Genomic DNA, 131171 nt, shown 5'->3' with positions numbered 1-131171 from the left:
CAAGTGAATATATAAGAATGTGCCTTCATCTTCCACTGCCTGACCTGGGACAAGAGAGAGCTGCACTTGCAGAGGGTTCACCTCTAAAATACTGACCAGGGAGAAAACTGCACCAAGCAGCAGTGCAGACCACAAAAATGAGCAGCAATATGATGGGAACTCTCCAGGGCAGTGCCTGACCCCCAGGTCGTTGTGAAGAGGGGCTGCATGACCCTGCTCAGTGAGGTTCCCATCCCTGCAGGAGCGTGGTCAAGGCTTGAACGAGGAGCACACCTGGCTTTGTGGGCAGATGTGGCAGCAGGATGAGAGAGCAGCATGGGAAGAGCAGATCCGGGGGAGATGATGGCAAAATGTCAAGGTCAGCCTGTGCAGAAGGAGCTGCTGGAGGTTTGTGAGTGGTTTTACACTTAGAGGGGCTGAGGTGGGAAAATGGGGCTGGCACATCCAAGGAAGGTGCTTGAATGCACCTGGACAAAGCCTGCTCTGATTCCACCGTGGTTTTGGTTAAAGTCGTGGTGGAATTAGGATGGAGCTGCAGCTTTGAAGCCACGTGGGGATGGTGCTGAGAGGAGCTGGCGGGTGTGGCTGTGAGGCAATCGTGCCAGGCATTATTGCTCTGTCAGCTCCATGGAGGCAGTGACATCCTGAGTGGAGGAGGAAGGAGACTTGTTGGGACAGCCCAGCCTGGGCTGCAGGATCTGGGTAGGAGTCTGTGCAGGCTCCTCTTCCTGGCTGCCCTCTGAGGTCAGGAGTTTGCTGCTTCTTAATTGGGCCTTCCTCACATGACGAGGAAGTTAATTAGTCAAATTCTGAAACTTCTCAACGGGGCTGCGCTCCCTCATCTCTTCCCGTGGGATCTCCTGGCACTATCCCAGCTGTGGGATGAGGAGCCAGCCCTGTGCATTACACACTGGCTTTGTGGTGGGTGAGCCTTCCCTCACCTCATGACCACACTGCAGGACACGACAGGAGCAGCGATGCTGAGCGCTCCGGGCTGTGCCAGTGTGGACATGCAAATGAGGAAACAGAGACATTATCTTCTCCAGCGCGTCCATGAGCCTGGAAAAGTGATGTCACAGTCCTCACCTCCCAGCCCTGTTGTTTGGGCAAAGCCAGTGAGTCAGGGACCTCTGGGGAAGGGCAGAAATGTTTTGCACCGAGTGTCGAAGCTGAGATTTCCGGTGGGTGAAATAATGGAGTATTGCTAGAGTACAGCAGTGGCTCGTGGAAAGATCTCTTGACACAGGATGTGACTCTGCCTCCATCCAAATGAGTTTTGACTACCTGATAAGGCTGATAGCTGCTAATTAAAGCTCATGACTTTTGTGGAGCTGAACACCGGGCTGTGGTAGGCAGAAGTTATAGGTTAACCTATAGAGAAATCAAGCAGTAAAACCTTTTTGTTGTTGTTGTTTTTTGTTTTTTAAACTGGGGTCAAAGAATTAATTGTAAAGCAAAATTCTCTAAATGCTTCATATTTTTTTCCCCACTTGCAGCCTCTCTGGTATGGCACAATAAAAGGGCAGTGGTTGATGTGAAAGGTGTTACGTGGGGAAAATGCTGAGAAGCAGATGCTCATCTTAATGGCACAGTCTGTGCTTTATCACAAAATTATACCTAATCCTGTACCTAATTATACCTGCAGTTTTTATCTGCAAGTGCTTGTCATTTCCCAGGTTAAACATCAGCTTGTTTTTGTACTGCCATCTAAACTAATTGTTACTTACACACAGCTGTCAGGACATAACGCTTGGCAAAATGTTCTGCCTCTGGAAAGTTCTATCAGCTATAACCCTATAAATTAACACACTGCCATTGACAATGGGAAGAATTTTCATATTTTTGAATCTCTCAGAGAATGCAGGAATGTCACGGATAACTGGAGGTCTCTTGAGAAAGGTTGTTCCCTTGTACTCTCCCCCATTCAATTATTTAAGGCAAATCACTTCTGGTTTTACACTGATCAGTAAAGATCTGGTCTTGGTAATCAAAAAACAGAAGGAAGGTGAGAATGTAGGTTGGGGGAGATAATAATTCTATTAGACCAAATATCCTGGGGATATCCTGGGGAAAAAACACGACAGAAATACTCAGTGTCCCTTATCTGATGTCCCCTTGCCACACAAAACTGTCCCGTAGCTCACACACCAACATTTCCAGTTCTGGCCATAGTGGTGTGGCCTTACAGAGCCACTCCAGCCCCAAAGCTGTCCAGCTCCTCCAGGCACTCAGTGATTTCCCAATGACAGACAATTCCCTGTCACACCCAGCTCTGCAGGTGGGAAGGGGACAGGGACAGGGAAGGCTGGAGGGAAGTGCTGGAATTCTGCCATGGTCAATGAAACAAAATGCAGAGAGGTTTTAGCATCTTTTCCTCATCCACTTCTTTTCTATCTTTAAGTCTCACTACCACCAAGGTGAAGAATGAGGACCAGGACATTCAGAAACAGCTGGGGAATCTGAGCAATACAGATGAGGGGATCAATTTGGAGTATTGGGAAAGGCTCTGTGGTGTAAGACTCACTAAACAACGAGAGAAGGAACGCAAATCACACCCTGCCTCCCTCCCTTCTGCTGTCATAGGTGGATCAAACGAGTAACGTGGTTCCTAAATCTGCAGAATAATTTTGTCCTATGTTCTCATCTCTTTGTCAGGTACAAGATGGTATCAGCTGGAGCTGAAGGACTAATGCCTGTTTCTTTGTAATTAATATTGATTGAACTCTCCTGTCCTGTTGCTGGAAGATGAGTTATTGAGGAAAGCTGTCTGTGTTGTGTAATAAAATTCTTCCATTTGAAGAAATGCCATGCAGGCTTCCATGCCATTCCCAGAAATTTTGCCTATTATCTGAAATGGTGAAGAATAGAAAGTGGGGGAAACATCCTAAATAAACTCATTTCCTTGAATGAGCAATGGCCTCAAGAAAATGAAGCCGTACAAAGCCGCAGGAGGATCATCACAGTGACTTTTACAGCTTTCAGCAAAGTAGTCTTGATGAAGACAAATGAATCATCCCTGTGTGTTCATTTGGAGCAGATGTTGGATGAAAGGTGCTTCCTTTATCCTTCAGCAGAACCTTCATCATTCCCCACCTGATGGGAGGAAAAGAAGGAGCTCAAATCATGAAGCTGTTCCTGCCTCCCCACCTAATTTAGAGAGTCCTCTGTTTCGTTTTTCCATCAATTTCTTGAGACACGATTTCCCTCATCTTCTCAATTTCCTCTCCCCTCTTGTTCTCCGGGTCATTCCAGTAACACACTTGTACAATGATAAATATTCGTTGAAATTCCCACTGGGATGTCTCACCACTGAGCCCTCGGGATTCTGAGGGTGCTCCCTCAAGTTTTGGGCATTCATGGGGAAAATCTCCCTCACTGAATCATCTGGGTCTGGATGTTTGGAATGAGTAATGGAAGAGCATTTGGGGTCATGAGGTGTCAGTGCAATGAGAGTAATGTATTTAATGGAAATTATGGACCTTGGAAGAGAAAAACCAGGGAATCCGCTAGGAAGGCTTCTCTTTTATCTAGATCTGGATTCTTTCTTTATTTTTCCCCATGCCTTTCTCAAACTGGGCTTGATCCAGGAGGCTGCAGCCCCTCTGCTTTGCCCCCATTCCCTGCACAGACCCACCCTGAAGAACCCTTGCTGTGGGTGCCAAGCCACCCATGCCACCCCTGGCTCAGGGCTCCAGGCAGCAAACACGAGCAGGGTGAAGAGTTCTCTCCGTGATGGCTGCTCTCCTGGCAGGGGAGTCACCCAGCTCCTGGAAATCACCAGCACCCCTTGCACAATCCCTGGCACGCACGGCCCGCGGTGACGTGCCAGGAGCCACCTCAAGTGTCAGGGGATGGCTAGGAGCCACACTGGGAGCCCAGCACAGCCCTCCCAGCCTGGGCTGACCCTGCCTTGGGCTCTCGGGGTGTCCAGCTCCCCTCTGTGCTGGCTGTGGTTGTTTAGGTCGTTTTGGGGATCACAGGGAAAGGCTGAAGGGCTCTGTGTGAGTGTCAGGGCTTTGCAGTGCTTGGTATCGAGGGATTTTATTGCCATTCCATGGAAGAGACAGTAATGGATAACATAATGAGCTGTCACAGAATCCCAGATTGGTTTGGGTGGGATGGGACATTAAAGTTCATCCCATTCCACCCCTGCCATGGCAGGGACACCTTTCACTGTCCCAGGCTGCTCCAAGCCTGGCCTTGGACACTTCCAGGGATCCAGGGGCAGCCCCAGCTGCTCTGGGCACCCTGTGCCAGGCACTGCCCACCCTCCCAGGGAAGGATTTCTTCTGCATGTTGAACCTAAATTCCCCCTCTCTCAGTTTGGAAGTATGTTTGTCTCTGGTTCCTCTGTGGCAGCATGTCCAATTGAATGAAATTCAGGAAAATCCAGTGAGGATTACTCAAGGTGTGGAGAATGCAGGCAGCATAAGGCACAAGCACATGAAGTGTGTGGCTAAATGATAATTACAGGGCGTCTTTGAGACCTGCTACGTAAAATGTCTTTGAAAGGAGGAAAAGAACAGAGAACTGATCAACACCTTAAAAATGTGCCTGAAAAAAGGCTTAGAATCGTGTATTCTGCACTGGCCACTTGCTCTTCTTCTCTGGGCTTTGAATTTGCAATAGGAAAATGCAGGTTGGGTTTCTGGGCTTCTTATTTCACATAATCATCAAGGTTGGAATGGACTTCCAAGGTTATTCAGCCCAACCTTTGTGAAGCACTTGATGATTTAATCAGAAATTGTTATTACTAACATTACTACTCTTAATATTACAATTGTTATTATTATTATTATTATTATTATTATTATTATTATTATTATTATTATGTCAATTTCTTCAATGGCTTCAATATCTTCAATTTCTTCAATATCTTCAAGATATTTCTTAAATGGTAATAATATTTTCACCTGTAATATCAGTCTTGTTTAGATCAGGCTCTGCTCTTTAGGATTGCAAATCTAGTACAAAAATAATTTTAAAATCTTCCCATATTGCATAACACAAAAGTTCTGGTGTTTAAAATAATGGCTGGGAAGAAGAGAACCAGCTGAACTTAATGTGCAGAGAGGGTGAGATGCAAAACTTCAATCCCAAGGTGCTTCCACCCCTTGGCCCTTCACCCTGAGCCGAGTCAGAGCTAAACAGAATCTTTCTGATAAAAATATTTTTCCTCTGGAATGAAAATTATCTTGAATCAAGTGAAAACTTGGAGGAATTGGGCTGTTTTTTTCAAGAATACACATCCATTTATTTTCATTTGAATGATATTTGATTGTCCTGTTTCAACCTAGTTTGACTGAATTTCAAAATAATTCACCTTTTTTTTTCTGTTTTGGTCACAAATAAACTCATCTTGACTCTACTGCAATTAAATATTAGACAAATTAAGGAATTAGACTCAGGGAATAATTTTCAGCTTTTCATTCTGTACTGAAAGAAAACAAAATGAAACATCTGAACATGGCCCACAGAAATTTCAAGTATCATCTCTGTTAAGCAGTGACAAGATAAAATTTGTCGCTGTCACACCATGAGACAGTTCCAGTGAGAAAAGATCAATTTTTTAGTAACTCAAACAGTATTTTCACAGAATATCCACCAGCACATTTCCAAAGCTGTTTCTTATGTCACGATTTCACTGGTCAGAAGCAATTGCTGCAATATTTCCCTCTGCAGCATCTTTATTTAGTTGTTCATTTAGAAATAAAAAAGGATGTGCTAAAGGATAGAAGCGTGGTTTGGGGCTGTTTCATGATGAAATGGTGCAATCAGCAGAGTGTTTGTGAGATGAACCCAATGGCACAGTCACATCTACGTTGCTGCAATGTTCCTCCAAGGATCTTGGTCCGTATTTGTCAGAGTTCCTATTATTAGTTCACATTCCAAATGTTGTTTGAGGTTACCAGAAGGAGCTGGACTAGACCCCAGTGAAAAACCAAACTTCTGATCTTCTTCAGTTCTCACTTCCTCACTCTTTTTTTTGGAGGAGAATAGGAGTGACTAAATGCAGAAATTTCAAAATTTGGGTCTGAGATCAGGCTTAGGCCTGGCTCGATTCCACCCAGCTGGGTCCATGGATTGTTTTACCTTTTGACATTTCCCCCCTTGTCGAGCTCCTCACTGCAGGAGCCCTCAGAGCCACACTGAGCTGTCCCTGCTGGGACCTCCTGGTGGGGTTTGGTCACTCCAGTGGCCTCAGGTGAGACCCCACCTGCCCTGGGACCAGCACAGGGAGCACCTGGAGCTGCTGGAGAGATCCAGAGGAGGCTCCAGGGGGATCAGAGGGAAGGAGCAGCTCTGCTGGGAGGAAAGGCTGGCAGAGCTGGGATTGTTCACCTGGAGAAGCTTTGGGGTGAGCTCAGGGTGGCCTTGAAGAGCCTGAAGGGGCTGCAGGAAAGATGGAGAGAGACAATTGACAAGGGATGGAGGGGCAGGACAAGGGGGAAATGGCTGCAAACTGAAAGAGAGTGGGTTTAGATTGGAAATTGGGCAGGAATTGTTCCCTGGCAGGGTGGGCAGGCCCTGGCACAGGGTGCCCAGAGCAGCTGGGGCTGCCCCTGGATCCCTGGCAGTGCCCAAGGCCAGGCTGGACAGGGCTTGGAGCAATCTGGGAGTGGAACTTGATGATCTTCAAGGTCCTTTTCAATCCAAGCCACTCTATGGCTGTGGCTAAGAGAACAAACTCATTTTCTGCTCCTGTGGGGGCTGTCTCTCTTTCCCAGCTGGCAGCTCCTAAGGAAGCCCAGGATTTCCAGGATCACTTGGTCACAGTTGCAACAAGCCCCATCTGGCTTGGAGACCATTTGAGGCTTTGTTGCCCTCCGTGGCAGCATCACATCTCCTCCACACGAGTTCCCCCTGTCCTGCACCGTGGGAGAGGTGGAAACTCTGCTGTGCTCACTTGGAACAGGAGGGACACTTTGTGACAGCCACCTGCTGCACATTTCCTGAGGGGAATGCTCAGGTGGCCATGTGATCCATGATTAACACAGATCAGAGGATTGAGCTGGAAAATACTGAGGAAAAATTTCAATTTTGATTTTTGTTTGGGTTGAAAGATGAAATTCACCTTTCTCACTTTGCTGGTCAAGCTGAGCAGCCCTGTTTAACTCAGGAAGCTCTTCAGCCATGATGGAAAAATTCCCAAAGATGAGAGGAGAGTTCCAGAAATAGGGCAAAGCTTGATATTCTTGCACTATTATTCACATTTCCAGTGAAAAATACCTGCTTCCATCTCTGGATGTGATTTACATAAAGATGCAGATAGGAAGGAAAAAAAAAAGAATTAAAATCCTGGAATCCCACGCGTGTGACCACATGGGCTGAAAATCCCATTGCTTGCCTCAACACACCCTCTGCAAAGTGTTTCCTCTCCTCCACTGCATCTGGGGGTGGCTGAGAAGGCCACCCCCACGCAGAGAAACTGCTGGAGAGGAGCCAAGGAATGACGTGGGTGGGACAGCTCCAGGGAAACCCGGAGCTGCCTGAGCAAAAAATGGGATTGAAAACAAACTTTTGTACTTGTGCTCCAAAGGAATGTGGTGAAAGACACCAGAATTGTGGTGGGGTGACGCTGTTCTTTGGCCCAGGGAAGGGAAACCACCAAAATCCAGGGAAGAGGAATTCCAAACCGTGCTCTGTGTGCAGCTGGCAGGGTTGTTGGGTTTGTGGCAGTGCTGGTAAAATTGGGACTGCTTGTTCCCAATCCAGTGAAATCACTGGAAGGAGTTCTGCAGGTTTTGGTAAAGATTTGGGTCAGGCCTCATTGCACCAAATTGACGACAAAAACAGGTATTTTCTTTTTATCTTGTTAAAAAGTCAGGAGAAGAGAGGCCAGAAAACTGAGGGGCAAGGTTTGGCCTCTCCATTTGGTGAGAGTGAGATTGTGTTGGGAATGGAATGTCCATTTCTGGGTTGTGAGACTGGGATGGGATGGGATGGGATGGGATGGAATTGGAATGGAATAGAATGGAATGGAATGGAATGGAATGGAATAGAATAGAATAGAATAGAATAGAATAGAATAGAATAGAATAGAATAGAATAGAATAGAATAGAATAGAATAGAATAGAATAGAATAGAATAGAATAGAATAGAATAGAATAGAATAGAATAGAATAGAATAGAATAGAATAGAATAGAATAGAATAGAATAGAATAGAATAGAATAGAATAGAATAGAATAGAATAGAATAGAATAGAATAGAATAGAATAGAATAGAATAGAATAGAATAGAATAGAATAGAATAGAATAGAATAATCTCAGTTGAAAGAGACCTACAAGGATCATCTTGTCCAACTGCCAGGCTCCATACAGGGCTGACCAAATGTTAAAGCAAATTCTGAAGGGCCTTGTTCTAAAGCCTCTTAAACATGGCCAGGCCATTCCTCTCCAGGAATTCTGGCCCAGCCTTTGAGCAGAGTCTCTGTAAAGAAATGATTCCCTGTGTGGAGTCTAAACCCTCCCTGCTGCAGCTCTGAACCATTCCCGTGTCCCATCCCAGGGAGCAGAGATCTGCACGTGCCTCTCCACTTCCTACAGAGGTGCTCAAGGTCCTGCCCAGCACAGCCTGGGGGATGTTGAGGAAACTGTTCTGGTTTTGGTTTGTTTTTTTTGGCAAAAGGGAGCCAAAAAGTCCTGGCAGTGCCAGATGGTGCACCCAGGGTGCCACCACTGCCTTTTAGGAGTTTGGTGATGGAAGCTGGGATAACCTTTTTCACTCAGAGGGTGACAGAACTCAGGAACAGGCCCTCAGAGAAGTGTCAGAGATCTTTCTCTGGGAAGATGTCAAGACTTGGCCAGAGGAAGCCATGACCAAACTGATCTTGTGCCAGTCTTGCTTTGAGCAGGAGGACAGGCTACAGATCCCCAAAATCTGCTCCAGCCAAAATGCATATTGATATCCACATGTAACTCTTTCAGCCAAGGACTCTGATTAATTAAAGATGATAATGTTATTAATAACCATTTAAATAGCACCCTTGTAGTGTCAAGTTTCCCATGTCTCAGATATTGTGCAAAGTGAAACAATCCTTGATTATGCAGCCAGATTCCTGCTATTTCCTGAGCTAACTTCCTCCAGATTTGCTAAATTGGGATAGTGACTGGCAAGACACTTTTCCAACACATAACTCTGGCTTGGGAGAGGTCCACTTCTCACTGCATAAAAGTTTACATAGCAGAGAAGTCTCTTTTCCTGGGATTTTTCTGGGGAAATGTTTGGATGCCTTTGGAGATAACAGTCGCTCCCTGCAAGGGGAGAGACGTCCACGTGCCCCTGAGAGGGGACAGGGGTGAGGATGAGGCAACACTGGCCAGCAGAGGAGGCAGCCCTGTGGATTTCTATGTACGTCATTGTTTTATTTTCCTGATAGCAAGCTGGTGACCACGAACAGAGGTGGAAAAAGCAGAAGGAGGATTAAAGCAACTGCTGTGAGTCAGCAGGGCCAAGGGTTTGTGGAGCTCTGCCTGCACAGCTGCCTGGCAGGGAACATGCCCAGGACACGGCCAGAGCCCAGCTGAGGTTTCTCTGCCTCTGGGGGTGTGTGTGGGGCAGAGCTGCTGCAAGGCAGGGGGAACCTCACCCTCCTCCTGGCCTCTCCTGGCTCAGAGAACACGTTCACCCCACGGATCCTGAGCTGATGTGGAGCACACTCAACCTTCCCTGAGGATCTGCAGGTCCAGGAGGGCAGGAGGCTTTGCCTGGCTCTGTGATGGCCACTGGGCTTCCTGCCATGGGAGCCCACGTGCTACAGAGGGCTGGCAGCAGCCCAGGAACCAGAGGGAGGAATCCCAGGAAGTTTGTGGGAATGGTTGTCATTGAGAGCACAGAGGAGCTGTAGGAGAGGGGCGTTTTCTGGGGCAGGGGAAGCCCAGTCCTTCCCACAGCGCTTCCAGCTCTGTGGTTGCCCACAAGTCCACAGCAAAGGAAGTGTGGAAGAGGCTGACCCAGTTTTGGAAGCTCAGCAGGGCCACTGGGGTCAGACAAAGCAGAAAAACCAAGTCTCCAGAGCTGAAATTTCCTTGTGATTCTCCCCTTCACCATTTCTGTGGCTGCAGTGGGAGAATATTCCAAGCCCTGCTTGGGATGAATCTGCAGCCAAGACCTGTGATGAGTAATTTGTTTAACTCCGTGCAGCTTTTCTTTTCTAAAAGTTTTTCTGACAAAAATCAGTCTTCCCTTCCTGCCAAGAGCAGGCTAATTGTTTACTGGATTGGCCCAGGTCCTGGAATCATTCAGCTGCCAAGCAAGATCCCACTGATTTTGCAATGTCTGGTACGGTCTGCTCATATGTCATCTTCCTGATTAAAGCACCCCACATCTGTGGTCTTCAGAAGAAGACCAAGAGCAGCAGAAAGCATGTGCAGGGCTCCTTAATGTGCACAGTGCAGAGTTAGGAGTGAAGGAAAGAAATTAGGACGGGAAATGCAAGAGGGCCTTGAGGTCTTGCACTGACGTTAATGAAAATAACAACGTAAAACGGCGACCGACGGCCTGCTGGTTATTGTGTCAGTGATTAAAGTGAAATTTGTGTCTAATTAATATTTAAAGCTCGTTAAGCAGGGGAGAGGCTGTTTCAGGGCACTGTGGCTGCAGTGGAAGGAGCAGAAGCTGGATGCTGTACCTCACGGGCATGTCTGAACACATGTGAGATGGGGAAGAGCGGGAGCAGCCCCGTGAGGACGTCACCGTGCTCTCAGCAGGTTATATAACTTGTTTTGTTTGATCCTCAGCGAGAGGCCAGGCGTGAGAGGGGAGCATGGAAAACAGGAGGCAAATTGGTTTAGCTCCTGGGCTTGTGGTTTTCGCCCTGGTGCTTCTCGCTCTCCTCCCCCCTCCTTAACTGAGCTCCTTGCAGGGTTTCAGGAGAAAGTGGCAAAGATGGGATCACTGCCTGTGCTGTCCCAGGATAAAGCCCAGGAGAGAACACATTTCATCAGCCAATTATCAGACTGAACAGCACTTGCTGGCTCCTGTCTGCAGGGCTCAATCTCACTTTTGCTTTTAGCAGGAGAGTACCTGCTGACATCAAATGCTACCACAGGGTTTTGCACTGCCTGTGATCAAACACATCTTCCATTTGCACAAGACTTGTGCATGGGCCCCTTCCCATCACCGAGATGATCTGAGATTCTGGAGAGATTCACGGTGGCCTCTCCTGCATGCTGAGCAAGTTGCCACCAAAGCCTTGCTGTTGAGCTCTGATGGGTGCTGACTGCCTCGATGTTTGGCAAAATATCTGTAAAATCACTGTTTTTTTCTCTACCTTGGGTGATTTCCTCCCATTCCCCATCAAAATGAGCTGCTGGGTGAATCAGAATTTTGTTGATTTACTTGGAAACCTGCAGGATTTCTTTGGTTAAATAAAGATTTGCCTCTTAACCTTGCACCACTAATTGTCACTCTGCTCCTGCTGGCTGGGAAAGGGGCAGAGTGCTAAAAGCTCCTTCCTTGAGCCACAACAGCAGGAGAAGTGCCAGAGGTCCCAAAGAAATTCTCTGGGTGGCAAAAGGGAAGGAAGGAAGGGAAAAATACAGTTCCAGGGGTTTTCCCCGACTCACCAGGGCCATGGGCTGCCAGGTCTGGTGGTGTTGGAAGCCAGTCTGTGTGACCTCATGGGTGCCTTGCCCCAAAGAAAACCTGCTGGGTTTGTGCCTCAGCTGAGACTGGGCTGGTGTCTTGGTTCTAGAAGACAGGTGGCTGCTAGGGAGAGCAGGAGCTTCCCTTGGGATTAAAGAATGTAAACCCCCTCCCTCCCAATTATTATAATTTTGAAATCAAGGGGCCTTTAGGAAGAGATCTGGGGATAGGAATAACAGTTCTTTACAAGGCAAACAAACATCAATAACTACAGCATTAACAAGAACACAGAACCAGGGACCCCGGGACAGCTTTCTGGGCTGAGATGGGCAGGGATGGAGGAGAGGCTTTGTTTCACAAACCTCCTCGGGCAGTCCCGGTGCTCCTGCAGGGCTCTGAGGAACACTCAGCTGGAACAGCAGGGATGAGCTGAGATCCTGGGCTGGTGGAACAGCAGGGATGAGCTGAGATCCTGGGATGGTGGAACAACAGGGATGAGCTGAGATCCTGGGATGGTGGAACAGCAGGGATGAGCTGAGATCCCGGGCTGGTGGAACAGCAGGGATGAGCTGAGATCCCGGGCTGGTGGATGAAGTGGAACAGCAGGGATGAGCTGAGATCCTGGGCTGGTGGCTGAGGTGGAACAGCAGGGATGAGCTGAGATCCCGGGATGGTGGATGAGGTGGAAGAGCAGGGATGAGCTGAGATCCTGGGCTGGTGGATGAGGTGGAACAGCAGGGATGAGCTGAGATCCTGGGCTGGTGGATGAGGTGGATCAGCAGCTCCCTGGTGGTGCCTGGCACTGCCACACGTCCCGGCAGGACAGGGGGTGCGAGGCCACCAATAAAGAGGGGAGAAGGAGAAGCAGCAGCAGCTCTGTCTGGGTGATGGCGAAATTCCCTTCTCTCCACCGCAGCAGCTCCGCGACCCAGCAAACGAATGTCTTTCCCCGAAGCCGAAGAAAACCAGCCAAAAACTGTCCCCACCCTCCTTTCCTGCCCCCTTCCCCCCTGGGCCCGGCCACTCTTTGTCCTTTATCAGTCACCCACTAAATACCCACAGTTAGGTTGTCTCCGCAGCTAATGGGTAAAAATTCCACGGGCAGGCCAGAACAACAAAACAAAATAAAAAAGGACACCAAACCCTCAACAGCTGGGAATTCTGCTCTCCCAGCCCCGATGGGAGCCTGGCTTGGGATGGCTCCGCAGGGAATGTGGCAGCTCCATCCCAGGGCACAGCTCGGGGAGGATGAGGGAGAGTGGGACTCAGAATGGTTCTTCTGGGAAACTGTGCTTGATATCTGGGAGCAGAGAAAGGAGGGGAACTTGTCTGTTTTCATCCTAAAAATGAAAGTAATGAGAGCAATGCACATGAATAAATGCCTAAATATAATTTCAAAGGTGAAATCCAGCACTTCCAAGGGAAGTTGAGGAGAGTCTCTGATTGCTTAACACCTGTGATTAATTTTTCTTAATATTTTCTAGAAAATAATTAGAAAAGGATTTGACTTTCCATTGTATGAGACAATTATTTTCCACCCTAAGCTTGCATTTTTTTTGACCATTCCTTCTATCTCAATATAACGAGTCCTAAACTCTAATACCCCACATGTTAAGATCACATTATTTCATGTAAACTGAAATGTTCTGACAATCAGAAATCATGATTAAACAGAGGAAAAGAGAAAACATGATTTTGAACAGAGGAATGCAGTGAAATTTCCCTTTCAGAGACCTGAAGAGAGTAGAGGAATTAAACTTCTTCTTTGGAAGACACCTCTGTGATTGAAGTACACAATCCAATATGTGATGCACAGTTGAAATGCCTCCAATCCCCCTGGGGTCTGAGCTCCCATGATGAATTGACTGTGCTCCTGAGGCATTTGGGTGCTGATCAGGAGCCCTGGGGGAGCTCCCTTTGTCCCAGGGTATCCCACAGGGGTCGTTCATCCATGTGAAACACTGAAAAGTGCTCTGTGCAAGCTTTCCACAAATGCACCTGTCTTTGCTTCTCTGCTAACACTCATCCTGTGCTTTTGAGCATCTGTTTATGATCGGGTGTCTCCCTGGAAATTGAAGCCTTCTGATAATATTTTCATAGTTTTAGTTACTTTCCCATAAAAGTTCTATAAGTTGTTTATTACATTCCTTCTAAGAAATGTCTTTTGATGGACGTTTCTCATGACCAGTGTGCTTGGGAAGGTGATAACTTAATTATCCAATCCCTGGTCACTGTTGAGGATCTATAAATACTGGAGTCAGAGAATAAAGGCAGTGTTTGTTCTGTTCTGACACCGAGAGGTGTTTGTGTGAATCATTTTGTGTCCTCTAGTGACAATGGGGAGCTGGAGCAATGCCAGGTGTGTTCCAGGTGTGTCTTATTGTGGATCAGGGACGCCCACCAGGATGTTCTGAACCACATTTGCCCATTGTACGAGCAGGTGTTTTCTCAGATTTTAACTCATTTTGTGCAAGTGCTTTTGGAGGCTGGTGAGAGCAGGGATAAACCTCCAGCAGGGCTTGAAATGAGCACAGCTCTGAGGTCCTTGATTTACCAGAGCCTGCAGAGGATCCTGAGCCCAGCTTTACTGTCCCCCTGTTGTCCTGTGCAGGGCTGGGACAGCCAGGAGCAGGAGCAGGAGGTGGTGGGAGGTTGATGAAGGGTGTGAGGGAAAAGTGCCCCTCACAAAAGTGCCCCTCAATGGGTCAGGAGAACACCTGCCTGCAGGTGAGCCAGGCCAGCCTCTCTGGGCCAGCATCTCATCCCTGTGTGGGCACAGCCACCCTGAGCCCGTGGCAGAGCTGGGGATGATCAGGAATGCTGGCATTTCGAGTATCTGCTGGCCAAATCTCAGCGTGTTTCTAAGCAAGCTGTACATTCACTCTTTCAGACTCCTCGGAAAACCCCAGGCAAAATCCGCTCTGAGCTCTGGCAGGATGACAGATCCTTCTCTTCAACTTGCAAAACAGTTTTCTTCTTTCTCCAACTCCCACAAGAGTTTCTTGTGAGAAGAGGAAGCGGGCAGTGGTGTCCCAGTGCCCTTCCACTACAGAGTTTGTGTCTGGCTGTGTTTTCAGGACATGTCCCAGTGACGTGACCCTCCCCAAGGTGCTGGAGGGAAGGTCAGAGCGTAACTGGAACACAGAAAATCAACGCAGGAGAGAGAAGGACTTGAGGAAATGGAAAGAGGAAGCTCTGGCCAACAGCTTGCACTTCCTGCTTTTGTCTGTGGTGAGAGAAAATACCAAAGAAAGGGCCTAGCACAGGTTTTCCAGGGATTCCTTTGTTTTTAAGGGAGGAGTGAGAGCCTGATGGCAACAAGACAATGAGGCAGGGCTGGAAGATGAGTGTGTGAGGGAGGGTGAGCACTGTCAGCTGCCCACTGATGGTCCAGGTGCTGCTCCAGGGATGTGACAGGAACATGGAAGAGTGGCACAAGCTCCTCTGGGGGGGTGATGGGCATTGCCAGAAGATTCCAACAACTGTGGGCTGGAAATTCTGAGTTTGGGGAGGTTTAGGTTGATATCAGGGCAAGGTTCTTCCCCCAGAGGCTGCTGGCACTGCCCAGGCTCCCCAGGGAATGGGCACGGCCCCGAGGCTGCCAGAGCTCCAGGGATGCTCAGGGTGGGATGTTGGGGGGTCTGGGCAGGGCTGGGAGCTGGGTTGATGATCCTGGTGGCTCAGAATATTCTATGATTCTATGAAAATTCCTCCTGTGTGTGAAAAACATTTGCAGCTCTTCAGGGATCTTCAGCTTCTCTCTCAAAACACCCCAAACATATAACTGACACTAATTTATTAGATCTCCGATACAGAGATAAGGCATTCCAGTTCCCTTGGGGGAAATCAGGGATTTTGGGACCACCAACCCTTCCAGCAGAGGAGTTTTACTGGACCATCCCCAGCAGCAGCTCCCAGATTCAGTTTTCAGCACCGAGGCTCTTCCTTAGCATTTTTGGGACTTTTAAAACTCTATTTATTATCAAGGAAGCACCAACACTGCAGTCAAGGAGGGACACCCCAGCAGGATATTCCCTCGGGGAATAATCAGGGATTTGAGCAGGGCTGGGCCTGGTGTAAAGCTCTGCAGCCCCTCCTGGCTCTGGGAAGAGCCAGATCCCTTGGATATTTTATGTTAATTCCTTGGTCTTTCCTCAGTTTTTATCAGAAATTCCAGCCATGCTCTTAGCAACCCCTGTTGATACCCAGTGAAACTGGTATTTTCCTGAAAAAGTGAGAAAAAATCATGTTTTGGTGGAAAAAATAATGGCTTACACTTTCTGGGGCATTGGTTTTCCTCATGGGGTGAGCCCTGCAAGCTTTGGGAAAAACAAACAACAATTTTGGGTTCAGTTTCTTTTCTGTAACATTCCCTTTTGTTTTCAACATAAACTGCTCAGTTTCATTCTCTGGTGGGCAATTTCTAGTGAAGAGTGGAGAAACAAATCTGTTTCTTCCCCTTTGGACACTGATCTTTCCAGGGAAAAAATAATTCAGGAATGATGAGAGTTGGTGCTACAGGTCAGTAATACAGATCCCCATTAAACAGGGATAAATCAGGTGATTTGGTCTGAGTAAGCTCAGATTATTTTAGAATCCTGGAATGTAAACAAACTGCAGCCTATAAACTTGTAAAAATCATCAGGGGGGAAAAAACTCTTCCTTCCTGTAAGAAGCTGGGATTCCTGCTAATGGACAGGAGTGGATTTCTCTTGCCTGCATTACGTGTTCAATGCACTCATTTTGCCTGTTTGATAGGATTTGGGAGGAATGGTAAAAATAGACATTTTCTAGGAACCCTTTGGGATGTGTGAAAGCAGATTAGCTGAGTTCACTCCCAGTTAAGCAGGGGACTCCGTGACTGGGCTGCTTTTCACTCTGAGTTTCGCTGTTTTCTCTTTCATCCTCGAGCTTCCCCTCTGGGTGGTTTGGTTATAAATCCTTGGATTTATGCATTTTCCCCTGTTTTTGTGCATGGCTCAGGTGGGAAAACATGAAAAATTGAACAGAATCAGCGATGTCACCTGGAGTGAGGGCCGTGAGTCATTTCTGTTTGGGGGACACGGTGAGGGAAGCCAAGTGATGATGGCTCACCCTGACTGCAAGGTGATTAATTCAAAACAACCCAGAGGAGAGATTTCCCCCTTCACATTGCTGAATAATTAATTATTCTGTGCTTATTGCACCTCAGGGGGTTGGAGTGGTGAGGTTTTAATGTGATCCCTTTTGATGCAGCATGTCCAGAAGAGCTGAGACATCTCGTGTTAGATCAGGGGATCTCCTGGGATGGGACATGGGACAGGCCTTGCCTTTTACCTGCTGGTTTTGACTCAAGACCAGCAGGTTTTGTTTTCCCCTGCAGTGTTTAAACCAGCTTTATTTCACTTTTTAAATTTTTCAGTTTTTTCAATTTAATTTCCAGTCAGATATCTGTTTTCATGAAGGAAAGATGTGATTTATGGAAGTAGATTCATTATTTTTGTCAAGGGTGCACTTCAGCAGCAGCCCAGCCAGCTGAAGGCTGAGACTTTTAAATTAAATTTAAAAAAATATATATAAAAAATTTGGAATTGTACATAGCATGTACCTCATGGGCCAAATAATTTGTAAAGTTATTTTTCAATTTCTTCATCTTTTACAAGAAGGAAGTTACTTTTTCTAATCTTCATGGAATTTAACAGAAGAGGACTTGCAGAATGAGTCAGGTCTGTTGTGTTTTCTTCTGCATAGTTACCACACTTTTCTTTTCAGTTTTATTTAATTTTTTTAAACAAAAATCAGCTTCAGATTTTTTTTTCCCTTGTCCCATTATCCTTTGAGTGAGTTTATTTAACATTTAAACAAAATGCACCCTGAAGTCTTTGCTGCTTAGTGAGTTTTACACCCTTTAAATTGAAATTAGTGAGTTTTACACCCTTTAAACTGCAATTAGTGAGTTTTACACCCTTTAAATTGAAATTAGTGAGTTTTACACCCTTTAAACTGCAATTAGTGAGTTTTACACCCTTTAAATTGAAATTAGTGAGTTTTACACCCTTTAAACTGAAAATAGTGAGTTTTACACACTTTAAATTGAAGTTCTTTGGACCTTAAAACATCTTTATGTGTTTTGTAGTGAAAGATCAGCACAGGGTGCCCAGAGAAGCTGGGGCTGCCCCATCCCTGGAAGTGTCCCAGGCCAGGCTGGAGCAACCTGGGATAGTGGAAAGTGTCCCTGCCCATGGAATTCCGTGGAATTAGAGGACCTTTAAGGCCTTTTCCAACCCAAAGTGTTCAGTGATTCCATGATCAAAGCTGGAGGGAAAGACCAAGTGACTCATTAAAAATACTGGCACTAAACAAACGCATCTTACTCAATTGTTGATACAGCGCTGTGACCCCGCGTTGTTGGGCACCTGAATTCCAGCTCTGTGACTGTTCCTGCTTAAAACCACTCCAGAATTTAAATGGATGTGTATTTTCAGAGCCTCTTGGTTGCTGTTAAACACCTGGGGGGAGTGAGGTCTGAGCTGAAGTGTTCCTCTGCGTCAGAGCACAAACACGAGCCCTTTCCAGGACTGAATTCCAGAACCTGGGCTAGCATTCAGCTAAGCTGTTGAAATCATTAAATCTTCATGCAGACATTTTACACTCATGGGAGAAAACCAAAAACCTGCCAAGCCCTGGGAGATCCTGCAAGCATCTCTGCAGCTCTGAAATGAATCAGAGAGCTACAGGGAATGACAGAATCAATTATGTTGGAAAAGACCTCTGAGATCATCAAGTCCAACCTGAGCGTGTGGTGACAGGACAGGGGAATGGCTGGAAGCTGGAAGAGGGGAAATTTAGGTTGGATATTAGGAAAAAATCCTTCCCCATGAGGGTGGAGAGGCCCTGGAACAGGGTGCCCAGAGAAGCTGTGGCTGCCCCATCCCTGGAATGCTCAAGGCCAGGTTGGACAGGGCTTGGAGCAGCCTGGGATGGTGGGAGGTGCTCCTATTTTATGAATATTAATATTTATTAATGAATTAATATTAATAAATATGTTTATTTTTGCATAATGGCATGGAAAAGATGATGGAAAAAGGATGGAAAGATGGAAAAAAATAAATATGAAAAAGGAAAGCAAAATGTGGAGAACTGGGAGGAACACTCCAGCTGTTTGAACAGATAAACGAGCTCTGAGAAGCTCTGGCTCCAAGGATGTGAGGGAATGTGGCTCCAAAGCCAGGCTGGACAAGGCTTGGAGCAATCTGGGATAGTGGAAGGTGTCCCTGCCCTTGGAATGGAATGGGGGAAAAGAAATGAGGTTTAAAGTCCCTTCCAACCCAAACCAGTCTGGGATCCTTTGATTCAATCACAATTTGAAACTGGCAATTTCTACATCTCATGCTGTAGAGGAAAACATTTAACTTTTCAAACAGTTGGGGTATTTTACCCCAGTTCTTCAGACTCTGATTTCCTCTCTTTTTCCCCTTTACCTTATGTTTGATTTCCTTTTCCATCTCTTTTCATACAAAAAATAGAGACACAAAAGTAGAAGCAAAGAGTGGAAGAAGCAAAATGACAAAACTCCAAGCAAATTAAAAATATAAAAACTGAAGGAATGAAAAAAAAAAGCCAAATATTTATTGCACAGTATTATATGAGAAAAGTAGCTTCAAAAGTTACTTCCAGTTCTGAATTGGTGCTTAATTCCAAAATGTATCTCTGCCTCTGTCAGGTCTGGACAAGCCCAAGGAATAAGTGGAATAAAAATAACCTGAAATGGCAAATCTTATTTTTGTTTGCCCATAAATCTACCAACTTGCTCAGTTGTCATTGTGTATTACCTCACAAATGTGTCCTGCTTAAAGGCCTCAGTCCATAAATTACCCCTGGGAAATGACCATAAATTATCAATCCACTCATTAAATAATCTTTTATTTATCTGGAACTGAATGACAAGGTGGCTGGACGGAGTAAAGGCTCACTCAGCAGCTATTTCTAGGCAGCTATTTTGGGTGCTCTGACTCACCTGGAGCTTCCTGTTTCACACTGGCTCTTAGAAGGGAATTAGGGAGCCTAAATTTAGAATCTGTTGACATGAAGGGAAATGGAATGTCAGGATTGCAGGATATGGCAACTCAGGAAAAACTGACAGCTTGGCTGCTGGTGTGCAGCATCCCTGAGTTCACCGGAGCAGCAGGATCCTGCAATCCCAGGGAATGCCCAGCATGGAGAAGGCTCTGCCCCCATGAAAATGTGCAGCTCTGGGGTCTCACAACCTCCCCTGCTCCTGGAAGCACCTGAATTTCTCCTTGAGCCTGAGTTTCAGGCTGCTGTGCTGTCCTTGGGGCTCCACCCTTCTCCATCCCACACTTCAAGCTCCTGGGATCAGCAGTGAAAAGAAAAAGTGGGAATTTAAACCATGGGGGGTTCCAGGTCTGGCTGCAGAATGTGCTCTTCTAAAACATTTTTTCCAACACCCTGTAACCTCACATTCCTTGAAACAGAGAAAATTAAAATCATTAAAAGCTGAGGCTGGAGGAGGCTTTGAGGTCCTGCAGCTCCTGCTGCCTCAAGTGTTGTTCATCAGAATTTGCATTTATTTCAGCCATTCTCCCTCCAGAAGCTGCCTTTGCTCTGAGGTTTTCTCTTGCTGCTCACACCAAACACAAGTTGTGTCACTTCCACATTTTAAAAACCCGCTGTAAGGTCCCAAGCATAAAAGTTTCTTATTTATTTTGCTTTTTAGGTTGGTTATTTGTGTTGAGTAGTCCCTTTCTTACGTTATCTTCAGGACTGGGTGCTTGAAAACAGTGGAGCTGCCTTGAATTTTTCTATCTAGTAACATAATGATTAATAATAATTATTATTTAAGGGCATGAGCAATTAGCTGAGGATTTTGCAGAGTGCTGCTTGCTCTCCCAAGGGATTTTTGTGGCTCAGAGCAGAGCAGAGTTCCTGCACAGAAGGTCAGAAGGGCCCTGTTGATCCATATGGGATCTTTAAATAGGGACTGCTGTGCATTTTGGGGTTACCAAGAGCCCCTGGTTGGCACAGGAAGGGATTTCTCTCGAAGTGACTGTGGTGTTTTCTCCTCGTGCTGAACAAAAACTGAAACAAACCCAGAAGTGAATGTGAAAGTCCCTCTGTGAATAATGAACCGGTGGCAGATAAGCCACGGCCTAATTTTCAGAGCTGAGTTTTGAGGAGTTTGGATTTGGGCCAATTTCATGGGAGGTGTCATCGAGCCTTGTGAAATCTGATTGCTCTCGTGGTTTCAAAGTCTTCACGGCTCTGGCACAGCTCAGATCCAGCTCTGTGATCTCTGATTTTAAACCTGATCAGATTTTGGGTTGCTGCCCCCGGGTGAGCTGGGATGGAAATGTGTTACATCAGCTTGACTGCTATTGAAACCCCTGCTAAAAATTTCTACAGCAATTAACAACAGACAGAATTAAGCCAATAATAGGCTTTTTTTGTCCCATATCAACCAAGATTATGGATAAATCCTACAGATACCCCATGGCCAAGCAGATACCAGAGTTTATGAGTGATGGGGGAAGGCTCAAACCCCTTGGCAGAGCAGAGCTGTGGGATTGCTGCTGCTCCCTGTGTCTGGTGGAGTTTGCAATCACACACAGGCACAGAAAACCCCACATTTCCCCATCTGAGGACCAGGGGAGGAATTGGCACAATTTCTCCATTACTTTGATGCCTGAGGATTTGGGCTTTTATATTTTCCATATATTTGCAACCCTGCAGTTCTTCAGTGTGTAACTCCAAACTCCACACACACTGGGAGCTGCTGCTGCTTCCCCACTTTGGGCAGACACAGCAATTCCTCTCCAGGCCTGGACACCAAGGACACCTCCCTGCCTCAGGCCCCCAGAGATGGGAACAAAAGGGAGTTGGGGGCAGCAAACTTGGGGGAAATGACTTCATTCCCTGCAGCTGGAATTGGGGGATGAACCCCAATGTGCAAATGGACCAAACTTATAAAAGTGTGAAACCTGTGAGCTGTGGCCCATTTTTGGGCCCTGGGGGGGCTTTGACTGCCCAAAACGTCCCTGAAGGCCCCTCAATAAATAGAACTGCTTTTTATTCCCTGAGCTGCTGGATAGACACATCCTTGTGGGAAGGAACAGCCTTAATATTTTTTTTAAATACAGGTTTGTTGTCAAAATGACCTGCTTCAAAAAACTTAGGGGGAATAAAAAATAAAAGAAGGAAAAGGGATGAAAGAATGAAGTGAATCGGAGTCTGCCTGGCTCAGGGTCTTACTTCAGTGAAAAGTATTTAATATTTTTGTATCTGGTGGGGAAATTGTCCACTATTAATGGGCTTTCTTTCTGGCTATAATTTATTCTTATTTCTAGAGGCAATGGGGTAGAGGCCAGGTTTCTTTATCCAGAGGTATTAAAATGCCTGGGGCTGAGCAGCTTAGCATTGCTTTGTCAGGATTTTCTCCATCTGGCAAAATAATAGAATAAAATCACCCTGTGCAGGGAGAGCTGCTTTATTTTTAAAAGAATGCCCTTTCTCCTTGAATTCAAAGCCTAGAGGGAGAGGAGGAGTGGTGGGATCTGTGAGGAGATGAATATTTTCATTCACTGACTGCTTCTATGTTCAGGAGCTGTGATCCCTCACTCCCAGGCTTGCTTTAACGTCTCTGGAAACTGGTTGTGTGTATCAAAGTGGAGGCAAATAGAAATTAAAATCCCTTTTCAGAGATGTGAGGGATTTATAGAGCCCAGAGGGGTGAAAAGACCCCAGAGGAAGTTCCAAAGTCATAGGCAGGGTCAGCTGACTCTTATAAAAATAAATTCCTCTTTGCTAAGGGAAAAAGAAAGAAGAGAAAACTAAATCCATGCTTTTTCATTTTTTTTTTCTTTTTGATTTAGTTTTCTTTTATTTTTTTGCCCCTGAGTCATTGACAGCAAAAGGAATTTTTGTTTGCATCAATGTTCATCAAAACAGAAAGTGGGTATCTCTAGAAGTGAATCATATCAATTGTTCCTGACCTTTGGGAAGTGTCTGGTGTCATTTGAAGTCACCTGGTGGACGAGACAAAACCTCATTGATATGCACCATCAGTTTCTGGTGATGTAAAACAAGAAACAAATTGCTGCTCTGAGGAATATTTGGAGTGTGCTCACACCAACTGGGCTGCATCAGTCAGCAGCAGGCACTGAGCTTGGATGATAAACCACCAGGTTTCTGGAGCCAGAAACTCAATCTATGACTAAATGTTTGCTGTGGAGAGTTTGCCAAGCTCCAGTCATAGAAAAATGTCAGTTGTGCAAGGGGAAAAACTCCAATAATGGTGAGAAAAGGCCTTGCTGGGATCCCAGAGATGAGGGGAAAAGGGGAAGGGATGAACTTGCACCAGTTTTGGCAACATCTTGGTCCCTTCCCTCCCCACACTGTAAGAATGAAATTGCAAATAAATGTTTGGGTTACTGCAATTCATGGAATAAGAGGATTTGAGATTGTTCTTCCATCCTGCATTCTCTGAACATTCCAGGCAGCCAAAGAAGCTCAAATAACACCCATTCTCTGGCCTGCTCAAAGATCTCAGCTCTCTGCTGAGGGCCAGTCTGAAACTCATTGGGAAAGTCTGGATCAAAGTCTGGACTTTGGGGAAGTCTGGAGCCCTGGTTTTCCAGGAAGTGTTGGAAGAGGATTCCCAGCCCGGTGTGCTCTGTGTCACACTGGGACTGCCAGACTGGCAGGGTGGCACTCGAGGAAATGAACTTTGCTATTTGCCAAATCGGCAACTCCATTGCTGTTTTAATATTTAATGTGGAAAGGTCTGAGAACCCCAGGGGAGAACAGAGGCTGAACACTCTGCTTAGACAAAGTCTCTGTCCCAGAGAGATTTATATTTAAATAGGAAAGATGGATAAATAGTGACAAGGAAGACACCTGAAGGAAATGGCACAAAGTCCATAGCAAAATGCAGCACAGAAATATCCTGTAAATCCCATATCTCCTATGTCCTGCCCCAAAGTTTAGCTACCAGCCTGAGAGTCAATAATTTCATCATTTTTGCTGTTGTACCATGAATCTATTCCAGAGTTGTCACCGTGTGCCTGTGGTAAAGAAAGGCCTTGACTACAAGCTTTGACTGTTGGGTTTTTGGAAAGCCCAGGTTAAAGCACTGCTCCATAAAATAGAGTTAAACAGATTTCCCCATGTCCAGAGCACAAGTGCTGTGCCAGCAGTTTATGACCCTAAAAATCTCTGTATTGTGGAGTCTTCCCATGATCTGCCTGAGGTTTAATCTGTGTTTGCACAGATTATTTCGAGGATCCTTGGTGGGTCTGTGGGTTGTGTGCTGGAGAGTCCAACCATCCCACCTGAAGCCAAGCCAGGGAAGCTGGCAGGCGTAGCTCTTGCAGTGTTTTATTTCTGGGACACTCACAAAGTTCCTTGTTCACCCTAGGGATGAGCTGAGGTGGGAAATTTAAACCAAGCTGGTGGTTTAAAGCAGGCTGCTGGTGTTCAGAGAAAGAGTCTGGGTGGCAGTGGGAGCTCAGGGAGCTGCTCACATTCCATCGCTGTACCTCAAGACCCCAAGCACGTTTTCGTTGGGAAGGGAAACGTCATTCAGGAATTCGGGACGGTTCAGTGTTACTGATATTCGGTCCTCCACCTTCAGATGTGTCAAGTGGAGCTGGAGCAAGGTCTTAAAAGTCTTGTCTTGGCACGTTTCTGACGTGCACAGTGTGGACAATGTCTGCCTGTCCACCCTGCCGTTCACCAGGAGCTCGATCTTGAGGTCGATGGGGCTCTTGGAGCAGTTGGGGAAGTGAAAGTTCAAGTGGCAGAAGATCAAGTAGAGGCCTTGTTCCATGATCACCAGCTCCTGGCCATTACACTGGATGTTCTCACAGATCCCCTTCTCCACCAGGCTCAGCTTGGAGCTGTTCACTGCGCTGGACACTGCAAGGAAAGCAAAGGGCTGTCAGCTCCCAGCTCCACTGACCTCTCTTCAGCCCCAGGACACTTCCAGCAGGGGTTCCTGCTAAAAGGACACACCTGCTCAGTGGTTTCCTGCAGGAAACTCCAGGAAAACTCCTGGAAAGACAGCTGGGAGCTCACACATGGATGTGAAACACTAAGAATTCCAAGGATTTACCCAGGACAGAGAAAGGTGTGAATGTTCATCTCCGTTATTTTCCCACTTGGCATTTGAAGGGAATCCAGAGAGATGTACATTCATGTACCTTCCATATTCATGGAGATTGTACAATTCATGGAGCTGTACATTCCTCTCTGTGTGTGCAGAAGACAAATCTTTATTTCCTTTTATTTTTATCAAATTAAAAAAAAAGGTTTCTAGGACCAGACAGGGTTTTGCCAACCACATTCCAGGAGAGCTAAGGAATTTTTTTTCCTACAAAATGCCCATTTGGACAAAAACCATTATTTGCCACTAAACCCAGTGTGAATGACATGGGCAGATTTTCAGACAAGCTCTGAAATTTCCCTTTCCCAACCCTTTTCCCCCACCCTGGACTCCCCACTGACCTCTCATGTAGGCAGCAGCTCCCTTGGCTGGGACACTCTGTAGGATCCTCAAATAGTCTTCAAAGGTGTTCCCTGAAGAAAACAACAGATTAACTCATTGCTCCTAAGCTTTTTAATTTTTTTTTCTTTTTTTTTTTTATTGTAAAATGCAGTCAACACTTGGTCCCACATTTCCAGCATGGCACTTACTCCTTGGCTGAGAATTTCTGACCTGCCCAGGGAATTCAGAACAGTGTCACTCAACTGGTAAATCTATAACAACCTAAAGCTCCAGCAGATTGCAGCTCTCAGCCGTGAAATTCCTTACCCTGTTCCTTAAAAATAGGAGTGATGGTTTTAAATTTAAAGAGGGTGTGTTTGGAATAGATACAAGGAGAAGTTACAGTGAGGGTGGGGCTGCCCCTGGATCCCTGGCAGTGCCCAAGGCCAGGCTGGACAGGGCTGGGAGCTCCTGGGATGGTGGGAGCTGTCCCTGCCATGGCTGGGGTGGAACAAAACGAGCTTTAAGGTTCTTTCCAACCCAAACCAGCCTGGGTTTCTCTGATTCTATGAAACAGAAATCATGTGCAGGTAAGCTTAATTTAACCGAGTTATTTTTGTGGTGCAACTGCAGAAAGCGTTTAAACATTTAACTGGGACATAGTCCTGAATATGGCTCTTTGGGTGCTTTTGGAATGTTGTTCCATCATCCCACGGGAACTGCTCTATCCTTCGGGAACTGCTCCATCATCCCTCGGGAACTGCTCCATCCCACGGGAATGCTCCATCCCTCGGGAACTGCTCCATCCCATGGGAATGCTCCATCCCACAGGAATGCTCCATCCCCGGGAATGCTCCATCCCCGGGAACTGCTCCATCCCAAGGGAACTGCTCCATCCCTCGGGAACTGCTCCATCCCACGGGTACTGCTCCATCCCTGGGGAACTGCTCCATCCCTGGGGAACTGCTCCGTCTCACAGGAACTGCTCCATCCCCGGGAACTGCTCCATCCCATGGGAATGCTCCATCCCATGGGAATGCTCCATCCCATGGGAACTGCTCCATCTCACAGGAACTGCTCCATCCCATGGGAACTGCTCCATCCCATGGGAATGCTCCATCCCTGGGGAACTGCTCCATCCCCCGGGAACTGCTCCATCCCTGGGGAACTGCTCCATCCCTCGGGAACTGCTCCATCCCATGGGAATGCTCCATCCCACGGGAATGCTCCATCCCCGGGAACTGCTCCATCCCCGGGAACTGCTCCATCCCATGGGAATGCTCCATCCCATGGGAACTGCTCCATCCCACGGGAACTGCTCCATCCCATGGGAACTGCTCCATCCCATGGGAACTGCTCCATCCCACGGGAACTGCTCCATCCCTGGGGAACTGCTCCATCCCATGGGAACTGCTCCATCCCTGGGGAACTGCTCCGTCTCACAGGAACTGCTCCATCCCTCGGGATGCAGGAACTGCTCCATCTCACGGGAACTGCTCCATCCCTCGGGAACTGCTCCATCCCACGCAATGCGGGATCTGTTCCCTCCCACGGGATCCGGGGATTGTTCCCTCCCGCTATCTCGGGGACTGCTCCATCACGGATACGGGAATTGTTCCATCCACGGCCACGGGAATTGCTCCATCCACGGCCGCGGGAATTGCTCCATCACGGACACGGGAATTGTTCCATCCACGGCCGCGGGATTTGTTCCATCCACGGCCACGGGAATTGTTCCATCCACGGCCGCGGGAATTGTTCCACCCACGGCCGCGGGGACGGCTCCATCCACGGCCGCGGGAATTGCTCCATCCCACGGCCACGGGAATTGCTCCATCCACGGCCACGGGATTTGTTCCATCCACGGCCGCGGGAATTGCTCCATCCACGGCCGCGGGATTTGTTCCATCCACGGCCGCGGGATTTGTTCCATCCACGGCCGCGGGAATTGCTCCATCCACGGCCGCGGGGACGGCTCCATCCCACGGCCGTGCCCGGCACTGCAGCGGCCGCAGCGCACGGAGGAGCCGAGTCCCGTTCCCTGCATCCCTGCCCCGCATCCCGGTGTGTCACGGGGATGGGAAGGGTCTGGAGGGGCCCATGAGGAGCAGCTGAGGGCACTGGGATTGTTCAGCTGGAGCAGACTGAGGGCAGAGCTCCCCGGGGGCTGCAGCTCCTCCCGAGGGGCAGCTCCGCTCTCTGCTCTGGGACAGGGACAGCAGGCAGGGAACGGCTGGAGCTGGGCCAGGGCCTCAGGGTATTTTGTGATTCCTTGATTCCAAACAAAACTCTATTTATATGCAGAGTGGGATAAGGATCTTAAGTTTCACAGGATTCCTGAAACGGGTTTAATGATAAGAGATTCAAATCTCCAGACCCTCGCTGTATCTCCATGACCTGATTTCTAAGGGAGTTTTGATAATGAGGATGGAAAAATCAGGGAGAAGCTGTTGCCACACTCAAGTTCCCCTGGCTGGAGGGGGTTGGTGAGGTGTGTATTGCTCCCTGTTGGAGACAGGAACTGTGGATATCTTGAAAAAAAATGCGACATTTCTCTGATTTCAGTAGTTTAAAGACTTTTGTGGTGAGCAGGAGCTCACTGCTCTCCAAGAATGAGTAAGTCGTGTACCAAAGTCCCTTCACCATTCTGGAAATCCCCAAAGAAAAACCAAAGACTGCTTTCCCTGTGTTAGTCATGTCAATCTAGTGTTTTGGTGAGGGCACAGGCACTGCAGAGACGTGGAGATGTGGCACAGGGTGGGTGAAAGCCCTTCTGGCCCTTATTTCACCTAAAGCTCTCCTGGTGATAACAAGGTAACACAATCAGCACCCTGAGCCCACTCACACTCAAACTCTCTGAGTTTTCTACAGAAACTCGGTGCATTTAGGGGGTTTACCCTCCAAAGGCTGAAAATCCCCTGCTGCACAAGCAGCCTTTGGAGGCTGCAGCCCTGCAAGCTCAAGCCAAGCCCTGAACCTACCCAGAAACTGCCCAGAGCTGCTCAGGGTGTCCTTGGCATCTCTAAAGATCTGTCCCCACTGACCCACCTGCACTTTGCATTTCCAGAGCTGTATTTAAGATTTATTGGTGTCAGCAAGTTTGGTGTGCCTGTGTTTAAATTCGGTGACATCAGCTGCATTAGTCAGAAGGGAAATTATGGGAAAAAAAAATTGTTTTAGAGAGACAGGTCTGGTCCTCACTCTGCTGAGGCAGCTTGTTACTGTTTTCTACTTTTATTTCTCAAGTGAATTCTTTTCTCTGAAACATTTCAGCTCAAGCCAAGAGAGGCTGAAATTACCAGGGCTTCAGGACTGATCGATGGATGTGCTCACATGGCCTAATGGGCTTTGCACGAGTCATGGTGTAAATCAGAGGTAATCCCTCTGCAATCAATGGGATTAGATGAGTTTAAAAGCGCTGTGAGGAGGAGGAAAGACAAAGTTACATTTGGGGCTAAGGACCAAGGAGACCACAGGAGTTTCAGTGTGTGCTGTGAGGCTCAGGCACTGCAGATCTGCTCCAAGGAAAGCTGCTGGGGAGGGAGGGGTCTCAGGGGGAGTCCCCAAAGAAGATATCAGATCACTTATTTTTGTCTTTTTGAACCAATTTACCACCTTGGACACCTCCAGGGATGGGCACTCTCAACCTTCCTGGGCAGTTCCAAGCCCTGATCCCCTTTCCATGGGGAAATTCCTGCTGCTGTCCACCCTGAGCCTCCCCTGGCTCAGCCTGAGGCCTGAGCTCTCCTCCTGTCCCTGTTCCCTGGGAGCAGAGCCTGAGCTGTCCCCTCCTGCCAGGGACTTGTGCAGAGCCAGAAATTCCTCCTGAAATTCCCCTTTTCTCCAGGCTGAGCCCCTTCCCAGCTCCCTCAGGAATTCTCCAGCCCCTTCCCAGCTCCCTCAGGAATTCTCCAGCCCCTTCCCAGCTCCCTCAGGAATTCTCCAGCCCCTTCCCAGCTCCCTCAGGAATTCTCCAGCTCCTTCCCAGCTCCCTCAGGAATTCTCCAGCCCCTTCCCATCCCCCTCATCATGTTGGGATCATATTTAATTGCAGAAGGCCAAACTGCCCTCTGAGATTTTGCTGCAAATCTGAAAAGGCTCCTTGGCTTCAGCCTGATTTTCTCCACAGTAGCAGGTTGGTGACTGTCACCTGTATGATATTAATTTCTCAGAGCCAGGTTTTTATTTGTGAACCTATATATTGAAACTGAGAGTTTGGTGCTGGATTTCTTTCCCTGGTCTGTGCAGTGCCAGAGCAAAATACCTATAAAAAGTGTGTGTGTGTTCATTTGTATCTGCAGGTTTTTTTGTTTTTTCCCTTTTGTAAATGAGATTTTGATTCCAAATCTTTGCAGCTCAAATAACAAGAAAAGCCATCAGCCCAGGATTACACAATTCCCAGTGAAATGAGGCTCAGAGAGGCCAGCAAGCAGATGATGAGGGCTGTACCTTTCCAGGTCATCAATTTGTCTGTGAGTTCATTTTCCCTCTAAAAAATGAACATAACAATACCCCTCAGATCCACACTAATACATGACTTGTTATTTGTGAAATGGACATGAGTTTCTGCAGAGAAATGCTTCCACAGAAAGAACATTTCACAAACTCTTAGTTGGTGATGGATTTAATTCCTTCCCTGTTGCTCAGGTCCTGCACTGGCATGGAGGATTTGAGGACACTGATCCCATTTTTCACACAAATATTTAATGAGCTGACATTGCATCACCCTCAGCCTGTGGATTCCTGCAACCCATCCATTGGGGCCTGACAGCTGAGTCAGGGCTGGAAATGTCCCAAAAATCTGCTTTAGTGCCCACTGGTGTTTAGCTAACAATAGAACATAATCTCATTGGAGATTTAAATTAAATCATTGTGTTTCCCTGCTTTAATAAGGCACAATTAATTCAGTGTTGTGGCTGGGTCTGGGCTCCTGCCCTTGGCATCTCAGTGAAAGCTGAGACCTCAGCTGGACCCAGCAGAGAATTGTTGTGTCAGAGGATCATGGAATGGTTTGGATTGGCAGGGACCTTAAAACTCATCCAGGGGCAGGGACACCTTCCACTATCCCAGGCTGCTCCAAGCCCTGTCCAGCCTGGCCTTGGTGTCCCCCAGAGCATCCCTGAGCTGCTGGCACAGGGCTGGAGCCAGGCTGAGCACCCTGCTGCCAACTGGCCAATGCTGGTTTTCCCTTCCCTTGCCCATTTTAACAACACAGGAGCGCTGGCTCACGGTACAAACCACACCCAATTTCCACCTGGGCTGCCTGGCAGACAAAAATGGATCCAAATCTAACTCCAGCCTCTTGCTGAGTGTTTCTCCTGCTCCTGTCTCTGGGTGGGACCTGGCAGCAGTTGCCACAAGTCCCTGCGGGCAGAGCTCTCTGATAGGGCCCTCAGTTTATTACCCATTGGATATATTAATTAATGAGCTCTGGCCTGGCCCAGCTCCAGCCATTCCCTGCCTGCTGTCCCTGTCCCAGAGCAGAGAGCGGAGCTGCCCCTCGGGAGGAGCTGCAGCCCCCGGGGAGCTCTGCCCTCAGTCTGCTCCAGCTGAACAATCCCAGTGCCCTCCCATCTCCCATTCTGCTCTAGATGAGCACAGGGCTCCAGTTCCCCACTGTGGTGGGAGTTACTGGCACCTCCTGCCCTCTGGGATGGGGCAGGAACTTGCATTTGCAAGGAGTCAAATTTTGGTGCTGGGAGCCGGGTGAGGCAGTGCCAGTGACATGACCGATGCTCCTGAGTTACGCTGGGGCACAGCACAATCTCAGTAAATTCTCTGTCAGACAAATTTTCTTATTTCAGGCTCCCTGTGCTCACACTCTGCCTGTTTCAATCCCTTGCTCTGTGCCTTTTGCTGCTCTTCTTCCCTTGTCCCTTCTTGACCCACCCATTCCTTCCTTTTCCCCTCAAACCAGGAGTTCTTTTGGGATATGTGGAACACATTTTCACCCTCCCTCGTAAAGAGGAGGACTTTACACGCATTTGCAAGAGCCAGCACTTAAAATAAGACCTTAAAATCAAAGTGATGTTCACATCTCCTGGCAAAAAGCTCTTTTGAACAGACACCCCAGGGCACATTCTGAAATATTTGTTATTTTTTCAGCCATGCACTGGATCGTGGATGTACTGAGTCATTTGAAAGCCTTTTTCTTATTTTCTTTTTTTTTTTCCCCACTACTTTGGCTCTTCACCAAGAGGAGCCTTTATTGGAAATGTTAGGATGTGCACAACTGGCTTATTTGTGACCCTGGGCAATATTTGTATTACAGATATAACAAATTGCCTGTATTGTTTAGAGGTCTTACCTGTCCTGATGGGTTTTTTGATGCCCTCCATGGCAGGATCAGCTACCTGAAAGAGAAAAAAGAGAAGAGTTGGATTATTCTGGGAATAGGAAACACCCATTTCGTGTGCAACTGTGGATCTGAAACATTTCTGGTTTTTTCTAACACAGAAAACAGACATTTCTGACACAGTAAGAAAATGATGTGGGTTCTTTTCTGAAGCACAAGTTGTAAAAGTCTCTCTCTGTGGCTTTCAAGGCTTGGAGAGAGTAGGACAGAGTGTGACTGGACAACCTGGAGAGCCAAGTGCTTGGGAAAGATCATTGAAGCTGTAGAGCCCCAAACAGGTCTGAGCACCACAGTGAGGTTCTGCCTCACTTCTCCTGCTTCTTCTGAAATAAAACCAAGGATGAAAATGGCACAGGAAACTGCCCTCAATCAGCATGACGTGAGAAATCCCAGCTCCAGGGGTGAAATGCAGCAGGACTCCTCTGGTGACACCTTTGTGTCACCCAAACACACTCCCCAGAGTCCCTGGCAGCTCATAAATGTCCCTCAAGGAGCAAAATGTTCTCCCAGCAGCTGAGGAGAGCACGGGGAGCTCCCTTCAGTCTCACTCTGGGTGATGCCACAGGGATTTCAGGGACTGGGTTTTGCTCAGGCTGGGCTGAACCAGCTCCTCTTCCATGGGTGCAAATCACCTGGGCTAATTGTGCAGGCTAATCAAGTGCTGGGCAGCAGAAGAGGGACCCAGAGGTGTAATTTGAAAAAAATATAGATATTTCCAAGCTTTTTGTCCCTGACACAACATCCTCCCTTGGGAACTCTCATGGATCTCATCACAGATCACCAAATGTTAAACTGAGCAGGGTTGGAACTGAAAATATCCCCAGGAATCTCTGCCAGGACCTCTCAGTTCCTTCCTTTGCCCTGCCCTGGGCTGCTGTCTCACACACACTCCAGAAAACGTCACTGTTCAGAGAAATATCTGAACATTCCTGCTCTCTGTGGAGAATTCAGGATATTTTAGGTGACAGAAAAAGGATGCTCTGCCCCCAGTGAGATTGCACTCAATGAAATCAGGCAGCCAGGGAGGTGTTTGCCTTGCTGGGGGCTCAGATCCTGCTCTGCACTCAGGGCATAAAAACAAAATTAAAATGGACTAAAAGCATTGTGTTCTCACCTGGGAAGGCTCCCAGCAAGAAAAACCAACACACACCAAAGCAATTTATTTTAGTGACAATTGAGTAGATAGTGAAATAAACCTTTAGGATTTCCTTTGAAATATTACTGGTATTATTTCTTTCTTTTCCAGCAGCAAGAATATCTCATGTAATGCTGTCATTTGGAATGCAAAGAGGCACACAGGAGGAGCCCAAAGAGATTAAATTCTACAGTGCCAGCCCAGAAAAAATTCAAGACAACAAATTCCATCCTGTCTGGAGTGATCTGAGGGCTGGTGATGAAGGAGCTCAGTCTTTACGCAGCAAGCAGAATAATTTGAGTTTGCTGTATTAGAGAAAATTACAATCAGGTGCCAGTGAAAGTGATTTATTTCTTCTTTCTCATAGTCATTTTACAATCCCTGAAGTGCCCAAGGCCAGGCTGGATGGGGTTTGGAGCAGCCTGGGATAGTGAGAGGGGACCCTGCCCATGGCTGGGGTGGCACTGGGTGAGTTTTAAGGTCCCTCCCACCCCAAACCAGTCTGGGATTCTGTGAAATCTTTATCTGCCTCTAGAAAGTCCAAGGAAATTCCCCCAAACCTCAGTCCAAGGAAATTCCCCCAAACCACAGTCCCCACGAGGGGCTCAGGGTAACTGGGCCAGGGCCCTCTCTCCAAGAGCATCTCCACTTGGCAGCTCATGGGGAAGAGCTCTTTGGTCCCCTGCCCTCAAAGGAAATTCTTCAATCAAAACAAAGCCCCAGGGCTCTCCTGGGTTTCTTCTCAGCCTCAAAGCACTCTGATTTCAGCAGGAATTTCCCCATGGAAAGGGCGCTCAGGCCTTGGAACTGCCCAGGGAGGTTCAGAATCCCCATCCCTGGAGGTGCCCAAGGAAGGCCAAGGTGGCACTGAGGGCTCTGGGCTGGGGACAAGGTGGGGACCAGCACAGGCTGGATTTGATGATCTTGGAGGTCTTTTCCAGCCTCAGTGATCCTGGGATTTATTCTGTGCCCCAGCTCTGGCTGGGGAAGGAGGTGGGGGCAGCTCCTCCTGAGGCACCAAGGGGCGAAGGCCGAAGCTGGACATGGAAAGTGCAGAGAGCAGAGCACTGTCCCCATGGCTCTCCTGATAATGAACCTCACAGGAAGCACAGCCCAGGGTGAAAATCGGTTTTTTCCTGTGCTGACCAAAGCTGTTGAAGTGGTTAAAGTCACTTCCAGCCAGCAGGTGACTGTCACTGCACAGAGCACCCACAGCAAGAGCTGGGCCAGGGCAGTTTTCTCCTGAAATGCCTCAGAGGATTTCTTGCAGTGCTCAGCGAGTGGGAAATCTGATTTTAGAGGAATTTTCAGTATTTGAATTTATTTTTATTTTTTAAATTTTGTTTTATTTCCCTGTCTGTCAGGGTTGCCACAAGAGGGGGCCAGCAGGCCCCGAGTGGGCCACTTGGGGCTGAAATGAGTTTTAAGGAGCCATAAAACCCCGATAAATAGTGCAGGATCGTGCTGGGTGCTCTATGAGTCATTCACAAACCTACTACTAAAGGTTCTTAACAGCCTTGAAGAGCAGCTCAGCAAACAGAAAAACCTGCTCTGACCTTTAGTATTCGCCACACTGGTGAAAAAAAAAAAAAAAAGGTTTTCCTACACAATTTAGAGGTTCAGTATATGAAGTCTACAAAATCCAGAGCAGTGATGGACTAACCCAGATCATGGACTCTGGACATTCACACAGAATTTGTTCGTGGGAGGCCCAGGTGTCTGATGAACCTTCCTGTACAGCACCAGACTCGTGAGGGTCTGTGTGCCTTAAAATGACATTTTCCAGCCCTTCCTGTCCCATTCTCTGCCCCTGGTTTCACATCTCTCTCTCAGTACTCACAGATATCTCCAGAGGTGTGTGTATACACATATATCCAGCAGGGAATGCAGCAGGCAGAAGGGTGGAGGGTTTAACACACTTCTAAACAGTGTTAAGAAGAAAAATGATGGCTCCAGACCACCTTACAGAGACTATTCCCATTCCAGAGGAAAATTGAGTCACTTGTGAAAGATCAACAATGGCCCGAAGCCACTGAAGAAATGAACTGACTTCAACACTGCAAATAGCTCCAAAAAAACAGAGTTTAGCTCTAAAATTGACTCTTCCCAGATGTGGCACTAACATGCTGTGCCACCCTTCTTAAAAACAAGGCGTAAAGGAAATTTCTTGGGGTGCTGGAAAGTGGGGAGGTGTGCTAATGTATGCTAGAGGTGCTGTAGGATTCAGAGAAGCAGCTTTGAATCATAGTTGCCTTTTTCATCCGGCCTTTCATGTTGTGTTTCCCTTCTTTGGAGCACCCAGATTGTGGGGGTTGCAGGTGCCTGGTTTCTGCAGAGTTTGATTTTCCTTTTCCAGCCTGTCTTCCTTCAACTTAAACGAGGCAATTATGAATTTATCAACAGGCAGCCTGTGATGGGGGCAGGGACAGTGTGATCTTGTCACACCACGAGCCTCTTAATGCTGTGGCACCCAAGGGTCCAACCTGTGAGCCTCAAACACCTCTTGGAACAGAGGGAAAGGAAAGCTTCTGTCTCAGCTCAGCGTGAGGAGGGTGTGAAGTCACCCCTGAAGTCAGGGACCAATCACATAAAGCAGCTGAAAACATCTCCAGGGAAGAACTGATTGTCCCAAGGAGATGATCACACAAAATGTTGGTCCTTTTGTCACAGTTATAAAGAAAATAATGAAGTCAGCTGGTGATGCTCTGATCCCTACAGCAACTCAGTATCCCCGGGGCTGCAAGGATTCCCCAGCCCCTCCTGGCAGGCTGTGCTGGGGATGCTCAGCCCAGCCACAGCTGATTCCCAAAAGATTCTGTGCCCAGCCTCACTCTGACAGTGCAGCCAAGAGCTCCAAGCCTGGAGTTCCCTGTGGAACCTGTCCCACAGAACCAGCCCTTGCTCTCTGCTCTGGGAGTCCAGGACCTGACTCTTTTCAGGGAGTTCAGGTGGGGGGAGACTGATCTGCTCCTGAACTCCCTGAGAGCAAAACACAATCTGTGTTTTGCTGCCAAATTCTCCTCAGAGCGTAAAATTGCTGCTTGATTTTATTTGTTCCTCACACCCCTCAGCTTCGCATTTCCTCCTTCAGCCAAGCTCGTTTTCAAAGCAGCTGCAATGGTGTCATTACTCTTTTAAGTCAAAACCTTGGCTCTTTCAGCAATCTTGTTCCTCTGGCAACTCCTGTAACTGCTTTATCCTGATGGAGAGGTGATTTAATGCTTGCTTCCATAATCAGTACAAATGAAAGCCTCATTATAAAGCAAAGCTGTGGCAAGTCTGTAATTACCTAGACTGTTATTTTAAAGATCTCCCCTGATATCCCACTATTTCTCACTTAAAAAACCCCATGCCTCAAGTTAACTGTCCTCAAAGTGCTTCTCTTTTGGGAGAACACTGATTACAGGTAAATGATTCCTCTCTTGAAGGAGTATCAGTCAAGCCTTCCTGGTTTAATTTCTGGTAATGTGCATACACAGGCCCAGAAATTGCACAGGGGAAATTTAGCAAGAGAAAATATTGAGTCAAAGGATCATATTTTTGTTTTGGCCAGCTCCTGCACAGTATGTTCCAGCTCTATGAACAGTAGTGGGGGAACCTCAGCACTTTGATTTTTGCAATAAGATTTCAGAGACTGTAAAACTTCTAACCTGGCATTTTACGTGGGTAAAGTTGATGGAAATGCCCCTACAAGGTCAGAAGTTCACTTTTTGTCCTCACAACCATCTCTGCTCTGGCTGTCACTGGTTCTCCATCAACTCCAGATCCATTCGAGAGCAATCTTTTATTTTAAAAAGTTAAAGTGACTGTTGGAAGAGGGAAACGTTGTTTGTGTGTGACCTTGTGCCACTGATATCCTTTCTACAACTCTTTTTGTGCATTAAGAATCACACCCAAGGCAGGATTGAGGGGACAGGGGGCACGAGGGAGTTCCTTGGCCCCCAGCACTGCTCTGGGTGCTTCAGGACAGCTCTGCCTGCCCACATGGGCCACGGGCTGTCACACAGAGCTGTGCCATGTCCCCTGCTGCCATCCATGTCAGAGGAGCAGAGCACAGCAAAAACACTGATTGCTCTCCAAAGAACCAACAGGAGACACTCAGCACACCAGGAGGGACAGAGCCTGCTTGGCACCTTGGATCAGGAGCCTTCTCTTTCCATTTACAGGGTAAATATCCCAATTGCAGAGTACAATTTCAATTACAGAGTAGGAAAGTGCCAAGAATAAATGCTGTCTGTGGAGAAAAGTCCTCTTTTTCTGAAGTTCTTTCATCTGAGTTTCATCTTTCCCCTAATTCATGTGTGTGTGCATTTGTAACAGAGGTAGGAAATGTTCTTCTGGCCACAGAATGAAAAAGGGAAGGGAAAAGGAAGGGAGAAGAGAAGAGAGAAGAGAAGAGAGAAGAGAGGAGAAGAGAGGAGAAGAGAGGAGAAGAGAGGAGAAGAGAGGAGAAGAGAGGAGAGGAGAGGAGAGGAGAGGAGAAGAGAGGAGAGGAGAAGAGAAGAGAAGAGAAGAGAAGAGAAGAGAAGAGAAGAGAAGAGAAGAGAAGAGAAGAGAAGAGAAGAGAAGAGAAGAGAAGAGAAGAGAAGAGAAGAGAAGAGAAGAGAAGAGAAGAGAAGAGAAGAGAAGAGAAGAGAAGAGAAGAGAAGAGAAGAGAAGAGAAGAGAAGAGAAGAGAAGAGAAGAGAAGAGAAGAGAAGAGAAGAGAAGAGAAGAGAAGAGAAGAGAAGAGAAGAGAAGAGAAGGGAAGAGAGAAGAGGATCAATCTCTTACCGTCCTCTGGACGACCAGGACCATGATGGTGGCCAAGGCAAAGATGAGCAATGCGCCCATGGTGGCGATGATGAAATACAAACAGACTTTGTTAGTGGCTCCAAGCCTCCTGGAAACAGCGTCTTCATTCACATTCATGGCTGATTCATGCGAGTCCTTCACCTGAGAAAGTGTTTGCTCCTGTGCCTGGCACATTCTTATATAGCCCTCCAGGCACTGCTCTGTGGCTCCCCTCGCTCGGGTTCAAGTTGCAGCCCATCTCTGCTCCTGGCAGGATTTTCCCCCTTCATCCTGGCTCATGTGATCTGGAAAAAAAAACTTCATCACTTGCTGTGCAGAGAGAGAGGGCCCCGGGGGCGTGAGGCAGGAGGCAGCTGTGAGCAGGGGAAGCAGCTTCATGTTCTCGCTCAGGGATTTCTCTCGAGGTGCTGCTCTGCAGCCGAGGTTCCTGATGTCACAAGGTGAACAGATCCCCCGCCCAGCCACCGGCTCTGCGAGATGGAGACAGATGCAAATTCTCTTTCATTTTATACTCGGTGCAGCTGCAGTTGGGCTCAGGGAGTCACCCCGAGCTCTGCCTTCCTGTCGTGCCCTGAAACCTCCAGAGCTGCCTCCAGAGCTCTGCATCCACAGGTGACCTTCGGGCAGCCCCTCTGTGCCCTGGGGTGCCCCAAGCACAGCATCACCAGCCAGGGGAGGGAGGGAGGAGATGGATCTGCTCTGCCCTGCACTGTCTCCAGTGCTGGGAGCAGTTTTGGGGCACCTCAGCAGGAAAAGGACATCGGGCTCTGAGGGTGTGTCCAGGGGAGGGCAACCAAAAGGGCACCAAGGGCAGGACTTGTGAGGAACATCTGGATGACTTGGATGGTTGAGGAGGGGACCTCGTGGCACAGCTGCTGATCCCCTCGCTGGTGGCCAGGACAGCACAGGAGGAGGAAAGGCAGTGGAGCAGCATCAGGGGAAGATGAGAGTGGATATTATGGAAAGGTTTTTCCCTGAGAGGGTGGCTGATCACTGGAATAGGCTCCCCCAGCCCATTCCAAAAGGAACCTCTGGATGATCCTCTTTGTTTTAGGAGTTTGTGTTGGGCACTCCTGGGAGGAGCAGAAAGTTGGATTCAGTTGTTATGGATCCCTTCCAGCTCAAAATATTCTATAATTCTATTACTGCCCTTGTCTGTGGAGGTCTGGAGATATTTGGGTGAGATTTTCATAGAAGAATTTCACAGAAATGTGTCAGAAATACATTTCTGATGCAGGGTGCTGGTTCTGGGCAGAAAGGAAGGGGTGACACCGAAGTAGCTGAATGCAGAGGTTGGGATGTGCCCACAGAGGGTGTCTGCAATCCCAGGTTTATCTGCAGTCAGGGAATTCCTGCTCATTTCCATCCTGTCCTGGCCTGGTGCTATCACCCTGGCTTTGCACAGAACTCAAATGAGATTTATCTGAGAACATTCCAGTGTTAAAGGACCCTGCATGTTTCCTGTGGGATGACTCCTGACTTTCTGGCCAGTCCAAGTCAAAAGACACCTGAGTTTTTCTGTTCCCAGCTGGATGTGTGTCTCTTTTTGAACCACGTCCATTCAAGCCAGTTAATTTATTTAACAGGGGAAAATATCCTGGGTTATTTGTCTCAGCTAATCCAAATTTGCTATTACAAGGACATCAGAGAAGGCAAGGAGGATTTTATCAATGATCCATCCAGCTCAGCACCAGTAGAGAGCAACAAGAAATTCTGTGGGAAGAATGTCAGAACAGAAAAACCAGGTGTTTGAATACAGTTCTCCAGTTTCCTCTGACTTGTGCTCGTGGCCTCCCAGATAAAAGGTAGAACTTTCCAATTTTAATCCAATTGTTCCTTACCCCCTGACACTGCAGAGTTGTGGCATTTTCCTATCATTACCACTATTTAAAAAAAAAAATAAATTGCTGGGGCACAGCACTCCAAAGGCTTCTACAGATTTGCAAAGCAGTGTTGCTCAGAGCATCCCTTATCACCATGGGAACAGGCACAACCTGCTTTAACCAGAGACAGAGGGATGAGAGAATGGTCTCACTTGGCCAGACCTGGCAGGCTGGATGAGGTGGATCCTCACCTGTTGGGTCCTTCTTGGTAGATGCAAAACTTCTGGGCAGCCACGAGCAGCAGAGGAAATTAATCTTTGTTATATAGGAAAGAAGATTTACAAATTCTTGCCTGTGAAAGTTCATTTGAGCCCTTAAGGCAGCGAGGGCAGAGCAGCAAATCCACTCTTTGGGAAGCTGCACAGGAGATCCCCTATCAAAGTAATTTCTTCCCAGCCCTCCTCAACAATGTGAGAGCTCTGAAATGAAGGAAAATCCAAATTCCCACAGTTTTGGAGTGAGCAAGGCAGTCCAGCAGCCCCTGCTCATGACTGAGCAGACACATCCCTCGCTGGGGTGGATGATACTGCAGAGGATATTGGTGGTGTGGTTTGTAGGATGTCATGAGGAGGGCTCAGTTCTCAGCCAGCTCTTGGGCTTTTACGTAAAAGGGCAGGGAGGCAGAAAACAAGTGAACCACAAAACCAGCAGCTCTAATTATTTCTTGCTAGATATTGCAAGTGATTGCCTTTGTCAGGAGAAATACAAAACATCCCAGCCCATTTTCAGTACTTATTGTTCTACTCCTCGGCTGAAAGGAAATGAACTTCCTGAGAGCTGAGAGCCCATCCATGGGGCTGCTGGAAATTCACCCTTGACTGAAGCTGTGAAAACTGAAACCTTTATCAAAGACAATAATGCCCAATTTTTGAGAGATGTGTGGGCACCCAGCTTCCACTGAAATCCAGGGGGTGGAGAGTGTAGGTACCTCTAGAGGTTTTTTGGTTTCTATGAAGTGTGTCCATTTCTTGTCAAAGCCATCAGGAATGTTTATATCTGTGGAGTTGATTCCCAGAACCTCAGCCAAGACCTAAGAGATGAAATGAACCACAATGTCTGTTTTATTACCCTGAGGGATTCCTGCCATCATTGAGGGTCACTGACAGCAGGGATGCTGCTGGGCTTCTGATGGAATCAGGGAATCACAGAGGGGTTTGGGGTGGAACAGACCTTAGAGATCATCCCATCTCCATGTGCAGGGACACCTTTCACTATCCCAGCTTGCTCAGAGCTCCATCCAGCCTGGAATGAGATGATTTCCAAGATCCCCCATCGTCAGTGAGAGCCCCCCGTGGCTGCAGCTGACTGCACACACAAGAACATGTGAGCACATGTGGAGGGCATTTGATATGGAAATGCAAAATCAGTAAATTGAGGTGTCTGCAAAACACCCTGAGCTCTGAGAGGATGAATCACCTCGTCTTTGTGTTTCCTCTGATGAATCACTGCGGGGTTGTGTTTGTACTCCACATCTCAGCCCTGGGCTGAGGCTGGAAAAGTTGTTTGGGTTTATTTTTTTTTTTTAAGTGAATTTATTAGAATCTCTGTCCATTCCCGTGGTCCTGAGCAAAGCTGATCCCTGGCTGAAGGCAATGACGCTCCAATATCTCATTCCCAGCACTGCTGTGAGGATACCTTTGGCTGTCAGCACAAAACACTCCTTTGAGGGAGATGCTGCCTATCTCCCATCTCTCATCCCAGCCTCTTGGAGGGTTTCCAAGAATAGCAATGTTCTTTACTCATTTTGTTTCTCAGATAAGATCACAGGATAAAAACAGACATCAGGCAGGAGGAAAATGAGGGGGAAAAGGAAAGGTTAAAGCTGCCACTGAGCAGTATTATCTCCTTGGGATGCTGCAGAGGGTTTATTCGTGCTGTGCTGCTGCCTCCCTTGCTCAGAAGAATTATATCACTCAGTCTTGTAAGAATGTGGAAAATCAGGTGTATTAAATTAGCTGAAAATTGGTTATGGGGAAAAAAAACCACCTCTTGATACTGCAGTGGATGTGCATCATCCATCTCCTTTGGAGCTCAGGTAGAAAGCAGAGGTGTTAGGAGAGGTAATAAAATGCAATAATAAAACAATACAAATGGAACAGTTATCAAAGTGCAATAACTTCCACAAATTTGTCAGAGTTTGCTCAGTGGGAATTATTGTCTGCCCAGACACACTCAGAGTCCTTCCCATGTGGCATCCCCCAAACTGGGGGAGCTGGAAAACCTGTGGTGCCTTTCAGCAGCACCTGAGAGAGTCAATCCAAGTGGAAAACTCATTTCTGGGTATTAAACCCCTCTGTGTTCTGCTTAATGACCAGAAGAAAATAATGCATGAATTGCAAAGCTGGAAGAAATGGAATAATTAATATAGTTTAATAAAAAAAAACAAACAAAAAACCAAAATGCAGAGTTATTCAGAATGAGATTTTCAGGCACATCTAGAGATTTCAAATCACTGAAATTCCAGTTATTCTGTTATGGAACAGCAGCAGAACATTCATTTCTCATAAGGATCTCATAATTTCTTGAAAACCAGGCTATTTCTGTGTGATTTCAGCAGCATAATAAAAAAATGGAGCCATACAGAAGTCTGTTCAGAGTCTTGTGCTTACTCTGGGATCTGATTAATTAAAAAAAAAATTAAAAAAAGGAAAAAAGAAGAGGATTGTATCAATTTCAAGTTCATTAAAAGAGAGAGAAAGGACATTTACACTTGCTAGTGTGAGTGTGGCTCTGGGTCCACCTGAAAATCTTGACCTGAGCAGATCCATGAGGTGGATTTGGGTGAGGAGGAGGAAGTGCCAATGCCTGGATTTGGGCAGCAGGAGGAAACAACCACCAAAGCCCAGGGATGTGAAGGGAAAAGCCCCATTTTTGGCTGTGCTGGGTCCTGGGGGAGCCCTGCAGAGACCACTGCAGGTGTGAGGGGCAGGACACACACCCAAAACTGGCACTGAGAGCAGCACCAACCACAAAAGCATCACTGCAAAGGGTCTTCCCCACAAAATCTGCAGAATAACAGAATTTAAGCCAGAAAGGGGTTTTTTTTGGTGATGTAACTTGATGGGCTATTCAGGAAAGGGCACAGAGTTTTATCCCAAACCCTGGGAAATGAGGATGCTGCTGAACCAGACAAGGAAGGATCAGGTGGGGGCTGAGGTGGAGCAGGATCCTGCACCTGCACGTGGCCCTGGCACCCACCTGAGGGACAGTGGGAGCCTTGTGGGCAGCCAGGGCTGGGGATGAGCAGGGTTTTGGAAGTGATGATGCTGGGAAGGGCAGCTTGGGTGTCTTTGAGACACAGATCTGAGGGTCTGGGTTAGGACAGGCAGGGCTCTGGAATGGTTCAGCTGCAATAATCAGTATTTCCCCCAGTGTGAGTATGAAATATTAATCATTGGCCACGGAAAGAGGAGAAACTATGAACTAAAGATTGGTCAGTCTGATTTAGGGAAGAGGCTGATATTTGTGCTCCCTGTGCATGAGTGCTGAAAGCTTTTGGTAGAGGAGAGATGAGAGATCTGAGGTCAGATTGAAAACAACCAAACCTTTCTAGGGACCACATCATCTCTGGGAGAGCAGAGTTACCTCACAGCTGAATTCACCTGGCAGCATAAGGTACCCAGATTAGAAATAAAACCCCCTCAAAAGCTGGCATTCAGCATTTGACAGCTCCTAAATCTCCCTGTGTCCTACAAACAGGGTCTGCTCAGCATGGCATTCATACACTGAACCCTGCTGGGAAATAATTTGAGAACCACTGAAAAATCAAAGTTTCACTAGCTTGAGATGCAGACTGTACATCAAGGGAAGTGCAGGAATGTGGGGTGAAAGTCTATTTATAATTCTGGCAGGTTGAAAGGCTTTGTTACTTCACCTTTCTCAAAATAAGGGAGCTCCATCACTCTTCTGCTCAGGCAAGAAACTGTGAAGTTGTTTATTTTTTCCATCCCTATAGGGCAAATAAGGAAAGATCTTGCAAAATTCCCACTGTGGAGTGCCTTAGGTGCCAGGGCTACCTTCTGTTACTCAGCCTGGGATGGATTTATCCTCACAGAGGTAATTGTCAGGTAAAATCCACCATCTGCCAGAATTTTCTCTGGAACAAACCCTGGAATTACCCAAAGCCTTTTCAGAGCTGTTGTTCCTGGCCACAAGGAGGACACATCCACGCTGGATCCTCTTTGGTTTGCCCTCTGTGGAATTAAGTTTGGCATTTTTCTTTGATTCCAATCAGGGCATATAAAAACTCTGTGCATTCCCATTGATATTCACATCATTTCTACTCCAGCTTCTCTTGAATTAATGAAAGCCCAGAACCTTTGCAATGTCACTCTCAGTTTGTGCAGGCTGAACAATTTAATCTTGCCCATTCTTGAATTCTGCCCCCCTCTTATTCCTGTCTTTGATGCCTTTGTGCAAATGTCTTGGGGCTTCTTGGGCACACCACACACAGCAGGTTTTGCTGGTGGAAAAGCAGGATTTTCATCTGTCCAGAAGAGCTGGGCACTGAGATGCCTGAAGGAAACTCAAGAGAATCCATTAAGATGAGCCCCTGTAACAAAAATCAAGTGCTTTTCTGGCAATTCAGTTTTACTTCCCAAACTTTTTCCTTAGATTTTCCATGCTGGAGGCCTGTCAGCCTGCATAGATCACAGAATGGTTAAGGTTGGAAGGGATCTTAAAAATCACCTGGTCCCATCTCCCTGCCATGGCAGGAACACTTCCACCATCCCAGGGTGATCCAAGCCCTGTCCAGCCTGGCCTTGGGCACTGCCAGGGATCCAGGGGCAGCCCCAGCTGCTCTGGGCACCCTGTGCCAGGGCCTGCCCACCCTGCCAGGGAAGGATTTATTCCCAAGATCTCATCTACCCCTTCCCTCATTTATCTTAGAGCCATCCCCCCTTGTCTCATCACCACCCATCCTCATAAAGTCCCTTCCCAACCTTCTCCTAAGTCCTCTCAAGCACTGGAAGGTGCTCCAAGATCTCCCCAGAGCCTTCTCTTCTCCCAGAGGAAGGAATGCCACAAGGGGAAGCTCAGCCATGCCTGCAGAGGTGGCACCAAGCAGCACTTGGGGACCTGTGTGATCCCAGAGCTGGGTGACGATTCCCAAGGAGCTGCAGCCCTGCGGGGTCCAGGAGCTGTGGTTTGGTGATTCAGCAGCAAACACCTCCCAGAGCAACTCAGGTGCTGCTGAGCAAACCTGGCCTGCGGTTTCATGCAAAGCCTTTCTCCTCCTTTTAGTCTGTGTGGGTTCATGCCCCCTAAATTTCGCTCTCAGTTTCAGGTGTGAATGAATTCAATATCTTCAGGTTGTATCCAGCTAAGAGAAACTCCCCAGTTCGGACTGGTTTCAGTACAAATCTAAGCAAAACCACAGAATAGCTCATGGTTTTCAGACCAAACCATGCAGTTCACCTTGTTTTTTGGGGTTTCATTATAAAAATTTCATGGAGTCTGAAATAAAATAGACACAAAGCTTTGAATTGTGACCTGGCCGCTTCTTCCTCCTGGGAATATAACGACTGGTGATGGAAATCTTTGCTGCAAGGAGACATTTGTGTGCTCCCCACTTGGTTTCAAGTGAAAATTGATTGATTTAGCCTCCTCGGGTCCTGGGCTTTAAGCTTGGTTTTGGCCTCAGCTTTGGTCTTCTTAGCATGGTTTCAGTCCATGTCTGGAAGACAAAACTCCTGGATTCTTTGTCATGGTGGGAAATCACTGCAGGTGTGGCATAGCCAAACCTATATCTTCTATATCTCAGGGTTTAAAGAGATTTAGAAAATGCTGAGACTCTGGTGTTGTTCTCTCTTACTGATTAACAGGGGATTCTCCCAGGGGAGATTAAAATTTGGATAATTTCTAAGTCAGGGAAATCATCAAGCACTTGGTAACTCAGGGTTTCACACTCCTGTGAGTGTGGTGCACATGAAAACCTTGAATTTGTAACAATCTAAATCATACAGAAATTAAAACATGAATGAGAAAAAGGGTGGGAATACTGGAAAAAAGATTGTAGAAAACTTGTCTTGAAATATATCTCATTTTTAGTGATACACAAGCAGATGTGTGTATTTTTCCTGGGTACACTTGAGGCTGTGTCTCACCTACTGAGCCAATTCTGTCATCCAGGATACATCAGCACTAATCCATTCTGCTGAATTCCTTAGAAATAACCTTATTGAGCACTGCTGAACCAAGAAACACAACTAGACTGGAAGATTTCATTTTAGAGGGCAGCCAGGTTTCAGCTCAAACACTTCCAGCCAGGATGGACTTGCCACTTCTTCCAAGGAGTCACAACAATGTTTAACTAACTCCAGTCTCATGGATTTGCTTCTCTTTTCTGTTGGTTTGACAGAACCAGAGACAAAAGAGGAAAACCTTGTGGATTATTTTCCCTCAGCTGTCATTAACTCTCATTTCCACTGATCAAAACTTAATTTTTTTGAAGCTAAATTCACCTGAACCCGGATTTAGATTTCCTTCTATCTGCAGTTGGAATAAATAAATAAACAAACAAACCAAATTGCTCACATTTCTCACAGTAAAGGTATTTTCTAGACCCCAAATCATTTGTTCACTCCTGCCCCTGTTGAGAGGGAAAATCTGTACCCAATTTCCCCTGCTCAACAGAGAGAGTGACTTCTCAAAACAGGCAGGATGGGAAAATGCAGCTTCAAACAGTGTTTTGAATGAATGAAATAAAAACACAGCAAACAATTGAAAGTTTGAAGCACCCACACAAATGCAGAAAATATCCCCTTCCTCTGCAGCCACTGCTAAACATAACGAGGCAGTTTCAGGATGTGTCTTGATACTCTGCTTTTTGCTTGGTTTGCTTGGGTTTGAACTATTTTCTAGAGAAGGTTGGCCCGTGGGAAAAACCCAGACTGGGAGGAAATCTGCTCTCAAACCTGGTCTCTGCCCAGGGCTGTGTCACCACCGTGTCCCCTGGGAGAAAGGAGCATGGCATGACCTCCTGGGAGGGTGTCAGCATCCCTTGGAAGTGGAACATCATTTCAGGGGAGATGTTCAGGGTTTTGCCTCGAGCTTCTTAGGCCAGAAGCCCAAGGGGAAAATGGGAGAGGAGCAGTGACCACTCTGGCAGGAAAGCCACCGAGATGTGCTCTGCACTTTTCTGCTGCTCCATGGACACCTCGGGAAGGGAGATGTTTGAACCCAGATGTTTGAACCCAGATGTTTGAACCCAGACGTTTGAACCCAGATGTTTGAACACAGATGTTTGAACCCAGATGTTTGAGCCCAGATGTTTGAACACAGATGTTTGAGCCCAGATGTTTGAACCCAGATGTTTGAACTCAGATGTTTGAACCCAGATATTTGAACCCAGATGTTTGAACCCAGATGTTTGAACCCAGATGTTTGAACACAGATGTTTGAACCCAGCTCTGAGCAGAAGCACCTGACAATGATAAAATCTCCATGTCTCAACCCACCTATTTTCACTCCATGGCTCAAATTCTGTTAGAAGCAAAATCTTCTCGATTTTTACCATTGTACAGACAGAAAATCTCAGGCAGGGGGTGCAGAAGTGAAAAATGAATCAGAGACTCCCCAAAAGCTTTGCCAGATGAATTGGGCAAGTGAGTCTGTGGAGCTGCAGTGGGGTTCTTCCCTGAATTCCAAAAGGATCATTGGCAAGAGAAAAACTCCACCAGCACTTGTGACAGGAGCTTGTCCCTGTTGTCCCAGCTGAGCCTGAGCTGGGCAAGGCAAGGAATGAGGGAGGGATGTGGTGAAGACCGTGAGGAGGTGGTGGTGTAGGTTGTGAGAGAACATGAAGCAGCTTCGACACCAGTGGAGGAAACTTCACATTTGGAATTTCAAAAAGTCAACTCGACATTTCTACAGTAGCAGATAAACATCTCAGCCTCTTTTTACGGGTGGGAATCGTCTTTTCCTGTTTATAAATAGAAGAAAAAAAACACAACAAGTTACCCCATGTTATTTCCTCCGGAGGTTTTTTGGGGGTGGATATCTGTGGGTGGTAAACAGGTCACAGATAAGCTGCTGTTATTAATAATCAATATGAAGCAGGGGAGGGCTGAGGGCTGAGATGAGCCAGGTTTGGGCTCACCACAAAGCAAATAGAGGCGAGGGAGGGACGGCACAGCCACACTGTTGCTCTGGGGCTGTGATTATTGTGACATTCTTTGTATCCCTACAGCATTTTTCTTGCCAAAAGACACCTTAGGCAGAGACAGAAAGACTTGAAAGCCTAAAAAACTCGAGATGAGGCGTAAAGGCATTGACAAGCAGCTGGGCAGGGTGAGCAGAGCACTTGAGGAAGTGTTTTAGCCTTGGCAAAGCCTTGCTGGTGCCATGGTGACAGCCAGCAATGGAAACCTGTGGTCTGGGTGCTGCACAAACACACTCCGAGGTTTCTGGGGAGTGCACAGGCTGATGAGGAGGTGCACAGGCTGATGAGGAGGAGAGGCACAGCACATTTATCGGGGTTTTGAGGCTCTGTGTCACTGTTTGGAGTGCGGGAACTGCTCTTGTTCTCCTGGAGCATCCCTGGGGTGGGCAAAGCCTTCAGTGCTGGTCCTGCAGGGGCTGGATCTGCTTTTGGGGACAAGAGAAAACATTTGGAGTTGGGGCTCTGAGGCATTTCTGCATGCCCAGGTGGGCTGTGGCCATGGGGGACAGTCCCAGCAAGTGCCAGCTGGTAAATCCATGCCAGCTGCATCAGCAAACCCAAGATGCCCTGAACCCCGTGAGTGCCATGGCATATTTGGGGATACATCTGGCCATGAGACTTCAGAGTCACCTTCAGAGCAACCTCAACCATCAGGTCTGGAACCAGCTGGAGCTTCTCAGGGTGCCCAGAGCAGCTGGGGCTGCCCCTGGATCCCTGGCATAAACCAGAGCAGAGGTGTGGGTGTGGGCTTTTACGCAGACTACAGAGATACAAAGGAAATGCAGCAGCAGAATTAATGTCTATTTAATTTAGATGGGATATTGGGCAGGAATTGTTCCCTGGCAGGGTGGGCAGTGCCTGGCACAGGGTGCCCAGAGCAGCTGGGGCTGCCCCTGGATCCCTGGCAGTGCCCAAGGCCAGGCTGGACAGGGCTGGGAGCAGCCTGGGATGGTGGGAGGTGTCCCTGCCATGGCTGGGGGTGGCACTGGATGAGATTTAAGGTCCTTTCCCACCCAAACCATTCTGGGATTCTATGAAATATTGCAGTGGATTCCCCTCCTCTCAGAAATTCCGTTTCACTAAAAGCAAAACCGGATTTTGGAAAGACAATCATTCTGATAAAACCATTCAGAAATTAAAACAAAAAACCAACAAAACCCGCTTTTATTTTAATTAGCTTGAAAGACACAAGTTCAGCATTTGGGGAATAGAATGATTTAATTTTTCTATAAAAATGACATTTTGTTTTGGAACTCTCCACTTGTTATTAATTTATTTATTCAACGTATTTATTCAGCTTGAAACCATGGGGAAAATTAAAGCCTTTTGATCTCTGTTTGCTACATGTTAGTGGTGGAGAAAGGGACTTTTTCTTTGTGATACATTTCTAGGATTTTTTTGCAAATATAATTTATTCTTAAGCTGCCTCATTACAAGCCAAACACAACAACTAATTAATTCCTGATGAAATATTTGCATCACTGGTGGTTTTCCAGTGATAGCAAACTCTGTCAGCATTTCTATTCAGCAATTCAGGAAGCTTTCCCTTACTGCCAGTCTAATGGATTTTGTAACACTTTGGAAAAGGATCAGTTTCATTTTGTCTCCTGAAGAAACAAAGAATTCCTCAGTGCTGCGAGGACTGGATGATGATGATGCACAAGAGGGGACAGGGACTTGCAGGCAGGAAAAACAGGTGATTGTAGGAAGAGGTGGAGAAGGAAGGATTTGTAGGGATAGGTGAGGAATTGGATTAAAATGATTAAATTTGTGGGTCTGAGGGAATGGGAAGGATGTTGTCATGGAGGTTTCATGGGAGCTGGGCACAGGAAAATGTGCCCATCCTTGCAGGGCAGTGTCCCAGGGGATGGAGCCAGGCAGGGGTCAGGCAGCTCCAGCAGAGCAGCAAACAAACACTGAATTCCTTTAGGAAACTCTTCAGGGCACCACTTTTCTGATTACAGCCAGCAGTTGGATCAGGGATTCTCCACAGAAGGAGAAATTGTCGATAGGCAGCCTTTGAGACTTCTACATTTCTGCTCTTGTAATGTCAAAATGTGAATATTATTAATATTCATATTCATGTGAATATTATTAATAGCTGGCCTCCAGCTGAGTGTGCAGCACAGGGGGAAGGAAAGCAGGCAGGTGAAAGCAGAGGGACAGAGCACATTGTGGACCTGTGAGTCACAGCAAATCCCAGCCAGAAGCAGAGGCTGGTGAGCTCAACCCCGGTGAGCAGTTCACTGGGTGCAGCCACTGAATGGCAATTAATCTGCTGGATTAATTGAGAGGGAGAGGAGGAGGTGCCCCAAGAGCTCAGGTTAGCACAGGATGCAGTCCTAGACGGCTGCACAGCCCACAGCACAAGCTTTCAACACTCCTACGGTGGAATGGGCTGCGATAGCCATCTCTGAGAGCAAAGAGCTGCCTGCCCTGAAATGCTGGGGCTCTAAAACCGGGAGAAAATCGTTCAGTGACTCATCAATTCATTAGAAAGGAAAGTTTCAGGTTGACCAAGCCTGTTCATGAATTTGAGTTGGGTTTTGCTGAGTGGCTGAGGTGAAACCACAAGTTTTGGAAGGGCTGAAACATCAGAATTAGACAAGATAAAGCAGTGGTTTAGATCCAAGATTGGTTGCTTGGTTTGGCTTTTGCCAAAACCTGAGACAGATGATGGAGGTATTTTTCCTCATCCATTCCCAGGCTGATTAATTTACCAACAGATGCCACAATAACAGACGTAACAGATTACTCTCTGAGTAATTCAGAGCACAGATTTGAGCAACCTCCCCCATCTTCAAGAAATCATGACCGTGACAGCATGCACAAATTAGAATACCATCATCTGAATGAAAGCACAGGAAAATACCTGACAATAATTCCATGAAAACTTCAAGCTAAAATTCCCTCCCTGGGACTCCCAGAATGAGTACCAGAGGAGTTCAGCCTCTGATGACCTGGACTCAACAGGAGATCAACAACTCTTTCAATATTAGCTGAGTAAAGATGAAACTCTGTCTTGGCTTAAAGTTCTATCTTTATTTTTATGCCAGGAGCAGAAATAGACACAGAAAGGCGTCTTCTGTACATACTTAAAATAATAAATGTCTAAATAAATACATACAAACATAAATAAATACATACAGAAATAAATAAAACCATTCTGGAGCCCAGAAGGGGCAGATTTTCCAGAGCCACCTAATGAATGGAATCACAGAATGGTTTGGAAGGGACCTTAAAGGATCATCTGGTTCCAGCACACCCTGTGACAGTGATATCCATGATTTGATTGTGCAATGTAGAAAACAAACATTCTTTTCATTTGTTTGAAATGCTGAAGGGTTTGTTTTCCTGGCATGCTCCTTAGGTTTGTTTAATTATGGTCTGGATTCCTCCCTGGCTCGCTGCCTCCACTCAGTCAAGATTTAATAGGGATCTTTGAAACCTCTTTATTTTGAAATCAAGAGAGAGAAATGGAACTTTTCCAAAGGGGATTGTCCAGTTTATTTTTATTTTATTTTATTTTATTTTATTTTATTTTATTTTATTTTATTTTATTTTATTTTATTTTATTTTATTTTATTTTATTTTAATTTTTATTTTGTTATATTTTATATTTTATATTTTATATTTTATATTTTATATTTTATATTTTATATTTATTTTATTTTATTTTTACTTTGTTTTACTTTATTATATTTTACATTTTATATATTTTTTATTTTATTTTATTTTATAATTTTATTTTACTATTTTATTTTTATTTATTTTTATTTTATTTTATTTTATTTTATTTTATTTTATTTTATTTTATTTTATTTTATTTTATTTTATTTTATTTTATTTTATTTTATTTTATTTTATTTTATTTTATTTTATTTTATTTTATTTTATATCTCCTGGTTGATGATAGCATGGCTCATGTCCTGTCCCTCCCCAGAGCCTCAGCTTTATCTGGGAGAGCTCCATCCCTGGGACACTGCAGTGTCTGGGCAAACACAGCCTGGCTGGCCAGGGCAGCACTGCCTGAGGTCTCAAAGAATAGGAAAGAAGGAGGAAAATCAAAATCAAGACTGGTCCTGATGCAAATCCTGCAGGGCAGAGCAGAGGGCTGTGACCCTGTTGTGGGACAAGGACAGAAAGTGCCCGAGTTTCCTGTTGGAGCAGAAGCCCTGAGAAGGGAGCAGCTGGAAGAGGAAGGTGCCTCTGCTGGATTCTGGGATGGAGCAGCAGCTGCAGGACCCTGCCCATGGACAGCCAGAGCTGCCCCCATCCCCTGCAGGAAGGGATGCAGCCCTTCCCAGGGCACTGAGCAGCCCTGCTTGGCCTTGAGAGGGTTATCTGAGAGCAGAGAACTCTGAAACCATGAGGAAAAACTGAAATGAAACACTATTTGCTCCTTAAAAGAGCTGAGGCAGCTTTTTTAGGTTTGTTTTCATTTCAGCGGATGCCAGGTCATTTTTAATTTTGATGTGTGCTAGTTCTCCCATCCCTACAGATGCAGGCAGAGTGAGAACACACCTCAGGCTGCCTGACAGATTTCTGGTGTGGTTTTGTAAGGTTTCCTGAGAATCAGGGGACATTTCTTGTTTTGCAGCTTTACAAAAACCCACAAGTGCCTGAGCGCTGTGGCGCTCTAACAAACAGGTCAGAAGTTCCCCAGGGACACAGATTGTGCCTCTGGCCTAAAGGTGGCTTTAGGATTTCTTTCTGCCATTGGGCAGCTCACCCACAAACACCATGGTGGTGTTTGGGACCACGGTGCCAGCTCACAGCCCTGCTGAGGTGCAAAGCCTTCGTTAGAAATAACTGGGCTAGTGGATTTTTTTCTTCTTGAAGAGTGTTTGTTTTGTATGTGCTTTAATTTTTTCCAGGAAGAGATAACTGAACCTCAGAACTGATGCGCTCCCAACTCTTAAATGCTGGCACTGCTTATTAGCTGCTTGCTCAGAATATTCTTCCTTATATAGGTCTTTCAGAAAGTAGGTCAGGGGATTAACGTGAGTACCGGCTGCTAAAAATCCTCTTTGACAGCCTGCCTTCCTTTATTATTTTCTCACTCTGCCCACTGCAGATGCCAACACCTGCCAGCTCCTCTGCTGTTTCCTCCTGGGGTCAGTGAGGATGACCACAAAGGGTTTCTCCGCTCGGATCACACAAACAGCCTTGGCCCATTGGTTTTTCTGGCGAGTTTGACCCCTGACATCGCTGGGCTTTGAAGAAGAGCTTGTTCTGCAAAGAATCGTGGTGGTGCCACAGCAGCCCAGGCACTGGGGTGGTTTGTCCATGGAAAAACACCTGGGCAGGGTTGGCCACTGCAGGACAGAGCGCTCAGATCCTTTTTGGGGTTTGTTGTTCTGGGCTTGGTGCCAGGCAGGGTGTGAGGAGCTCCCACTGCAGCCCTGCTGAGCAGCTTCATCTTCTCATGGAAAGTGCTTCTAGGAAGTTCTGCAGGGCAATTAACCACAATCAGCACCAAAGCCTTCTGTAAAATGTTTGCTCTCCATGCCATGTCGTGGCTGCTGCTGGTGCTGCTCCCCTCTCAGCTGCTGGGGCATTTCTTGGGCTGCTTACAGGAGATACAGAGCGACATCCTCACAGCCACAATGGCCTGGGTGAGCAGGGACACTGAGGATCATCCAGTGCCACCCCAGCACGGCAGGGACACTTCCACCATCCCAGGCTGCTCCCAGCCCTGTCCAGCCTGGCCTTGGGCACTGCCAGGGATCCAGGGGCAGCCCCAGCTGCTCTGGGCACCCTCTGGGCCTTCCTAATTTCTTCCTAATATCCAATTTAAATTTCCCCTCTGCCAGCTTAAAACCATTCCCTTTGTCCTGTCACTATTTGCTTTTGTAGTCCCTCATACATATACACATATACACATATACACATATATACATATACACATATACACATATATACATATATACAGATATACAGATATACAGATATACATATACACATATATACAGATATACATATATAAACATATACATATATAGATATACACATATACACATATATACATATATACAGATATACAGATATACATATATACGTATATACATATATATATATATACAGATATACATATACACATATATACATATATAAATATATACATATATGGATATACACATATACACATATATACATATATACAGATATACAGGTATACAGATAAACATATACACATATATACATATATACATATATAAATATACACATATATAGATATACACATATACACATATATACATATATACATATACACATATACACATATATACAGATATACATATATACAGATACACAGATATACATATATACATATATAAATATACACATATACACATATATACATATATAAATATATACATATATAGATATACACATATACACATATATACATATACACATATACACATATATACATATACACATATACACAGATATACATATATACATATATACAGATATACATATATACATATATACAGATATACAGATATACATATATACATATATACATATATACAGATATACAGCCCCAGAAATCTGCTGTACCTGCAGCACCTGGGCAGCCTGGGAGGGAGCAAAGCCCTGGCAAAGGTGCTGCCCCTGCAGCTGCTCATGCAGCCTTGAAATGAAAAACAAAGCAGTTGGAGTTCCTCTGGCCCGTGGCAGGTGCAAAGTTCGGAGGTTTTTTGCTACAGAAACATCGAAGTCTCCTCATGTGTGGTCATTTTGCAATAAAAGCCCCTTGCCAGCCACTGCATCCTTGCTGCTGTTTCTTCTCCACACCCATGGCCTAGCAAGGGGCACAGAGTTACCCCCTCTTGTGTGAGCCCCAGCTCAGACAGCTGAGTGTGCCCACAATTCACTTTCCTGCTCTGTTTCCTCTCTTTTTTTGCCTTTGCTTTCGATGCCTTTGGGATGGAGCTGAGGGAAAATCCTCAGTTTTACTGCAGATGAAAATGGCTCTTCTCCTGTCCCAGAGGGGCTGGGTGCCCCCAGCTGTGCTGCACTGCAGCATCCCCTGGGTACCCACAGAGGCACCCTGAGCAGCTGGTGATTATCCAGTGCTCAGCTCAGAGGAGGAAAACAGATTTTCCCAGCAGCCTGGGCATCACAAATCCTCCCAAATCAACGCTCTGTTGAGGTGGGTAATTTGTTGAGAAGTGTTGAACTGTAGCAAGGAAAGAGGCTCTGAGGGCACAGATTGATGAAAATTTTCTGTGGTTGATGCAGAACTTTCCAGATAGGAGCACTAAAGCTGGGAGTACACGATTACTGTTCCTTATTTTGACTTTGTTCACCACCTGCTCGAGCCTGAGGCACACAAGACAAGCTCTGATCTGGGCAGGATCCCTCCCAGGACACAGACACTCCTGGGCTCTCCCTCTCTTTTCCTCTGATGTCCTTTGAAGCACAGACATCAGTGATTCTACAGGAACCAGAGAACTCCTACTCATCATCACACCTTAACAAGAAAGGACATTGTGCTTTATTCACTCACCAGAACGGGGTGGAAGGGGGGATCCACCACAATTTGGGAGTGCTGGTGATCCCTGAGTGCCTCAGCGTGGGGCTGAGGGCCAAGGCAGCCCCAGGCAGCGCTGTCAGCTCTGAGATCAGCACCTGTTGCCACCTGAAACCTCGGTGGTTTCCTCTCACTTTCTAAGCTGACGTTTCTGCTGAGCTGGCAGAGCCCTGGGGCCTGAGTCCCACTGATGCTCCCAGCCTGGAAATCATTGTATTTTTATGATTCTTGTGTATATTCATTCTTTGTTTTATATCTCTGTGTGGATGTTTGTGGGCAAACACAGGCATGGATAGTTTTTCCATGGCTATGCACAACTCTGCATCCATATATCCTCCAGAGTGACACACTGAAGAACTGCAGGATTACAAACACATGGAAAATAGAAAAGCTGAAATCCCAAGGCATCATTCCCACGCCCCCTGGTGAAGCCCAGCTGCCCCTCTGGAGCCTGTCCCTGTTTGCCAGCTCACATCAGTGCCCCCTGCTCTTGGGGCATCCCTGAAACCCCAGGAGCAAAGGCTGGCAGGGGGAACCCAGCCCCAGGAGACGCCTTTTGGGGCTACCCAAAAACAGAGGCCAGGCAGAGTTAAGGGAATAAAAAGCAGTTCTGTTTATTGAGGGTCCTGCAGGGACATTTTGGGCAGTCAAAGCCCCCCAGGGGCTGCACCCAAAATGGGCCACAGCTCACAGGTTTCACACTTTTATAAGTTTGGTCCATTTGCACATTGGGGTTCGTCCCCCAATTCCAGCTGCAGGGAATGAAGTCATTTCCCCCAAGTTTGCTGCCCCCAACTCCCTTTTGTTCCCATCTCTGGGGGCCTGAGGCAGGGAGGTGTCCTTGGTGTCCAGGCCTGGAGAGGAATTGCTGTGTCTGCCCAAAGTGGGGAAGCAGCAGCAGCTCCCAGTGTGTGTGGAGTTTGGAGTTACACACTGAAGAACTGCAGGATTGCAAATACATGGAAAATATAAAAGCCAAAATCCTAAGGGATCACCAGGGTTTCTCCCAAGCCACAGCAGCTGTCCCAGGGCAAGCAGGATAAAAACCCAAAGGGAACGTTCTGCAGCAGGAGTGACAGGGACTGTGACACCTAAAGTGCCTCCCTACATCCTCCAGCAGCAGGGATTGCACCAGGGCAGTTCCATGGGCTGAGTCCTGCCCATGAACCCAGGGCTGGGATATATTCACACAATATATGTGAGACTGCCAGAACACAGAGCTGCCACCTGTATGTACCTTTTATCACGAAAAAATCACAATTAATTTGACTGCTGTGCCAGTTCTGCGGTGTGTGGGGGTAATTTCCAGCTAGTCTGGTTACCATAAAGTAGAGGATGCACATAGTTTACACCAAAAACAAATAAAAATTATAATCTCATGGGTCCAATCTATTTTTTGCTATATATATTCTAGGGAAAAGTCAAATAGTTCAGGATACAAGGCAGCTCAGAATGATTTTTTCAACTTTTGTTTCCCATTTCTGTCATCCATTTACACTTTGGTTGGTCAGAATGGAGTTGAAACATTCAAAATTGTCCTTTGAAACCTTTTTCTAGGGAAGAGCTGGTGTTTTGTTTTTTTTTGCTGAGTACCTTCTTTGCAAGCAGCATTCTTTTTGCATGAAAGCCTAGAATATCTTGTTAATAAAAAAGTCCCAGCTCTTCCTAAAGCTGTGACTTCTGCAACTGGTGTGATGACAAAGTGGAAATTATCTCTCAGACTAAACCTGAATGCTTGTGCTCTCTAGTGACACAGGCAGGCATTTTTTTCTTTCACTTGGACAAAACCCAGCCTTTTTCACATTATTTCTCCTCGCACTTTCACAGAATCACAGACATAGAAGGACAAGGCACAAAGTAAAGTAAAAGTAAAGAGGCAGAGGAAGGGTGGGGAGGAAATGAGCACTCTGAGTCTTGAAAGTAGTTTCAATTTAAGCAGGGGACCAATTTTCAGCTTAGATGTTGCTTTTAACCCTCTATTGCTGTAAAACAGGGGGATGCCTCTGGCAGAGGGAGCCACAAAAGTGGGAGTGAAAGGGATTTTGTGCACTGAAACCACCTTGTGTTGGTTTTCCCCCCACCCCAATCTCTCTATCTGTGCTGGGCTCTTTCTCTCTTTCCTCTTTGCAGCACAGAGTTTACAGTAAAAACACAGGAAGCTGAATGATTTCCTCTGAGGAAAGTACCTGAGGGAGAGGTGAAGGAGCAGAGTCATCATCAGGCGCTGTGAGCCATCCCTGCCCGTGCAGCGATGCTTTCAGGTGGCTGCTGCCTTGGAAAGAGACACCTTTGAGGTGCTTTTCTCCTGTGCTGCAGGAGGATTGGCTTTTTTCCCTGTGGCAATCCCAGAAAAGGGAGTCCTGGATCTGTGGTTGGTGATTTGTGAATAACAGGAGATGTTTTTCTGTGAGTGATGCTGCGCTTTGTGCACCAAAAACCTCTTTAAGCACGGTCACTCTTGCCACAGTGGCTGTGGGAACCTCTCTGGGCATCCAGGGAGTGTGAGGATGGCCCTGGGGAAGGACAAAGAGGACACTCAGGGAGGGACAGGCACATTTTTAGCTGCCATTCCAAACCTGTCCCTTCCCCACAAGAAGCCAAGCTGGGAAAGCCGAAGAGCAGCACCAAGGAATGAAAGCTGGGCCCCCTCCATTGCAAGACCCCTTGGAAAAGCTCAGCCCAGACTTTCAGAATTTCAGAGGTCTTGGAAAGGGGACTTTTGCCCTAAAAAAACCCCAAACCCTTATCCTCAGTGTCAGCTGAAAGGGCACAAGTGAGTAACCCTGCAGATAGCATCTCACAGAGGCCGGGAGCTCCCCACACCCCACGAGTGACTAAAGCTGGATTTTTCAGCTGAGTGGGCCTAAATGTAGGAGTGGAAGGGATCCAGAGATGTTCTAGCTGGGTACAGCCCCAGCCTCTTTATTTTGCAATAACTTCCCCTGTCCAGTAAGTCCTACCCCCTCCAGGAAACCTTCCTTTAGCTTACAGAGCTGTTGAAATGCCTGTGTGTGGTTACATTTTCCTGCTCTGGCCTCCACTCAGGATCTCATTTCCACTGCAAAATGCAACAGGCCTGATTCATTTTGCAGCAGGAACATGATTGATGCAAGCCCGGATGGAGACTCATTGTCAGCCCTGTGGAAATTCCTCACCAGGGCTGCAAGTCAAGCGAAAACCTCACTGTACAATCACCAGCTTGTGTTTCTACTCCTAAAGCTTTTGGGATGGAGCCAGGAACAGCTTGTGAGCAGGCGAGGGTGACCCAGAAAGCCAGAGCGGTTCTTGCATCATCTTTTATTCTGGTTTTGTCTTTTGGTTTTTTGGTTTGTTTTTTTTTTTTATTTTTTATTTTTTGCTGAGAATCGTCTTTCCCTCTCACCTACACCAACTCCTTCACCTTTAGATTGAAGGCCTGATTAAGGTGTGTGTTTTTCCAGGGCCCTCTAAGAATAAAGATCATCTGTGTGGTTCTGAGCTTTGCTGGCAGTCTCCTGCTGACAAACCACACCTTGTTTATCAGGACCAACATATGTTGTACAAACACAGAGCTGCTGGAGCTCTGCAGGCTCAGATTTCTGTACCTGCTGGGGAAATCACCCAGGAGAAGGTGGAGGAACAAAGGGCATTTTTTCAATGAAAATGTTAAGGCAGTGCTCAACAGGGGCTCCAAAGCTGCTGAGGGGGTTCATGTCTCCGTCCTTATTTTCATTTTACATTCTTTTTTCTCACTTGCAATTAAATAAATTTGGTCAATTCCCTGTGTTTTTAACACTCTGTGAAGAATTCCACCAGCAGCAACCAGCCAAGCACCATCTCAGCAATCCCAGCTCCGTTCCAGGGCCCTGGCTCTTCTTGTTCTCATCCCTGGAAGGCAGAAATAAGAAGTGGCAAGGTACCTGTGAGACTGATGCCACCTCCTTGCCATTTCCTGGGATCAAGCTGCTGCTTTTTGATGACATCTAAACATTTCTGTTTTCCTTTCTGATCAAATTCTGGTAGAGAAGGTTCAGTGGGTCAAGCACAAAGAGTGCTGAGAAGAAGGAGAGGAAGAAGGAGAAAAAGAAGATAAAAAAAAACCCCACAAATTAAAAAAGGAGCTGCCCCTTCAGAGTTTAACAGCCCCCAGGATTAACATGGCAGCTGCAAGAAGGTTTTTCAAGGCTGCAGTTTTGGGTTCAGGTAGTGAAGACTGAGACCAAATGAGAATCAGGGGCAGCCACTGGATCTCTGTGTACTCAATTTCTTGTTTTTCACGCTCTCTGACCCTCAGTTATGCTCAGCTGCTCTTAAAGCAAACCAAACCAAACTTGTAATTTTGATTGAAGGGACATCCTTGGGCAAGAGAGATGGGAAATTTGTGGTTTTGGTCACAAATCATTGGGCTACTTATTCACTCCTGCAGGCTCAGGTGAGATTCCCTGACCTCCTGGTGACATTTATCCCAGCAGGGGTGAGATCAGTTCCCTTGGCTGGAATTGCATCAGGAGAGGAGGCGAGGGAGCTGCGCCCAGAGGTGATGCAGCAGATGTGGGTGCTCCAGCTGAGCTGACACCCAGGTATCACTGAGGCAGAGACAAGAATTTACAGTATCTGTCATCTCCCACATCTCCCTGGAGTGCTCTAATCACTGCACTCTCATGCCTGGAGTCACAAACAGCCACATCACTCAGCAGCCCGAGTCTCACAAAGTGCCAGGGGATTAAATAACATGAAAGCCACCATCAGCTTCAGCCTCACTCCAAATTCTGCATCCAGCTGACCTTTTGCCCACCTGGCTTGAAGATCTCACCTCACCCAAACTTAAGAAATCCAAGCTTGAAGTCTTACTCAGACTTGCAGTTAAGGTTAGGACAGTGACACTGGAAAAGGAGTTTTCCATCCATTTGTCTCAAAAATACCTCATGGGTACAGTCCTAACCCCATAAACCCTTCTCATGCTCCCAGATATCCCCTTCAGTTCCTTTAGGACCTTAAATTTGCCTGAGGGAATATTTTTTTGAAGCCCTTCCTCTCCTGCCCCCTTGAGGCTCCCAAACTGCTTCATCACGTTCAGGACGAGCACCAGCACTGAGGTTTGGCAGGTTCATGAACAGATTTCAAATCTGAGCGTGTTTTGTAACTTTTCTCACGAGTTCCAAACAGGAAAGGGGGAAAAGCCAGTTAATTTCTCTTCCAGGAGCCTGTGATGGAGCTGCTGGTCCCAAATCAAGCTTGTGTCAGCTCTGAAGGGAGTTTTGGCAGCTCTGACTCCGAGGATTTGCCAGCTTCCCTCTCCCAGTGGGGATCACGGAGAATACCAAGCAGGGCATCTGTCAGTGAGTAATTACAGGAAATATCATCGTCCTTTTGTGCAGGGTGCCTGAGTCTTGTCTGGGGCCAGCCACAGACCTGAGCCTGTCTCCAGTAGCTCTTTGCAGCTGCCAAGGTAAATGACACCCGAGGCAGAGCCAGGCAACTCTGGGATGTTGCTAGAAATGAGGAAATCATTCCATAAATGTCACTTCTTCCCCTGCCTGTCTGCAAACAGACTGCAGGAGCTTTCCAGCGCCCAGAAACACGGATCCAGTGCCATTTCCTAATAGCTTGGAAAGCATCTGGAGAGCAGAGCGTATTTCTTTATTACTGGATTTGTTCTCCTTTATGCTGCCTGTCATTTACTGTGATAAACACCAAGAAAGGGCAATTAATTAAAGGGAATTCATTTAATATAGTGCTGCCAGTGCTCTGGAGGGTCAAAGGAGATTTATGTCCCCCGTGCAACACAAACAATGTTCAGGAGTGTAACTTCAGCCTGGAGGGAGGCAAGAAACATTTACACAACAAAATCTATGCAAAATGCAACCTGGAAGTAGGGCAGAGAGAGACTGGATTAAAACAAGAGATCTTTTATTGTCTTGAACTGCAGAGTGTGATACAGAGGAACTACATGGATTTTTATTCATATTAAAAAAAAAGAAGAGCCCTTTATTTACACAAGTGTTCAAAGCTGCCCATGGTACCTAACAACAACTCTGGGTTCTCTTTGTTTTGCTTTGTTAGTTATTCCCACCTAGACGGAGCAAACATTGGTCAGTAACACTTAGAAAAACATGGAAGAAGCTTTTGGGCAGGAAAAAGAAAAATATAAATTCTGTTCTGAAAGAACCCAAAACCTCACGGGCATTTCACTGTAACAAACCCACCAGAATAATTACAACCAGTCACTGACAAAAGGAACAGTTTTCAGTCTGGGCTCAGCTCTCTAATTATTCTCAGTCTGTCTTTATTTCCCCACCTAAGTAAATATATCCTGGACATGCACATACTCCACATGGATGAAACAAAAAAAAGTAGAAATTTATTTAAAAGTAATTGTGCTTTTATTTATAAAAAAAAAAATTTACAATCAGACACTGTCCTGCTGTGTTTCCAAAAGCATGGTTCTCTTAAAAATGACAAAATGTAGCTTATTATTATTATCATTATTATTATTACTTTGTCTTTATATTAATAATATTAATCTTATGCTTAAATTTAAAAACAAACTGCTTTCCCTTCCCATTCCCTCCTTCTCTGTGGTACTTGATATATATATAAAAAAAGGCATTCAAACCACCAATTCTTTTCACCTATAACTAATAATAATAATAATAATAATAATAATGATAATTAATCTTACACATTTCTGTGTGTAAAATATGGCTGGTTCTAAAACAAACTACCAATGTACAAAGCTGTTCTCCCTCCCCTCCCCTGGGCCACCCAAGAGATCGTCAGACATCGGAAGAACTTTATCCCAGATGCTTTCTGGCAAAAAAAAAATTAAAAAAAAAATAAAAATAAAAAATAATAAAACAACACAGAACCCTTGAGATCGTTGTCTTTGGTGTGGAGGACGTTCCTGGCGGGCAGCTGGAGCTGCTCTGCTGGAAACTCTGGGATGCTTTAAGGCTTTTTTTTTAATTTTTTGTTTGGAATGCTGCAAAGCCTCTGTCGGGCCACGGGTCACCGATGCTTTGGTACCAGTCCCAGCTCCTCACACCCCCAGGCCAGCGATGCCAGAGGGTCTCCCCACACCCCCCTCTCCATCCCCTCTCCATCCCCTCCCCAGCCCCTGCCCGCAGCCCCCCGGGGCTCTATGCTCGCTTCCGCCGCCCCTCCAGGTTGCGGAAGCTGGAGGGTCTCAGCTTCATCTCTGCAAACTGGATGGAATACTCGTGGCCCTTCCAGTGGAACCAGTTGACGCCCTGTGAAGGCAAAGGTGAGAGGTGGGAGGTCACACTTGCACTTGTTGGCCCTGCTTTGGACTGGGGGTGTTTCTGATTTGGGCACCATGAAGTGGAGGAGCTTTGGGGAGCACAGGGGCTGTGGAATGTCCAACCTGTACAAACTCACTCACATGAGGCCACAGAATCCTGGAAACTCACAATGGATTGGGCTGGAAGAGCCTTTAAAGATCATCTTGTTCCACCCCTGGTGTGGGCAGGGACAGCTTCCACTACCCCAGGGTGATCCAGACTGGCCTTGGACACTGCCAGGGATCCAGAGGCACCCTGTGCCAGGGCCTGCCCACCTTCCCAGGGAAGGATTTCTTCCCAATATCCCATCTAAACCTGTTCTCTGTCAGTTTGAAGCCATTCCCCCTTGTCCTGTCCCTCCATCCCTTGTCATTTGTCTCTCTCCATCTTTCCTGGAGCCCCTTCAGGTTCTGCAAGGCCACACTGAGCTCACCCCAAAGCTTGCTCCCTCTCCCAGGGCTGCTCCATCTGCTCATCCCAGCCTGGATTGATCCCAGGGCTTGTCCTAAACCAGGTGCAGCTCCTGGAGCTTGGTCTTGTTAAAGCTCTGTCCCTCAGAGCTGTTCCCTCCTTGCCTGGCCTTCGTGGCAGGAAGAACATTTTTGTTTCACACGTTGAAAACAGCAATTATTCCCTGCACACTTGGGATATTCCCTTGGAAAATCAGACAAAGCCAAAAAGATTTCAGCAGCTGATATTAAATTCTTGTTTTGAGAGCGACTGCCCGTACATTTCCCTATGGAGAGTGGGAGGAGGGCATGCTGTGATTTTTTTGCTGGCTGAACCATCAGAAAAAACCCCATAGCTGCAATTCCCCTTCCTCTCACAGAGAGAAGCCTTCAGAGCCAAACTCACCTGACTGTGGCTGTTGTCACCATATCTGCCCATCAGGTTGACTCGGTGACAGTTCTTGTACCAGAAAGCTCCTTTGTATGACAGAGCACAGTTGGTGATGGCAGAGTCGTGGTCCTTGTCAAAGGTGGAGAAGGATCTCCCGTTGTGGTAGGTCATGGAGTCACCTGGATGGGGGGGACAAAAGAAAGAACAAGCTCAGTGGTTTTCCTGGTTTACATTTCATGGGTGTGCCCATTCTCCAGAAAATATTTGGACTGTGCCATCAAGACCTGCCTGCATCAAGATTTTTAAAAATTGTTTTAATACAGAAGGAAAAGCACAATTTTTGTTATTGCAGGCAGGTCAAAATGTTTTTTCAGGTGGTCTGTAATCCCCAGTATATGAAATGGGTTTTTTCATGCAGCTCAGTTTCTGCATTTCTTGCTGAAAGCTGGATTTTACAGTGTGGACAAGCCAAGACCAAAGAGATGCTCACGAGGAAGGAATTGAGACCAAAGGAGTCTCCACACTGACTGAATCCTACTCAAGGTAGCAGCTACTACTACTCTGCACCAGAGAATTTGCCTTAAACCACAGAATCATGGAAAGGTTGGGGGCTGGAAGGGACCTTAAAGCTCATCCCATCCCACCCCTGCCATGGCAGGGACACCTCCCACCATCCCAGGCTGCTCCCAGCCCTGTCCAGCCCAGCCTTGGGCACTGCCAGGGATCCAGGGGCAGCCCCAGCTGCTCTGGGCACCCTGTGCCAGGGCCTGCCCACCCTGCCAGGGAACAATTCCTGCCCAATATCCCATCTAAATTAAATAGACATTAATTCTGCTGCTGCATTTCCTTTGTATCTCTGTAGTCTGCGTAAAAGCCCACACCCACACCTCTGCTCTGGTTTATGCACCCAGCAGTGTGAAATTATCTCCTTTTAAGACGTTGTTAAACTGGATTTATCTCTTAATCCTTTGGAGACCTGAAGAGGACTCGCCAAGGGCTGCAGGGTTCGCCCCTGTATGATTGCAAAAGGCAGATGATTTGTTCAGGAAAATTATAAATCACATTACAAAGCGGGGCTTTGCTGCAAATTCTACTGACAGGAAAAGAAGCTGTGCCAGGCTATTATTGGCTGTATAAATGACAGCTGAGATTGGCTAAATTCGATATATTGTGGTTTAATACACTTGTTCCAATCCTGCCTCAAGCAGGCCATAAAATACAACACCAAAACACAAAACACATCAACACCTTTGATTTCCAAACTCCTCACATGGGAGAGGCACCTGCTGACCTGCAATATTCACACAGCTGCCTTGAGCTGGAGGAGGAGGAGGGAAAGTGTTGGGAAGGTAGAATTAGAAAGAAATTATAAATATGACTCTGTAGCCAGAAAGGCTAAGGAAGAAATACAAATGATAGCACGGTTTGAATAATTCAAAGAAACCGGGCTGGTGTGCCAGAACACATTCTTTCCTGCAATAAAACCAAGCTGAGACCCCTCTTCCCAGCCTTCTAAGGAAAGGTCTGAAGGACCCTGAGATAAGTAAAAATATGCAAAAATATCAATTTCTATAGGTTGCACACAAATGTTACTGTATTAGTATACTTAGAAAGATTGGTTAGTAAAGGAATGGAATATTCATATGTATAGGTTATATAAGTAATTGTAAAAGAGAGTTTGCTCTCTTGGCTCTCTTGGTTCTCTTAGTCTCTCTTGGTCTTTCTCTTGCTACGCTCTTTAACCCTCTTGCCTCACTCTTTCTACACTCTTACTGCTCTTTTTCCCTGGCTCTCTCACTTCTGTTCTGTTACTCTGTTTCTCAGCAATCTTAAGTCTTAAACTCATGTATTCATATTTTACCCCATTTTGTATTGTTCCCTCCGAGCCCGCTTTGAGCTCTGTCTGCTGGCTCATAGCAGGTTCCTTCTCTCTCTATCCCACGCCCTGAAATAAACTCCTAACCCCTAACTCGATTATAGAGGTCTTTGCCGTGTCTCAGACCGTCCCTAGAAAAGGTCTCCTACAGAGGGAGGAAATAGGGAATTTGAGGGAAGAAAAGGCAGTTTTTGTTCTCACCCGCCGTGCCGCTGTAGCCGTCCACGCGCAGGCGGTAGCGGCTCTTGGCGTCGCCCACGCTGAAGCGGTCGTACACCGCGTAGGCCACGTCCCCCTTGTCCCTCAGGTCCACCCTCAGCTCGTACTGGCCCTGAGAAGTGATTTTGTGCAGGTTCTCCAGACCTGTGGGTGGAAAGGGATGTTTTGTCTCGATGGAGAATGATTTTTTTTTTTTGGCTTTTTTATTTCTTTTCTATATTCTCTGTGTTCTTCACGCGTCTGTTTGGAGCTCCGTGGCTTTTCCCAAGGCACAAAGCTGAAACACATTCCTGTCGCTAGGGGACACGAAGTGGGAATGAGGGTTCAATGTTACATCAGCAGAGGTTTTATTTCTAAGGAGGTAAAAGCATTTATTTCAGGGTTTTCAACCCTTTTTATAAGGTGTTCCCATACAGGTTAACCTGATTGGTACAAGGAACAACACCTCTCTCACCCCATGGGTGGAACAAGAGAAAGAAACTCTCAGAACATCTGTGTCATTGTTTTGAGAACTAAAATCTTATTTACACAACAGTCCTTGAGAGAGAAAAGTTCCCAAAAAGTTCCCAAAAAGTTTCCCAAAAAAACACAGAAAAAAAAAAAAACTTTCCCAGAAAAACATAGCTCAACCTTTGAAAATATGGAGGTTTTACTTTTATTATATCAAAATGTGAGTTTATAACTTCTACTTGTCCTGCTTTTCCTCTCTGGATCGTCAGCCTTTGCTGCTGGGGTGTCCCAGGAGGCAGAATCTGCTCCCCAGCCCAGCTCTGATTTCTCCCAGAGCCCGGTGAGCATCGGGTGGGTGCATTTGGTGACCCCAGCATGGCCTGAACTGCAGCTGGAGGGAGTGGCTGGGCCTGCCCATTCCAGCCTCCCTCACAGAGAGTGTCCCCGGCTCCTTTTCTCCTGTTTTCCTTTACAAATACTCCTGCCAGCTAAATAGAGGCCTCTAAGTGGCTCCTGGGCTTTTGGGCTGTGTTTGTGGTTTGTTATTTTTATTTATTTTTTTTTTCCAAAAATACAAATTCTTATCTATCTTACCTATCCAGAATTCATCCTTAGGATCTCCAAACCCTGCCACATAAGTATTCCAGTTCTTGTAGAAATCTTGCTTTCCATTCTGACGCCTCAGGAACACCTAAAAACAAGAAATGTTATGGACAGACCACCTTGGCCAGAGGGAAAAAGCTTTTACACACACAGAGCTCAGTGTTGCTCCTGCCCTGCCTTCACCCCTCCCAGCAGAGAATCACTGCAAGGACTGAGCTGCACCCAGGCTGTTGGATGCTCCATGTGGCTTTTTAAGTCTCCAATTTCTCTGTTGGGTTCTCTGCATGATGTGGCCTCTCAGTTCCTGCTCTCTGTCCTTTTAAACCCATCCTGAAGTTCTGGATGTCTCATCCAAGGGTTTCTCCATCCTCTCATCTCCCAGCTAAGAGCATTCCTCCAGCTCCTCCTGCCTTTCTGTGCCCGGGGTCCCTGTGACATGCTCAAATTTGGGGATGTCAGTGTGGAGATGTGGCATTTTACTGCCATTCTCTTGTTGTCTGGGTGGGATGTGTCCTCTTGCACAGTGGCTCTGGAAGCCACTGCACCCCATGGCTGCTGAGCAAATGCCTCCCCTGGGCTGTGCTTTAACCTCCCTCCCTCTCTCATTCAGAGTCAGTTCACCCTCCCCTCTCCTTGCTGATAATTTAGAATATTTGTTATCCAATATGGTCATTTCAGCAGCCCTTACAGCAGCGGGGAGGGACCAGGGCTGAAACCAGGGCTGTGACCCATCCTTTGGAGACACCTCTCTCTCCTCCAGCTCCAGAAACAGCCCTGTCCTGGGCACTGGAGTGTCCTCCCCAGGATAAAACTCCCCAGATCTATAGACAAGGCAGCCCTACTGTGACAGCAGCACTGTGAGGATGGCTGGGAGGGGCAGGGGTGGGATGAGCTGTCCCCATACTCACGATCCATCCGCCCCCGTCCTCGCCCATGTCACAGAACACTTGCAGAGGCTGAGCCTTGTCCCCATTCAGGTAAATTGTGTAGAGCCCAGAGGTGGCTTCTCCATTCAGCAGGGCCTGGGAGCAGTCCTTGGGGTAGGGATAGAGGAGCCCAGCTGCACAGACAGGGAAGAGAAAGCGTCCCTTAGGAAATCAGCAGTTACAAGGAATGTGCCGAATGCAATGAGTCAGGAAAATCCCTGGAGGGGCAGCTACAGATCCCAGGAACAGGTTTATAATTGCATCCTGCATACAGAACATCCACAGGATGCAGCTGATGAGGTGAATTCTTCTTTTGAATGTGCTTTTTCACATCTGTCTAACCCTCCTGGAAATGCTGGGAATGTGAGATAATTACTCCCTGCTAGGATGGGAGTGCATCCTCCAGCTAGACTGAAATTCAGGAGCTCTGTTACAGCAACTTCGGGGAAAAACAGATCTACCAAACTCTGATCATGTGAAAAGGGAGGGGGAAAATACAAAGACAGGACTTCAATCAGAAATAAATTAATTGGGAGCGTTTTGCTAGCAAGGACAATATTAAATGTGCTATAAAGGTACACTTCTAACAAACAAAGCAAACAGCAGCAGTTGAAACTACAGGGAAATGTTGTTAAGCTTTTCTTTCTGACAACAAGACAGTAAAATCATTGCAGCCAGAACAATTTCTAATCCCCCCAAAAAAGCTTTGCTTTTTTTTCTTTTTATTCACTCAGGTCATTAACTTTTTCAGCCAATTAAATGCTGTTCCAGGTAGTTTTTACCTGTAACTTCTCAGAGTGGCTGCTGGCCCTTGCCAGCGTTGCACATCCCTGCCTGTGCTTCAGCCCCAGAGAATTTCACAGAATCCTGGCATTGTTAAGGCTGGAAAAGACCTTTAAGATCAAGTCCAACCATTAACACAGTCCCACCATCACTCTCACCACCATGTCCCCAAGTGCCACCTGCACAGGTTTTTTGAGCCCTTCCAGGGATGGTGACTCCAACACTGCCTATTCCAATTCTTCACAACTCTTCCCATGAAGAAATTTTTCCTGATATTGAACCTAAATCTCCCCTGCCATCAGCTTTGGGATTTGGAGAAATGTGACAGGGGGTTCCTTCAGTGTTTCCCTGTCCCTGAACAGACACAAATGTATTTTTAGAGTTACAGCCAGCCTTAAGCCTCTGCCTGAATGAGTCTGACACTGTTCACATGGCTGGAGGCACCTGGACAGTCCCTGCTCATGGTCAATTTGCCAAACATCATTAAATACACCCAGATTTAATTAATCTCCTATTTCTGGATGTGCTGGTGGAGCTCCTGCTGCCCTGTACCATCAGTGACAGGACAGCCTTGGGGCTGGGGGACTTCTGGCAGTCCTTGGGCTGGAGTTGGTGCCAGCAGCAGGAGGAGGAGTGGGAATGATTGAAGGTCCTGATGGGCCTGAAAGGCTGAAAACTGGGAAAAGTGAGACAAATGACAGGCAAAGTGTCACAGCTAATACTGAACAAATTCTTTTTTTTTAAAGTCAGCTGTGAAGTGACCTTCAGAGAAGCCAATTTATCCTTGCAGAGATGTCCTGTCGGGCTGGAGCTGATGTGCAGAGGGGTTTTGAGACAGCCCATCTCAGAGAGAGGAGAGAAACCTGCCCAGAAATCCATCTCCTCACCCCCAGCACTGATCCACGTGTGCCTTTGTGGTTTGCTTCATTTCAGCTCCAAACTCTGATTTGTTTTCCCAGCTCATTTGGATCAATACAGGAGGAAATTAAGGTGCCAGCTGGATTTTAAAGAATTCCTGCTGATATTCCACATGGGGAAGGCAGGATGTTTCACCAGAGAAAAGCCTGTGAGGGTGACGTGGATGGATATTGGAATTTCATCCTGCCAAGGGAGAACAGATCTGGGGATGGATTAAAACCTTGTGTGGGCTCTGTGTCCTCACAGCAGAGCTCAGCTCTGCCCCAAGAGCAGTAAATTGGATTATTTCAGCTGTGTTCTAATGTCCTTACTGGTGGTGAAGATGGTCTGGATCATTTTGCTCCTCAGGGCCCCACTCAGGGCCTGCAGTTTCACCGTGTACTGCGTGGAGGGGCTCAGCTCTGCCAGGCTGTAGGAACTTGTCCCACGGTCTAGGATGACTTCCTACAGAGAAAAGAAATAATACAGGGAAATCTCAGAGAGATAAATCATAATGACCAGAATTGTTACATATTTTAGTCTGTCACATTATTTTTTTTGTCATAATTATTGATGGTGTCTCTAACCATCTAGATTAATGAATATAAAACTACTCTTCTAAGGTTTTTACCAAGCTAATCTTTCAAAGTTCAGTAAAGCCTGCCTGGAAATGAGTGTTTGCCATCATAATGTACAAGCTGGGGGGTTCAAAAGCGAGGCAGCATAAATGTTTACATGCCCTGAACATACAGACTGTGAAATTCATAAAAAACTGTGAAACTCGTCCTTTAGGAGAAGTAAAAGTTGCACTCCAGGCTTCAAAAGGCTGTTTTGCTGTAACATTGGAAGACTGATTTTCAATGTGCTTGGGGAATTTGTCTTCCTGAAAATCAGAACTTTTCCTGATGTGCCAGGGTGGGCATCCAAAATTTTAGTTTTGCTGGGATTCCCCATATTTGTATTTAAGCATTTAGTGCAATCTAATTATGTAGAAACAAAATAAAATTATAGGAGAAGAAGAGGCACTTCCACAGGCAGTTCATTCTTCCTTAGCCCTTTGCACAGGGATTCCCCTGAGATTAGAAAAGGGAATCACTCCTTTGGGGGTGTGAGTTCATTCCATGATTGAGGTCTGGAATGAAGGAAAATGTTTGTAATTTAATTGATATTGTGGAAAGGCAAACTTCAGGCTGCAATGGAGCTTCTGTTTCAGGGTATAATGTAAGAAAGTCCCTTAACAGGTTTTAAAGGCATCTGTACTCAGTCTAGCACTGAAAGAGGGGACCCTCATTTCCTGCAGGGATATTTAAATCAAAAATCAGGAGACAGAATACTGAGAAAAATATTGAGAGAATATCGAAGAAAAAATCAGGAGAGGATGTTTTTATGCTTAGAACAGTCTGGAACCTGGGACATGTGAAGTCCACATTAACGAAAGGGGCAGTTAGTATTTTTAAATTGTTTGAATTAAATTGTTTAAATTAAATTGTTTAAATTAAATTGTTTAAATTAAATTGTTTAAATTGTTTAAATTATTTAAATTGTTTAAATTAAAGCAGATTATATTGCATTGCTGGACACTTCAGAGCATCTCCACTGCCCAGATTTGAGGCACAGCCCCTGTGATTTATTTACCTTGACGCTGCCATCGATGGATTCATAGATGAGGAGATATCCAGTGACTGGAGCACGGGGAGGCCTCCAGTTTATCACAGCAGCTTCTGACTGCACCTCAGCAGCACTCAAATCCCTGGGAGCATCCAGCCCTGCAGGAGCCACCACAGCAATTACCATCACATCCACACAAAGATAATTCCACAGGTTGTCTTGAGGGCCATAGATTTAAACAAGCCAGGAAAACAAACCTCCTCACCGGAGAAATCTGAAATAGCACTTCCACCTAAATTTTGTGGTTAAGAATTCATTTTCCCATTGTAGTTTAAAATAAAGGTGTTAGCTTTATCTAAGTTAAAATATTGGCTTGTTCCAGGCACTTTATTTTATGAGCAGTTGCACTGAAATGGCTTTTGAGACAAAATTGTGCATTTCATTACTTCTCACAAGAAGACAGACTGGAATTTACTTATTCCCAGGAAGTAAAACTTTGGTTCCAATGATGCTTTTTTTAAAGTAGGAAAACTTTTTAGAATAGGAAACCCTTTTAGAACAGGAGACCTTTTTAGAATGGGAGACATTTTTAGAATAGGAGACATTTTTAGAATAGGAGACCTTTTTAGAATAGGAAACCTTTTTAGAATAGGAAACCTTTTTAGAATAGGAAACCATTTTAGAATAGGAAAACTTCTGCTTGGTCTGGCTCCAAGCTCCAGCTTCCCTCCCCTCTGAGATTATAGAACTGGATTGTTGTGGCTCCCTAATTAACACCCTGGGACAAGCCAAACCAGGAAAATGAGAAACATCCCTGATTTTATGGATGTCCATGGAAAAGCAGGATTATGAAGCCAAGTGGGCACCTTCAGCAGCCAAGAGCAGCCCCAGGTTAGAGCTCCTGCTCAGCTGTGTGTGAGAACCTGCAGAACTGGCGACACAAAACCACCTGAGCAGCCACACCAGGCTGGTGCAAACACCACGGAAATTGAGGTTCCCAGTGAACAGAACAGCAGAGGAGCACAGAGCAGGTGGGACTGGAAGGGATGGCAGCTGTGGGGTGGCACCTGTGGTGAAGTGGGTGGAGAGGCTCTCGCTCCTCTGCGCGTCCTTCTGCGCGTGGATGCTCAGCGTGTACTCGGTGGCCGGCTGGAGACCCTTCAGGTCGTACTCCACCGTGTTCCCCGAGACCATCTGGGTCACTTCTGGCTCTGGGAACAAAGCACAGGAGAAAGGAGGTGTTGATGTCATTCAGACACCTCGTGGTGTGCTCAGCTCCGTGCTCCACTCACTGATTTATTTTATCTCTACCTGGCGCAAGTGCAAAATAATAAAATCCCAAGCTTGTGCTGACACCTCTGCTGGGTCTGGGTTACACCAGAGCCTTTTCTCTAAAAGTGTGAGCTCTCTCTAGTGTTCACAGGAATTATAACAGCGCCTCTGCTCCCCAGGAATCTCTGTTCATGGCTGAATGGAGAGTGCTGAAGTAAAAAGTCAATTTTTAGATGCTTCCAGCAAAGCCTCTCCTCCAAATAACAGCCCCGAGGCTGCCAGAGCTCCAGGGATGCCCAGGGTGGGATGTTGGGGGGTCTGGGCAGGGCTGGGAGCTGGGCTGGCTGATCCTGGGGGTCCCTCCCATCCTAATGGATAATTCTGGATATTCTGTGATTTTCCTGGAGTTACAACGAGCACCTCTTGAGAGCTTTAACCCTTCAGCTCCCCAGCCCATTCCCAACTCCTCTCACCTTCCTCAGAGGAGTAGGACACCACGTAGTTATCCACAGCAGCAATTGCTGGCTGCCAGGTTGCCAGAGCCTCAGAGTCTGTGATGTTCACCACTACCAGGCCTGATGGGCTGTCCAGAGCTGGAAGAAAACCAGATTGAAGGAATTTGACAAACTCTCTCAGCTCTGTGCAACGCTCTGCTGTAAATCCATGAGAGAAAATGCCCAAAACTCAGTGCAGCTTTTATGACTCCCTTTGGAATGTTGGATTTCTGCAGGAAAGAAATCAGTGCCTATGAAGAGACACCAAAAACCTCCACTGGAAAGGGAGGTCAGTGCTGGAAGAGATGAAATTCTGGGAAGAAGCAGAACTAAGCATGTTCTCAGATCACTCTTGATACCATCGATCTCAACAGCTCTGTCAAAGCTGACACATTTCTCTCAACACCCTCAAGTCTGGGCTGTTTTTTAGAGCAAATTCAGGAGACAGAGCTGGGAAAAATAACCAAAGTGACGGCAGCTGATGGTCACTGTGACCTTCCAGCAGCTTCTTTGGAACAGACCAATCCTGCAGCCAGCCAGGCATCCAAAATCCCCCCACGTCCTGCCTTGCCTCCTCACAGGACTCTATTTTTCACACAGGTTTATGCTCTCCCTGAATTAAGATGGATCTTTGCCTCCAGAGCAGCTGGAATGGGTTCTAAATCTCCTGTCATTCTCCAATACTCATCACCTTGTTCTTTGCCTCAGCTCTCTGAATTTGTTAGCCCCCAAAAGGAACACAGGGAGGGGTCAGCAGGAGCAGGGGGAACCCTCATTTCCTGCAGGGATATTTAAAGAAAAAATCAGGAGACAGAATACTGAGAAAAATATGGAGAGAATATTGAAGAAAAAATCAGGAGAGAATGTTTTTATGCTTAGAACATTCTGGAACCTGGGACATGTGAAGTCCACAGCAGAAACTGAGCTGAACTGCTCAGCTGAGCTGGCCCTTTCCCTCCTCATCTCAAAAACTGCATTAATTAAAAAGAGAACAAAACTTCTGGGTTTTTTTTCTGATGAATTAGAACTGTAAACACATTAATTGTCTCAGTCTCACAGGTTTAGCATTTAGCAAATGGGAGCCTGACCAAATTTTACAAGTTTAATTCTCATGTAAAATGCAAAGACAAAGGAGGAGTGGGAAAAAGAACTTCCTACAGTTTGTGTGGGCAGCAAAAATGGGATCTTGGTGGGTTTGCAGCTCAGCTCTGGGCTGAGTATCTCCTGCAGCCCAGGGGATCCATGTAAAAAGCTGCAATTTCCTGCTTTTATTCCATTACCTGTTTTCAGGGTGCCAGAGACGGGCTCGCTTTCTTCAAAGCCTTTCACAGAGATGATGCTGACATTGTAGTCCACACCTGGGACCAACTTCACCAGCTTGGTCCTTGTCTTGCTCCCTTCGACTGTGACAACATTTGGAGTACCTAGGATGAGGCCAAATGCCAAGGGATGAGACACAATCCCCCAGGAAGTGCTTGAAGGGTGTTTTTAAAGACATTAAGGCCACCATGGATGTGTTTCTGCAGCAGGAGATGAATTTTACCCAGTTAGTTACAATCACTGGTGTCAAACATCATTGCCATAACACCTAAATCTAAATCCCTGGTTTGTATTCAGTAAGAAGAAAATAACATTTTTAGTGGAAGGTGTCCCTGATTGCGACAGGGAGCTGGAATGAGAACAGCTTTAAGGTCCCTTCCTGTGCAAACCATTCTGTGATTTCTGTCCAGAAAAATACCATTTCCCAGACAAGGTGTAAGCAGAAACCCCAGTTTCAAACACCTTGAGGACAGGACTTGCAGTTTAGATCTGCCTTGTTCATGGTGAGGGCTGGAAGATTCTCCTTTACCCCCCCCATTTAGAATAAAGATGTAGTACATGTTATTTTAAAAGGTGCTCTGTGTGTGGCTGAGGACTTAGCACCCATATTTACTCCAGATTCTGGGTTTATTCCAGGAAAGCACTCAGACAAGTGCCTAACTTTATGACTGGATTCTTTTTCTTCTGTGAGACCACTACATTTAAAGCTGCACATGTGCTTCCAGGCTATATTGTCTAAAGATCTGAATCTTTCCTTGTCTCAGGCAACAGCAGGACTTGTTTTGGTGCTGATGTCTTTACTGTTTGTTCTTCAGCTGTTTCCCTTCAGAGAAGTCCCTAAATTAGGTTAAAAATCTGGAAGTTTTTTGAAGTTGAACACCAAACCCCAGAGTGAGACAACGTTGGGGAGCACCGAGTAAATCACTGCCTTGGAACTTTATTATAACCATGGATTATGATTGCTACTCCCAAGGGCCATCTTTTCCAGTGTGCTCAGCTCATGAAGGCAGTTTGGAAACTAAACCTCTCTGAGGAGGGTCAGCAGAGACTTGTGAGGAGTACAAACACTCCAGCATCCCCCTCTGAGCCGCCTTCCAAGCCCTGCCCACGGGATGTGGACACGGGATGTGGACACGGTGTCCTGACAAAGGTTGGCTGCACACCCTCATTCCTGAAGGACAAAAAGAGATGATCTGGGCAAGATCACCTGGGGGATGCACTGAAATTGGGGATGGCAGCCCAGCAAAGCCTTCCTGTCCCCCCTGCCACCCCCTGTCCCTGCTCACCTCCTGTGATGGGGACGTAGGAGATGCGGAAGTTTTCCACGCGGGAGCGAGGGGGGATCCAGCTGACTGTGGCAGCATTTTCCGTGATGTCAGAGAAAGAAATTCCCTTGGGAGAGCCAACCACTGTCAGGGGAGAACAGAGAACACACCACACACAAAGAAAAGGTAAATAATTTGGTTATCAGTCCTTAGTGCTGGAAAACTGATTGATCACCCTAAGCCACGAGCTGGTGCTGTCAGTGCTCTGCCCTGAACATTAATGCAGGGGTACAAACTGAAGGGTTTTATTACAGCAACAACCTATTCAATCCAAATTTTCCATTTTTTTCAGGACCACTCAAGTATTGCATAGGTTAAAAATACCCAATGTACAGCTACATATAGAAATAACAGAGATTTCAGTGCTGTAGAAAAGCACATAAATGACATTCTGCTGCCCATGGGATGCTGTATTTAAGATTTTTTTTTTTCTATCCCAGTTTCACTTGGAGGATTTTTAGACCTTCCACTGGGTCCCTCTGTGACACACAGCAATGACAGCCACAGGCAGATGTCTCTTCCTGAGTTTAAAGTTCCCAATGCAGGATGCTCCAAGGAGACCTGGACTCAGGTGTGGGAGTCCATCAAGGCTCCTCTCGAGGATTCACTCCTGGAACTTCTGTCAGCTTCAAACCAGAGGGAACAAGATTTTCCTCCTGGACTCTCTCTCTGAGCCCATGATTTTTCTGTCAAACAGATCCATCCAGAGAACATCCAAGTACAACCACCATGAGGAAGGAAGGCGCCTGTGGCTCCACTTTGTCATAAAACTCAGCCTTTTCCCTGTCCAAACCTGAGCACTGCACTTGCTCATGTAAATTAAATCAGTAAGCTGAAATGAAACCCAAATTTTACCAGAAATAACCCAAACTTAAACCCAACATGTATCTGAAACGTTCCAGTTGGAGGCTCAATAAAGATCCTGCAGAACAAGCATGGAAATGGATTTGGGAGGATGTGGTAAAGAGAGCTGCCACCTCCAGGTTTACACAGAGCATCCCACTTCCAACCTTTCCAGCCTTTCTGGCTGTATCCAAAACAACCCTGAGGTATTAAAAGATAAACAGCACACACAGAGCAGGCCCTTGGTACAGAGAGGAAAGATCCCAAACATCAGCCACATGAAAAACACTGGAGACAGGCAGAGGGCAGGGGAAGGGGGAAAGAGGAGGGAAAAAAATTCAGGACTGGGCTTGAAATAGCTTGGAAGGAACGTGCCTGTGGGAAAGGAGTCAGAGGCTGTTTGTTCCATGTGTCCCCAAAGCAGCAGGGCTCTAAATCAACTGAAAGGCAAGGAATGAAAAACAACTGAGCTCTGAAGAGAAATGTAAATTATGTCTCTGGAGCTCACTTGAAGTGTTGTGTTGGTGGGGTTTGCTCATGTGGACAAAGGAAGAATTACAGATAAGGAAGGAAGCAAGGTGGGGTTGGGAAAGCTACATGGCTGCTGATATGAGTACAGGCTGAAGGAAATTGGAGAAAATAAAGAAAATGTGGGAAAGAGAGAAAAATAAAAGACCACATTGGTTTTGCTTCACATTATAGGTGGCCTGAGTGGCTGGAAAAAGGGCAGTGGTGATTTTGGAGATCAAAGAGATGGAGCAGCACTTGGTTTTCATACACATGGAGAATTTCAGCCTTTCCCAGAAAATAAAATCCCCAGTCCATCCCACTTGGACTCTGCTGTGCACATTTCCATGGGGCTCAGGCTTGTTTTCTGCACCAGGTGAGCTGTGTGACAAAGAGCAGTAAGAAGAGCTTTGATGTGAGTTTTCCACAGCCCAGAGTGCAGCTTTCCTGGGAGACAACCTGGTAAGAAATATACTGGACCATCAGAGCATCAGTCCTGGAATGAGTCCCAGAGATGGGAGAGAGGGAAATGAAACAGAAGGGAATGAAATCATCTTCTTGGGCTCCTGAAAGCCAGAATTAAGCAGGCATAGAAAGCAGCCAGCGTGCTCCTGACCTGGCACTCACAGAGAACCTCAGATCATCTGTTGGGCAGGCACAAGTAAATTATCTTCATCCTCCTGCATCATCCCCAGAGAGGTGTGAGAGACAGGGAACTCTCCTGAGAGGCTGCTAAAACACCCATGGTACTGGAGAGAGACTATTTTTTTTAGAGATTTCTTTTTCTGCTAATTGTTCTTTCATTCCTAGCAGACTAGAGGAGGATGGTCCCTGACTTTCTTCTCTGTCAACAGGAAGCAGCAGGTTGTGTTTATCACACACACCACGAGCATGTGAAGTGTTTCACCATCATCTCAGGTAAAAAAATGCTGTCACAGAGTGACAGAAAAACACTGGAAGAACAGGAGAGGAGCAGCACGAGACTCACACTTCCCACAAGGATATTAATTGGGCCATAGATGTGTTGTGGTCTCCCAGTGAGAGTTAAATTGCACCTCAACTGAGATTTTACTGATAAATTTCTAAGAGACTCCAACTCTGAGAACAGCAGTGGATAAATTCCCTCTTCAAGGGTAGAAATATTTCCTCACAACCACACTGGAAATGCTATAAATATCCATATGTTTGTGCAATAATCCACTCCTAAAAAAGAAATCTGTTGGCTGCCTTGGCAGCCACCCACCCAGTGTGGTGTAACCTGCAGCCCAAATTATTTAGCTGGGTTTTTGTGGCTCTGTTATTATTCATGGGCTATTTACAGCTGACAAACATCTCTTGGGCTATTGCAGTAGGTGACATGTGCTAAATCTCCCTGGGATGCAGTCATGAGGAAAATGATAACTCTCAGTGGCTTCCCATAAATACCCTGGGAGTCAGTGAGGATGGGGATGTGCTGCTAACAAGCACAGAGGACTTGAAACATCCCTCTCCTTTAGCACCCAACACACAGGAGCCTGGTCAGGGGGGGCTGCTGATCAATGTTCTGCTCCCTGGAGGTGTCTGGGGGAGCCTGAGGGTGGCCTGGATCCTTTTTGCAGGGGTTTGATGGCAGAGCTGGGGCCTTTCTGTGCTTGCAGCTGAGCCCCACAGGCAGCAGGGTGGAGGGTGAGGGCTCTGAGGCTGCTTCAGGAGGAGCTGATCCAGCACTGAGTTGTTGCTGCCCTTTTCCTGGGTGCTGGCTGGCAAGTGCCTCCTCTAGGCTGAGATGTAATTAGTCACTGAAAATCACTGGAAAAGGCTGATGCACAGACAGTATTTCTTGGCTCTCAAAGACAGTGTTTTAATTGCCACACTCTGCTGCTTAATTCCTGATCATTAAAGTAATTCAATTAAACCACATTAAATAGACAGTGATGAAGCTTGGGGAGCTGAGACTGATTACAAATATAACCACAAAATCACCACACCACACTGAACCAGTGCCTTGGGCAAGGGACATGCAGGAGACAGTCCAGGCCACCTCTGGAACAGCAGGAGCTGGCTGTGGAAAGGAGCTGCTGAAAGGAACAGGGAATGTCAGACTTTTCCCACTGCAAAGACAATACCTGTGGATGCTACTGCGTTTACGGGCTGGGAGCGTTGTCCACTGCTAATTCCATAGAGCTCAATCTCATATTCAGTGCCCTCTTTCAGCCCTGTGATATCCTGGGTGCGCTCATGGCCTGGCACTATCAGCTCCAGGGGGTCAGATTTCCTTTTGGTGTCCCTGATTTTTAGAACAAAACTGTTGAAAACCCCGTCATCCGCAGTCCAGGAGAGACGGAATCCATCTGGAGTCGCGTCTGAAACCAGGAGGTTGTCCACCTCGGGTTCTGCTTCTAAAAAAGGAGAAGATAGCAGTGGGGAAAAGAAATGATTTTTTAATCAGTTGATCAGAGAGCTGCCTGAGGTCTGGCTATAGCACACTGCAAGAATCCGACCACAGTTCAAAGCAAGGGGAACAATCTGCCAGCTATTAAAAAAAAAATAAAATAATAAATATTAGTGTTATACAGAACAGGATAAATGTGAGTGTGTGCAGCCCCATTCCAACTTTCACTCTTGAACAGCAAACCACTGCATGGACACACAGGTTTGTCTCCCACATGCAGAGTTACACATGCTAAAGGTGAGTTTCCTGGGCATTTCTCCCTCCCTACCTGTGGGACACCTTTATGGCAAATAAAAACAAGCTCTTGTTACAGAACTACGTGTCTGGAACATTGTCAGGCCTCCCTCTGCTAGGAGGACAACATAGAAGCCACTGAAAATTCTTTTTCTCCATGCAAGTCCCTTATTTCATGCACTTCTGGCATCTGTGATGCTTCTGATCTGATGAATCCTTTACTGTGCTCTTAAACAGCAAAGGGGAATCATGAAAATTCCTCTCTTAAACAGCACCCTCCAATCTAAATGCAAGAGCTGCTGCCTTTGGTTAATGAACCCATTCAAAAGGGTCCCAAGGGCTGTAAGTTATTAATTACCTGCAAAACACCTCTAACTCAGTATGGTCAGGCATCCTCACCTAGAGAAATGCTACTGGAGTGGTTGTGTCCTACAGCACCCCCAGTGCAATCCCTCCTTCCACACACAGCCATTCCTGTTTATTTCCTCTCAAACCTCCCACCAAATGCAATCCTTCCCTCCACACACAGCCATTCCTGTTTGTTTCCTCTCAAACCTCCCACCAAATGCAATCCTTCCCTCCACACACAGCCATTCCTGTTTGTTTCCTCTCACAGCTCCCACCAGATCTCCCCCAGCTGCCCAGACAGGAATGTGCAGATGAGAGCTGATGGTTCTGGGGCTGTGGAACCAGCCTGCAGTGATTTCCCAAGGAAGCTCAGGTGCTGCTGGAAAGCAGCAGCTCGGATGTGCTCGGATGTGCTCGGATGTGCTCGGATGTGGTCGGAAGCACGAGCTGCTTTGAGGAGAGAGGTGCCAGCTTTGGGCTGGCAATGATCCCACTGTGGGTGGAACCCCCATGGAGAGGGAGTGAGAGGAGGCCATGGGAAGAAGTCCATGGCTCTTCCTGAAGGTCCTGATGGCTGGAAGGTGGGAGAACGATGCTGTTGGAGAATGCTGATGTGCCCAGCTGTTAAGGAGACGAGCTCTGCATGCAGCCATTCTTCCCTCAAGACTCTGTTAGAGGTACCTGCAAGACCACGAGGAACTTTCACCCCTCAGCCCCCCACATGCTCCTCCACAGGATCCCTCAGAGGGCAAACATCAAGTTAAAGGGAGCAGAATTCCACCTGTGAACCCATCAGTCACGAGGAGTTACGTGGAGCCACGATGCAGAGAAGGATGCAAAAGCCAAGGTTTGCACGAAACGTCTTCGGCGCGAGAAGGAAAGCGAGAGAAGAAAAGGGTGGAAAAGGGAACAATTTGCTCACATTGAAATACCTGTAACAGCCAGAGCGCTCAGGGGCTTTGTTTGGTGCCCCTTGGCAAACCCAGAAAGCAAAACCTCATAGCCAATGCCAGTAATTAGGCCTTTAAGCTTCAGTTCTCTCTGGGCTCCCGAAAGGAGGAACTCCTGTGGGTCCAGCAGCTTGCCAGAGTCCACCACGACTACTAGAAAGTTGTCAAAGGCATTCTCGGATGCCATCCAGGACACTGTGAACCCATAGGGGTTCATATCAGACACTGTTAGGTTTTCCAGTGGGGGCATGGCCTCTAAAAGAAGGGAAGGTGCAAAAACACACACACACAAAAAAAAAAAAAAAAAAAAGAAAAAAAAAAAGTGAAAAACATTGAAAACATTGCAAGTTAGAAAGTGTCACAGACTCCACCCAACAAAAATCACATTTTTCCCCCTAGTGTGGATTGGAGAGCCAGGATCACAAGATGAGGATTTTCAATGGAGTTCAGGTTTGAATTTTCCTCAAAGATTTCTCAGCACCTCCTCTCACAAGCTCCACTGAAACCCTCCCAAGCTCCCTGTGTGAGCACATTGCTGCTCTGCCCTTGCACTCTGAGGAACTTATACCCAAAACTGCTTTAGAAATGCTACACATAAAGTTTGCATTTCTTTTTACTTCTCTCCAGCATCAGTGCTTTAGGGACAAGCCTCTCTTTGGGCATTCACAACTCCTGTATTTTGCTTCTTGAGCTATTTCACATGAAATATTTCACATCTCCAGCTTTAGTTTTGGGTGCTGGAGGGGTCAGAGGTGCCAGAACAGGAACATTAATCACTCAGGGTCACAGCCAGTGCAAAACAGCTGCTGCTGTGCTCTGCTGACAGAGGTTCCACTGAGGGGTCCTTTTTCACATCAGTGTGACATTTGTCAAAATGAAAAGATGTGGAAAATGTTTCACAATTTATCCACTAAGTCTCAGCAGTAAAAAAGAGCCAAAGTTTCACAAGATTCTCAGTGTGTTTTGCTCACTCAAAATCTGACAAATCAAATGGGAAGATCAGGTGGCTCTTCTAAGCCCTGGCTTTGATCCTGGATCCCAGGCACTGCTTGAATTTCTCCACAGTATTTGTCCAACCTTGGCTCAGGAGCTGATCCAACCAATCTTCCAAACACTCAAAATTCCACTCACTTCAGAAAACACCACTTAGTTAAAGGCAGAACCTTCTCCTGAAAAGGGCTTTGGGTTTGCTTTTGACATTTCACAAATGCTGAAATGGATTTTGTTAGGACTTGGCATAAAAATTCCCCTCTGAAGAGTTAGGAATTGGAAGTTCTAATGTAATAATATTTTAGGGTTTTGAGTACACATTTGTGTACTCATTCTAGAGATATTTTTGCATCTTGTTTGCTTCTAATCCAGCAATGCCCAAGATTCACATTTTGGGTGGGTGTCTGGAAGGAAACATCCTGGGACAGGAGGTGTTCCACGAGCCAGTCCTGTCTGATGAACTGCTGAGCATCAGGCAAATTTCTCCCTCAAACTTCAGGAGTTATAAAAGATTATTAGACATGGGAGAAAGGCTCCAGAGGGGTCTTAATGACAGAATCATGGAATCACAGAATAATTTGTGTTGGAAAGGACCTTAGACTCATCCAGTTCCAGCAGGGACACCTTCCACTATCCCAGCTTGCTCAGAGCCCCATCCTTTTAACTCCCTTTAACCTAATCCTGCTCCTAGGAGCTTTTTATAGGTTCAGCATCCCTGTCCTGACCCCTCCTTGCACCAAACTTTAAACAAACCCACTGCTGCCGGCCAGAGCCTCTTTGGCATTTCCCTGAGGCAAGAAAGGGGCTCCAAATGTGGGAGCAGGTACCTGTGGTGCCAAGGGCAGCGAGGGGCTGTGTGAGGAGCCCTGTGCTGGGGGTGCCATGGGCAGGGGGGGCACTGGGGCCCAGCTCCCGGCCCTGCAGGGAATCCCGGCTGCTCCAGGACAGGTTGAAGCTGGCGGGGGGAACGTTTGGGAGGGTGAGGGTGCCCAGCTGTGGCTCAGCCTCTGGGGAGAAAGGAACATTGGTGAACTTTCAAAGGTGGCTTTGCTCCAAGGGGTGGGGGAGTCAGCAGAGGGGGGTTGTAGGTGCTCAAAAAATAATGTTTTAGTGTTGTTTTGTTGTGGTTGGATAAAATAAAGTAAAATAAAAATAAAGTAAAATAAAATTTAAAGTAAAATAAAATAAAATAAAATAAAATAAAATAAAATAAAATAAAGTAAAATAAAGTAAAATAAAATAAAGTAAAATAAAATAAAATAAAATAAAATAAAGTAAAGTAAAATAAAATAAAATAAAATAAAATAAAATAAAATAAAATAAAATAAAATAAAATAAAATAAAATAAAATAAAATAAAATAAAGTAAAATAAAATAAATAAAATAAAAAATAAAATAAAGTAAAATAAAATAAAGTAAAATAAAATAAAATAAAATAAAATAAAATAAAATAAAATAAAATAAAGTAAAATAAAATAAAATAAAGTAAAATATAAAATAAAATAAAATAAAATAAAATAAAATAAAATAAAATAAAATAAAATAAAATAAAATAAAATAAAATAAAATAAAATAAAATAAAATAAATAAAATAAAATAAAATAAAATAAAATAAAATAAAATAAAATAAAATAAAGTAAAATAAAATAAAAAAATGAAGTAAAAATTAAAATAAAATAAATTAAAGTAAAATAAAGTAAAATAACGTAAAATAAAAAATATATAAAGTATAAAATATCATAAAGTAAAATAAAGTAAAAAACAAAATATAATAAATATAAAATAAAACAAAATCAAACAAAACAAACCAAAATAAAATAAAATTTGTTTTAAAAAGCAGCATTACAAGAGCTATTTTCTCAGGTTTTGGAAAGAAGCCACTGAAATTAGTGCTGAATTTTAATTCATAATTTTTCATTAAATATTCTTAAATAAACTCAGCTTGCCTAATGAGATGTGGGTGTGGTTTAGAGAAGCACCAACAACACACACATACAAACTGGGGGAATTCCACACTGGGAATCTGATGGGAACACAGACCTACAGCAATTCCAAAATAAGGAAAGTAGGATTCAGGCAGGAATCCTTGAAATCACAATCCAGGTTCTGTTTGGTGTTTCTGTTGCCTGGAGTTGTAGATACTACTATTTTTGGACACTGAGGTTTGTGAGGGATTTCAGGCCTAACAGGGATTATCTCAGCACTAATCTCAGGCCAAAACCTCCCTGGACTCCACAGATAAGGTGTTCCTCATCCTCATCCTCTGATTAGGCACAATCAGAGAATGCCTAATTAACAATAAACCCCACAGCTCTGCTCTTGCTCTCCTTCCTGACTGTTCAGTGGTCAGGGCACCTCCTTAAGAAGCAAAGACTTTCCTTTTCTGCTGGAGGAAATTAAAATTCACATCTCTGCCCTGCCAGGACAGCAACTTGTCCTTCAGGAGAGGGAGAGCTCCTTACCCATTCTCTTTCAAACTTTTCACACAAAATCATTAAAGTTTCATTAAAGCCCAGAGAGAGAACAAACACAACCCAACAGTCAGAGGGTCAGAGGATCCTGTGTTTGCTCTCTGGGCTGGTCATCTATTTTTGATGTTGCCAATTGAGTAGGAACCAAGAACACCTTGGGAAATGCAGCCAGTGAGACACAGAAAAATAACGATGGAGAAGTGATCCATGCTGGGAGAAAAGTCAGAGAGAGGCATCCCACTGACAGAGAGTGGCGAAAGAGTGAAATCTTTTTCTCTGCTAAAACAAAACTGCTGCAAGATGTTCCAACTTTTAGTCCCCATCCCTCATTGCAAGACTTTTAAATAATAATCCACCTGGATTTTCTCTGGGATTGTTTGGGAAGAGGTGAATGGAAGTGGCCCCGATTAAGGACACAGATGGCACAGATGTCATGCTCTCAACCAGTGACCATGGATGCTTTCATGGCCAGCACAGAAAGTGCCACCGTGGTGCTCTTGAAGACAGGCAAGGAGATGAGAAAATATCCACAAAGCAAACAGGCTTGGATGGAAAACCCAGGAGAACGGAGCCCTCAGCCCCACATGCAGCTCAGAGAGAACAAACTGAGCCTTTCCAACCTCGTCCTGGCATTCCTTCACATGCCACCTGCATCAGGCACATTCCCATCATGACAGCCTGACTCCCGGGAATGCTGCATGCAAAATCAGCTGGAATCACATCCTCAGGCAAGCCTTAGTGATCTCCTGCCATCCTGGAATCACCACCACCACCACCACCACGGGAAAACAAGACAGGCCCTGGAGACTCAAAGGGAGCAGTGCACGGAACAGAGTGGTGGGCTGGCCACCAAGAAAAGGGGAATTTGGTTTTTGAGCCCTGCTCTGTGCTGACAACAGGAAAATCCTGGGCAGAGAAGGTATCAGAGCCAGCAGAAGGTGGTCAGACCACTCCATGCAGTTTGGGTTGGTCATTTCACATGCGGCACGAAACGCCCACCAGAGATGCAAATGCCTTGGGAGACATTTGGGTTTGAGGAGGACAAAACTGACATGCAGGAGCCTCTCCAGGCTGAGAACCACATGGAGGCCTCTCTCCCACCCCCAGCAAAGCAAGGGAGGGTGGGATGAACAACTTCATTCAAGATCAGGTGCAAAGATGCTGAGTGAAACACATCAAGCATCGGGAGCAAGGCAATTATATATACACTGAACTTGCAGAGGAGTGTGTATATATAAGGAAACCATCACGGTTTACTACTGACTCTCTTAATGCTGGGGACACTTTTTCAGCCTTTTCCATTGCCTTGGATCTTTTCCCAAGCCCTCTCAGTGCATTTCAGCCTCCCCTCGTGGTGATCTCCCTGTAATTCCTCAAGGGAACGACGATGAGTTGGAGCCACACTTTATAGCAGTTCAGTGGACAGCAAGAGAAAGTAGAATAAAAAGCAAACCTGGAAGGTGAAACAGTGAAATACCTGTGGTTGCCATGGCTGTCAAGGTCTGCCCACCTTGCCCATCAATTACCCCATGGAGCTGGACTGTGTAATTAGTGGCAGCTTTGAGGTTGGTCACTACAGAGTGCCGGGATTCCCCCGGCACCGTGAGCACCAGGGAGTCCAAGGGGAAGTCAGAGTTCCTGACTTCCAGAATAAAATGGTCAAAGGCCTTGTCCTGTGCCTCCCAGGAGAGTGACAGGCTGTCTGAGGTAGCTTTTGGTACACTGAGTTTGCTAAGGAGAAGTTCCTGTACTACAGGAAGAAAAACAAATGGAAATGTATCACAGTTATTAAAAGCCAGAGCAATAAAATAAATTAATAGAGAAGTTTGAATTTACAGGTCACAAGGGTCACCCAGCCTTATGTTTCCCTGTTTCCCATACCCCTGCTGTCACCCTGACCCTGCCACCCATCACCAAATGAGGATATTCAGAGTGTGCTGCTGCTGGAAACTGATATTATATTGTCTGATAGCTGAGGTTTGATATTTTACTTTCACTGACCACATTACTTCATTCCTATGACAAATCACTACGGAAACTTTTCCTAGAGGGACAAAATTTGGTGGAGGTGTTTAACAATCACAACATGAGCCATTATCTGCCTACAAGAACACTGTTCTGTTTCTGTAGTCCAGTCCTCACTCCCCACTCTCATCCTGAACATTTGACTTCCCTGTCTTTTCTGCCAGCTGTAAAACCTTGAAATGTGCAACGAGCCAACAACTCAACTCCTGCCTGTTCCACTCTCTGACACCAACTCAAATGGGCTTTTCAATCTCTCACCCAACACAACCTGAATAATTAAAGCTGAATTTCAGTGGTGAACGTGCCTTGCAGGATTGTGCTGGCACAGCCTGAAACGTGCCTGACATCTTTTGGGAGAATCAGGGTAAATCTGTGTCTAAAAATCAGCTTATCTGAAATAAACTGCATCTGCTCTGTGCTGTGGGGCAGATACACACGCAGGATGGAAACTGAGCATAAGGAATCATCTCCTGCTTGGTTTTGGGGATATTTGCTTTGCTTCTCATCTGCCTCAGAGGCTTCCCCAGCCCTAATGTTTGAACTCATTGTGTGAATGAGGTCCCAACACGATGTGATTGCCTGACTTTGCTGGGTGGGATGGTGGCTCAACATTCACAGCTCACAGTGTCCTCGGCTGGTCTTCCTCCGAAGGCGCAGGGGGTTGGGAAATGGGTGGGCTGGTGGGGTGGCTGAGGGCAGGGGAGGGGCACAACCTGTAAGGAAGAGTTCAGAAAATCAGAGTTAGAGCTGAGGTAGGTTTTGTGTACCTGTGGTAGCTGCAGCACTGATTGCCTGTGTGCGGAACCCGCCAGAGATCCCGGAGAGGTAGACAATGAAATCAGTGCTGGGAGAAAGCCCTGAGATATGAGCAGTCCTTGAGTCCCCTGAGAGGTTGAACTCCATGGGCTCCAGCAACCTGTTAGAATCAATAATTTCAAGGGTAAAGACGTCAAAGTCCCCGTTGGAGGCTGTCCAGGAGAGGTTGAAGCTTTCGGGGGTAATGTCGGAGACCATGAGCTCAGCAACGCCGGGCTGCTCTCCTGGGGAGGGAAACAAGAGCGGTCAGAAGAGCCCCCCGACCTCCTCCTGCTCTCAAAGGCTCCTCTCTGCCATGCTGGCAGCACTCCGAGCTGGGGAAGGGGGTGTGAGTAAAAGCTTGCTACGAGCAGACAGGTACTGAGGGGAGGAAATCAAATGAAAGCGTGGCAAAATGTTAGAGAAACGAAAAATGTTAAGAAAAAAAATGAAAATAGCATTTAAAACGATGGTTATTTCCCTCTCCCTGCAGGAGCAGCCGTGTCTTTGAGGTCTGAGCATGAAAGCAGATGGAAAAGGACTTTCGTGAATGCCCCTGGGGCATTTGGAAGAGATGGTTTCCAGTTTTAGGAGAAGCTAAAACCAAAGCTGTCACTTTATCCCAAGGAAAGTCTTGTGTTTTGTTTACTCTTCTACTTTCCCTTTCAGCTTAAGTCTGTGAAAGCTGGCTTGTAATTTTGGAACTGGAGCCAAAATGCAAAGCAGGCAGAGATGCCTTAGGGTTTCTTCCTCTCTGCAGACATCCCCACAGCGTTACAGGAAGGTTCAGATATTTCTGACGATTGGAAGTCCCCAGAAGGGAAGATTTTGAAAAGCTGGGTGCTGAGCTTGACCCAGAAGGGGAAGGGAAAACCTCAGCAGGGCATTTTCTGTTTTCACGAGGGTAAAGGAAGGGAACACACTGCATATTTCGGCAGGACACCCATGATGTGTTTCCTGCTTTGTCTCTTTGTCCAGCACATTGCTCTGTTCTCCACAGGCATCTGCTCCCAGCTCCTGGTGAGGACTCAGAGCTCAGCACAGACACATTCCTGCCCAAGCCAGGCTGCTTCAAGCACTACAGAAACAAGCAAGCTCCCCTGCACTTCTTGTTTCATTCTGCTCGGTTCTCACAGGTGCTTCCAGCCCTTTCTGAGCTGGGGGAACCTGGCATGAGCCAGCTCTGGCTGTCTCATGGACAGGAGGCTGCAAAGGGCTGCAGGGGAGCCCAGAGGCAGCAGAAATCATCCACGAGAAATTATCTGAAGGAAAGGCCACTGGTGCCCCTTTAGTGCCAATTAATTCACATTGTTATCATAGCACCTGGGAGGATCAGACAGCCACACAGCAGAGATGTAAATATACATTTATCTCTCATGGTCAAAGCCTGTGATAAGCTCTTATTTCAAACTGCTGCCTTTAGATGATCAGCCAGAAAATTATTTTGGGGCCCTTGATGAGTTTCATGCAAGCTCCTGATAGCAGAGCTCACCTGCCTCCTCCCAGGCCAGTTTTATGCCAGGGTAGTTCTGCTGGATTTGATCTTTTGAATTATGTCTTTTTCAGGCCAATCAGACTGTCCCATCATCTTAGATGGTATAACATATTTTATTAGTCTTGTTAGGAATTAATTTGTGTCCTTTAATTTGTGTATTTCCTACATGAGGACATACAGGACGTGTTTGTCCTTGCCCTGAGTAGGTACACACAACTTTACCACACTGAGAAATTCACACAGAAGCTACTGCAGAATTTCAGAGGCAGCTTCTGAAGGGTAAAAACTGAACACACTCTCAGGTTTTGATTAGGACAGATTTTTATAATTTTACCAGGCAACCTGGCCTTTCCCAAGCAGCTACAACATCCAGCTGGGGTTTTGCTGTTAGTGTCAGCCCCGTAAGTGAGGAGAGGGAACAAAAAAAAGCTGCTGTGAGGTGGGGTGGGGACAAGCAGGCAGGGAAGGGCTGCAGCAGGGCACTGAACTCTGGCTGGAAAGCCTGAGCATGAGGGAATTCTGTGCCAGGGGTGTCCAGCCAAGCTTTAATGAGCTCTCCATGCAAGGCTGAGGCAGCGAGCAGGATTTGCCCAGCTCTCACAAGAGCTCCGGCTCACATCCCTGTCAGAGAGAACTGGGGCTGGAGGAAAGAAAGGTACCTGTGGTGGTCTCAAGAGAAAGGGGCTTGGTCCTGTAGCCCCGAGCGACCCCCTGAAGGGTGATGGTGTAAGGAGTGTTGGCCTTGAGGCCGGTGACATTGGCAGAGCTCAGGCCCCCTGGCACTGTGACATTCCTCCTCTCTTCGGGCTGCCCAGACTCCTGCACCTGAAGGACAAAGCTCTCATAGGCACCCTCAGCTGCTGTCCAGGTGAGCTGGAAACCATCCCAGCCAGTCTCTGCTACTGAAAATGCTCCCAGCTCGGGTTCCTCCTCTGGATAACAACAGAGAAGCAATCTGTTACTTGGGTTGCAGGGTGGTGCTGATGTCGGATTATTTAATGAGGTTCTGTGTTAATGAGGCTCACATAATAACCCCAGAACAGCAGCTAACACCTTCTCCAACACACTCTGTGAGCTGTGCCTTAGGAGCTCTGAAAACAAAGCAAACAGAGGAGCTCTCCTGGTTTTTTGGAGTCTTAATCCAGGCCTGGAGCAAAGGGAGCATCAGCAGTGCAGCCTGGTTCCCACAGAGCCACCGAACAGCAGGACCAGAGCAGCAGGCACAGGGATGAGATGGAACCTTCCAGCATTCCTGGCACATCCTCAGCTGCTGGAAATCAGCTCTCTTTGATTACAGAACTTTGCTCATTTACATCACATTGGAACCCTAAGCATCCAAACTCGCCTTTTGTCTTTCCTACACCCATCAGTGAATGCTCTCAGTGCAAACCATGAGGGGAATTCGTGCCAAAAATCACAAACACATCCAAAGCCAGGCTGAGAAATCCTACCAAAAACAGGCTTGGAGGGATTATCCATTGCGATACATGAAGAGAAAAGTGGAGGGGACACACATTCCTGCCTAAAAACGCGAGAGAAAGAACTTAAAAACCATTTCTTATAGAAGATCCCAAGGAATGGCAAGGGGAAAGGCCAGGATTTCAACATGCTGGATGATCTATGGATGTATCCAGCAGAACAGTCAGATTGTGGAAATCTGAGAGCTTGGGAGATCACAGGGAACGTGTTTGTGATCCCAGCCACAAGGCCCCAGGCAGGGATTTCTCTGACATGCGGAATTATCTCCTCATTAGTGGGAGCCCGCATCATTTCACACCTCGGTGACTTCCTTGCCTTCATGCTCCACTTGCATTTAATAAGAGAGAGCAAGTGATGGAGCACCATCCATCCATCAGCTGGGCACAAATATGTACTCAGGATTCATTACATGTCTCCAAATTCACACCTACATCACAAAGAAATACATTTGCAGAGGAGCAAAATCAATTAGAAATGGTTTCAAAGAGATGGAGAAATGTTATCTTGTAAATACGCTCTTAGGCCAAATACAGGTGTGAAAACATGGTTTTCTGCTCACCTCCAGGAAGGAGAGAAGCCTGTAAGGCAAAGAGCTATTTATATTTATATTTATATTTATATTTATATTTATATTTATATTTATATTTATATTTATATTTATATTTATATTTATATTTATATTTATATTTATATTTATATTTATATTTTTATATATTTTATATATTTACATATGATATGATATGATATGATATGATATGTTATTATATTATATGATATTATATTATATTATATTCATTATATTATATTTATTATATTATATTTATTATATTTATTATGTATTTTATATATATTAGATGTATATTATATAGCCACACAAAGATTTGGTTACTCCAATCTGGATGGAAAATGCAGCAGCAGTTCAAGTACATTATAAAAAACCTGAGGGACCAACCACCTGTGTGAAATTTGAATCCAGAAATCTGCTGTATTCACAAGTGGATTTATTTTATTGTGCCAGCTTTGGACGCTACATGGAGGTTGCCATGTACAGACATGGATCATAGGGAATGTAATTCTGAATATTGCCTTGGAGTTAATTACTCCACAAATAATTTGGGGGTGAGAAAGAGTGGTTTCTACCACAGATATTAACACACATATATCTCACAATAAATTCATGTGTTTCAGGGGAATTTGTGGCTTTGTGTACAAACAAACAGGAGACACAAAATGAAAATTATATGAATACATGGAAAATACTCTGATACCACAGACAGTATCAGTGTTCTTTGTTCAGCAGGCAGAATGCTGTAACAGCTAATGGAAAATCTGGAAAACAATCAAACTGTAGAGTAACAAGAGCAGTGGAACTCAAACACTTGATTTAACAACAAAGGAAATAGATGGGCAGGGAAAAAAGAGAGCTCTGGGAGCTTTAGGTGGGTGGGTGACAGCCAGAGAATGATTCACAGTGCTGAGATGAATGAACAGAGATTAAAGATGTGTAAAAGGGAAACTGGATGGATAATAAACATACACTCCTTCCCAGGCTGGGATACTTCTTACTGTCAGCTTAGGAAATAGCTCAATATCTCTTGGTAGAGTCTGGGCCTGGCCTGAATGTGTCTGTGGTGTGGTGTTGGCCTTTTGAGGAATTCCACTGGAATGTTTCTCTGGTGATTTTACTGAAAAGGATGCTCATGTGCTGCCAGGACATTTCCCCGACTCCTTGGGATAGAGCAAGCAGTATTCTGTATTACTTCTTGCTTCTGAATCTGGGATTTTAGATTATTCCCCAAGAGGGGCTCTCAGCCACTTTCCCAATCTCTCATGCGAGACATGATGACCCAGCAAGGTTTTCTTTTTTAGTCCCCTTTGGCTAAACCACTTTTCCCCTCTCTTAATCTGGTTAAACTGTGCTTGCAGTGCCTGTGCACCTCTGAATTTCACAAAGAAACCACTGCAGCACATCACAAGCCAGAAATACTGGAGTAGCTGCCACAAAAAATCCCCATCCTGAGCTCAGGTGCCAGGTGCTCTCCAAGGAGGATTCAGCTGAAGCAATGGACAATCTTCCCTGGCAAATTGAGTTTCCCAGTGGTCAGCACTGCACTTTCCCATGGAACTGGCTCACCTAATCACTCTTGCTAATGTTCCTTTGAGTTTGTATAAAAAAGGGTGGCGCAATCTGAGCCTCGGAGCAGCCAGGAGAGGAAGAGAGACTGACGCACAACACGGACAAGGACCTTTGGTAAACAGCATAAATCTTCTGAAAAACATTCAGCAGAATGGAAAAGTCACTTCTCCAAGCCATGCTCTGCTGTACAAACTCACTTCCAGAGGCAAGACAGCATCACATCCACGATTCATCAACAGTTGCTGCACAATCTGGGTCCTTCAGCAGAGGAATTTGAGTTTGGCTCTGTGTTTCTCTAATGCTCACTCATTTATCTCCCCAGGCCTCTCATGCCTGATGCATTGCCATCCATCCTGCTCCAGCCCCACATTGTGCTCTGCAGGCAGCCTTCCAGGACCCGAGCAGGAGAGAACAAAGCTGCAGTCTGAGTGCTGAGCTGCTCAGAGCTGAGCTACGTGCTCACCCTACAGATGAGCTGAGATCTGCTGGGACATGCTCAAGGCAAGGTCCCTCCAAGGAGTAAAATGGATCATTTTCTGTAATTTCTGAGTCTAACCTTTGTGCAGTGCTGGGTGGGACCCTGGTGATTCTTTCACTGATAACAGAAAGGAGTTTCCTGTTGTAGCCACAGCTTCCAGCTGCTCTCCAGCCAATCCACACACCTTGATCTTATAGGAAGTGTTGTCTTGGAGGCTCAATCCCAGCTCCCAGGGGTTCTCTGGGCAGGAAGGGCTCTGCTGTGACAATTCCATGTGCTCCAGCACAAAACTGCTGCAGGCTCCTGTGTTCACACACCACAAGACACTAAAGCTGTGTGGTCTGTTCCCCTCAGGACCACGAGGTCCCTCATGGAATTCTCCTGCATTCCTGAAGCCTCTGGAGCAAAAAAACTCATTTCAGGGAGCTCCTCTAGGTCAGGACTCAATGCTTGCTTGTATTAGGATTAGGATTTGTAATTAGGATTACACTACATGGAGCTACAAGAGACAGACAAGCAAATAGAAATGTGAAATATTCAGTTTTTCCTTTTCAGCAAGATTTAGAAAATATCACTGTGTAATCTTTGCCATCCCTGGAGTGCAGGATCAGAGAGATCAGTTAAAAAAGACTTTGTCACTTGAGCTGCACTTCATCCCTGTGAAAAGACAGAAGCAACAGTGGCTTCCATCCTGTGCTGTGAAAGATTTTGTGATATGTCCTTTGCTAGAGGTTCATGAGCTCTGAATATTTCAGCTTGCCCCTGCAAGAGAGGGCAAAACAAGATTGTTTGGCTTTAGCTTGAGGACTTGGGACCTCCCAAGTGCTGGAACATGGATAAAGTGGAGTGCCTTGAGGGTAGATGGAAAAGCAAACTGAAGAGACCACTTGTCTTGTACCGCCCAGGCTTGTAGAGAATTTCTGCTCCCTGTGCTCTGTGTTTGGATTTGTCCATTCCCATGCAGGAGAAAGGTCACAGAGCCAGGTTATGTCAACTGCTGCTCCCAGGACCCCACTGCAGAGCCCTCTTTGTTTACTGGTGCTTTGAGTAAAGACCTAAAACAAATACAGCGGCCAGATGAAGAAAAACAAAATAAAATAAAAGGCAAACTAGGAAAAACAAGCCACCTTGTGAAACTCTGGGAGCTGGTGCTGGAAAGACCAGGCTGTGAAATTCCACAGCACATTATTTCTGCCTCTTCACCATCTCCGAAGACTTCCTTGAAACCTCTCAGTCTTCCAGCACAGAAAGCTGGAAAATTGAAGCCTGCTCACTGCTGCCACAGAATCCTACAGCTTCTTTTTTCCTGTCTGTGCCTCAAGGCTTCCCAGTTTTTCCCTGCACTGGACACAGGCCTGGCTTAGGCATCAAACAACTCATTCAGGACTGATGGTTTGCAGACCATGTCACTCTCTGATGGATTGCTGTCTCTGTGAAGCATTCAGAGGTTGTGCTGGCCTGAACACTGCCAGGGAATAGAACCCATCTTCCATCATTTAAGCTGTGTAGTTATTAATTTGTAAAATCTACAATGTCTGGCACGTGCTCACCTCACAGATGGTCTTTGGGAAGAAAAGGATAAACAGCCTGGTATCTGCTAAGGACAATAACCACAGCCCATCTGATTCTGATTTCACCATCAGAAAAAGCAGTAAAGGCTTTCCCTCACAGGATTTAGGCTGAGAAACCTAAAGATTCAGGACTTATTTTTGTTCTGTACTGAGATATAATTCCCTATGCAACAAACTTTGGCTCAAAATGTTTCACAAAGGATAAAAACTTGTTCAGTAAGTCTTCTGATACTGGTCAGTGGGAGAGGTTTGCACAAATGGAGATGGCAGAAACAGAAATATGTCACAGTACCCAGTGGAAATGGTGGCTGGAATCAGATTGGGGCAGGAGCCTTTCCCACTTTTGGATGATAAAACTGAAATAGGACAACATCAGAGCCCCACTGGCCCTGCTGAGGGATGATGGCCTGCAGTGAAGAGAATCAATTAGGCAGGAACAAACAATGTTAAACACGTTCTGGTTGCTCTTCCTCTTAGTTTTTTGGCTGCAGGAAGCAAAACATGTTAGAAGACATGATGCACAAAAATACCCAGCCTTGCCTAAAACAAAGAATGAGCTCTACATCCATGCAGGACCAGTGGATGAGTTCTTTGTGAGGCCTCTCAGAGGATGAGCTCATTGTGAATATGGAGGTGAACACAGCAGGGAGGGAAATACAGAGCCACCCTTCACTCTCCCATGCTGGCAGAGCTGTGTGCTCTGCAGGACATTCCCCAGAGATGCGTTAGGAAATCAGGTGAGGTTATCCCTGGGCTAATCCTCGCCCATCAGAAGCTGTTACTCACCCGTGGAACCCTTGACAGTGGTGGGTTTGCTTTTGTGCCTGCCCTTCTCTGCCAGCAGGCTGATGGTGTACTCGGTGCCTGGATCCAGCCCCCGCAGCAGGAAGGAGGTGCTGTCCACAGGGATCTCCACCTCGCTCTTCTTCCCCGAGGCTCCGCTGTAAACGAGGCGGTAGCGGTCGAACTTGGCCACCGGCCTTCTCCAGCGAAGGGACAAGGTGGTCTCTGTGGGCTCACTGACTTCCAGGTCCTTGGGGTTATCGAGATCTACAAAGAAAAGCAAAGTTGGGGTGTCTCTGAACTGCCCTGAGATGGTTTTTTCAGGCATCTGTAGAGGAACATCTCCACATCTCCACTGAAGCAGCAGCTCAGGGTCTGCCCACCTTTGGCACCTTTTCAAACAGGTAGAGGATGATGATGATGATCTCCTTTATAGACAAAACCAGAACAAATTTCCCCCACTTACACTTGAGAGGCAAAAGTAAAGCCTTCAGATAATTCACCTGGGAAAAGGGGGTATGGTGTGAAAAATTCCAGATTGCCAGGTCAGACAGGAGTATTGCAACCATTCTTTGTCACATTAACATTTTGGCTACCACCATTCCACAGATAGAGGATGGCCAGAGTGATCAGTGGAAGCATAATTATCATTAAGGAGCTCACCTGGAGACAAAACTCCCAGAACATTAAGAAGAACAGCAAAAAGAAGTCAGATTCAGAGGTCATGATCTTTGTGGGAATTTTTTTTCTTTTCCTTGAGGGGAAATGTAGCAAAATGAAATCAAGAACTTTCTAAACTATCTCTTCTGGCATCTCTTAGAAATGAAAGAGTGGTTCCACCTGAGTTGCTGCCTCCTGCAGAGCTCAGATGGGATCAGGACACTCACCAGTGCCAGCGTTGATGGTGGCAGGAGCACTTTCCCTGTCGTTCCTCACTGCTGTCACTCCAATGCCATATTCAGTTCCAGGCCTCAAACCTATGAGATGAGGAGGAGAAATATCAGTTCCTGTCCATGGAATATGCCTGCAGGCATTTGTTGGAATAAGGAAGGCTGAATGGATGCAAAGCAAGAGATCTGCTTTCCTCTATGCAGAGAACTGAGATTTCTGTTGACCCTCTGACAAGCTGCAGACTGGCACCAGTGAATCCCACCCTGGCACATGGAAATGCCTTTGGAGCTTGGGATGTGAAGCCACTTCCACAAAGCTGCTTAGAATTCGGGGAACTGACTCGTTGGATTCAGGTTTGGACATGGAAATTAAATGGTTACATGGCTTCTGCTGGCTGATCATCCACCTGCAGGTGTGGAAATCCAGCTCACATGGCTTTTAACCCAATTTGGTCTACTCAAAATCATACAATCATGGAATAGTTTAAGTTGAAAGGGACATTAAAGATCATCTTGTTCCATCACCTGCCATGAGCAGGGACATCAGGCTGCTCCAAGCCCCATCCAGCCTGGCCTTGGACACTTCCAGGGATCCAGGGGCAGCCCCAGCTGCTCTGGGCACCCTGTGCCAGGGCCTGCCCACCCTGCCAGGGAACAATACCTTCCTAACATCTAATTTCAAATTTGTAACCTCTTGTCTCAAAAAAATATGCCTGAGATTGCTCAAAATCTGTTTGTACCTCTAAGGTATAGTGACCACAGGGACATTTTATCTCCATGTCCTGTGCCCTGGGGTGACAAAAATATCTCTCCATTCCCCTACCTGTGAGTGTAGCTCTGGTTGTGGCCTGGCTGCCCTTGGGCACCGCAATCTCCACGTGGTCCCCACCAGAGATGGGGGCAAACTTGATTCGGTAATTATCGACATTGGCGTGGCTGTTCTTCCACTCCAGGGTGATGCTGTTGTCAGTCTGGGACACCCTCTTCAGGTTCCTTGGAGCATCCAGGTCTGGAATCAACCAAGCAATAAATAAATAATTAGGAGGATTTCTCTGCTGGCAGAAGTCTCTTGGGACTTTTTAGGAGGTGAAATGACCCATAAAATCTCCTCTCATGATCCTGTTATGTCTTAACTACAAAAACCAGAGTTCTTCTAGCATGAAAAAGTAGAGCTCACCAGCTTCGGTTCAAGAAATTTAACTTCTATTTCCTAAGACAAAAATAACATTTTCACTCCTAACAATTAGTTTTTATTACAAAACAGGTTTGTGGAAAAACATATCTGGATGAAAGTGCTGTTTTCCTTTAGAAATACCTCAGTTTTCAAAAGGAAAAAAGAGCAGAGAACTGGTCATCTCTAGAATCTCTGTTCAGTAACATCTTGCATTCATGGCTGGAAGGAACTCTAAGTCTCAAAAAAAGGTGAATATGATACAGAAATTCAATGATCTTTCAGTTCTCACACCTACAGTAGCCTCAAATCCTGCTCCAAAATAACAACTGTATTTTAGGATGAAAAGGGATCTAATTCACAGCTCTCTTATGCATCAAGCCTTGATAACCTCCTAAAGGACCCACACTTGCCAAAAACATTCCCAGAATCACCGAGGAGCACAGTAAATTTATAAAAGAATGGCAGGAAATATTTGTAGAACTGAAGAAGGAAAAAAAAAACAGTTCTCTGCTTCTAAACTAATTAGGCAAAGAGAAATAAGATGGAGTATGAACTATGGAAGATATTTAGCTCATCAGACAGACAAATGACCAGAGGAATTTGCTTTTTGAAGCAGGGATTTAGGGTAAGAAACACAATAACCTAATTCCCATTTTTAAAATCAGATTATTGGGGGGGTTCTAAATATTTTGGTGAGCCAACAAGGCATAAAAGGCTCGGGAAATTATTCTCTACTTTCATGTACCTATAAAATTGGGCTGATTTTGTGTTAGTTATTAACTGCCAAGAAACACAAACAGCACAGGAGGATGGGTGGTGCCTGTGTCACCTTACCTGTGACAAAAACTTCCTTCACAGGGTCGCTTTCCATGTCCCCTCGACGAGAGACGAGCGTCACCTCATACTCTGTGTGCGGCCTCAGGTTGCCAATGAAATATTGGTTCTCATCTTCAGAAAGGTCAATGGTTGTCCTGTCCCCTGGAATGTCCTTGGGGCCATAAGTGAGCTCCACACCTTCAACTTCAGCCAAGGGTTTGGACCAGGTGACGAGAGCCGTGGTGTCGGTGATGTCTTTGGCCTCCACCTGGCTGGGGGCATCAAGCTCTGTTATTGAGCAAAAGAGAGGGGAAAAGGGGCTTTTAAAATAAATCTTGTCATGAAAAAAAACCCATATTCTTATGCCTTGAAGTGGTGATTCAGAACAAAGTTAAAATTAGTATCCTCATTTACGCTCTTCCTTTGGATCCTATGGTTTTAGACTACAAATGGAATCAATCCATCAGAAGCAAATCCATCAAATCTCCTTCAATCAAATCAATGCAAATCAAAACCAGAAGCTGCCAAAAGAAAGAAATGCAGGAACCCTAAGAGCTTCCCCGCCTTCACACACCCTTCATGCAAATATCACCAGGATAAAACAAATTCTAGTAAGGAATTCTATTTCCTGCTGATGTACACCTTGAAAAAAGAATAAAAGTGGATACTGCCTGCTACCTTCTAGCTGGACATTAATTCCCTTTCTGCTTCAAACAAGAAATGTGGAGAGGAATTATTTTTTCCTCATGTATTCATTAGCAACTCCACTGTTTCCTTCTCCCCCTCCTCACTCCATTAACTCACAGTGTAGAACTTGAATTTCTCTTGTTTAAAAACCCCCAAACAGCAGAAGTTTTCTTGGTGGCCAGCTAAAACCAGACCAAACAGAGGCTGTGCTTACTTGTGGTGATGACTTTGGACAGTCCTGGTCCTCTGGTGTTGTTTTTCACTATATGGATGGACACATTGTACTGTTGCCCAGGTGCCAAACCTGGCTGCATGTAGGATGTCTCTGGCCTTTTCAAGCTGCTGGTTATGTCCCCATTATCATCCTTTTTCTGGAACACATGGGACAAATCAGTGAACATTACATTACAAACATTCAAATCCAGGATTTTTCACTCTATGTGTGAAACTGCTTCCTCACCATATTATGGAAGACCAGCTCCCAGCCATCAAAAGAAAAGTTCAGAGGGTCCCACTCCACCTGGACGGATGTTTCCCGAACAGATTTGAATCTCAGACCTTCTGGAGCAGGCAGATCTGTGGCAGAAGAAAGGGATATTCTCACATGAGTGGCAAATTCCCATAAATAGGGTACTGGGGTGGGACATCTTTCCACCTTTAGAAATATCTGCCAGGTGGGGATCTGCAGCTGAGGTGGTTAAACTCTTGTGGTTAAACTCTCCTCAGATCCAGTTATTGTGGTTTTGGAGAGATTTTCCTGAGCTGGTTTATATGTCAGCTTAGAATAAAATGAATTTTACCATCAAAATCTCTTTTTTGGTGCCTTCTTGAAAGAAGCCTGGTGTTGGTAGTTCAGGAGAGCTGAATCCTGCCCAGCTCTCCAGAAGTGAGCTCAGTGACAGAAGTCAAAGAGCATCTTTTGATTTTGGGATGTTTAGATATGACAGAGATGTACACAAAACAAAAAGGAAGATGAACAACAGAAGGACAGACAGGCAGATAAAAGGCAAGATGTATTAAAACACATAAAACAAATATAACCTCCATTATAGCTAAAATGGTTTAAATTCAAGTGATTTCATATTGCTCTTTTACATGCTGCTACATTTTTTACTTTTTTCCCAGGAAGAATTACCAAAGTTTTTAAAATTATAATAACGAAATGCACATTAGAATAAAGAAATGTGCATTTTAATAAAGAGGCCACAGTTCTTAATTCACAAAGACCCCTATATTGGGAGACATTGAGAGCAGAAGAGCTTGTGAGCTGTGCTTCTAACACAGTCCCTGGTACTGGAAGAAAAGAGAAAATGAAAGTGCAGAAGGCTGTTTTTTCCAGGCCAACACTTGAACTGAAAGTAGAAAATGCAAAAGAAATAATATCCCAAAAAAGGAATGCAAATCAACATGTCTGAACTGAAAATAGAAAATGCAGAATAAATTCCCCCAAAAAAGGGATGCGAGTCAACACATACGAAGCGAAAACAGAAAATACGAAATAAACAACATCCCACAGGAGGGATGCAAACAGAGCAGACAAAAAGATGAACACAGGGAATATTTTACTCACATGTGGCTACCCTGGCGCTGACTGGAATGCTCTTCTTGTTCTTAAGGATTGCAAAGACACGGATAAAATACTCCACGCCTGGCTCCAGCTCGTGGATGGTGGCAGCTGTGTGGTTCCCTGGCACAGTGAACTGCATGTCCAAGCCCCCACTGCTGGTGGGGACGTAGGTGATGAGGTACTCGTTGACGAGGTTCTCGTGCTTCCACTCCAGATTGACAGTTTTATCCGTCACGTTGGTCACAGTCAGCTCAGTTGGAGGAGACACTGGGAATGGGGTGGGGAGAAATAAAAAGACCAAACCAAATTTATAAGAAGTTCTCAAGGCTCAGGGAATAATGGCTTGCCCAGTTTCACATTTTCCCAGGAGCTGTTCCTAAAGCTCATCTCACACGCAGGGAATGGGGAAGGCATGTCCCACAAATTAGCTGCTGAGGAAAGAAATGCTCAGCTGATGGAGACTACAGACATTTCCAGAAGCCATGGGCCAATTCTGCTCTCACACTTGCACACAACCTCTGGCTGACTGCATTCCAGCTGCTCCTCTCATGGCTGCAGCACAAGACTGCTGTAGCTGCATCCCGAGGGATTCAGATGTTTAATTCAACTGCCAGCAGCACATGATTGTAGAGCTAGAAGTCCTGGGATTTGCACAGATTTTCCAAAGTAAAATAAAATATTATTATTTGAGTAAATGCTTGCAATAGGTCTGCCTGTGAAAGATCACAAAGTGGGGCTTAGGCACTTTCCTGAAGGAAGAGATGAAAGATGGGAATTTCTTTTAAAGGGTATTCATTGTCATTTATAGTGTTCTCAACCCCAAAATACTCTTTGATTACCAAAATTTAGTTTCACAATTTCTCCCCTGGGATCTACTAAAGAAAACTACTTCATTTATGGTGTATTGCCTGTCATTATCAGGCTGCCAAAATTTTCTATCAATTTCCATAGAGTCAGTGGTCCTGGGGAACCAAGCATGTGACTTTATAGCTAAGTTTCCACTCCAGCTGATCCCACAATTTTCCTCTTAAGCTTCTGTGAGATCTAATATACACACATCCATATACATACAAATATATATATATGTGCCCACACATGTGTAGTAAGAAGACTCTGGAACATTTCCCTTTTCTCCTTAGCTAGAACAGCTTCTTTCAGCTTTTTTTTTTCTAGCATCAAGAGGTGCTATGAGAAACTGAAGGGTCAAGGTGACAACTCCCAGCCAGTGCTGGCTACAGCACCGGTGACATCATGGTAGGAGCAGAAGTGGAGGTGACAAAGGCAATGCAGTACCATCAGAAGCCCGCTGTCTTGGTGACCACCAAAAGTCACCAGAACCTGCTACACTACTCAGCCCTGATATTTCAGGATGCCAAGAGCTACTGGTGCTGCATCTCTGATCCTGCTGTTTGGACTATGTTGGAAAAGCAGCAACAAGGGCCCAGCTCTCTGGAAAAGCTTCACGGAGTGTCCATGGCCATTGGACGGCCCAAGGGGAAGCACCTACCATCGGAGCAGTCATCCCCGATGTATCCATCCTCGCAGACACAGCGCCCGTCCACGCAGCGCCCCGCGTTGTTGCAGTCGTTGGGGCAGGAGCGTTCCCGGCAGTCCTCACCCACGAATCCCTCGTGGCACACGCAGCGCCCGTCAACGCAGCGCCCACGCCCGTGGCAGTTGTTGGGGCAGGCCAGCTCGCCGCAGTGCTCCCCGGTGAAGCCGTTGTCGCACTCGCATCGCCCCTCCACGCAGCGCCCGCGGTGGTGGCAGTCGTGGGGGCAGCGCAGCTCCCCGCAGTCCTCACCCGTGTAGCCCTCGTGGCACACGCACTGCCCGTTGACGCACAGCCCGTGGTTGTGGCAGTCGTTGGGACACCGCAGCTGGCCGCAGTCGTCCCCGGTGAAGCCCTCGTGGCACACGCACTGCCCGTTCTCGCAGCGCCCGCGGTTGTGGCAGTCGTGGGGGCAGCGCAGCTCCCCGCAGTCCTCACCAATGAAGCCCTCGTGGCACACGCACTGCCCGTTCTCGCAGCGCCCACGGTTGTGGCAGTCGTTGGGACACCGCAGCTCCCCGCAATCCTCGCCCAGGAACCCCTCGTGGCACACGCACTGCCCGCCCACGCAGCGCCCACGGTGGTGGCAGTCGTTGGGGCACCTCCTGTCGCTGCAGTCGTCGCCCACAAAGCCCTCGTGGCACACGCACAGCCCGTTCTCGCAGCGCCCGTTGCCGTGGCAGTCGTTGGGGCAGGTGAGCTCCCCGCAGTCCTCCCCGGTGAACCCCTCCTCGCAGAAGCACGTGCCGTTCACGCAGCGCCCGCGGTCGAAGCAGTCGTTGGGGCAGATGAGCTCGCTGCAGTCCTCGCCGGTGTAGCCCTCGTCGCACACGCACTCGCTGTCCACGCAGCGCCCGCGGCCGTGGCAGTTGTGGGGACACAGGGGCACGCTGCAGTCGTCACCCACAAAGCCCTCGTGGCACAGGCACTGCCCGCCCACGCAGCGCCCGTGGGGGCCGCAGCCCTGGCCGCAGAGCTCCTGGCTGCAGTCCGGGCCCGTGTAGCCCTCGAAGCACACGCACAGCCCCTCCACGCACTTGCCCTGGTCGTTGCAGTCGGAGGGACACGAGGCCTGGCTGCAGTTGGGGCCCTTCCAGCCGGGCTCGCAGACGCAGCCGCAGATCTCGATGCTGTAGTTGCCGTGCCCGCTGCAATAGGGTGTGGTGTCCAGGCGACCTGTACCAACCATCCCAAAAACTCATTACTCCCATGGCGCTAGGATGCCTTAGGCCAGCGTGGCACATATGACCCAGAAGGGCTCTGATTTTCCCAGTTCCCTACAGGATATCGGTTTTCAAAGTTTTTAAATGAGAATCTCTCTTTCTTTCTCCAGCTAGATTTACTTTGCCAGGAAAGCTTTAATTCGCTCTAATTCCAGGGAAGAGCCCCTGCCAACGACTTGGTAATTGAGCATGCTAGATTCCTCCTCCCTTCTCAAAATCCTCTTCCACTGACTGAGCAGCTTTCCTGACTGCTTCATTAGGGCATGCACTATGAAACATCATTCATCCATTCACCCCAGAACACAAAAAAGTCAGGCAGCACATTGTGTCATCTGCTGTATCAGCAACTGGGAGACTGCTCTGAGCTCAGAGGGACACATTGCTCTGAAGAAGACTTGTGTTTCTTCTCTTGTATGACCAAATCCCTTCCCTCAATTTAAAAATCAACCAGCCAGACACATTTTTTCCTCTTCTATAACTATTTGTGCTTGTCTATTGCCTTATGTCCTGCTGTATTTTTATTGGTCTCTACTAAAGAAAACTTGGAAGCGAAAATGGTTACATTGGCAGCTTCCTCAAGGGGACAATAAGTGGAGCCAAAAGCTTGGACTGTGTGAGTTTTAATCTTAACCCTGACACAGATTATCACCGTGCCCAAGGGCTGCCCATGCTCAGTGCCACAGCTACAAAGGGTCCCAGGCCGACTCCTGACCCACAGATCCACAAAGCTGTGAAACTGTGAATGAATGTACTTTGCATGCTGGCCAAACACAATCCCAGTTTTGATTACGTTTCAAATTTAACAGGTTGACTTGTGCTCATTCTTGAAACAGATTGGAATATCACCCTAAACAACATCTACAGCCAGCACAAGAATTTCCCCCACGAGCGTCCCCAGCCTGCCTTACCTTCTACTGCCTGGGAATTAGGACAGCATCCAGCCCCGCTGGCACACTGCTCCCGCAGGGAGGAGACCAGCCCCTCCAGCTCCTCTAGTCTGCTCAGCAGGTCCTTAATGTCTGGGGCAGCTGCACAGCCACAAGCCCGGCGGGGAATGTTAATCCTGTGAGTGAAGACAATCTGGTTCCCCTCATTCACCGTGTGCTCCTCGTAATTCTTGACGGGCTCAATTTCCGCCTTCAGGTCGGCGTCGCCGCTGGCCGTGTCCAGGTCCACGGAGCAGAGGGAGCCAACGGGCAGCTTAATGTTGTAGACATGGTTGAACACCACAGGCTGGTTTTCCTCTGGCAAGGTCACGTTCAGCCCAGTCTCCCTCTTCTGCCGGATAATTCTCTTGATGAGTCCCCCAGTGACGTGCTGGGACAGCAAAGCGAGGATGGCACAGGCCAAGACCCGGCTGGGGAGTCCCATTGTGGTGCCTGGTTCCCTTTCAAGGCTGAGAGAGTCTTAGGTCTGCCAGGCCTTTGTAATCTGCTGCAGAAATTGGAGAGCCAGGCCAAACCAAGCTGGAGATCCTTTTCTTTCCTGGTGTGTTTGTTCCCTAAAGAAAGAAGGAACAGGGATTAACAGCAGCCACACCACCCAACAAAACTGCTCTTGTGCTGCATCCTCCGAGAACAGGACACTTCACCCAAGCTCTTGAGCTTGCTCTGATGTGTAATAACAGTGGTTTTCCAGAATCCCACTGGGATTCTGAAGGGAATGTCACCAGAGATGAAGGAAGCTGCTGTTGTTCCCAGGTTAGAGCAAATACAGTGGGTTGTAGGAAGTTTAACTCCTGACTGGGGCAAAGATGCCTGCTGAGTCTCAGCTCAACTGAAAACAGAGGCAGATAAAATAAATATGTGAACTGCTATGATTTAACCAATGTTAAATTCTGTATTTCCTTCACCCTTCCACTGCTTGAAGGCTGCTTCAAGTTTGGACCATGTAAGAAACTCGAGACACTGTCAAAATGTGCATCAACACCAAGCTCATCCCATCCCTTTTCTATGTTTTAAATTACTCCAAGGTTGCTGTGGAATCTGAACTCCAGGGCTTGTAGCTGCATAGTAAGCTCCACTGTATGATGATTTATCAAGAGCATGAAGATAAATGGAGCTCTCTGCAGGTGGAAGGTTCTGGTGTCAGTGTTTGTATCACAGGGATATTTTAGTATAAAAGTAGTGAGATACAAGAGAAGCAGAGACTCAGCCATAGAGACAGCAATAAAACCACATGTGTAAAAATGCCTTTTTAGCAGCCAACATCCCTTTCCATCAGGCAGCATTTCCCACTGTCTGATCTTTCTTCAGCTATAACACAAGAACTCGAGTAAAGTTACAATCACCTGTCTGGCCTCTACAGCTCCTCCTAAACTCACTCTTTTCAATTAGCTCCAATATTTCCTCTTCCTCCTCAGTCTGTGCATGTTCCTTTTCAACGGAGTGAGCCAGGGGAGTGGAAAGACATCCATTGACTTCCATGCAGGATCAGCCCCTCAGCACGTAGAGTGAGGAGCCAAAGCAGTAATGGACTGCCCGAATAAGCACACCTCATAAATGTCATCTCAGCATTTGTTTTCCTTCCCAATCCCAGAAGAGCTTGGTTTAATGGTTAGATCAGTGACTGTGCTTTCAGTGGTTGCAAGCTATGAAATGCCACTAATGGAGGAAACAGCAATTTATTCTCTAAACATCATAATTTTGATGCTAATTTATTTGTCAGATGAGAGACCAGCCTCTTCCACCCTTCTGATTCCCCCAAAGTGGGGGGATTGTTTTTCCCATGCTATGGCAGCTGCTTTTTTGAGGGAATAACACATCAGACACTTCACTGAAGTTTAGTGGGTTTTATAGGGAACCTTGAGCTCACAAAGGGCAAACTTCACCCCTTTTTACTGGGGAATAAATCAGAAGTAAACAAGCAGCAAGGAAAGTTTTTTCCTTGTTACAGAAAACCATTCAGCTTTAAGGCATTTCTAACACTTACCCCATTTGCTGAAATATTTCTGCAAGCCCTGCCTGCACCAGAAGAGATTACAAGGTTGTTAATAAAGAATAACAGAGACAGACATGGTCCAGGTCTCATTTCTCACTCAACCCCTAAACTGGGTTGCCAGTTCCTGAAACATGTTTGGAACTGTATTTGAAGTGGGATTTTAGTCTTGAGAACTCCCACTTGGGCTTTGCAAAGTGCTTCCTATGCAATTCCATGTGCTGTTATGCACTTTTTACCCCAGGACAAGGTCATAAAACTGGTGCCTAACCCTCAAGTAGTCATTAAAGGGACGGGCTGCTTGACAGATGGATCACCAGTGGAAAATGGAACAAACTGGAGGCAGCTCTGCAACTCATTCTCAGTGAATTTTAGTGATGGTTTCTGTAAATACAGGAATACTGGCCTTGCCCAAACCAAAGAAATTGCACTTTTTCTGCTGACCAGTGTGAGTTGACAAACCACTTAATCATGGTACAAACTGTGATTTCTTTAATGCAGGAAGATGAGAGACCTGCTCTGGCAAGAGCTGCTGTCATTGTCACCTTCACTACTGATGAAAGCCACATGAACACCAGGACTCTGAGTGGACAGCCAAACCCAGCTCATAGATGATACTGGAAGGATTAATGTGTCTTGGCTGACATCCTTTTGAAGTTTCTGGAGAAACATCGTGGTGGTCCAGGAGCAGCGTTCCACGCCTGCACTGTGACCCCTGTGCTTTGACACCTCCTGTGATGTCTGAGTTAATCCATCCCCATCAGGTGTTTCCCATCCCATCTGCCAAGGGCCCAGCATGGTTAGCTGAGCTCCACTCCTGGATCTGACATCTACAAAACCAGACACCTTCCTCCAGTTGTTTATACATTAGCCATGGTCTTGGCTGGGAGAACAAAGAGGACATCCTTCCCTCCAACCCCAATTCCTCAAACACTCCAAACAACAGCTCTGACCACAATCGACCACCCGGGAGAAGGAGAGAAATGAAGCCACAGTGACTGCCAGGCTCTGTTGTCCCTTCATTTTCTCTCATCTTCCCTTCAGAACAGCTTGTGTGGATTGTATTTTAAACCTGCCTCTTGGAGAAAGCCTCCTGATATTTCCTTTCCAGACATCAGCTGCTGGATTATTTAGGGGCACCTAAAAGTCTTGCAGCAAAGGCTGGCAAAAAAATGACCCTTCTCAGCATGAGTTTGGCCCTGTGGTCTGTTAGAAGAGCTGGGTGATGTCTGACATCTCTCAGGTACTTTGAGAGGTTTGTATGACCCAGAATGTGTCTATTGTTACAAATATTTTTTTTTTTTTGTCTAATAGGGAACAGCTCTCATCCTAATGAGCTGTGCCCTCGGTTCTTCCTGCCTCCCTGACTACAAAAATCGTGGACAGGATGATGTGGATGGTCTGCAAAATGTTCTGCTTGTCAAGCAGGACAACAAATCTAGAGATCCTGTTCTCCCCATCTGGTCACTGGCACCTTCCCACCCTCCTTGGGCAAGAGCTGTCTCCTGCTCTCCTGCTCCCCCAGGCACAACCTCAATATGAATGAGAAGAAAAGGTGTTGTGGCCCCTCACACATCTTAAATATCTGATTAAAAACTATAGATTATGAATTGAGAAGCAAATCGTAGCATCTCTGCAGTACCAGCTGGGGCAAAAGGAGATTCAGGAAATAAAAAAATTCCTTATATGAACATTTACTTTGAAAGTCAGATTTTAACCAAAGAACAGAAAAAAAGGCTATTTCTAGAAAACACTCCTTAAAAACCTGGTCACTGCCTGGTGATAGACTTAATAATATGTGGTGGAGGTAAGATGGACTGCCAAAAGCACAAAGGCAAGGAATAATTTTCATTTCCACTGCAGCCCTTTCATCTGAAGATCTGAAAGCACGTCACAGTCTGGCTGTCAAAAGCTGAAAAAATGTTATTAAAAAGAGTTATTTCTTTGTTTAGACATCCCCCCCTTCCTCTTGCCCCCCTCCCAGCATCAGAACTTTTTCAGGACCTTTGCATTTAATTAGAAATTTGTTTCTTAATAGGAAATTTTCAATCAATCTTGAAAAACCCCCCAGGAATCCTGACTCCTGGGGAATACTGAGCAAAGGTAATGCATGAATATTTCCCTTCCCCAAAGCTGTATTTGCTGGAAAGCAGCAGGTGTGAGGAACTAAATTAATGTCTGCACACTTTAAAGTCCCGGTGTGGCACTCCAGCCTCTCCTGAACATTCAGGAGTGGCAGAGTTTTGAGATGATTTGTGGGTATGTGGAATGATAAATATGCAGATGAGAGCCCTGTGCAATTTTAATCAAAACAGATTGCAGCAAGGAAGGAATGGAGGTGTTAAAAACTATCTCAGCTGTCCTTCCTAACGAAGGCAGAAGGCTGATTAGATTTGCTCAGACACCCTCTACATGTCATGACTTGGAAATTAGACATAAAAGTGGCAGGGAAAAAAAGAGAAGGGAAAAAATAGGAAAACAATTCCTGTCCAAGGAGATACTTCCAACATTACAGCAGGAGGGGATCAAATATTGTCAGCAGCATGTTGGAGTCAAGCACATCTTGTTAAAATCTGGGTAAAATAACAGCGGGCTGGATTCTGACAGGGAGGAAGACTTGGCTGGAGAAGAGCCAAAGCCCTCTCCAGGGAACACAACAAGGAGCATTTTGAGGTTTGTAAATTGCCAACCCCAAAACAGTTTTCTGTGATCCGTTAACTGCGGGAATTTGGTGTTTCCAGAGTTTCCAGCGAGGCGTGATCCAGGTGTTCCCTGCAGCCTGGAGTGCCCAGCACTGACACCACCTTGTCACTGCCCCAGGAGCAAAAGAGCCACAGCAGGGATCTGATCTGAGCTGGACCATTCCCCCTCCATGAGCTCCAGGCATGGGGAGCTCCTTCTGCAAGGAACACAAGTTGTTCCTCATCAGTTGAGACCATCTACCAGAGGGCATTTTCACAAGGCACGGCCTCAAAGGATGTCACCTCTCAAAGCCAGGGTGCTGGGGTGGTTCTGGCACGGGACTCCCCAGGCTCTGGGAATCTTCTTCAGCACAAGAACATTCACTCTGAGCTCAGCTGAAATGTTCTCAAAGCAAGGGACGGGGGAAGTTCTGACGTGTCGGGCCAAAACACGAACAGCTCTGACTTCATCATCTTTCACTGCTCTTTCCACACATTCATAACAGCAGAAAATCATTTTTTTTCCATCCCCAATTCCAACAGGGTGAAGGAATCAGCAGGGATACTCAGTGGAGGTCAAACTACATTAAATCACAGTGGAGAGCAGAAATTCATAACAGTCCTAAACCATTAGTCCTGAATCTTTTCAGTAGAAATGATCAAAGCCACCTTTTTTTATGTAATTTTTTTTCCTCTCTTATTTACACTGTATCCCTTCTAAGGGGGAGAATTTTAAGGCTGTCGAATTTAGAGTAATTCAGAGTATCCACTGTGTTCCCCAAGGCTCCTGGAGAATGTGTGTGCAAAGAAGTGTGGCAATTATTCCAACCCCAATTAGACCCTGCAGATATGAGCAGGCCCTGAGGGTGAGAAACTCCAAAGGGAAATTTTCATAATTCAGGAATTTTCTTCAAAGCCTTAAACTGGCTGCCCAAAGAGGTGAAAAAAGGGTCATAACTTTCAGAGGGGACAGAAGGAAGCTGATTGCCTTTTTCTCAGTGGTTCTAACAGATAAAGTGCAGAGTGGTAAGCATGAATCCATCCAGGTTCCAGGTTGAGGAGTTACCTTTTATTTATAGTTAAACAACTTCACTTCTACCTCCATGGCCAGGCCATAAAGAATAAACATCCTGCAATTGCTCTACAGTTTTCTAGATAAGAAATCCCAGAGCTGTAAGGCCCCCACAAAATTATGGATCCAGGCTCAGTGACCTTCCCTTAATGAATAGAAAAACGTGCAAGCACTGAATAAAAAGCCTTTGCTACCCCACCTATGCCAGACTTTCAGATTAAAGCTCTCCTTGGAAATTACAAAGGGAGATAAGCATTAACCAGAATGATCTGGCTGCCTGTGGGAGTGAAATTAGTGTGAAAGAGAGGGGAAAAGCAAGGAAGCATCCTCTGGAAAAACTCCATGGAGAAGCAGGCAGAGAGAAAGCAACTGGGAAGGAAGTTTTAAAAGTTGTTTGATTAGAGGAGTTGAAATGTAGGGATACAAGTGACACAGATACACTTTTACTGTCACAGGAGGGACTCAGTGATGTCCACAGCCCCTCATGGCACCCACATGTGCTGCAGGAAGGTGAAGAGCCTCTTCTCCAAAAGCTTTTGTAATCATAATAGATAAACAGAGCACACTCCTCCACTTTAAATATGGAAAGCTGGGACATGGAGAGGCTGGCACTGAGAGCCCTGAGCTCCCCAGGAGTCTTTGCCTTTTTGCTGAGGTATTTTCCTCTCCAAGCCACCACTGAGTGCCACCACAGTGGTTCAAACACCTCCCAGAAGGCATTTAGAGCTCTTAAAGCACATAAAAGAACATTTTCCTCTGGATGTGCCTGCCTTTGTGACTCAAATCCTTCTCATTTCAGGGCAAAGCAGCAGTTTGTGTTTGAAGTGGGTGAGCAGCCACAGCTCAGGGCTCTGGATGCCACCTGGGTCCCATCTGGGGCTGGCACTGCACATTCCAGAGCAGTGGAACTCTCTGGGACTGAGGACAGACACAACCAAGAACACCCTGAGTGCTCTTCATGCAGGATTGATTCCTGAGCTGTCACAGATCAGAGTTTTCAAGCCCAGAATGAATCCATCATCCATTCCAAGGGCCTGGCTCACGCCGCTGGAATTACTCATAAAAACAATAGGAATTTTAGATTATCTTAAATCCTATGAGAGGTCCTGTGATCACATTCATACCTCAGACTCTTTCAAAGAACTGCAATTTAAACAATTCATGAGAGCTTTTTGCCCCATGCAGCCCCTGAGGTCCTGCATTAAATATCACTCAATTTTTTCAGTTCAGAACCATCTTTGGCTCTTAGATGATGTTCCTGTTTTGGGGAAGCTGTAGAGTTTCTGGTTCACAGATCCTACTGTACACAATCTGGAAATAAAACAAGTTGGGTGCATTGTAGCCTCTGCCCATTCTACCTTGGCTGGAATGCAGCAGTGGCAGGGCCTTGCCAGGGCTGTTTTGGAAGGAATTTTAATTAATTGCTTTGTCTACAATTTGGAATTTAGCAAAGGCTCATATTTCAAAGCCATCAGCATGACAGTGCCACAAAGGGGAAGGAGAAATAACCCACTGAAGCCAACATCCATAAAAAAGAGAAAGAGCTCTGGTAAATTCTGAATGATAAGCATAGAAGGAGACCCATGGGAGACTCAACCTTCTGTTGTACAGTGACTATTTTGAGGTAAATTAGCATGATTATTCCATTATAAACTACTTTTGTTTCAGAAGTTTTGTCCTCTTAGCCATGGAAAATCTCTCCAGGTCTATCCTTGTTCAGGATCTCTGAAAGAGAACAGAACTTTCCAAACTAAACAATGAGTTTGGCTCTTTTTCAAAGCAGAGTAAAAATTCAGGGATTGGAGGTGGTCTTATTCCAGTAACAGTGACACTTTTGACCAGTGAAATATTGAATATATCGAAGCAAATCTCATGAATTAAATGAAAAATTAAATCAGCAGGCAGAGATACAGCTGGGAGAAAATGACTGCTAAAAACATGCAATAATTAAACAGAAGTGAAAATCAGATTATGTGACGAGGTGCTCATGGAACTCGGCAACAAAGAGGAGCCTTCCAGTTTCTGGGTCCTACAGACTCTGCTGATTTGTGTTTCTTAGGAATTACCTGGCTGATGATGAGAAAAGCAAAGAAATCCTGTCTGAGCATAGAATTACTATTGCCATTCCATCAGGAGCAAAAGCTCAGGGGAGAGCCAGGAATGTGGGAAAGGTGCTGAGCTGGGACTTGGGAGAACTGATATCATCCCCCAGTTCTGCCATTTCAGCCCAGTCAGTTCTCACCCTGATTTCTAATAAGTCTAAACAAAGTACAAGTAACTGAACTTCCTAATTCTACATTTCTAACTGCTCTAGAAAGATCCTTCTGTTTACCCCTAAGGAAAAGCTTCCTCTGCTCCCAGTTTTTCTGCATAAACTCAATGCTCTTCATGCTAGAATGTCTTCATTCTTTTAATATATCACCTGGATTGAAGGAAGCCCTAAATTTGTTAAATAAGAGGAGAAAAGTGTCTACAGATCTTAATGAGTTTTAACCACAGTCACCCCCTAAATAGGTCACAGGTGGGGACGAGATTGGTGGTGAAGAGGGCAAAGGAGACCTTTGGAAATGGCACAACCTGGCTGGAGCAGAGCTGCTCTGACACCATCACCATGCTGTTTAGGGCAGAACTTACCCTTCAGGACAATTATTTGTAGAATAAACTCAAACCTGGAGGCTTTGCAACATCTGTCTCCAACAGGTACCCCAAGCATGATGAAGAATTTACATTTACAGGAGCAGAGCCCAAGGAAGTGGCATCTGCTGGACCCTGTGAGATCCCAGCTTGCCTTGGCTCGTGTCAGAGCCTCTCAGCTATTTAAGCTGTTGTTTAAATGAGAAGCATCCAATGTGACATTATGTAATAATTATATATAGGCTGCCAGCCTCGGGAAGAGACCACACTAAAAACAGGAATCCAAAGCTCTTAACCCATTTCTGGTACTACCAGATTTAATAAAATTATCTGCATCAAAAATGAGTGAAGGTAATTGCTAAGTGACTTGGAAGCGTGGTGCAGAATTAATCAGACCACACTGGTAATGTGGTGTTTAATCTTTCATGTAATTTGCTGCTAAATGTGCATAATTAGAAACAAATAAATGATACATCCCAGTGTGAGCAGCAGATGTGCTGCCTTCCAGCATGGTTAGGAGCTCCTGACTAGGGATAATGGGGCTTAACCCAGGTCTCCAGCTTGGGCCTTGATGGGATATTGACTTTCAGCTCATTTTACTTCCAGAACTGCAGGAGCCCTTCCTGCATTTCCTTGGAGGCCTTGTCCAGCAAAAGCGTGCCAGGGTGGGGAGCTGCTCACCACGTCCTCCTCCTCATCACAGGGGCAGCGGGAGCTCAGTCTTGACAGCCAGACTGAGATCCCAAAGCACCTGGCTGGAAACCCACCAGCTTCCCCAGCAGGGATGGGATCCTTGGGATGAGCAGGGATGGGATCCTTGGGATGAGCAGGGATGGGATCCTTGGGATGAGCAGGGATGGGATCCTTGGGATGAGCAGGGGTGGGATCCTTGGGATGAGCAGGGATGGGATCCTTGGGATGAGCAGGGATGAGATCATTGGGATGAGCAGGGATGGGATCCTTGGGATCAGCAGGGATGGGATCCTTGGGATCAGCAGGGATGGGATCCTTGGGATCAGCAGGGGTGAGATGAGACCCTTGGGATGAGCAGGGGTGAGATGAGACCCTTGGGATATTGCTGCTGTCCAATATTAGGTGCTAAAGGCCTTGAGAGCACCAAGGCCACACAATGGTGTCACTTCCCATCCATCAGGGGGGGATTTGTGCCACCCTTTGGCAGAGGGTGAGTTTGGGGAGCGCTGTGTGTGACCCCACAGGCGCTCCCAGAGCCGCTCCCGCCTGCCAAGGCTCCGAGCATCCAACAAAACCCCAAGGCACAAAGGGAGCTGGGAGTGAAAACCAGCCCTGCTCCACCACTGCATCCCTGTGCCAGGGCTGGCAGCTCCAGCCAGCAGGGCAGGCTGCTTGGGAGCAGGAAAATCTGAATTTCCATACGTGTTTGGTCCCAGCCACTGAGGAGAACATTGGCAAAGCGTCTGCCCGGCCAAGGGGAGGCAGATAAAGCACTTCCCTGCAAAGGTTTATTTTGGGTGTGCTGGAGGCTGAATTCCTGGGCTGGAGTAATCCTGGGGATGAGGTCATGTGTTCCCTGAAGGGGCTGCTTTGTAGCCAGCGTTAGTTAGCAACGCTTTTTCTCTTATCAAGCATCTGATTAAACTCACAAAAGAAGGGTCTTTAAAAAACAGGCTCTGGCAGAATTGAGAAGTGAATAAATAAATGGAGTTTGGGGTTTTTTGTGGTTTTGTTTTGTTTTGTTTTGTTTTTTTTTTCATTTTGCCCTACAGGAAAAGGGGAGATGAATAAGATGGGAAAGGGGGACAGTAAATTGATTCCTTGTTCTGAGATGACAGAACAAAGATCTTCATCTATTTTCAAGATTTCTACAGAGCCAGCCCTGTGGCAGACACCAGGTACACCCAAATGTCACCTGGGAGGGTCACAATGCAGCACCCCAAACCATCTCACACCTCTCCCTGCCCCAGTGACCCAGCACCCACCTGCAGCAGCAAAACCCTTCACCAGAAATGGGATTTTGTTCCATTATGGAGGAGGTGAACTGAAATTGGGCTCCAATTCTTATTTGACATGAAGAAAGACTTGGCTGGCTGGCACTGATCTCTCTGTAAGCATTCAAGGGTATTTATAAATGATATTTACTGTACATACTAGAATATTTACTGTACTTACTAGAATGACAATATTTCAAATCAGTTATTCGGTGGCATCAGTGGTTCCCTATATCAGAAGAAAATATTTATTTTTGTTCTTCTCATTTTGTATAATTTCATTCAGTATTTCCCTCCATTGTCCTCTCCATTGGACATCCAAAAAAACCCCAAAGTGTAAATGTTGCCTCTATAAAAGAACTGGAGCCAGGTGATGATAAAGTAACAGATAAAACAACTTAAAAGTTTTTCACACCACATATTTGGTCACTGAAAGGTGCCATCTTTCATTTGACTCTGATTTTTTCTTTCATTTGATTCTGAAGACTCAGCAAGAAGGAAACTAAGAGGGAGTCAGCAGCATTTCAGGAGTTCCTCTTCTTGAGAAAAAAATTCCCTGACAAACCTTTTTTTATAAATCTTTGAAACCAGTAATGGCTCGCTTTGAACCAAATGGCCTGTTTGAAAGAATAACCACCTCAATCATTTCTTCAAAGGATTCTTGCTCCTTTTTCTAATAAAAGCCAGAGCAGCCTGGCCTTCAATTACTAAGTGAAAATTTATGAAATTAAACCCACAGTGCTCATCCTCTCCTGTACCCCAGGACAGAAAAAAGAGAATTAATCTCATGTGCACTCCCACCTCTAAAAGCTCAGAGTTGTGCCCATCGGGGAGTAAAACGTGTCAGCTCATTTTCAAATGCCAAACTGAATTTTCAGGCAGCAAAATAGTTCAAAAATACTGGTCCAGGAGCCAGAGGGCTCCTCGTTGCTGGCTGCTCTGCCCAATTACCTTCAGCTTGATACCATCTCCAAGGATGGTATTCTCCTTTTCCCAAGACGAATCCTGCTTGATATCCAGCAAAGGATCATAACTATGGATAAAAACCACCCTCCTGCTCCCCCAGGATGTTTGGCTGGGAGTCAGCTTGGCTCAGGATGTAAAACAAACAGCTTGGAAGGGAGAGAGCAGAGCTGGGGAGGGGCAGCAGAGGAGACAGACACTGAGGTTTCTCAGGTTTGGGATTCGATGGCGCTGCTCTGCTGTCTCAGACAACTCCACCTCTCCTTTGCCTCCAAAACATGTTAGACCAGCTGGTGGATTTGACCCATGGCACTGCAGGGATTCACAGCAGCTAAAAATATGTCTGTGTATCGTGTATTTAAAAATTCTGTTCTTGTTGGAGGCAAAAAAAAAAAAAAAAAAAGGATAAAACCATGCAAAAAGGATGCTGCTGAATGAGTTCAAGGGAATAATGCAGCCTGGAGTAGGCTGGCTGAAGTAATGTCTCACTCATGGTTTGGGTTGCTCTTTCTTAGAGGTGCAAAGCCCAGGAAATGAAAAAGCTGCATCTATAAAAAGCAAAGGGTTTTTCTTACAAATTAGGTTTATTCCCTTTAGGATGTGAGGAGGTGAAACTCTGAATGCTGAGCTGGAAACGCCAAACAAATGCTCATTTGGAATAATCTCATTTTTGAGAATATATTTTGGCTAACATTTCCAACACTGGCACACATGTGGGGGTGGATTTTGATCCTGGTTCTCCTGCAGCATAAGGAAAGGAGCAAATTCCTTCTGGATTTGTCCTGCAGGGACCTGTGGAAGGTGAGGGAAGGGAAAGGGGGCACAGAGCTCAGCTGTGCTTTACCACAGAACCTTGCTTTGTGGTGCTGGGAGGATGGACCTCTCTGGAGAGGACAAATTCTCCTTTATGGAATCTGGGAATACAAATTAGCTTACCCAGGAGTCTGCTGAATGATGGGGAAATATAAATTGGAATAAAGTTTAAGGTGAACCAATAGAGCAGCAAGGAAAATGGAATTAGAGTTTAGTAGAATGGTGAGAATTACGGTGTCAGGGCAAAGTGGGTCTGAACAGGTCTCCCAAAAATAATGGATTCCCCAGGCTTGGAAAAACTGCATCTCAACAATAAAGGTTGAGATAAAACCTTCCTGACTGAGGGTTTGCCATGCCCAAATCTTCTTTTCCATAACAAGAGAAATGGAGCTAAATAGAGCAGGGCCCATGGGGCAGTGGGAGGTGTCCCTGCCATGGCAGGGGTGGTAAAATGGGGATGAGTTTTAAGGTCCCTTTCAGACCAAGCCATTCTGTCTTCTTTGATTCTCTGAAATCTTTTGCTCTGAAGAAGAAAGCCTGACCAGATGTGCAGCACAAACACACAGAGCTCCAGGACTGCCTGAAACTCTGGCTAACAATAGAAAACTGCAGCCTTACCCTGAAACCAAGAGGATGTGCCAGGCCAATTACCAGAATGAGAAGATGACTCCATGGAAATAAATTACAAGGTTACCAAAACCCAGAGAGAAAGACACCAGAGAGTTTGAGAAAAATCTGCAACTGACCCAAAAATGCACGGCTCTAGCTCATTCTATTGCATCAACTGAAGGTCCTTTAATCTCTAGACATTTTATGGGATCAGAGGGATCATTCCCACACACGTGCACCATCCTCCTGCACCTCGGTGTGCCAATGTTTGCTGCTGTTACACAACCCAAGTGATTCAGCCCTGTGGATGGGAAGTGCAGGAGAATCCTTCATCCAGCTCTGACCACAGAAGGAATTTTACAGCAGCCACAAGAAACAGCCTGGTTGTTTTATAGAGAGGATCATTCAAATGTGTTGCATATGAACTAAAAAAAAACTAAATAACAACGAGAAACAGCATTACAAGAGGTAACCAGGGGAGATCTCACACCAAACCCAGCTGCTCTAACTGACAGGGACTGAGATGAGGCACAGGTTAACAGGGAATTCAGTCTGCCCTTGGAGCTTGGGGTTTTGTTAAGGGCTCGGACACTTGAGCATCAATTTCTGGAAATGGGAGCTGAGAAAAGAGAAGCAAAATAAGCAGGTCAGTGGGGTGCTCTGGAGCTGCATTCAGGCTCCTGGCAGGGGGCACAGCAATCAGCCAAGTGGAGCAATTTGCTGCAAACTCAGGGGTTGGGAGGGAAAAAAGCACCATCTGCTAAGTACTTTTTTCTCACATCTGCAAAGCAACCTCTGTTCTTGCTGTAGCTGTCAGAAGGGGAAGAAAAATCCCATGGCAGATAGAGCCTAGAACAAAAAGTGTGGATTAGAAACAGCAGGGCACACCAGAGATGGCAACAGCAGAGCCAACAGTGGATGCAGAAGAGCTGGCACCGCTCTAAAAACAGAACCAGAGCTGGGGAAATGGTCACATCTGAGGGAATGTGGAAAGCAGAATGGATGGGTCACACCTTCCCTTTGCCTGGCTTCTGCCTGAACCCCCTGTGTGCATTTCCAGCACAGGAGAGATGTTTCCCATCGCTCTCTGGAGACACAAGCAGAGCTCAGGGCTGCTGAACAGGGAGCTGAACATGGGCCGTGGCAGAGCTGCCACAGAAACCTCAATTAGTGCCTCTTCCAATAAATAAAAAAACCAACCCTTTCACAGCAAAAGCAGCTCCTGTGCATAATCTCCCAGCAGAATCCACTCCTGCCTCTTTAGTACACCCTGTACCTTTTAATAAAGCCTTTGCTAATAGCAAAAGCATTCGCTCGGGCTCTTGGCTTTTCCCTGCTCGCAGCAAAGACGCGGAGCTGGAAAAGATCTACGCTTTTCCAAACTTGTCTTTGGAAAGTTTCTCTGCCAAGTTACACTTTGTCAGGAGCTCATTATTTTCTGGGTAGACGCTGGAGGCTTCACTTTGAAATACTTTGAGGGTTTTGCTGATGCAGTTTCAGACCATGAGGTTCATGTGCTCGCTCGAATGAATCACAGCAACTCGTGTTCCTTCCACACACAAAGCTCTGCTTCATTTCCAGGCCCTTCTCCACGCTGATGCTTCCAAAACCACCTATAAATTTTCCAGAGCCCATTTCACAAAGTTCTAGGTGGTTTTGGGATGAGATGGGAAGAGCAGAAATTTAAGACTTCTGACTTTTCCTCCCACTCCTTTCATGCCAAGCGGGAGCTGCTGAGAACAAAGCAGCAGCCAGTCCTGGAGATGGGAACTTGGCCAGTGTCATTTGTCTCAAAAGTTCATGATTTAGGTACCAAACATCACCTTTTTTACTGATAATGAGAGGTAGGAAATAAGCCATCAATACTCTTGATAAATATAATAACAACAGGTGAAGGAATAACTGATGTGCTATAAAAAAAAAAAACAGATGCCAAATTAACACATTTACCAAAAACATTGGTGAAATCCGTGCAATAGAAATAAGGATCATTTATAAGAACCATAAACTACTGACATATTAAACAAATCCACAGTGAACAGGCACTGAGACAGCGCTGCTTTGTGCAGCACCTCTGAGGAAGCTGTTTTTCAAATTTCTCCTGGAGGTCAGGAGCAAGAGATGAGCCAAAATTCTGCTCTACACACCCAGCCCCACACTTTTCCATATTTAAAATTATTTTAGCTGAAGGAATGTCACGTACAGAGGCAAGAGAGGTGGAATTCTTTTCTTTTAATGGCTCTGCTGTAACTAAAAGCACGAACAATTTACATTTATATTGGTCTGGAATGATGGAAAGTATTTAATTGTATGGATTGCTGCAGATGATATTGGTCAGCAGGCAGCGGGATACTTTCAGAATTCATTATAAATATTTGCATATGCTTTATAATTTTACTTTGACTTAACCATAGACTTTTTCAAGCACTAAAAATGACTCAAGACTCAACCATAAAAGCCTGCACTATTTCTGGGGACCAGAATTCTCATTCCTTGCCTCCTGTCATTAGCAGACTTTGGGCATGGTTTTAAAAGAAGCTGAGGAAACAGATGGGTAACCCTTCACCAGGCAGCTCCTTGCTTTTAAACCAGTTCTGAGTTTCCCTGGGCAGCTTTTCCTCCCTGCTGGAGCTCCTCTGTCCTTGGTACTAGCACCTCAAACACACAGGAATGTGCACATTTCTCTAACTCACAAGACCACAGAAGGAGTTCCTTGAAATCTGACTTCCAGTAATCGCCCCCGGGCTGCAGATCTGCCTGGCCTAGTTCTGTCACATGTGGGAGCATCAAGAATTTGCATCTTTGGCAGCCCAGGGAAGGGTAGCAAACTCAGAGCAGAGCAAAACACATCGTGAAGAGAAGATGGAATGAAATCAGCCATGGCTTGGCAAGGCAGAATGAAATATAAATGAGAGGCACAAGATATGAAACAAATTGAGTGCAAGGCGTTTGGAAAAAGAGAGGAGGCAGCTTCTGAAGAGTCCAGTCTGGGATGTTTTGCAGTGCTCTGATGTAAAGCAGAGGCACTTATGTAATGTAATGGAAATTACAGCCATAAACACAGCCCTGAGCAGTGATTAGTGACTGAACTCGGACAAAATCTGCACTGCTGTCTCAAATGTCAACAAATTGGGCACTGCCACATTCATGGGAGGTTTGAGCCCTCCACCAGCACCGCCCTGACCTCGTTCTCTTAACCCACAGTGACTCGAGCCCTGCCTGAGCTGAGCCTTGGGCAGCAGCAATTTGAGCCTGGGGTGGTGAAAGGAGGGATGTGGAGCTCAATTATCCAGCACCAGATCCCCAGTGAAATCAATGCCATTGTGTCACATGAGAATCTGGCTGGCAGCCCCTGAAGTCTGCCCAGGAGAAAGCCATCCCCTCAGCAGGGCAGGCTGGAGGGGACAGGGGACAATGCAGGCAATGAAAGGCCACTCTGGGCATGGCAAACGCTCCCTGGGTTCTGATTTCCCCTCTGGCAGCCGGGGTTTGTCCCCCACTCCTGACCCAGATGAGCACAGAGCAAGCTGGGGCAGCCCAAGGCACCCTCTGCAAAAGGATATCATTGAGGCAATGTGTGTGACATGGACACCCAACACCGAAGGGAGCTCAGCATTGCTCCTGTCAGCAGGAAAAGCTCTCTCCCAGGTGGAGCTGCACACCACAGACTCAATTCTCACTTAAATTGATTCATTTTTCATTAAATTAAGCCCCCCTTTTTCCAATTTATTATTAGGATATTAGGATACACAATATATATATATATTAGGATATTAGCATACACAATATATAGGACACATTTAACACAGAGAGGCTGTGGATTCCCCATCCCTGGAATTGTTCAAGGTCAGGGATCAGAACAACCAAAAAGACATCCCTGCCACATGGCTGGTGGCAATAAACTGAATTTCCTTCTTTCTGGCAGCAACCCTGGCAAATCCCAATGTGCTCTTGCTAAGACAAATAAATATATGAAGCAACAACCAGAGAATGACAAATAAAGCAACAAACAATGCTGATGTGTTTGAGAATGGCACTGTCTGGGTGCTGCAGGCTTTCCATCAAGCCTGGAGCTGCAGCACTTGGAGTGCTGGCTCCCTGTGATTGACTTGCTAACCTGTAAAGTGGCTAAGTCAACATCATAATTAACACTTGGCAGTGGAAATATAAATTCCCTGGCTTGTAGGTGGTATATCCTCCTCTAAACACTCCACTTGGCCACCAAACTACAAAAATAGATAGGACATTCATAAGGGGCTTTCACCATGGGAAATGCCAGCATTTTTTTTTTTTTTTTTTTCCCCTGGAAACTGTTTACATGGCCAAAATCCTTCAATAAGAAAAATGATCTGAGAACTTTCCCTTCATATGTATCCCGTTCTGCCGTGCCTTGTGGGCCACAGTGTGCAGCATTCATCGGGAGTCAGCCCTGAATTACTGCGGTACAAGCCATGCAGGAGGGAAGTACAAGCCACAAGCAAAAGGAAAATATGCATTACACTGGCTCTGGCCAAGAGGAATGGGCTGCCTGCAGATCACAAGCTACCTTTATATCTTTTTTGGCATAGACCTTCGTCCTGCAGCACAGAGAAGCTATTTAGGAGGATTCAGCATATCCAAAAGAGGCTGGCCTTCCAAAGGAACCAGGAGAGACAATGAACCGGGGCAAAGTGGCCACTGAGCTCCTTTGGAGAGGCCAACAATCATCTCCTGACAAGATGAAATCCTGGGGAGGGAGATAACCACCAAGGGCTGGTGCTGGAGTGCTCAGCACACACTGAGAGTGAGCCTTTCCTGTCCAAATAAAGGCTTTTCATCAGGGCAAAGAGGCACAAAACCACAGTCCCCAGAGTCCTCAGCCCCAACCTGACCGACAAAATCCGCCTCTTTCCAGGTCTTTTGATTTCTTGGCAATGGAAAGTGAACTTGTGTCTTGGAAATAAAGCTTTTTTTAGCCCTTTTCCAGCCTTTCCTTCATGGTGGAAATAACTCTTTAGCCAGGTGGGCACACAGGGAAAGGATCTCACAGTTTAATTTTCATGTATAAGCAGAAGAAGAAATTTATGTTCCCTTTTTAGCTTTGTGCTGTCAGGACGGCAGAAAAGAAAATAAATTTAAAGGAGAATCAAGACTGTTTAGATTAATATTCTGCTAAATATCCTAATTCCACAACAAAATTAGCATTTGCAATTTTAGGCTTATGAGCTTAGCAAGTTCTGGTGCCTGTTGGGCACAGCCAAAGCCAAAATCATTATAATGGAATTTCCCCAGGCTCTCAGTTTCAGCATCCTGGGAGGCTCCTGGCCAATATCTGTCCACACATCGTCAATGCTCCAGCCTGCCATGGGAAGAGGCAGCCACCACAATAAACCTTTGTTGAGCCCATGATTCCAGCAAGCACTTTTGGAGAAAAAAAAAAATAAAAAAAATCTGTATTTAAGGTTTCTGTCCTACCACCCTGCACTTTCTCCTCGATTGCTGAAGAGAATATGTTTTCTGGGCATGAAACAATATCATTTTTGTGGGGAGTTTGGAAAGGCAGCGCTTGTAGGAGTGGAAGAAAAGCTTCCTTTCTGTGGCCCGTGCGGGGCTGGGGCTGGGGAAAGGGATTTCTGTGTGAGTAATCTTTCAAAGTAGGAAGCAGAGCTCCCCCATTGCTCGGGAAGAATGGACCTCCAGTGGGCTAATATGTGATGGATGACTGAATGCAAACTTGGCAGCGTTGCCCTCCGCTCCCCAAAGAATACAAAATGCCACTGCCTGTTCGGGCACCGGGGCTCGCCCCTTGGAAGAGATGAAAACTTGGCACTGTCCCACCTTAGTTTAATTGAAACTGCAGACAATTATGGGATGGGAGCTTGGAGAGATTTCTTGGGACGAGATCAGCTCAGGATGGATTTGTCTTGGGTGATTGGCTCATGCATAAGCCAAACAAGAACATAAATGGTGAGTTATTTCCCGTTGACTCCCCAGCCGGAGCAGCAGAACCTCACATTGGTACAGGAGGGGTGTGTTGGGGGGTAGAATTTATATTAATAAGTATTATGTGAATTCTACATCTGGATATACTCTCTGAAGGTACAGGTGGAGGTTTTTTGATGTTATTTGGGCAGCAACAGGACAGGCAGCACACAGGAGAGAGAAATGACATTAAGGACAATTCTAGTTATAAAGGCCCATCTACCATTCATTCAATGCTAAAACGTGACACTAAATTATTCAAACTTTGCTGTTTGAGTAGAAGGAACCCCATCTATTCCTTCTTTCAAAGCCCAGACACTTCCTGCAGGCTGCAGAGCCACCTCTTGTCAGGCAGGATCCCACTGACTCCTCCGTTCCACACCGCGGGGTTACATCATGCACTGAGGGATTTCAGGAGCTGGAACCATGCCCAGTCTCTAACTTTTCCCACATGTGCAAGGCTTTTAACTCCAGCTCTGACTGGCCAGAGGGTCAGACCCACGGGTGGACGGCGAGCACCGAGGGAGGAGAGGTTTCACACTTGCAGAAACCCTGAGCTCGGTGGAAACTGAGAGGACTCAAGATTGTCCCTCAGGGTTGTTCATTTCTCTGCTTTCCAGCAGTCCCCTTCCTCAAAGAAATGCCTTTTTAGTTCCTTTTTCTCTTCACCATAAAAAGATCCTTTTGGGAATAGTTAATATTGGGAACTGCAGGTTCTTTGTGGCAGAGAATATCATTTATTAAACCTCTTCACTCCTAATACAGCGAGACCCTAAATTGCTGGAGCAATAATTACAACATCAAGCAACCAAAACCGTGGACAACAAGTCCTCTTCAATATCAAACAGTTTCATGAACTAAATTACATCTTAAAAACTCATAAGCAATCAGCACACTCCCTTATTTTGAGCTCCTGACCTCAGGTTATGGTGTTTCCTGTCCAGAACTCATTAGTTACTAATCCTGTAATTGCTTGCAGTTTTGAATATTTCTGAGCCTGCCAGATGACAAAATATTAACTCCTTTCACTTAGATTGCTGTCTTCCTTAGTTTCCCACTTCAGCAACAGCGATTTTTTCTGCAATATGACATCAGCAGCTTCCTTAAAACCACTAAGGGCAGCTATTACATTTTACAGTAGTTTCAGACTTCTGCAGTTTATAACCACAGGGTTAGATCAGAGCTCAGTCTCTGAGCGGGGTGTGCTAAACTCACAGCAGAAATTCAGTCTGAGAAAGCACTCACTGGTAAATCAGAGCCCAGTTTCAAAGCCCTGTATCCCAAACTGACACAATTCAAAACAAATTCCTTTTATTATTGGAAAGCTGAGATTTCGAACTTTCCAGGGATGTAAATCATCCACTCTTAAGCCTGGAGTTTTATGAGTCACTGGACCTTAAAACTGTCAGTGGCCCTTCAGCTTAGCAGACTGTGATGGCACGAGGCCAAGGAGGAATTTATCAAGTCACAGGCTTCAAATGAGAGTAATTATTTGACCACTCTGGATTTCTGATGGCACAGAGGTAAATGTGTAGCTGATAACGAAGCAGACACCACCCTCTGCATTAATCTTCCTTCCAAAGATAATATTCCTCCAGGGATGCCAGGGCTCTCTAAGGGATACAGGACTGGATGGAAACTGTTTCTCCCTTACATCCATTTCCATCAGACACTCACTGTCCAACCCAGGGCAGTTAAATCAGCACCACTTAAAGCTCTGGACACATCCTACAAGGCTGGGTGGGCAGAGGCACCGTGGTTTTGTACCAGGAAAACAGCACAGACCTGGCCCAGCTGTTTTTCCAAATGGCTTTGCCAGGAGGGATGAAAGGGTTAAAGCTCTGGCTCCAAAGCAGCATCACTGTTTCACAGACATTTCTGCTTTTTAATTCTGCCTGACTCTTGAAAAGGATGAGAAAGGCCCAAAAAGCACAGACCCTGCCATTTAATCTCATTTTCTTATCAAAAAGTGAGACAATGCTCAAGAACAAACTTTGACAGTCTCTTTACAGCAAGTCAGAACATCTTCACCCATGAATACTCTTTGGCTTTTTTTAGATGTTTTATAAAAAGCACTAATATGAAAAATAAGCTGAATGTCAAACACCTTTAGAAATGATGTTATAGCAACATGATAGTTAATTTTGAGTGAATACTGAGAAATAATCCAGTTTTAAAGAGCTGGGATAATAAAAGAGGATGGCTTTTAAAAAGTCTCCAGCTAACAGTTACTCAGAATTTGTGGAGCACATTTTAGCCTGTGTTTAGGGGTTTTCCCAATAAGTTCTAACCTCATTAAGCATCACTATTTGAGCAGGAAATTTGGGTCTGGTTGTTTGCCTTTTCCATGTGCTCATGACCACTGTGTACCTGGAAGGGATTTCTTTAGCAGAATTTCTGCTTTCTGTCCACATGAGACCTGACATTCTCATCTGCAGGCTGGGGGCTTTGCAGCAGATCCTTTGGCTCTTCCACAGCTCTGGAAACACTGATAAAGTAACTGGAGTGAGAGGATTAAGGGCTGGGACTTACAAAGAAACTTCTCTGGGCTGAAAGGAGCCAGAGGATAAAATTAATGAGCACAAAATATGGGAAGTGAATGCCAGTTTGGTATTTGGGAGAGTGACAGGGTCAGTGATGGGAAGCACAGCCCTCGTCACTCCTGTCCCATCGCTCCAGTTCAGGGGCAGCTCCTGCCCTGGGAACACCCTGCCAGCTCTTCCAGAGGCTTCCCAAACCCCCTGCCAGGGAAGCTGAGCTGCACACAGAGCAGTTATCGTCTCTTGGCTAAACACTTGGGATCTGAAGGAGTTTGACCAGATGAATTTGTCCCTGAGTTCCCTGTTTCAGTAAGAAACAACCCAAAAGAAATCACATTTCTTGCAAGTTTCCCTAGGATCCAGAGGATGGTCGCTAATTCCCATTGTACATCTCATTCCTGGACTCCAGCACCCCTAAACTGTGCAGCCTGGGCTAGGGGAAGGTGTCCCTGCCCATGGCTGGAGCTGGATGATCTCCAAGGTCACATCCATCCCAAACCATTCAAGATTTCACAGCTTTAAAAGGCAAATGCACAAACCCAGCATAACAAAACAGCCCCCACATGTAACATTAATCAGGAAGTGTGTAAAATTAATTCCCAATATTTATTATAGTCTTAAAAAATTAAATCAGGAGAGAAAAACCAAACATCTGGACAGCAAGGCTTTTACCCAGACCATAGAATCACATCCACCTCATTGTTTTCTGTTTTTTCTATTAAGAAAACTTCTATAAGTGTTTTTATTGTGCTTTTTAATTTTGTATCTCCACTGTGCAGCACAACACATCACCATCATTTCAACCTGAACATTCCTTCCCATAGTATGAGACAGACTTTTCAGAAGTTTAGATTCACTGCCAAAAACTCTCTGTCCTGGTAGCCAGACAGAAAATCAGGCAGGGAAAACTCTGTGAAGGTGATGTAAGACTAAGCCTTGAGTGAGTGGGTTGAGCTCCTAAATGAATCTAAGTGTGTTCACCTTCTCCCAGCCAGCTTCTCCTTTTTAAGCCAATTTGAGCCTCGCTGGTAAGTGCAGACACAGTCATGCAGAAAATCTCAGTGCACCAGGGAGCGAGGAGCTGAGACTCGGAGCAAGTGCCTCTGTTTTTCCATGAGGATGGAGAATTTCACCCTCCCGCTCCCAGAACCCACCCAGCAAAGCACTGGTAATAAAATACCAGTTGAATCTTCCTTTGTGCTTTGCTCCCCACTGCAGGCTAATATTACCGTACTTTTAAAAGAAACTGGAGCCCAGTGGGGGTGGAGAGGAAGGTGACAAAGTCTTTGGATCAAGAAAAAAACGCAAAACAAATGTGGGGACAGGGAATGACCAGTGGGAAGGGCCCGGCTCTCATCAGGTCACAGAGAGGAGCACAAGAAGAGTTGCTCGGGAGGGTTAAAACCTGCGAGTGGATTTAGTCTGGTTCTCGAGGTGAGGATGGGAGAAACACCTACAGCACTCCAGGAGCCAAGAGGAAATCCCAAATCTGCTTTCCTCGCCTGCCTGTCCATCCAGCCTCTGCCCGTACCTGTGCGGATGCCCAGCATCCAGCCATTCATTCATTGGGTCGGGTGGATGTCATCGAGACGTTTCTTACATGATCACCCTGCACAGGGCACACAGCCTTCGAGGCAGGCATGTTCCAATCCCAAATTATTCCCACCAGGATCCCTGACCCTTTCCTGGCATCCCATCCCCGGGGCGATGCCGGAGCACGGGGTCACTGCGAACTCCTGGGCCAGAGCAGCTCCTGACTTTTTTAATTCAGTGAGGAATCAGACTTACCTTAACCACTCTTCCAGAGCTTAGATCCCGCTGTGAGCAGCCTCCATGAAATAAATACGCTGTTCAAAGCCAGCTCGGCGCTCCTGACTTTTGTTGCCGTCCTGTCAAAACTCGGCGGAGTTGCGTTGTCCGTGTGTGCGAGCGCAAGGCAGCGAGCTTTGACAGCAAGGCAAACTGGTCAGAGCAGCCAGATTCTGCTGGGTTTATATAGCTGAGCTGCAAATCCTCATCCTTGGCTCGTTCCACTGTAATAGGACGCCTGAAGGCAATTTTTTTTTTTTTTTTGCTTTAAAGGAACAGCCTCTCCTCTCCCTGGCGTGGCTGCTGAAAGGCGCACACACTCTGTCATCCACACACACACAAAGAATTTGCATGCGATTTATGGCTAAAGAAGGAAACCCCCTGAACCATTCAAAAAAGAAAGTCAGCTCAGGGCAAATGACTCAGAAAGCAGAATATTTTCCCTACGGCATCAGCGGAGTGCATTATCAGGAGTTTTAATCCCCTCACCCCCATTATTTTAACGTTGTGAAATAGCAGCAAGCTCACATGAAATCAGGGGGTTTAAATTCTAGGGACTCCTCCAGAAATTAATGAGTTTAATGTCAGCGTAAATAGAGCCCACTCCACTGGAATCAACTGCAAAATTCAGATTTACACAGAGGATCTGGCACATTCCCATCTTTTCGAGCCTGTGATCTCTTCTGCATCCTTCTGCCCTCCTGCTCTGAAGAGCCGCAGGCAGGAGAGTGGGGAATTCACGAGAAAAGTGAGCCTTTGTCAAAAAAAAACCCAAAAAAAACCCTAACAACCTAAAATAGGAGAGATAAAAGCCCAAAGAGGACAAGCCAGGAGGGATTCCCTTTCTTCCCAGATCAGATAAAAAGAGATTACGCGGCTGTCTGTGTGTACAGATAACCCAAGCCCTTCTCTGAGGCTCAGGGCTCCCCAAGCCGGAGCTATCGGTGACACACAGGGCGCTCAGCCGGGACCTTTCCAGGGCTCTTGGTTGTCTCTGAGTGCCCTTGAACCTGAAGCCTGTGGCAAGAAAGAGAAGATCACAATTAAAAGATTCTCATTAGGCCCCGTTTCCCTCCTCCTGACACTAAAATCCCGGCTCTCCCCTGCCTGTGCCCAACCCGCTGCTCTTGGGGTTTGTTTCCCTTTGGGTTCTGCTCTTGGTGAGGTGGTGGAAGAGGAGGAAAGAGGAAGATTGAACTTGCAGGTCTGTCTTCCAGGATAAAATGTGAAATTGCTCTTCTGTTGGATGGTTTAGAAAGCAAAACTTACCCAAACATCTCTGAGGGCCGTGAAAACGCAAACCTCTGCTCCTGGGATCCTCCTCAGGAGCAAAGATGCTCATGAGGATAAAAACGGATTTCCTGGGAATTTTGGGTCATATTCCTCTCTGATCACATCTCCTCCCAGCTGGCCTTTCCTGGCTCCACCGGCACTTTGTGAGGGAAGGGCGTGAATCTGTGCCAGGCTCAGGCTGCAGATCAGGGCAAGGCTCTTCCCCCAGAGGCTGCTGGCACTGCCCAGGCTCCCCAGGGAATGGGCACGGCCCCGAGGCTGCCAGAGCTCCAGGGATGCCCAGGGTGGGATGTTGGGGGGTCTGGGCAGGGCTGGGAGCTGGGCCTGGATAAACTCTGTGTGTCCCTTCCCACTCTGGATATTCCATGATTGTGTGGTTCAGGATCTTTTCCTTCTTGCTCCTCCACAGCACAACCAATCCAACACATTTAGAAAAGGATGGGGGAATCCCTGACCCTGAAATTCTGATTATTTTAGAAGACCTTAAAATGCTGAGCTCTTTTGCCCACTGAACTACTTGAATTTTCCTTGCTGTGGCTTTCCTGTATAACATTGACCCCCTGTGTGCTCTCTCTTCTGTCTGATTATATCAATGAGCTCACCCCAAGCTCCCTTCCCGAATTTCAGTCTATTCCAGGTATGAACACCCATTTCCAATTTCTGCATTAATTTTGTGAAATGCCGTGTTTCATAACAGCCATGAAGCCATCGGAGAAGAAATGAGCCTGTGCTGGAAAGAGGGTCAGAAATGTTACTTAATTCTTGCTAAAGGCATTGGACCCTCCTTGAGCGCTGATTCCTTCGAAGAACATCTTGTTCTGGGCATCTCCAACCTCAGAGGCAGCGGGGTTGTTGAGTTCAGTGGTGAGGAGGTCTCCAGTTTTTGTGTGTAATTCTCAGAATCTTCTCCAGCTGGTCCTGCAGCCAGCTCTGTCCCAAATGAGGGTGTGAAATAACCCTGAGGGTGTCTGAGCCTTCACTTAGGAGCTGGACTCAGTCCTTGCATGTTCCCCTCCAGCTCAGAATATTCTGTGATTTGAGGATGATTTATAATTCAATGAAGTGTGTGCTCAAGACCAAAACCTGCATGGGAGATGTAACACAGTTTTTCCACTAAAATCAGAATGGGACTCAGGAAATGACAGTTCTCCATACAATGAAGCATTCCCTGACTTTATTTCAGTAGTTCTTTCACAAACATTTACAAAACACTTTATTTCCCTGTCCATGCACACGAGTCTACACAAGATAAAGTCAAACTGTGGGAAGCAACTTGTGGGATTTATTTTGGGAGCATTTGCTAATGCCATTTTTCCACCAACAGCTGTCGAATCAAAAGTTAAACTAATTTTTTCTCCAATAATTCACCACCCACTTTCCTGACTTTAAAAAAAAATAAAAATAAATAATGCCAAGGGAGATAAGTTCCAGGTAAGAGTTCAGGCTTGTTCTTGTTTTATCTTTTTTTTTGGGCTCACCCATCCTTAATCACAGTCTGTGGCAAACACTGAACCATCGACTGAGTCAGAAACAAATGATAACATGAAAGAACAGGGAAAATGTATTTTAATCAGAAAGTTAGCTCCAGGTTGTGATCTCTAACGAGCAGGACCAGCACTGGGTTCTGTGCCCTGCGGTGCCCTCTTTCATCAGATGAATGTGGATAGAAATTGATTTTTTTAAAAATGAAGGGAACAGGGAGAAATTAAATGAACACTGAGCTGGATATGCTGGAGTGTGTTGCTGTGGTTTTATGTGCTTGCAAGTCAGTGTTAGGGATGAAATTCAAAAATTTATGGAAAGCCATACATTATAAACAAATCCAGGAATAGGAAAAATTTAGGATTTAATCTAGGAATCTGGGAATTTATGAAAGCCTTAAAGAGACCAACTAATTGTTACTGAAATGCAAAAAACCTCCTCATTATTACCTTGGGACAAAATTGTTACAACAGAGGTGATTAGAATTAGCTCCAATTTAATACCTGTGCTGGTTCACACAGCTCTAGGAATAATCTGCTTTGTAGCAGCATATTTGAGAGTGAAAGCTGCCCTGAATGTGAATTAACAGCACCCTTAGTGGAGCCTGGGGGTCTTTTTCCATGCAGAGAGTGCAGCCAGTTTCAGGAGCCTGTGGATGGGACTGCAGTGAGCCACTGGAATTCAACATCTGAGACATAAATGACGAGATTTGAAGGATTTTAGGAGCACTCGGTGCTTGTGGCTGGAAGGAAATGCATTTGTCAGAGAAAAGTCATGTTGGAATAGAACCAGAGAATCACAGAAAATCCAGAGTGGGGAGGGACCCGCAAAGTTCATCCAGGTCCAGCTCCCAGCCCTGCACAGACACCCCAAAATCCCAGCCTGGGCATCCCTGGCAGCGCTGTCCAAACGCTCCTGGAGCTGTGGCAGCTGGGGAATGTGAGCACAGAGCAGGACAGAGCACAGCCAAGCCAGGAGCCTGAGAACAGCCCCAGCTGAGCCCCAAGGAAACCATCCTGCTGAAAACAACTCCTTCAACTGCAAGAGGAAAAATCAACATTTAAAGAGAGACTCTGATATCACAAGGTTGATCCTTAAGGAGATTTTAAGTTCCTTTCCATGCTCCATTCTTAAGACTGATGATTTTAGGTGAATTTTTTTGATCCTTCTTCGCTGAGTATCCTTTCCCTAAATTTTCTGTCTTTCCAGACCACATTCACGAGATTTCCCTGGCACAGAACCAAGATCAAAATGCTTTTGTCTTTGCACCTGCATTGCCTTCATTCCTGTACAGCTGTAGCCAAATGCAGCTCAGTTAATTGTGGTTCATATTGAGCAATATTCCAGCAATCCTGCTACAACTCTGCCTCTGGGATTGCCACCTTATCTTCTACTTTTCTGTTGATTTCCCAGGAATTTGCAGAAAACCATTTGCTGCTTCTTCTTTGACAATTATTTGCAAACAAACCGATTTTTATGAGAGCATTTCCTTACAGCCACTCAACACCATTAAACAAGACACTTCAGGTAACTTCCCCAGAAAACATCTCAATTATTGCTTTAAATATCTCTATTTGCAATAATTCACGTTATTTCTACACTAATATTCCCCCTCCCCTGATGTGATGACTCAAAAGGGCTTCTGAACACTTTTGCAGACTTTTGGCCGCTTTTCCAGTGAAAACACTCGTTTATATAATTACAATTTCTGTAATTAAATATTGATAAAGCTTTTCCAAATACAATGATTAGTGGTCAGATCACCATAGATTAATTTGGGGAGGGATTGATGCTGACAATTGCAGCCCATGTTGGAAGGTGCCCTCAGGATCAGAGAATTCAGAAGCTCATTCTTAACCCTGGGGAAGTCTGAGCTAAACAAAATGCAAGGAGGTGAAAGTTTGCAGTGCTGCAGAAGTAAAAGCTGTAAAAGCAAGGCCCCAGAATGCTCACTGATATATTAAATATATTAAATGTATTAAATATATTAAATATATTATATATATTAAATATATTAAATATATTAAATATATTAAATATATTAAATATATTATATATATTAAATATATTAAATATATTATATATTAAATATATTAAATACATTAAATACATTAAATACATTAAA

General features: G+C 46.0%; 2 protein-coding genes across 4 annotated transcripts; both read right to left on the bottom strand.

Moving 5' to 3' along the window:
- Positions 1–23375: 23375 nt before the first annotated feature.
- LOC131586513 (tumor necrosis factor ligand superfamily member 8-like) lies at positions 23376–37729 on the bottom strand. The gene is made up of 4 exons (XM_058853429.1): positions 37333–37729; positions 31378–31423; positions 25091–25162; positions 23376–24502 (listed from the first exon to the last, which is right to left on the bottom strand). The coding sequence occupies exons 1-4, from the start codon at positions 37525–37527 to the stop codon at positions 24105–24107; spliced, it is 711 nt and encodes a 236-aa protein (XP_058709412.1). The 5' UTR covers positions 37528–37729; the 3' UTR covers positions 23376–24104.
- Positions 37730–62041: 24312 nt separating this feature from the next.
- TNC (tenascin C) lies at positions 62042–126413 on the bottom strand. 3 transcript variants are annotated; one of them, XM_058853421.1, is made up of 26 exons: positions 126251–126413; positions 103194–103786; positions 101018–102238; positions 99514–99777; positions 98404–98519; positions 98158–98314; positions 97275–97544; positions 96090–96275; positions 95264–95353; positions 94380–94643; positions 88588–88860; positions 86406–86678; positions 85091–85363; positions 80135–80407; positions 78295–78567; positions 74801–74923; positions 73475–73618; positions 72174–72293; positions 71496–71639; positions 70456–70586; positions 69153–69285; positions 67123–67274; positions 66206–66302; positions 65144–65305; positions 63082–63245; positions 62042–62175 (listed from the first exon to the last, which is right to left on the bottom strand). In XM_058853421.1, the coding sequence occupies exons 2-26, from the start codon at positions 103654–103656 to the stop codon at positions 62065–62067; spliced, it is 5877 nt and encodes a 1958-aa protein (XP_058709404.1). In that variant the 5' UTR covers positions 103657–103786; positions 126251–126413; the 3' UTR covers positions 62042–62064. The 3 variants fall into 3 exon arrangements, with proteins under 3 accessions (XP_058709404.1, XP_058709402.1, XP_058709403.1); XM_058853419.1 differs by lacking the exons at positions 80135–80407; positions 85091–85363; positions 86406–86678; positions 88588–88860; XM_058853420.1 differs by lacking the exons at positions 78295–78567; positions 80135–80407; positions 85091–85363; positions 86406–86678; positions 88588–88860.
- Between the last annotated feature and the right edge of the window lie 4758 nt (positions 126414–131171).

This window comes from Poecile atricapillus, chromosome 20, assembly GCF_030490865.1.
Source record: "Poecile atricapillus isolate bPoeAtr1 chromosome 20, bPoeAtr1.hap1, whole genome shotgun sequence".
Lineage (NCBI taxonomy): Eukaryota > Metazoa > Chordata > Aves > Passeriformes > Paridae > Poecile > Poecile atricapillus.
Note: the sequence above shows the minus strand (reverse complement) of the source record. Positions and strands in the feature narration are given on the sequence as shown.

What these genes read in the sequence shown, in the direction of transcription:
- TNC (XM_058853421.1), bottom strand. Translation starts at nt 103,656, where the DNA reads ATGGGACTCCCCAGCCGGGTCTTGGCCTGTGCCATCCTCGCTTTGCTG. An exon ending in CTCCACCCACTTCACCACAG is followed by an intron (nt 70,587 to 71,495) that starts GTGCCACCCCAC and finishes TGGCTCCTGCAG; the next exon opens with GGCTGGATGCTCCCAGGGAT. An exon ending in AGGACGGGGGCGGATGGATC is followed by an intron (nt 66,303 to 67,122) that starts GTGAGTATGGGG and finishes TCTTGTTTTTAG; the next exon opens with GTGTTCCTGAGGCGTCAGAA.
- LOC131586513 (XM_058853429.1), bottom strand. Translation starts at nt 37,527, where the DNA reads ATGTGCCAGGCACAGGAGCAAACACTTTCTCAGGTGAAGGACTCGCAT. An exon ending in CAAAAAACCCATCAGGACAG is followed by an intron (nt 25,163 to 31,377) that starts GTAAGACCTCTA and finishes TGTTTTCTTCAG; the next exon opens with GGAACACCTTTGAAGACTAT. An exon ending in AGCTGCTGCCTACATGAGAG is followed by an intron (nt 24,503 to 25,090) that starts GTCAGTGGGGAG and finishes CTTTCCTTGCAG; the next exon opens with TGTCCAGCGCAGTGAACAGC.